Source organism: Mobula birostris, chromosome 32, assembly GCF_030028105.1.
Source record: "Mobula birostris isolate sMobBir1 chromosome 32, sMobBir1.hap1, whole genome shotgun sequence".
Lineage (NCBI taxonomy): Eukaryota > Metazoa > Chordata > Chondrichthyes > Myliobatiformes > Myliobatidae > Mobula > Mobula birostris.
In genome coordinates, this window is record NC_092401.1 from 30,703,721 (window position 1) to 30,847,899 (window position 144,179).

General features: G+C 43.2%; 2 protein-coding genes and 1 long non-coding RNA gene across 5 annotated transcripts in view; 2 read left to right on the forward strand and 1 right to left on the reverse strand.

Annotated features, from left to right (window-relative positions):
• Positions 1–16,987: 16,987 nt before the first annotated feature.
• LOC140191077 (adhesion G protein-coupled receptor E5-like) lies at positions 16,988–67,317 on the reverse strand. 3 transcript variants are annotated; one of them, XM_072248152.1, is made up of 15 exons: positions 67,221–67,317; positions 62,696–62,758; positions 55,400–55,519; positions 54,215–54,273; positions 47,295–47,396; positions 42,285–42,459; positions 40,717–40,836; positions 36,816–37,003; positions 36,260–36,430; positions 28,337–28,528; positions 26,371–26,591; positions 24,327–24,393; positions 20,477–20,568; positions 18,776–18,944; positions 16,988–18,390 (listed from the first exon to the last, which is right to left on the reverse strand). In XM_072248152.1, the coding sequence occupies exons 1-15, from the start codon at positions 67,249–67,251 to the stop codon at positions 18,238–18,240; spliced, it is 1,923 nt and encodes a 640-aa protein (XP_072104253.1). In that variant the 5' UTR covers positions 67,252–67,317; the 3' UTR covers positions 16,988–18,237. The 3 variants fall into 3 exon arrangements, with proteins under 3 accessions (XP_072104253.1, XP_072104254.1, XP_072104255.1); XM_072248153.1 differs by lacking the exon at positions 55,400–55,519; XM_072248154.1 differs by lacking the exons at positions 16,988–18,390; positions 18,776–18,944; positions 24,327–24,393 and having other exon boundaries at positions 20,479–20,568.
• A 7,159-nt stretch (positions 67,318–74,476) lies between these two features.
• Positions 74,477–80,698, forward strand: LOC140191138 (uncharacterized). The gene is made up of 4 exons (XR_011883761.1): positions 74,477–74,523; positions 76,053–76,101; positions 79,419–79,532; positions 79,653–80,698. It is a non-coding gene; the product is annotated as an uncharacterized lncRNA (long non-coding RNA).
• Positions 80,699–97,057: 16,359 nt separating this feature from the next.
• The window catches only part of LOC140191089 (uncharacterized), a 48,564-nt gene continuing 1,442 nt past the window's right edge, over positions 97,058–144,179 (forward strand). Inside the window, exons 1-7 of the mRNA XM_072248165.1 lie at positions 97,058–97,107; positions 101,457–101,491; positions 105,987–106,035; positions 107,909–108,016; positions 111,899–112,071; positions 116,797–116,964; positions 131,367–131,517. Of these exons, the coding sequence (XP_072104266.1) occupies positions 107,971–108,016; positions 111,899–112,071; positions 116,797–116,964; positions 131,367–131,517 (538 nt within the window). The 5' untranslated portion in view covers positions 97,058–97,107; positions 101,457–101,491; positions 105,987–106,035; positions 107,909–107,970. The remainder of the gene's footprint in view (positions 97,108–101,456; positions 101,492–105,986; positions 106,036–107,908; positions 108,017–111,898; positions 112,072–116,796; positions 116,965–131,366; positions 131,518–144,179) is intronic.

Consider the following 144,179-nt stretch of genomic DNA (forward strand, 5'->3'; position numbering starts at 1 on the left):
ATCCAAAACCTGAAGCCCTCCATCCCACACCATCTGATCAGCCATGTGTTAATCTGCAGGATCTCTTGTGTTTGGTTTGTCAAACTTTAAGCCGGCCGAGGCTTGTAAAAAGCCTTTCGGCTCACCTTAATTCTATCCACTGTTGATTTCTCATGACACATCAGAACCTTTTTAATTCCTTATTTGATGTTCTTCTTTCACTTCTTATACTCATGATATGCCTCTCTTATCATTCGTTCCCCATACCTGTCAAATAATTCATTTTCTCTTTTTATCCAACCCTCAAAATCCCTTGACATCAAGCATTTCCTATGATTGCCACCCCTGGCTTGCATCCTCACAAGACCACGTTGGCCTTGAACTCTTGTTATTTCTTCTTTTTATGCAGAGCTTGTTACAAATAGGCACCCTCTATCTACATTTGCCAGGTCCTACCTTTAGGATGTCCTGAAGGTGGAAGGTGAACAGCCAGAGGTCATGGTACATATTGGTACCAATGACATAGGTAGGAAAAGGAAGGAGGTCCTGAAAACAGACTATAGGGAGTTAGGAAGGAAGTTGAGAAGCAGGATTTCAAAGGTAGTAATCTCCGGATTACTGTCTGTCCCACGTGACAGTGAGTATAGGAATAGAGTGAGGCGGAGGATGAATTGTGGCTGAGGGATTGGAGCAGGGGGGCAGCTATTCAGATTTCTGGATCATTGGGACCTCTTTTGGGGCAGGCATGATCTGTACAAAAAGGACAGGTTGCACTTGAATCTGAGGCGGGACCAATATCCTGGCAGAGAGGTTTGCTAAGCCTAATGGGGAGAGACTAAACTAGAATTGCTGGGGAGTGAGAAATTAACTGAAGAGACCGAGGAAAGGGCTGTTGGCTCACAAATAGAGAAAGCTTGGAGACAGTGTGAGAGGGAGGATAGGCAGGTGATAGAGAAGGGATGCACTCAGACTGATGGTTTGAGATGTGTCTATTTTAATGCAAGAGGCATCATGAACAAAGCAGATGAGCTTAGAGTGTGGATCAGTACCTGGAGCTCTGATGTTGTGGCCTTACAGAGACTTGGACGATTCAGGGGCAGGAATGGTTACTTAGAGTGCCAGCTTTTAGATCTTTCAGAAAGGACAGGGAAGGAGGCAAAAGAGGTGGGAGCATGGCACTGCTACAGAAAAGGAGGAGTCATGGAGGGATTGTCTACTGAGTCTCTGTGGGTGGAAATTAGAAATAGGAAGGGGTCAAGAACTCTACTGGGTGTTTTTTATAGACCACCCAATAGTAACAGGGATAGCAAGGAGCAGATAGGGAGACAGATTCTGGAAAGGCATAATAATAACAGGGTTGTCATGGTGGGAGATTTTATTTTCCCAAATATTGATTGGCATTTCCCTAGAGCAAGGATTTTAGATGGGGTGGAGTTTGTTAGGTGTGTTCAGGAAGATTTCCTAACACAAAATGTAGATAAGCCTACAAGGGAAGAGGCTGTACTTAAACCATAAGACCAACAGACAAAGGAGCAGAAGTTGGCCATTCGGCCCATCGAGTCTGCTCCGCCATTTTATCATGAACTGATCTATTCTCCCATTTAGTCCCACTCCCCCGCCTTCTCACCATAACCTTTGATGCCCTGGCTACTCAGATACCTATCAATTTTTGCCTTAAATACACCCAATGACTTGACCTCCACTGCCGCCCGTGGCAACAAATTCCACAGATTCACCACCCTCTGGCTAAAAAAATTTCTTCGCATCTCTTTTCTGAATGGGCGCCCTTCAATCCTTAAGTCATGCCCTCTTGTACTAGACTCCCTCATCATGGGAAACAACTTTGCCTCATCCACTCTGTCCATGCCTTTCAACATTCAAAAGGTTTCTATGAGGTCCTCCCTCATTCTTCTGAACTCCAAGGAATACAGTCCAAGAGCGGACAAACATTCCTCATACGTTAACCCTCTCATTCTCCGAATCATTCTAGTGAATCTTCTCTGTACCCTCTCCAACGTCAGCACACCCTTTCTTAAATATGGAGACCAAAACTGCCCACAGTACTCCAAGTGAGGTCTTACCAGTGCCTTATAGAGCCTCAACATCACATCCCTGCTCCTATACTCTATTCCTCTAGCAGAGTGTAGGCCTTTGGCTTCAATGGGCTTCGGCAGTAAACGGGAAGAGGCGAGAGCGAAGCACCAACTCTTTCCACCCTCCCCTTGGTGCATCGGCCTGGACAGACAGGAACAGCAGGGCTCACACAGCTAACGGTACGAGCTAATGATTTAAAAAGTCCGTCTGTTTGCCGAGGTAAGTGGGTGAGTAGACTTATTTTTACTGTTTCATTCCTGTAGAATTAGATAGCATGCCTGCAGAGTTAGTGCTTTGTTCAGGGTATCAGATGGGGAATCCTGGGAGACCTCCAGCCTCCCTGATGGCCACATCTGCGCCAGGTGCTTCAGTATTCACTACGGAAAAGGATCTTGGCGATTGTAGGGATGACTTACAGTGGATTGAAAAGCTTGAGCATTAAGAAAGAGGATGTGTTGGAGCTTTTGGAAAGTATCAAGTTGGTTAAGTCTCTGGGACTGGACAAGATGTACCCCTGACTACTGTGGGGGTTGAAAGAGGAGATTGTTGAGCCTCTGGCAATGATCTTAGCATCATCAATGGGGACGGGCAAGGTTCCGGAGGATTGGAGGGTTGGAGGGTTGCAGATGTTGTTCCATTATTCAAGAAAGGGAGTAGAGATAGCCCAGGAAATTACAGACCAGTGAGTCTTACTTCAGTGGTTGGTAAGTTAATGGAGAAGATTCTGAGAGGCAGGATTTATGAACATTTGGAGAGGCATAATATGATTAGGAATAGTCAAAGGCAGGTTGTGCCTGATTGAAATTTTTGAGGATGTGACAAGTTTTTTATGCAGAGAGTGCTGAGTGCGTGGAATGGGCTGCCGGCAACAGTGGTGGAGGTGGATACAATAGTGTCTTTTCAGAGACTCCTGAATGGGTACATGGAGCTTAGAAATATAGAGGGCTGTAGGTAATTTCTAAGTAAGTACATGCTGGGCCTGTATTGTGCTGTAGGTTTTCTGTTTCTACGTTTCTACCTTGAAATTGCCCAGTTTCAGACCTTTCCTACTGATCCATCCATATGCTTTACCATAACCATTTTTAATTATATGGAATTTGTCATTATATTTTAATGACTTCTCACTGACACTCTGTCCACTCAACCAGCTGCTCGGTGATACTCCTTCCCTACATACATTGGTCATGACAAAACTACTCATTGGATTGTTAATTAACTATGATCTTGTGGTGAAAATGGTGCATGCAAAAATTTTGTTGGCATATGGTACAGTGGAGCCCCTTAATTCGTTAAACAACTCCTCACCCCCCCAAAAAGATTATTATTTTTAAGGTCAAATGAATCAGCAAATGATATTTCACAACCCGAGAGCAATGAAATGTTTTCCACAGGACATACCTCAAGCTGGCTTGGTATCACCTACACTGTTGCAAAACCACGTAGTATTGGATGATATGTTCTGAGACCCTCGCAGACCCGGTGTACGATGGTTACAATAACAATACTATTAGAAGTGATGTTATTTTTCAATTCTCTTTTTAAAAGATCAATATTGATAATTTTTGAACAAGCTTCTACTGCTAAGGAAGGTTGACTAAAAAGTATGTTAAGCTGGGAGGATCAACAAGCATACATTTTCTGTGCTGCTTAACTCTATAACTTTACGAACCATTCTACACTGAAAGCATCACAGGTTCCTGGTTCAGATGCAAAACAGCACATCAACTAATTTTATTTCTCGGAGGTTTAGAATGGTGATAAGATCAATATGAAGCCCAGGAGATGGTGAATCATCAAGTGATGTGCACAGTCACTGTGCTGTAAGCTCTGGTGGATGCAGCCTGTATGATGTGGACTGGAAGCAAATGCTTACAGCAGAGCAAGGGAGTACTCATCCAATCTCAGACAGCAGGATATGAATTGTCTGTCATTTCCTGGATGTTCTATGGTTATGCTTCAGAAAACATAATATGTAATGTGCTGTACTATTCCATGTTCTATGTTCTAAAACATGTACCTTTTGTTGGCAGCACTTTAAAATATCCTGTGAGTTTGCAAGCTGCTGTGGAATTGCAAATGTGTCCTACTCCAAGAGTTGGGCTTCATCTGTTTCTGAGGGAGTTTTGTGGTGTATTTTCTGCTTAACAATGATTAGGACATGACACTGTAATTCTACACAATATCTACAGATGTTTCCTAAAAGTGAAGAGGAGAAAATTCTGATACCCTAAGACTATAAGACATAGGAATTCAGCCATTCAGCCCACCAAATCTGCGCCGCCATTCCTCGTTTATTATTCTCATTTTCCTTGCTTCTCTCCGCAACCTTTGACACGATGACTAATCATGAATGTCATTAAAGACACCTAATGACCTCAGTTTCACAGTCACCTATGTCAACAAATTCCACAAATGCAGTACCTCTGGCTGAAAAACTTCTTCTTTATCTCCATTCTAAATGGATATCCCTCTATTCTGAGGTTGTGCCCTTTGGTCCTCTAGTCCCCCGTGATAGGAAACATCCACAACCGCTCTATCTCAGCCTTTCAACGTTTAGTAGATTTCAATCAGATCCTCTTTTATTCTTCAAAACTCCAATGAGTACGGGCCCAGAGCCATCAAATTCTCCTCACATGAAAAACCTTTCATTCCTGGAAGCCTTTTCTTGAATCTCCTTTTAACCCTCTCCAATGTTAGCACATCTTTTTTTTCGATAAGTGGCCCAAAACTCCTCACAATATCCTGTGAGGCTTCACCGCAGCATTAAGTCCTTGTGTTTTATATTCTAGTCCTCTCAGAATGAATGCTAATATTGCATTTCCCTTCCTCACCACCGACTCAACCTGCAAGTTAACCTTTAGGGAATTCTCCATGAGTATCCCCAAATCCAATTGAACCTTGATTTTTGAATTGTATCCCCATTTAGAAAGTATTCTAGTCTTTTATCCTTCTAACAAGTTGCTTGGCCATACACTTCCTGATATTGTATTCCAGCTGCTGCTACTTTGCCCATTTTCCCAAACTTTCCCTGCACCCACCTTGTTTCCTCAATATTACATGCTTTTCCACCTTTACCATCATATCTTCCACAAACCTGGCCACAAAGCTGTCAATTGCATCATCAAAATCATTGATGTGCAATGTACAAAGAAGTGGTCCCAACCCATCAACCCTTACGGAAAACCACTAGTCACTGATAGCCAATCAGAAAAGGCTCTTTTTAATGACAAGAGGCCAAAATTTTTTATCCCGTGGTTCCTGATACAGCCAATGTGCAGAATAATGGTTTGATACATGCTAGGTGAGCTGAAGGACCTCTGTGCTGAAGTATTCTACGACTTTTAATTTGTGGATATCCACATTCAACTGAATTGAGATTTAACTGATTCGTCAAAAGGTGATGCCTTAAAAAGGTGGCTTCCATCATTAATGACCTCTTCTACCCAGGATATGCTTGTATATAGTGGATTCTGGGACAACTTTTAAAGAAAAAGAAACTAATCACGAAAATAATCTCTTTGTTTATTTGGGTCACTATGTTACTTAATTATGACAGGAGATTGCTGGAGAACTGTTTCTAACTAGCATCAGGTGCAAGCACTTATTTGGTCATAATACACCATGCTTAGAGCAGTTTCTATATAGTGTCAGTCGTGCGCACTTACGTTCAGAAAGCAGTGATTTTTGTCACCGATTGTTGACAAGAAATAGGCATTAAGAACTGTTTTGCACCTGTGGTTTCAAGCATTCATGCTTGGAGATACCAGAAATGGCTGGGAGTGAAAATGGAAATATTTCACGACTTCAGTAAGTTAGGAACTATGAAAAATTTGAAGGTATCAACAATCATCATGAATGTTACAATGAAAATGAAGATTTTTAGCATGTAGTCATCAAAAGCATTGCATGAAGGTTAATCATTGTCTACACCAGATTTTGTTCATTTACAGTCAATCAAATGCACATGGCATCCTCCTTCAATAAATATTTAAAACCGATATACAGTTTTATAGTACAGGAGTAGCATTGATAGTGTTATAATTTATACATACATACATACAGTGCCTGTAAAAATTATTCACCCACCTTGGAAATTTTCATATTTTATTGTTGTACAACATTGCAACATTGAATCACAGTGGATTTGATTTGGCTTTTTTGACACTGCTTGCTGGAGAAATTGTGGAAATCAAAATGCAAACCATTATCATATTTTCTGGGAATGCCCCATTATCAAAGACTATTGGAGTGGGATACATAATGCCCTACAAGACACCTTTAAATGTGAAATACCCTTAGAGAGTAAGACCATATATTTTGGGTATATACCTCAAGAATAGTTGAAAAGAGATAAGTATTTAATGAATGTGCTGCTGGTGGCTGGTAAAAAGACCCTTACCAGGAAATGGTTTTCTCAGGAGAGCCCAACTTTAAATGTATGGATGGAAGTTACAATGGACATTAACAAAATGGAGAAGATAACAGCATCTGTTAATCATAAGTTGGAACAATTTTTTTCTTACTGGAAAAAATGGTTTAACTACATAACACCTCATTGGCCTGATTTTATTCTCACATGTCAATGAATATGTTGTAAGTAAAATCACTCCCTACTCTGTACATAGTTTTCTTCTTTTGATTGTTCTTTCTTTCTTTCCTCTCCTTTTCTATAAGTGTATACCTCAGATAAATATTATGTGGAGATTTGTGACAAATATGATTATATGATATATATGTACAGTATCTGAAATACATTTTATGGAAATGTTTGTTTGATGATGAAATTCAATAAAAAATAAATTACAAAAAAAAGAGAAACCTACAGCACAATACAGACTCTTCGGCCCACAAAGCTGTACTGGACATGTCTTTACCTTAGAGATTACCTAGGATTACCCATAGCCCTCTATTTTACTGAGCTCCATATACCTGTACAGGAGTCTCTTCAAAGACCCTATCACATCCACCTCCACCACCTTCGCTGGCAGCTCATTCCACACACTCACCACTCTCTGTATAAAAAATCTTACCCCTGACATCTCCTCTGCATCTACTTCCAAGCACCCTAAAATTGTGCCCTCTCAAGCTAGCCATTCCAGCCCTGAGAAAAAACCTCTGACTATCCACACGATCAGTGCTTCTCATCATCTTATACACCTCTATCAGGTCACCTCTCATCCTCCGTTGCTCCAAGGGGGAAAAGGCCGAGTTCACTCAACCTATTCTCATAAGGCATACTCCCCAATCCAGGCAACGTCCTTGTAAATCTCCTCTGCACTATTTCTATGGTTTCCACATCCTTCTGATAGTGAGGCGACCAGAACTGAGCACAGTACTCCAAGTGGGGTCTGACCAGGGTCCTATATAGCTACAACATTACCTCTCAGCTCCTAAACTCAATCCCATGATTGATGAAGGCTGGGTTGAACTCCATCTGCCACTTCTTAGCCCAGTTTTTTTTAGATTATGAGGACACGCAGTCCTCTTTTATTATCATTTAGTAATGCATGCATTAAGAAATGATACAATGTTTCTCCAGAATGATATCACAGAAACAGATGACAAACTGACTGAAAAACTGACAAAAATCACATAATTATAACATATAGTTACAACAGTGCAAAGCAATACCATAATTTGATAAAGAATAGACCATGGGCAGGGTAAAAAGTCTCAAAGTCTCTCGAAAGTCCCAACATCTCACGCAGACGGTGAACCTCCAGTGCTGCAAGCTTGCCAATGCAGCATCCTTGAAGCATCTGACCACAGTCCGACTCCGAGTCCGTCCGAAAACTCCGAGCCTCCGACCAGCTCTCTGACACCGAGCACCGAGCACCATCTCTGCCGAGCACTTCGACCCCAGCCCCGGCAACAGACAATAGGCAAAGCTGAGGATTTGAGGCCTTCCCCTCCGGAGATTGTCAATCGCACAGTAGCAGCGGCAGCGAAGCGGGCATTTCAGAAGTTTCTCCAGGTGTTCCTCCATGCTTCTCACAGCTGTCTCCATCAAATCAGGATTGTGCACGGACCCCTAGTTAACACATACGATATCATTCGGAACGGCCATGCGTGCTGCATCGCATCGCCATCTTCTCCTCCCTCCTTTTTTTTGCATAGTTTTGTATCCTATCAATGTTTCACTGTAACCTCTGACAGCACTCTGCACTATCCACAACACACCCAACCTTTGTGTCATCAGCAAACTTACTAACCCATCCCTCCACTTCTTCATCCAGGTCATTTATAAAAATCGCAAAGAGTAAGGGTCCCAGAACAGATCCCTGAGGCACACCACTGGTCACCACCTCCATGCAGAATATGACCCGTCCATAACCACTCTGTGGGCAAGTCAGTTCTGGATGCACAAGGCAATGTCCCCTTGGATCCCATGCCTCCTTACTTTCTCAATAAGCCTTGCATGGGGTACCTTATCAAATGCCTTGCTGAAATCCATATACACTATATCTACTGCTCTACTTTCATCAATGTGTTTAGTGACATCCTCAAAAAATTTAAACACGACCTGCCTTTCACAAAGCCATGCTAACTATTACTAATCACATTATGCCTTTCCAAATGTTCATAAATCCTGCCTCTCAGGGTATTCTCCATCAACTTACCAACCACTGAAGTAAGACTCACTGGTCTATAATTTCCTGGGCTATCTCCACTCCCTTTCCTGAACAATGGCACAACATCAACAATCCTCCAATCCTCCGGAACCTCTCCCGTCCCCATTGATGATGCAAAGATCATCGCCAGAGGTTCAGCAATCTCCTTCCTCACCTCCCACAGTAGTCTGGGATATATCTCATCCAATCCTGGTGACTTATCTAACTTGATGCTTTCCAAAAGCTCCAGCATATCCTTTTTTCTTCATACCTACATGCTCAAGCTTTCCAGTTCACTGTAAGTCAATCGCCAAGATACTTTTCCTCAGTAAATACTGAAGCAAAGTATTCATTAAGTACCTCTGCTATCTCCTCCAGTTCCATACACACTTTTCCACTGTCACACTTGATTGGTCCTGTTCTCTCACATCTTATCCTTTTGTTCTTCACATTCTTGCAAAATATCTTGGGGTTTTCCTTAATCCTGCTCGCCAAGGCCTTCTCATGGCCCCTTCTGGATCACCTAATTTGTTTCTTCATCTCCTTCGGGCTAGCCGTATATCTGCTAGATTGCTATCATTATCTAGTTTTTTGAACCTTTCGTAAGCTCTTCTTTTCTCCTTGAATAGATTTTCAATAGCCTTTGTACACCACAGTTCCTGTACTCTACCATCCTTTCCATCTCATTGGAACATACCTATGCAGAACGTCACACAAATATCCCTTGAACATTTGCCACATTTCTTCCATACATTTCCCTGAGAACAAGGCCTTGGTGAGACCACACCTGGAGTATTGTGTGCAGTTTTGGTCCCCTAATCTGAGGAAAGACACCCTTGCCATAGAGGGAGCACAAAGAAGGTTCACCAGATTGATTTCTGGGATGGCAGAACTTTCATATGATGAAAGACTGGATCGACTAGGCTTATATTTGTTGGAATTTAGAAGATTGAAGGGGAATCTTATTGAAACATATAAAATCCTAAAGGGATTGGACAGGCTGGATGCAGGAAGATTGTTCCCGATGTTGGGGAGGTCCAGAACGAGGGGTCACAGTTTGAGGATAAAGGGGAAGCCTTTTAGGACCGAGATTAGGAAAAACTTCTTCACACAGAGAGTGGTGAATCTGTGGAATTCTCTGCCACAGGAAACAGTTGAGGCCAGTTCATTGGCTATATTTAAGAGAGAGTTAGATATGGCCCTTGTGGCTAAAGGGATCAGGGGGTATGGGGGGAAGGCTGGTACAGGGTTCTGAGTTGGAAGATCAGCCATGATCATACTGAATGGCGGTGCAGGCTCGAAGGGCCGAATAGCCTGCTCCTGCACCTATTTTCTATGTTTCTATCTGTTCCCAATTTATGCTTCCAAGTTCCTGCCTGATAGCCTCATATTTCCCCTTACTCCAATTAAATGCTTTCCTAACTTGTCTGCTCCTATCCTTCTCCAATGCTATGGTAAAGAAGATAGAATTATGATCATTATCTCCAAAATGCTCTCCCACTGAGAGATCTGACACCTGACCAGGTTCATTTCCCAATACCAGATCAAGTACAGCCTCTCCTCTTGTAGGCTTATCTACTTACTGTGTCAAGAAACCTTCTTGAACATACCTCACAAACTCCACCCTATCCAAACCCCTTGCTCTAGGGACATGCTAATCGATATTTGGGAATTTAAAATCTCCCACCACGACAACAGTGTTATTATTACACCTTTCCAGAAACTGTCTCCCTATCTGCTCCTTTATGTCCCTGTTACTATTGGGTGGTCTATAAAAAAACACCCAGTAGAGTTATTGACCTTAACTTTGCTTAAGTTCTTAAGTTCACCCACAGAGGCTCCGTAGACAATCCTTCCATGTCTTCTTCCTTTTCTGCAGCTGTGACACTATCTCTGATCAACAGTGCCACGCCCTCACCTCTTTTGTCTCCCTCCCTGTCCTTTCTCAAACATCCAAAGCCTGCAGCTCGAAGTAACTATTCCTGCCCCTGAGCCATCCAAGTCTCTGTAAGGCCACAACATCATCGCTCCCAGTACTGATCCACGCCCTAAACTAATCCACTTTGTTCACAACACTCCTTGTATTAAAATAGACACATCTCACATCTCAAACCATCGGTCTGAGCGTGTCCCTTCTCTATCACCTGCCTATCCTCCCTCTCACACTGTCTCCAAGCTTTCTCTATTTGTGAGCCAACCGCCTCTTCCTCTGTCTCTTCAGTTTGGTTTCCATCCCCCAGCAATCCCAGTTTAAACTCTCCCCAGTAGCCTTACGTGAAGTTGTTGCCAGTGTGAAAGTGGTGGGGAGGCTAGTGTTAAGTTAGCGAGCTAACAGAGATAGAGTGTAGACTGTGAAACTCAGCCACACTGAGTGTGAGACTTGAGAGACAATCTTCTCTGTGTACAGCCTGAGAGCCAGGGGCCCATGTGCACCAGGAAAACTAAGACAAGGATACAAGTGAAGTATTGGAAAGCATGCACACTAATGATTGGACAATTGGCTTACCATCACAAATGTCTATTTGGCCATTAATGTTTTAGCTTTAATGGTTTTTGACACCTGAAGAATATATTGTGATTGGTAGTTACTATGCAGATACTGAATTGGAAAGTGCATAAACACAACGAGATCCTGCAGATGGTGGAAGTCTTGATTAACACTCTAAATCTTGATTAATGGAGGAACTCAGCAAGTTTGGCAGAAGGTACAGAGAAGAATAAATAGTCGATGGTTCATGGCAAGACCCATCCTCTGGACTGAAAAGGAAGAGTTCAGCAGTCATAATAAGAAGGTGGTGGAAAGGGGGAGCTGATAGGTGTTGGGGGAGACCTGTTGGAGGAGAAGGTGGTTGGGTGTGGGAGAGGTTGTGAAGTAAGAATCTGAAGGGTGATAGGTGAACGAGGAACAGGCAGAATAAGGAACCTAACAGGGGAGGGGAACTAGAAGGAAGCGATGGATAGGTGAGGAAAAGGGTTGAGAGAGAAACTAGATTGGGGAATAGTGAAAAACAGAAGTGGAGGGGGTGTGCAGTAATGACAGGAAGTTTGAGAAACCGATGTTCATGCCACCAGGTTGGCTGCTGCCCAAACGGAAGATAACGTGTGGCTCCTCCAAAATGAGTTTGGACATATCATGTCAGGATTGCAGAAAGGAAACCATGGACCAACATGTCAGAATAGGAAAGCAAAGTCAAATTAAAATTGGTGGTCACTGGGAATCCTGTCTTTTGCAGCAGACAGAACCAAGATGCTTAACAAAGCAGTCCCCCAATCTGCATCAGCTCTCACTGATAAAGAGGAGGCTGCGCTGGGAACACTGGATACAGTTGATTACTCCAACAGATTCACACGTTAAATCACAAACATGAGAAAACTTGAAGATGCTGAAAATCTAAAGCAACACATACAAAATACTGGAGGAGGTGATAGTTGATGATTTGGGCTGAGACCTTTTATCAGGACCAGAAAGAAAGGGATGAAGTCAGAGTAAGAAGGTGGGGGGGGGGAGGGGGAGGGTTGGAAGAAGGAGAAGGTGGCAGGTGAAGAGTAAAAATGGAAGAAGGGGAGAGTTGGGAAGTTGATTAGTGAAAGAGATAAAGGGCTGGAGAAGTGGAAATCTGGTAGGAGATGGCAGAAGACCATGGAAGAAAGGGAAGGGGAGGAGAACTAGAGGGAGGTGATGGGCAGGTAAGGTGAGAGAGGGAAATAGGAGTGGGGAATGGTGAGGGGGGGTGGGGAATGGAGGCAATTACCGGAAGTTTAAGAAATTGATGTTTATGCCATTAGGTTGGAGGCTACCCAGATAGAATACAAGGTGGTGCTTCTCCAAGCTGAGCCTAGCTTCATCGTGGCAGTAGAGGAGGCCATGGGCTGACATGTCAGAATGGGAAGTAGAACTGAAATGATCAGCCACTGGGAGATCCCGCTTTTTGTGGCAGACAGAGTGAAGGTGCTCGGTGAGGGAGATCAGTGTGGAGGAATGCATGGATAAGGAAGTCATGTGGAGCATGACCCACGCAGAAACTGTGGAAGGAACAATGTGTTTATTGAATCTATATTGGGTCACTTCGATGTACAGGAGACTGTACCGGGAGCCCTGGACACAGTAAATGACCCCAACAGACTCACAGGTGAAGTGTGGCCTCACCTGGAAGAAATTATCGGTGCTCTGAATGGTGTTGAGGGAGGAGGTGCAGGGGCAGGTGTTGCACTTGTTCCATTTTTAAGGATAAATGCCAGGAGGGAGATCAGTGGGAAGAAACGAGCGGAGTAGAGAGGCACATAGGGAAGTGATCCCTGTGGAAAGTAGAGAGTGGGGGATAGGGATTTCTCGGACTTCTGGTAATTGCCCCCCCTCACAGTATTCCCCATTTGTGTTTCCGTCACTTACCTTATCCCCTTACCTGCCCACCACCTCCCTCTGGGACACCTCCCCCTTCCCTTTCTTCCATGTTCTTCTGTCCTCTCCTATCAAATTCCTCCTTTTCCAGTTCTTTATCTCTTTCAGTAATCAACTTCCCAGCTCCATTTCCCCCACCTTCTTCATTTGTTTTCCAGTCCTGATAAATGATCTCGGCCTGAAGCATCAACTGGTTATTTATTTCCATAGATGCTGCCTGTCCTGCTGAGTTCCTCAGTATTTTGCGTGTCACAGGTTAAATGCTGCCTCTCCAGGAATGACTGTTTGAGGCCCAGAGTGGTGGTGTGGGAGGAGATGTAGGGACAGGTGTAGCATTTGTCATGTTTGCAGGGAAAAGTACAAGGAGGGAGATCAGTGGGGAGGAATGCATGGACAAGTAAGTCATGTAAAGCGTGACTGCTGCGGAAACTGGAGAAGGAGTGAGGGAACAATTTGTTTATTGGTAGGATTCGGTTGGAGACGACGGAAGTTATGGTGAACGATGTACTTGATACAGACTCTCATGTGGTGGTAGGTGCAAGTGGAACCCTATCCCTGTAATGGCGACCGGAAGATGGGATGGGGGCATTTGTTGGGAAGTTGAGGAGGGAATTGATAGTGATGAAAGGGAAACCCCTTTCTTTGAAAAAAAAGTGGACATCTCAGATGGTCAAGAATGGAACCGAAAGGCAGAAGAAATAAAATTATCCACCACACACACAAAATGGTCGAGGAACTCAGCAGGCCAGACAGCATCTATGGAAAAGAGTGTAGTTGACATTACAGGCCGAGACTCTTCGGCAGGACTGGAGAAAAAATGCTGAGGAGTAGATTTAAAAGATGGGACGGAGGGGACAGAGAAATACAAGGTGATCTGAAGGGGGAGGATGAAACATAGAAAACTTACAGCACAATACAGACCCTTCGGCCCAGAGTGCTGTGCCGAACATGTACTTACTTAGAAATTACCCAAATTTACCCATAAGACCATAAGATATAGGAGCAGAAATAGGCCATTCGGCCCATCGAGTCTGGTCTGCCTTTCAATCATGGGCTGATCCAATTCTTCGAGTCATCCTCACTTCCCTGCCTTCACCCCATACCCTTTGATGCCCTGGCTAATCAAGCACCTATCTATCTCTGCCTTAAATACACCCAATAACTTGGCCTCCACAGCCGCTCGTGGCAACAAGTTCCACAGGTTTACCACCCTCTGACTAAAGTAATTTCTCTGCACCTCTGTTCTAAATGGTCGTGCCCTCTTGTCCTAGAATCCCCTACCATGGGAAATAACTTTGCCATATCTAATCCGTTCAGGCCTATTAACATTCGGAATGTTTCTATGAGATCCCCCCTCATTCTCCTGAACTCCAGAGAATACAGCCTAAGAGCGGCCAGATGTTCCTCATACTGTAACCCTTTCATTCCTGGAATCATTCTTATGAATCTTCTTTGAACCCTCTCCTATGTCAGTATATCCTTATAAAATAAGGAGCCCAAAACTGCACACAATATTCCAAGTGTGGTCTCACGAGTGCCTTACAGAGCCACCGCATCACATCCCTGCTCTTATATTCTTTCCCTCTACAAATGAATGCCAACTTTGCATTCGTCTTCTTCACAATCGACTCAACCTGGAGGTTAACCTTTAGTGTATCTTGCACAAGGACTCCCAAGTCCCTTTACACCTCTGCATTTTGAATTTTTTCCTCATCTAAATAATAGTCTGCCCATTTATTTGTTCCACCAAAGTGCATGACCATACACTTTCCAAAATTGTATTTTATTTGCCACTTCTTTGCCCATTCCCCTAAATTATCCAAGTCTCTCTGCAGGCTCTCTGTTTCCTCAACACTACCCACTCCTCCCCTTATCTTTGTATCATCGGCAAATTTAGTCACAAATCCATTAATACCATAGTCCAAATCATTGACGTACGTCGTAAAAAGCAGTGGTCCCAACACCGACCCCTGTGGAACTCCACTGGTAACCGGCAGCCAGTCAGAATAGGATCCCTTTACTCCCACTCTGTTTTCTGCTGACCAGCCAATGCTCCACCTATGCTAATAACTTCGCTGTAAGTCCATGGGCTCTTATCTTGCTAAGCAGCCACATGTGTGTCACCTTGTCAAAGGCCTTCTGAAAATCTAAGTACACCATGTCTACTGCATCTCCTTTGTCTACACTGCTTGTAATTTCCTCAAAGAATTGCAGTAGGTCTGTCAGGCAGGATTTTCCTTTCAGGAAACCATACTAGCTTTGGCCTATCTTGTTATGTGCCTCCAGGTACTCTGTAATCTCATCCTTAACAATCAATTCCAACAACTTTCCAACCACTGATGTCAGGCTAACAGATCTATAGTTTCCTTTCTGCTGTCTCCCACCCTTCTTAAATAGCAGAGTAACATTTGCAATTTTCCAGTCATCTGGTACAATAGCAGAATCTATCAGTTCTTGAAAAATCATCGTTAATGCCTCTGCAATTTCTCCAGCTACCTCCTACAGGTCCAGATTTATCCACCCTCAGACCATTAAGCTTCCTGAGCACCTTCTCAGTCGTAACCCATAGCCCTCTATTTTTCTAAGCTCCGTGTACCTATCTAGGGGTCCCTTAAAAGACCCTGTCATATCCGCCTCCACAACCATCACCGGCAGCCTATTCCACACACTCACCACTCTCTGCGTAAAAACTTACCCTGACATCTCCTCTGTACCTACTTCTAAGCACCTTAAAACTGCGCCCTCTCATGCTAGCCATTTCAGCCTTGGGAAAAGCCTCTGACTAGCCACACAATCAATGCCTCTCATCATCTTATACACCTCTATCAGATCACCTCTCATCCTCCGCCGCTCCAAGGAGAAAAGCAAAAAGCTGGGAAGTTGGCTGGTGAAGGGGGGTGTCAGATGGAAGAGGTCAGAAGGCCATGGAAGAAAGCAAAGGGGGGAGTAGTGCCAGAGGGAGGCGATGGGCAGGCAAGGAGATAAAGTAAGAGAGGGAAAAGGAAACCAGCAGATTTTCTCTTGTTTGTGATTAAATTATCCGAAACTTAGCTGACTTCAATGGTAGGAAAGATATTGAATGCTATTATTCAGGATGAGCATTTGGAGTACTTGAAGGCACATGATAAAATAAGACAAAGTTAGCCTGGTTTTCTCAAGAGAAAATCTGCTGGAATTTTTTGAGGAAATAGGCAGGCAGGATAGACAGAGGAGAGTCAGTGGATGTTGTTTATTTGGATTTTCAGAAGGCCTTTGACAAGGTGCTGAACATGTGGCTGCTTAACAAGATAAGAGCCCATGGAATTACTGGATAGGTACCAGCACAGATAAATGATTGGCTGACTGGCAGAAGGCAAAGAGTGAGAATAAAGGGGGCCTTTTCTGGTTGGCTGCTAGTGACTGACTAGTAGTGTGCCACAGGGGTTGGGACTGTTCCTTTTCATGTCATTTATCAATGATAAAGGTGCGGACTATTTTCTAAATGGGGAGAAAATTCAAAAATCAAAGGTGCCAGAGGTTTAACTTGCAGGTTTAGTTGGTGGTAAGGAAGGCAAATACAATGGGAAAATTGGAATGCATATCGGTGAGAGGCCACGTAGATTGAGAGACCGTTTCGCCTAGCACCTATGCTCTGTCCGCCAGAAAAAGCAAGATCTGCCAGTGACCGCCAATTTTAATTCCACTTCCCATTCCTATTGTTTACACTGACTTAATTGAATATGCTCTTGCTTCAGGTGTGGCCACAAAGCATGAATGGAAGCCACGAAGGCAGAAAGGTATAAAGGGAGACATTCTAGAGAGCTGGTTTCAGCAAAGACACCAATGGCTGGGGAAAAGCCGAGCTGGGTACAAGGTGAGGAATTTAGATACAGTGAATAACTATTATAAGTTCATTGTTTACAATGTTGTTATAAGATTTAGAAGGCAATTTATCAATAAAACACTTTATTTAATTATGTACATTCTGCTGGCAATATCAAAAGCACTGAGGTAAGGCAATATTGCAGAGCTAAAGTGATCTAAACAACTAATACTACAGCATCGTTGTTGGGATGGAGCTTTGAGATTCATCTTGTCAGGTTAGACCTGGAGCTGATTACATGGTGTCCGGTGAACTGAAAGTGGAAAAGCAAAATGCTGCAAAGTGCCGTTAATTCAGGCCAATCACTGTCAGGATTTGTACTTGTTTGTGACACAGATATTACTGGCAATGCCAACTTTCGTTATATGGAACTGAGGGGCAGTTACACACACATTGGTGAGCTTGGGGGCACATATGATCTAACCAGAAGAAAGGAAATGTAGCAGTGGTGGGATTTGAACTGCTGTATCTGGATTAGTGGTGCAGAACTCTGCTACCTCAGGAAGTAAATCCCTGCACTGCTGTATTCCTGTCTCTCTAATAGGGTAACAAGCAAGGTGTGTCCAATTGCACCAAATTAAAAAAAATGTTTTGACAGAGAATAATTCACTGGGTGAATGGAAAATGGTGTTTATGAGATTGCAGCCACAGGCACAATAATCTTTCCAGCCTCTTACTCTTCAGTAACAATTCTAAGAAATGTGAATGAATGAAGAGATAAATATGTTTCTCTGTGGGTTGGTACATTGACCTTGAAGAGGCAGGGATTTGGGAAATCTAAAAATTCCCATGTTTGAGTTCTAGAGGGCAAGAGGTTTTAAAAATGATTTTACATTCATTTCAGCATGAACTCAGAAGCAATTCACAAAGGTTGCAGCTTCTCCAGTTCTCCGCTGCAAAAGGTTGCAGGTCCCAAATTTACTGGAGCTCCTCAGTCTAAGTTTGTTTGATTTTTCTTGTGTGTGGGTGTCAGGCAAATGGCAGGGAGATGGGCTTGAGATATAGACAGATGATAAACAGTGTGCTGAGACCACAGGACTCAGATGAAGAAGCAGGAAGCTGTTTAAGCCTTTGCAAATTAATTGTCAGGAAATCACAAACCAAAATCCATAGATAATAGAAACCTGGATTGAACAATGGGTTAAAACAATATTTTTTCCTCTGGTCAATGAACAGTGAATGGATATTAACAGTCCAAGCTTATGTCATTACAAAATAAACTTTCTCTACTTAAATTTTACAAAAACTATTGGAAGTATTACACTCGACAGAACTTGAGAGGAGATGTTTTATCAGTGACTGATGCCCACAAATTCACTCGTAGTTGCAGTGGTGCCAGCATGAGAGGAGGAGGAAGGCAGGAACGAATCGGCAAATGACGAGTATTTTGATAACTTCAGGAAGTTGCAGACGTTTACAAACCACACCTGATACTCACTTCTCACCTAAACCAGCAGAGCAGAAGATGGATAAGGAATGTGCAAAACATATTCTCATCATCACATAGACCATCTAGTATTACAGTTGTCTTATAGACTCATTCAGTGGCAGGACATACAGTCCCTGTTACACACACGGCCATCATGGGGACATCATCCCTGTTCACAAACACAGTCAGTGCTGGACACATGGTCCTTGATGGACACATGGTTCCTATTGCACACATGGTCAGTGCTGGGACTCAGTCCCTCTTATTCACATGGTTCCTCTTACTCATACATTCTATACTGCGCCATTAATAGGAATACAGTGAACGCAGGAGCAGGATATAACCATTTGACCTTTAGAGCTACTTGACAGTCCAATGCCTCATGATGCTCTGAGCCTCACCTGCTTGTTGATGACACAGTGCAGAATGAAGATGAATGTTCCCTGGAAGCTGTTGAGGATTGTGAAGATATATGCCAGTGCAATGGTTCTCCTTTGGAAATGGAAAACTCCAAAAATCCAGGCAGAGCCCAGCAACACCAACTGAGCAATCGCAGTTATGACAAACACTCTATGCAGGAAAATAGAAAATACCATCATGAATAGTCACTAACCAACTGTTAGCACAGAGTGAGAGGGAGGTGGGGTAAGAAATGGGGAAGCATTAGGGATGGGGTGGGAGAGTAATTAGCAACACATAGAAGCAAGGCAGACATCTGGATACAAGATTTTAGACAGGCATGATGTTTGGGATGTGAACTTTAGGGGGTGTGATTTTTTTTGGACATAGAAGTGGATTTTTCAGACTGAACATGATTTTCTGCGGGTGAAAATGTGGTTGTTTCAAGGATCATCAGCAATTTTGGGCTTGTGCGGACCTTTTGGGCCCAATACCAGTCTTTAAGGAAAGTAGCTAATGCTTTGATAGAGATGGGGCAGGTGAGACCGTGTATGTGGGTGAACATAGTTTGGAACTGGGTAAGACATGTGTAGGTGGGCATAGTGTGGGAAAGGGAAGGGAAGTATGTGTGCGGGTAGACACAGTGTGGGACAGGGTAAGGCAATCTGTATGCACGTGAGCACATTGTTGGAAAGTGTGGGACAAGACAAGGCAGTGTGTGAGTAGGTGGGCACAGTGTAAGACAGGGTAAAGAAAGGTGTGTGCAGGTGGGCACTGTGTGGAACAGCATGGGAAAGGTGAAGCCAGTTTGTACTGGTGGGCATGATGTGAGGCAGGGTAAGACATGTAGGTGCTCACAGTGTGGGACAGAATAAGGGAGCATGTGAGTGGGTGAGCACTTTGTGGGACAGGATAGGGTAGAGTGTGTGGGTCAGCACAAAGAAGAACAAGATAAGACAGTATTTGTTTGGGTTGGCACTGTGTGGGGCAGAGGACAGTGCCAGTGTGAAGGTTTGGCAGACTGTGAAGAAGTGGTGGGTGGAGCATCGTGACTGACTGGAAGAACTGGTGTGAGAGGGTGTGAGTGGCCCACAAGTTCGGGTGTGCGATGTTGAGTTCGTGGGGGGGGGGGGGGACGTGTGGGAGATGTGAGGTGGGTGTTGAGAATCTGTGAAGGACTGAATGAGTGGGAGAGTCTGTGGCAAGTGTGTTGGGAAAGAGGAGACCATGGGGGGTAGGTGAGGGGGTATCGGGGGGAAGCCGTATGGAGGGGGAGGGGTGGGGGAAGTGTGGAGGAGGCCATGCGGAAGGGTGGTGGAAGTGTGGGGGAGGTCATGCTTGGAGGGTGGGAGTCGAGTGGAGACTGCAGGGTGGGACGTGAGGGGCATGTACTGGAAATGGAGGGGTGTGCACATGTGCACACTGTAGGCAGGAGAGATTAGGTTAGTTAGACATTTGATTGCTAATACAATTAGTGCAACACAACATTGTGGACCAGAGTGCCTGTTCCAATATTGTTTTGTTATATGTTATACATGTTGTGGGTTGCAAGACCATTTGTAGTCTGAGTTTCTTCTGTACAGATTGAATGTGGCAGGAATCCATTGGGCTAAATATTCATTTCAGCCAGGCTCTGCTGAAATCTCCATGTACAACATTTAATGTTTGAAGCTTGATTGAGCAATACTGATTGGACTTAGTACCTGGCTTTCTGTAAGTCCGTTAAATCTGGATTGATGGAATGGAATTTCTGAATCAGCTTCCATATTGTCAAACTGAGGAAAACAAGGTTTACCTAGGAAGCATCAAGAAATAATGGTGATGAGTTAGTGGACTGTATGTTGCTCCATTTGTGTCCACATGCATGTGTGTCTGCATGGATATACTGAGTGTCTATGTGAAGAAGAATCTAAGTACTTCCACCCCATTCCCCTTCATGGTCAAACCTCCCTTGACACTGTGCTTGGTCATTGAGCAACCCAGCATGGATACAGGCTCTTTCACCGTAAGACATAGGAGCAGAATTAACCAAATTGGCCCAATGAGTCTGCTCTGCCATCCCCTCATCCCCATTCTCTTGCTTGCTCCCGATAACCTTTGATACCCTTACTAATTCCACCAAGATGCAACACTGAGCGTCATAGGAAGTCATTCCTGCCTGTGGCCATCAAACTTTACAACTCCTCCCTTGGAGGGCCAGACACCCTGAGTCAATAGGCTGGTCCTGGACTTATTTCCTGGCATAATTTACATATTATTTAATTATTTATGGTTTTATTACTATTTAATTATTTATGGTGCAACTGTAACGAAAACCAATTTCCCTCAGGATCAATAAAGTATGACTATGACTAATTTGGATCCTGTCAACCTCAGGTTTAGATATACCTCATGACTTGGCATCAATAGCCGTCTGTGGCAACAAATTCTGCAGATTTTCCACCCTCAAGCTGAAGAAACTTTTCCTCACCTCTTTTAAAGACATGCCTCTCTATTCTGACATAGTTCCAGACTCTCTCACTAGAGGAAACATTCTCTCCACATCCACTCTATTTAGGTATTTCAATATTCAATAGGTTTAAATGAGATCCCGCATCATTCTTCTAATCTCCAGTGAGTACAGACCCAGAACTACCAAATGTTCCTCATACTTCGAACCTTCCAGTTCCAGAATCATTCTCATGAACCTATTGGATGCTCTCCAATACTCCAGTACTATCACATCTTTTCTTAGTTAAGGAGCCCAAAACTGCTCACAATACTTGAAGTGCAGTCTGACCAATGACGTCTCAGGATTACATCCTTGATTTTGCATTCTAGTCCTCTTGAAATTAATGCTATAATTGTATTGCCTTCCTTACCATCAACTGATCTTGTAAGTTAACATCAGAGAGTCCTGCATGAGGATTTTTGTCCCAAGTCCCATTGCATCTCTGATTTCTGAAATTTCTTCCCACTTTAAAAATAGTCTAAGCCTCTATTCCTTCTACCAAAGTGCATGACCATACACTTTCTTGCACTGTATTCCAACTGCTACATTTTTGTCCATTGTCCCAATCTGTGCATTTTCTTCTGCAGACTCCTTGCTTCACTAACGCCACCTGTGCATCAACCTATCTCTGTATTATCCACAAACTTGGCCACAAAGCATCAATTCTGTCATCTAAACTGTTGACATACAATGTGAAATGAAGTGGACTCAATACCGACCCCCAGAGCACCACAAGTGACATGTGGCCGTGGAGGCCAAGTCATTGAGTGTATTTAAGGCAGAGATAGATAGGTTCTTGATTAGCCAGGGCATCAAAGGGTATGGAGTGAAAGCAGAGGAGTGGGGATGACTGCAAGAACTGGATCAGCCCATGATTGAATGGCGGAGCAGACTCGATGGGCTGAATGGCCTACCTGCTCCTATATCGTATGGTCTTATGCAGCCAATCAGAAAACCGCTTTATTCTGACTCTTTGCCTCCTGCCAGTCGACCGATCTTTGATCTATTCTATATCTTTCCTGTAATACCATGAGCTCTTATCTTGTTTATCAGCCTCATGTGGAGCACCTTGTCAAAGACCTTCTGAAACTCCAAGTAAACATCATCCATTGACTCTCTTTTGTCTATCCTGGCTGTTACTTTCTTAAAGAATTCCGACAGATTTGTTTGGCTAGATTTCCCCTTACGAAAACTATGCTGAGTTTGGCCTATTATCATGCACCTCCAAGTACCCTGAAACCTCATGCTTCATAATGAACCCAAACATCTTCCTGACCAATCACTGAGGCCAAGCTAACTGGACTATAATTCCCTTTCTTTTGCCTCCCTCCCTTCTTAAAGAATGGAGTGGCATTTGTAATTTTCCAGCACTCTGGAACCATTCCAGAATCCAGTGCTTCTCAAAAGTTCACTACTCATGCATTCACAATCTCTTCAGCCACCTCCTTCAGAGTGTAGTCCATCTGGCTCAGGTGACTTTTCTGCCTTTAGGGCTTTCAGCTTCCTGAACTACTTTTCCTTAGTAATAGCAGCTATACTTTTGCTCCCTGACCCTCTCAAATTCATGCTGGTGTCTTCCTCAGTGAAGACTGACACAAAATACTTAAGTTTGTCCACCATTTCTTTGTACTCCATTGCTACCTGTCCAGTGTCATTTTCCAGTGATCCGTTATCCATAAGACCATAAGATATAGGAGCAGAAGTAGGCTATTCTGCCCATCAAGTCTGCTCCGCCATTCAATCATGGACTGATCCAATTCTTCCAGTCATCCCCGCTCCCCTGCCTTCATCCCATACCCTTTGATGCCCTGGCTAATCAAGAACCTATCTCTGCCTCATCCACGTTTGCCTCTCTTTTACTCTTTATATATCTGAAAATCTTATGGTATCCTCTTATATTATTGGCTAGTTTACCTTCATATTTATTTTTTTTTCTTTCTTTGTTGCTTTTTAGTTGCTTTCTGTTAATTTTTAAAAACTTCCCAATCCTCTAGCCTCCCACTATTTTTTTGTTATTTTATATGCCCTCTGTTTTGCTTTAACACTGTCTTTGACTTCCCTTGTCAGCCACAGTTGCCTCAACCTATTAGAATACTTCTTTGGGATGTATTTGACTGGAGCCTTCTCCCTGAAACTCCAGCCAACACTTCTCTGCCATCATCCCTGTCCCTTTCCAATCAATTTTGTCCAGTTCCACTTTCACACTTCTGTAATTCACCTTCTTCCACTGTTATACTGAAACATCTGATTTTAGCTTCTCCCTCTCAAACTGCAGGGTGAATTCTACCATATTATGATCACTGCCTGCTAAGGGTTTCTTTACCTTAATCTCCCAAATTAAATCTGTTCATTGCACAGCACCCAATGGTGAAGAGGGAAAGTGTTCATGTTTGGGACAAGCAGTCAATGCTGACCGCGGTACCCAGCCAGCTAGTCTCAGTTTCCCTAGCCAATTCCTCATGTGACCTGGTGTAAAAATATGAACTCATGATCAGCAGGAATAGGCCATTTGGTTCTTTAAGCTTGCCCTACCATTCAGTGACTGTTCTACCCCAGGTTTCAGATCTTCTCCTTGTCAATTCCCATTATGTTTTTCAGAAGTTCATTTACTTCTTCTTCAGATACCCTCAATGATACAGCCTTCACATCCCTCTAGGGCAAAAAATTCCAGAGATCCAATACCCTCTGAGAGAAGTTCAGTTTTAATCAACCAACTCCTTCATAACTATGACCCCTCATTGAAATTTCCACCACTGGAAACGTATCGCTTCACCTCCCCAAGCCCCACCATGCCATCAAGGATCTTTTAATCATTTCACAATTCTCTAAACTCTGAAGAGTATAGATTTAATTTCCTTAGCCACTTGGGAGAGGACAACTGTCCCAGCAATTCACCAAGCAAATCTCTTTGGGATTGCCTCCAATATCAGGTACACATTTTCTTAAATAAGTGGACCCAAACTGCACCCATGACTCCAGGTAACTTAAATGCAGATTGTTGTCAGGAGCTCTTGCTACAGAGTTACCACCTTTACAGTGTTGGCAAATTTAACAACACCTACCAGGCAGATGATACCCATGGGAGCCACAAAACTCCAGCGAAATCCCTTCTTCATTGTCAGCCAACAGCTGAGAGGGAAAGTATGCACAATTAGAAACATAGAAAGATAGAAAACCTTCAGCACAATACAGACTCTTCGGCCCACAAAGCTGTGCTGAACATTCCTTACCTTAGAATTACCTAGGCTAACCCATAGCCCTCTATTTTTCTAAGCTCCGTGTATCCATCCAGGAGTCTCTCAAAAGACCCTATCGTTTCCGCCTCCACCACCACTGCTGGCAGCCCATTCCATGCACTCGCCACTCTCTGCGTAAAAAACATACCCTTGACATCTCCTACTTCCAAGCACTGTAAAACTGCCCTCTCGTGCTAGCCATTTCAGCCTGGGAAAAAGCCTATGACTATCCACACGATCAATGCCTCTCATTGTCTTATACACCTCTATCAGGTCACCCTCCGTTGCTCCAAGGAGAAAAGGCTGAGTTCACTTAACCTATTCTCATAAGGCATGCTCCCCAATCCAAGCAACATCCTTGTAAATCTCATCTGCATCCTTTCTATGGTTTCCACGTCCTTTCTGTAGTGAGGCGACCAGAATTGAGCACAGTACTCCAAGTGGGATCTGACCGGGGTCCTATATAGATGCAGTAGTGTGCCTCAGGGATCTGTTCTGGGACCCTTACTCTTTGTGATTTTTATAAATGACCTGGATGAGGAAGTGGAGGGAAGGGTTAGTAAGTTTCCTGATGACACAAGGGTTGGGTGTGTTGTGGATAGTGTGGTGGGCTGTCAGAGGTTACAACGGCACATTGATAGGATGCAAAACTGGGCTGAGAGGTGGCAGATGGAATTCAACTCAGATAAGCGTGAAGTAGTTAATTTTGGTAGGTCAAATAAGATGGCAGAATATAGTATTAATGGTATAACTCTTGGCAGTGTGGAGGATCATAGGGATCTTGGGGTCCGAGTCCATAGGATGCTCCAAGCAGCTGCGCAGGTTGACTCTGTGGTTAAGAAGGCATATGGTGTATTGGCCTTCATCAATCGTGGAATTGAATTTAGGAGCCGAAAGGTAATGTTGCAGCTATATAGGACCCTGGTCAGATCCCACTTGGAGTGCTGTGCTCAGTTCTGGTCACCTCACTACAGGAAGGATGTGGAAACCATAGAAAGGGTGCAGAGGAGATTTACAAGGATGTTGCCTGGATTGGGGAGCATGCCTTATGAAAATAGGTTGAGTAATTTCTAAGATAGGGACATGTTCGGCACAGCTTTATGGAACGAAGGGCCTGTATTGTGCTGTAGGTTTTCTATGTTTCTCTGTTTCTAACATTACCTCCCGGCTCTTAAACTCAATCCCACAATATGATGAAGGCCAATGTACCATACGCCTTCTTAACCACAGAGTCAACCTGCTCAGCAGCTTTGAGCGTCCTATGGATTTGGACCTCTAGATCCCTCTGATCCTCCACACCGTCAAGAGTCTTTCCATTAATGCTATATTCTGCTATCATATTTGACCTACCAAAATGAACTACCTCACACTTATCTGGGTTGAACTCCATCTGCCACTTTTCAGCCCAGTTGTGCATCCTATCAACGTCCTGCTGTAAACTCTGACAGCCCTCCACACTATCCACAACACCCCCAACCTTTGTGTCATCAGCATATTTACTAACCCATCCCTCCACTTCCTCATCCAGGTCATTTCTAAAAATCACAAAGAGTAGGGGTCCCAGAACAGATCCCTGAGGCACACCACTGGCCACCGGCCTCCATGCAGAATATGACCCGTCTACAACCACTCTTTGCCTTCTGTGGGCAAGCCAGTTCTGGATCTAGTTATATATAAAAAAAACAACACAGCTTCTGTCTCTTTCTTCTTTCCTTCTAACCAGGTCCAAATCTGTGGTTTGCAAGCTTTCAAAGTTCAAAGTACATTTATTATCAAAGTATGCATACTGTACACAACTGAGATTTGTCTCCTTACAGCCAGTCATAAAGCAAATAAATCCAAAAAACCCATTAAAAAGAAGAGGACTCACTGCTCTTTGGTTCCGTAGCCCTCCGGGTACGCTGCTGCGGAAAGAATGACGATCAGAGCTGGGATGCCATAGGCAACGAGATAGGTGTACTTCCCATAAAGTCTCTGGGCCTGAAAGACCTTTACCACCATCAGATAGAGATGGAATCCTTCTAGAAGCATCCACATAAAAGATGCCAGGAAGAGGTAATGCAGGACCCCAGCAATGGTAGCACACACAGCCTAGGGAAAGAGAGTCCTTTCAGTACCACAGACACTTGCAGATTACGCTGTCATGTACACTGCAGCCCTGTCATTTGATGTTGGGAGCCCCCAGCCTTCCACACATTTATAGTGGTAGCAAGTGGAAGAGGGGACATTTCTGCCTGTTCTGAGACATCATTTTCACCTGGGATTTCCCCATAAAATTCTGTCACATTGTCCTGCTTCCCACCCTCCCCCTACCTTCTTTATAGGGCCTCTGCCCCTTCCCTCTACAGTCATGATGAAGGGTTCCGGCCCGAAACGTCAACTGATCGTTTCCATGGATGCTGCCCGACCTGCTGAGTTCCTCCAGCGCGTTGTCATCTGGGAGTCAGGGTGATTAATGACTTCAGACTAGAACTCAGTTCAACATCAGTCCATTGGATCAACAAGGCCCAACGTAAAAAGATCTCCTGAAGAAATCATAACACACAACTTACATTTCCCCATAAAATTCTGTCACATTGTCCTGCTGGAAAAGGGTGTCCTGTATTGGGCAAACACAAGGAATTCTGCAGATGCTGGAAATTCAAGCAACACACATCAAAGTTGCTAGTGAACACAGCAGGCCAGGCAGCATCTCTATGAAGAGGTACAGTCGACGTTTCAGGCCGAGACCCTTCGTCAGGACTAAGGGTCATTTAGTCCTGATGAAGGGTCTCGGCCTGAAACATCGACTGTACCTCTTCCTAGAGATGCAGCCTGGCCTGCTGCGTTCACCAGCAACTTTGATGTGTGTTCCTGTATTGGGGAAGGGATTGTTGCCCTGTAATGATGAAGTGACCAGTGTCCTGTAAATAATAATGGTGCCTGGGAGAGGTGTCCTGTAATGGTGAAGGGGGGATTTGTCCTGTAATAGTGAATGGATGGGTGTTCTATGACAGTGGAAGGCGGACAAGGTTTGAAGTACAGAGGAGCGCCAGGACTGAATGGGAGAATGACTAACCCAGTGGGTCAGTTAAACCTTAAACTACTGCAGTCCTCACCCAATCCTCAACGATGATCTGAATGAAAGAACCTTTGATAAAGCAGCTTTACCTCAGCATTATGATGGGTTACTGCATCATAGAACACAGAACAGCACTGATATAGGCCCTTCAGCCACCATGTCTGCACTCGTTCTCGGAAACACCAGTGCCACAGCGGTGTAGCAGTTGGCAAGATGATACTACAGCTTAGGGGGTTCTGGAGTTTGGAGTTTAATTCTGTCGCCATTCTGTAAGGAGTCTCTGTACATGGGGTTTTCGCTGGGTGTTCCTGTTTCCTCCTACGTGTCACAGTTAGGGTAATTGGCCCTTTCATGATTAGGTTAGGATTAATCAGGGTTGTGGGGTTGCTGGAGAAGTGTGGCTCGAAGGGCTAGAAGCGCCTACTTTCTGGTGTATTGCTAAATAACCAAATAATAGATAACATTAATGTGTGATATTGGGACAAATTAATTGTTGATATTTTTCTATCATTTCCTTAATATTGCTCCCAGCAAATAAGCAGCTTAAACCCACCATCCCATCCTTGGATTTTGCAAAGTCTATGTTTCTTCATAATCACCATTGGGATTGAGGTTCTGCAATTTTGTGATAGATAAACCCCCATCTCATAAGCTTAAGTATAAAAATCCATGCGCTCGATGTTGTGAGATCACTGAAGTAGTATTTAGTGCGTTCAGTCAATACCATGCCTGAGGAATCTGTTATCCATCAAGGAGATTGGCCTCTGGTTGTTACCTTGTTTTCGGTTTTGGATATTCCGATAAGGAACAGCAGTTCTGCCAGGAATAGACAGAGGCAGAGGTGCGCGTGGATAGTGGTCCGTGCGCTCTGGATAGCCCGGCACATGGTGAATGTGATGAACGCCATTAACAATGCCACCAGTGAGATCAAGATGCCGATGTAAGTAATGATGTTAAGAGCAGCACCCTGCAGAAACAGGAGAGGGGATCAGTCTAAAGCAGAAAGGAGGCAGAATTCACTGGTAATTATGTCAAAGGGTCATATAGAAATCAAGAAACTGTAGCATGTACAGGCCATTTGGCCCATCAAACCTGCTCCATCATCTAATATAATCAGAGCAGATCATCTATCTGATTGTCAGTTCCTCTCTCTCATTTCTGCTGATTTCCTGTGTGTCTAGTTATTCTAGAACTAACTAGTTAATCACCAAGCTAAGGTAATTAGCTCAAAGCTGGTTCTCATTACAGAGTTTTTCCTTCTATCAGAAATATGCCCATGTATCAGATTAGATACATGGTTAGAACATATCAACCCGTCTAATCCACACTTAATTTTTGATGCAGACTTAGTGTAGAAAGGTAGGCAGAACAGTGTGGTCATATAATGAATTAGCACACAGCAGGTCCTACAGGGAGCAATGGAATGCTAAGATCTGCAGGTAAAAAATATGAAGTGACATAAAATGCTAGAAATTCTTAGCTGATCAGACAGCATCTGTGGAGATAGAATATTATACATTGATACCTTCCATCAGAACTGCCCACCTCTGATAAAATCAGAAAGTCAACTGTTCTTGTCAGATGTGCTGGAGCTTTTGGAAAATATCAAGTTGGATAAGTTGCCGGGACTGGATGAGATGTACCCCAGGCTACTGTGGGAGGCGAGAAAGGAGATTCTGAGCCTCTGGCGGTGATTTTTGCATCATCAATGGGGACGGAGAAGTTCCAGAGGATTGGAGAGTTGCGGGTGTTGTTCCTTTACTCAAGAAAGGGAGTAGAGATAGCCTCGGAAATTATAGACCAATGAGTCTTACCTCAGTGGTTGGTAAGTTGTTGGAGAAGATCCTGAGAGGCAGGATTTATGAACATTTGGAGAGGTATAATATGATTAGGACTAGTCAGCATGGCTTTGTCAAGGGCAGGTCATGCCTTACAAGCCTGAGTGAATTTTTTGAGAGTGTGACAAAACATATTGCTGAAGGAAGAGCAGTAGATGTAGTGTATATGGATTTCAGCAAGGCATTTGATAAGGTACTCCATGCAAGACTTATTGAGAAAGTAAGGAGGCATGGGATCCAAGGGGATATTGCTTTGTGGATCCAGAACTGGCTTGCCCACAGAAGTAGTTGTAGATGGGTCATATTCTGCATGGAGGTTGGTCACCAGTTGAGTGCCTCAGAGATCTGTCTTGGGACCCCTTCTTTTCTTGATTTTTATAAATGACCTGGATAAGGAAGTGGAGGGATGGGTTAGTACGTTTGCTGATGACACAAAGGTTGGAGGTGTTGTGGATAGTATGGAGGGCTGTCAGAAATTATAGCGGGACATTGATAGGATTCAAAACTGGGCTGAGAAGTGGCAGATGGAGTTCAATCCAGATAAGTGTGAAGTGGTTCATTTTGGTAGGTCAAATGTGATGGCAGAATGTAGTATTAATAATAAGACTCTTGGCAGTGTGGAGGATCAGAGGGATCTTGGGATCCTAGTCCATAGGACACTCAAAGCAGTTGCACAGGTTGACACTATGGTTAAGAAGGCGTACGGTGTATTGGCCTTCATCAATTGTGGAATTGAATTTAGGAGCCGAAAAGTAATGTTGCAGCTATATAGGACCTTGGTCAGACCACACTTGGAGTACTGTACTCAATTCTGGTCGCCTCACTACAGGAAGGATGTGAAAGCCATAGAAAGGGTGCAGAGGAGATTTACAAGGATGTTGCCTGGATTGGGGAGCATGCCTTATGAGAATAGGTTGAGTGAACTCGGCCTTTTCTCCTTGGAGCGACGGAGGATGAGAGGAGACCTGATAGAGGTGTATAAGATGATGAGAGGCATTGATCGTGTGGATAGTCAGAGGCTTTTTCCCAGGACTGAAATGGTTGCCACAAGAGGACACAAGTTTAAGGTGCTTTGGAGTTAAGGTACAGAGGAGATATCAGGGGTAAGTTTTTTTACTCAGAGAGTGGTGAGTCCGTGGAATGGGTTGCCAGCAACGGTTGTGGAGGCGGATACAATAGGGTCTTTTAAGAGACTTTTAGATAGGTTTATGGAGCTCAGTAAAATAGAGGGCCTAGTAATTTCTAAGGTAGGGATATGTTCGGCACAACTTTGTGTGCTGAAGGGCCTGTATTGTGCTGTAGGTTTTCTATGTTTCTCTGTTTCTGAAATGCTGAGTTCAGTATTGAGACACAGTGTAGTAAAAGCTTCCACTGGTTTCCCAGAGGGAGAGAAGGTCATTCTGGGAGAGGGATGGAGAATTAAAGGTGAGGGTTACCCTTCAAAGGCTCATTTATTATCAACGTATGTATGCAGTATACAACTCTGAGATTCTTCATCACCTGATAGCCACAAAATAAGGAAAAACCATGGAAGTCCGTTCAGAGAGAAAGAGCAAAACCCACAAAAAAAAAATGGCAACATGACCATCAATCCACAAAGCCCCTACCCCGATACAAAATGCAGCAAAAACACTGGCCATAAAAACCCCCTCCTCCTGTACAAAATGCAGACTGAATGGAGATGTGTTCCACTAGGACAATATTTGGTGATCTCATTGGAATGTACGAACTTTGTACTGGGCTTCACAAGGCAGATGGTGTATTTGTTTGGTGACCTTTCATCAGAACTAGGAAAAGTTCAGAAACAAGCAGGCTTTAGATTGGAGAGGATGAAGGAGAGGTGGCTGCTTCAACCCGTAAAGTTGACAGCTTTATTCTCTATTCTCTGTGATTCCTGAGTCCACTCGCACTGTCACAGTTCTCCAATTCCAATCTGGCAACAAAACTTACCTTCCAGTGGGCACAAAATAGGCCTCAGGTTCAACAACTTCTGATCACCTGGGTTCTGACTCACCTGAGTCAGACTGGGCAGCGAGAAACAGAAAATACAAGCTGTTCATGTCTGCGCCACCATCCAATTTAGTCCCCGTATTCTCCCTATATCCCTCTCCTTATGGTTTTATGGCCACCTCCTTTTTAAATATTTTAAATACATCCTTGGGCTCCACTGCTTTCAGTGGTGGAGAATTCCACAGACCCACCTTCCTTTGGGTGAAAAACCTCCTCTTGATCTCAGTTCTAAATATCATATCCCCTAAAGTGCAGCTGTAACCTCCAGTTGTGAGATTCCTTGCCACTGGGAACATCCTTCTTACATCCATTTTGTCTCTTCACAGTTCTTCAGATCCCCTCTCATCTGTCTAAGCTACAAAGGGAAGAATGGGAGGAACACCCAGTAAATTCAGAAGGGTTAGACCCCAGGACATACGAAAGATGCAGACTCCAGTAGGGAGTGGATCCCAGCATGCAAGGGAGCAGATCCAGCAGGTCCAGTGGGGAACAGCACATAACAATAAAACAGATCCCTGAAATCTGAAATTGAAATAAAAACACCGAAACTACTGTAAGCATCGAGCAGATCAAGGCAGCATCCATAGAAAGAGGAGAAATTTATGTTTCCAAGACCCTCATCAGAACTAGGAAAGACTCTGTGGTGGTAGAGAATGTGGGGATGGAGTGGATAGAACAAAGAAAATTTCTAGTTGTTATCACATTGGGGAGAAACATATGGGAAGCCCAAAGGGCACAGAATGAATGTGCAGAATCCATTAGCTCTAGCAGAGCACAGCACCTGCCACATTCAGTACAGAACAAAACCGGCAAAGTCAAGACACACGAGAGAAAATGCTAGTGTCCAGATGAAGGGTCACAACACAAAATGGTGACTGCTATTTGCCTCTACAGACTCTGCCTGGTCCATTGAATTCCTCCAGCACCTTGTGTAAAATCAGGACAGAAAAACACTATCATCAGAGAAAGCATCCTCTCTGGATACCATGGTTTGGTATGAAACTTCAGAGAATTGTGGGCAATTCAGCACATTATGAAAGCCAGCCTCACCTCAATGAATTCTGTCTACACTTGTCACTGCCTCAGTAACATTGCCTGCAGGATCATACAGCCCACCCACCCCGGACATTCTCTCTTCTCCACCTCCCATGAGACTGAAGATACTGAAGCCTGAGTGTACATACCACCAAGCTCAAGATCAGCTTCTCTCCCACTCTTAAAAGATTATTGAATGATTCCCTAGTTTGATAACATGGATTCTTAATCTGACAATCTATGTCCTTGCACGTTGTTGCCTAAATAAACCAAATTCAATTCCATTTCCAGTCCCCATGTCCAGCTGGGAAAAGACCCTAGCTGATCTGGCAGCACTCAGTACTCCCAGAACAGAGGAGATTCCAGTATGTTGCCTTGTCCTTCAGGACCAGTCGGGAGGAGCTCTCAGAAAGTCCTGCAAGGCAAAAAGTACTGAAGAGCTCACTCGGGACAACCTGGATTATTAAACCAGGAGACAGTGCTCAGCTGGTTCAGTACGGGGCACACAACAGCTGCAGACGCTATAATTTGGAGCAACAAACAATCTGCTGAAGGAACTCAGTGGATCAAGCAACATCTGTATGAGGAAAGGAACAATTGTTTCTGTTGGAGATTCTCGTAATTGGGAGTTCTGGAGAGGGTTTCAACTTGATATTCCTTTCCTCTGAAAGACTGTCGTCGACCCATTGAACTCCACCAGCAGACACTTGGCCAGCAAGAAGCAGTTCCCAGCAGAGCAGGGGGGAAGCAGCAGTGGTTTTGTCCAGTTTGAGGGGGAACAGGCAGGAAATCCAGCAGGTTCTTGAGGAAGCAGTTGTCAAAATTCAGAAGGGGAAGATTGCAGCAACTCTGTTCAAGTTGAAGTTTATTGTCAGCTGACTGTACATAGTCATAGTCATACTTTAGTGATCCTGGGGGAAATTGGTTTTTGTTACAGTTGCACCATAAATAATAAATAGTAATAAAACCATAAATAGTTAAATAATAATATGTAAATTATGCCAGGAAATAAGTCCAGGACCGCCTATTGGCTCAGGGTGTCTGACCTTCCAAGGGAGGAGTTGTAAAGTTTGATGGCCACAGGCAGGAATGACTTCCTATGACGCTCTATATTGCATCTCGGTGGAATGAGTCTCTGGCTGAATGTACTCCTGTGCCCAACCAGTACATTATGTAGTGGATGGGAGACATTGTGCAAGGTGGCATGCAACTTGGACAGCATCCTCTTTTCAGACACCACGGTCAGAGAGTCCAGTTCCATCCCCACAACATCACTGGCCTTACCAAAGAGAACAGTGTTCCTCCAGGGAACAGTGCAGCCACAAAACATAACATTCACAGTACATAAACCAAAATATTACATAAACAAGTCAATAAAGTATGATTCAAAATGTATGCAAAACAGGTAAGCTGTAAACAGTATCAGTGAAGAGCATCCTAACCTATGATCAGACATCATTGGTGACAGGGTATTCATTAGACTCACAGCCTGAGGGAGAGAAGGTGTTACCCAGTCTAGCAGTCCTAGTCCTGATGCTTTAGCACCTCCTTCCTCACAGTGGGTCAGAGATTGCAGGATGGGTGGTGGGGTGCTTTGGGTCCTTCGTATATAATGCTGCTGGTAAACGGCACAAATAGGGAAGGGAGACTCTAGTGATTCTCTTTGTGGTGCCAACTGTTCTCTGTAGGGTCTTGTGGTCTGACGCCTTGCAGGTTCCGTACCACACAATGATGCAGCCAGACAGGACACTGTCAATGATGCTCCTGTAGAAAGTTGTGGATCCAGGTTAGCTCATTGTTATGTGCACACAAAGGAAGTTTGTACTCTTCACTCTCTGCACAGCTGAGCCATTGATGTGGAATGGGGGGTGGTCGACCTGTGCCTTCCTGAAGTCCACAATCATCTCTTGTCCATGTTGAGACTCGGGTTGTTGTTCTCACACCATTTGATGAGCCTCCCCACTTTCCTCTCTGTATGCCCCATTGTTATTGATGAGACAACCACTATTGTATCATCAACAAACTGGATGATATGATTTGAGCTGAAGCCGGCAGTGCAGTCATGAGTCAGCAGTGTGAATCACAGTGGGCTGAACACACAGCCCTGGGGGGCACCAGTGCTCAGCATGATGAAGCTTGAGATGCTGCTGCCAACTTGGACTGACTGGGATCTTTCTGTTAAAAAGTCCAAAATCCAGTTGCAGAGAGGGGTCCAATTACAAACAAGAGAAAAGCTGCAGATGCTGGAAATCCAAGTAACACACACAAGATGCTGGAGGAGCACAGCAGTCCAGTCCTGTTGAAGGGTCTTGGCCTGAAATGTCAACTGTACTCTTTTCCATAAATGTTGGCTAGTCTACTGAGTTCCTCCATTTTGTGTGTGTTTACTTGCAGAGAGGGGTGTTGAGTCCCAGTGAGGACAATTTACCCACCACCCTTGAGAGATGGTTAGATTAAACACCGAGCGAAGTTGAAGAACTGCATTCTGGAGTACGAGGTGTCGTATTCTTTTTGGTTCAGGACAGAGTGCTATGGCATCATCAGTGCATCGGTTTGAGCAGTCAGCAAACTGGATGGGTCTACTGTAGTTGGAAGATGGCATTTTACAGTATATAATCTATTACCAACTGCTCAAAACATTTCACAATTGTGAAGTCAGTGCCACTGGGCAGAATTGTTGAGGCTATTTAACATTGCACTCTTGGGCACTGGAATGATGGTGGCTGCCTTGAAGCCTGCAGAGAAAGTGGACTTTTCAAAGAGATGTTAAAGAAGTCCGTTAAGAACACTGTCAGCTGTTCCATACTCCCTCTGCGTCTGTCCAGGTATGTTGTCCACCCCCGCAGATTTGCTTGGGTTTACCCTGGCTAGGATCCTTCTTACCTTGGCTGCAGCTAGAAGGGCTGCCTGATCCTTTGGGAAAGGGTGCTTTCCTTGATGTTACAGTATATTGCTCAATGCATCAAATCGTGTATAGAAGGCATTCTGGCGATCGAGAAAGGAGGCATCGTTGTTGTTGATGCAGAGGGTGAGTTTATAATCTGTTATGGTTTGAATACCCTGCCATATGTGCTGCGATTCCTGTTGTCACAGAAGAGTCTGTGAATTTTCTGTGTGTACTCACACTTTGCCTCCCTGATGGACTGGGAGAGCATGGCTCTTGCTGATCTAAGAGATGTTCTTTTCCCTGATCTGAAGGCAGTGTCCCCATCCTCAAGTAATGATGAATCTGGAGCTCCTCCCGTGGAGGGTCAGACACCCTGAGTCAATAGGCTGGTCCTGGACTTATTTCCAACTGACATAGTTTGCATATTGTTGTTTGATTCTTTGTGGTTTTTGTGTTTCTATATTTATGCTCTATTCTTGGTGGTGCAGCTGTAATGAAACTCAATTTCCCTCGGGATCAATAAAGTATGTCTATGTCTATGTCTATGTCTATCTCTGCAGTCAGCTATTATTTCTAGCATTGTAAGGTTTAATCATGGCAATGCCCTCAATGCAATTTCCTATGTAACCAGTTGTACTGTATGTTTGAGTACAGTAATCTTATTCATCCTGTAGAACACAATGCAGCAGGGACAAACACCAATTTGGTTCAATTGGTTGCAATACCCAGAATTTCCAGCAGAGAATAGTATTCTGCTGGCCCTCCAGAGCCACCACTGCAGAATGTACTGGCCAATGGGCTACTAGGCTTAGGAAGGCAGTTCCCCCTGAGCACAAATCCTCAATCTTGCTCTCACCACCCGGACAGACGCTCTGACACACCCTCACCTCTACCTCCGGCCCACCCTGAAGCTCCAGCAGCCTCTCACCTCCACCTTGTAAAAAGCAACCAGCACGGCGAAGTTACTCAGATGCTTGCAGTTACAGGATGTGTGGGAATGATTGGAGGATATCTTCCTACAGCCAGTGGTTGACCAGAAAACCCTGCCCTGGCTCTTACGCAGGAAGACACAGACTGTGTAATCATCGACGTCATCTACCTACAAAAGGACAGTCAACAGATTGCAATCAACTGATGATATCAGCACAAAATAAAATTTTCCATCTACGCCAATGCAGATAAACCCCCTGCTCCTTCAGTAAACCATAACACTGGAGAACTTTTGGAAACACACACTCTCACTGTTACTCTCACTGTAACATGACACTCCCAATGCCCCCTAGGTTAACACTGACAACCCACACCACTCACTGGACCACCAATCCACCTCACGTACTCACTGTAACATGACACATCCCAGACCCTTCACTGTAACACCTACACACGCCACACCCCTCACTCTGATACACCGCTTATTGTAACATTTATTTCACAGGTCCCTTCAGGGACAATGATAACAACTTGGATCTCTTTGATTTTTAAACCTCTTTGTTTTTGATGATAAATGTGACGTTTTCAAGACTTTGCTTGGAGGTGGTCAGTACGGCCATCAGCAGGTTTGAATTCAGCTCCAAATGCTCCTTCCCAAACTTCTTATTCTCCATTTCCAGCTCTTTCACATTCAGTAACGCCCCCAACTTCGTGCAGGCAACGAAAGAAACAGCTGCAAATTCTGTTGGGAGACAGGATTGGTGGTGTTACATGAAGTGATAAAATTTGTGCCTGAGGAAAGAGGAAGCTGAGAAGAACTTGGTGAATTTGGAGGAAGCTGTTACGTCTGTTGTTGGAAACATAAAACACAGAGCAATACAGCTCAGGACAGCAAACCAGGCCCTTTGGCCCACGCAGTTGTTCCAACATTTTAAACTACTCTAAGATCAAACTGACCCTTCCCTCCTACACAGCCTTTGAACATTCTTTCATCCATGCACAAATCTAAGCTTCACATAGATGTCCCTTATGTATTACACCCAACAATCTCTATGTAATAAAACCTACCTCTGGCATCTCCCCTGTACTTTCCTCCAAACACCTTGAAGTTATGCCCCCTTGTTTTAGCCATTTATGCCCTGGAAAAAGGTCTCTAGCTGTCCACTCTATCTATATGGCTTATCACCTTGATTATTTTTATCAATCCATCTTTCATCTGCCTTCGCTCAAAAGGTAAAAACCCTAGTTTGCTCAACCTTTCCTCATAAGATATGCTCTCCAATCCAGGCAGCATCCTGGTAAATCTCCTCTGTGCCCTCTCTGAACCTTCCACATCCTTCCTATAATGAGGTGATTAGAACTGAATACTCCAAATGTGGTCTAACCTGGGTTTTTTAGAGCTGCAACATTATCTCCCGGCTCTTAAACTCAGTCCCCTAATTAATTAATGCCAACACACCATACACCTTAACAACCCTATCAACTTGAGCAGCAACTATTTGGAATGATAGACCTAGACCCCAACAACCATTTGTTCCTCAGCACTGCTAAGAATTCTTAGTAAATGGATCCTGGAGAAGAATTATGAGGGACTAGTGGGTGTATTTTGGCACAGCAGATCATGTTGCATCACAGTTCCAGCAACTGTAGTTCAATCTGGATCTCATCTGCTGACTAGGTGAAGCTTGCATGTTCTCCCAGTGATGATGTAAGTGTCCTCAGGTGTGCCAGTTTACTCCTACATCTCAAAGATGTACCCACTGGTAGGTTAAAAGGAATCAGAGGGTGGTGGTGAAGAGTTGTTTCCAACTTGGAAGCCAATAACTAGTGGTGTGCCACAGAGATCAGTGCTGAGTCCTCTGTTGTTTGGTTACATATCAACAATTTGGGTGAGAATATAAGTGCTAGAGTTAATAATTTTATAGATGGCAGCTGGTGTAGTGGACAATAAAAAGGTGATCTGAGATTGCAACCAGATCTAGGTGAACTGGGTAAAAGAATGGGACATTGAGTTCTATGCAGTAAAGTGTGATGTGATGCATTCTGAGAAGTTAATCCAGGGCTGGACACACATACGAATGACAGGTCCCTGCAGAGTGTTTTCGGACAGAGAGACCTAGGCTACAAATATATAGTTCCCTGAAAGTGGTGACAGAGGCAGACAAAGTGAAGAAAGTATGTTGCAACTCTGCATTTGTCAGATAGGAAATGAGTTGGGACAACACGTTAAAGGACAGTGATAAGAAATTCAGTGGCAAAATACTATAGGAAGGGTGCTGCTAAGTTTTAAGAAAATATTTATGATGTTGAAGTGTTATAAGATGAGGTTGGGCAGGCTAGGACTATGGTCCTTGGAGTGTAGAAGATTGGAGGTGGTGATATAATAGACGAGAATTAAACATGAGGGACCTTGATAATGTAAACACATTTGGTCTTTTTCCCAGCAAAGGGGAACATGATACTAGAAGAAATAGGCTTAAGGTGAGAGGGGAAAGGTTTAAAAGGAACTTGAGGGGCAACTTTCTATGGAATTTGTTGCCACAGGCAACTGTGGAGGCCAGGTTATTGGGTGTATTTAAGGCAGAGATTGATAGGTTCTTGATTGGACATGGCATCAAAGGTTATGGGGAGAAAGCTGGAAAATGGGGTTGAGGAGGGGTAAAAAAAGGATCAGCCATGATTGAATGCTGGAGCAGACTTGTTGAGCCAAATGGCCGAATGTTACTCCTATGACTAATGGTCATATGGTTAACTTCTTCACACAGAAGGTAGTGTGTATATGAGACGAGATGTCAGAGAAAGTGGTTGAAGTAGTAATATTCAAAAGGCATTTGGATAAGTACATGGAAAGGAGTAGTTTAGAGGGATATGCACCAAATGCAGGACGAATTTAGTGGTCACCGTGGCTAGCATGGATGAGATTGGGATTTTGGGTTGAAGTTCCTGTTTCTGTGCTGTATTAGTCTGGTCTCAGCCTGTTCAGTCTCTCCTTATAATTTAAGGCATCCAATCCTGGTAACATCCTTGTGAATCCTTCCTTTCCCCTCTAATTTAGAGTTATAGAGAGAGTAATCCATACCTCTCCCATCCATGTACCTATCCAACTTTCTCTTAAACGTCGAAATCAAACCTGCACCCACCACTTTCACTGACTACCGCTCTCTGAGTGAAGAAGTTCCCTTTCATGTTCCCCTTGCACATTTCACCTTTCACTCTTAATCCATGATCTTTAGTTCCAGTCTCACCCAATCTCAGTGGAAAAGGACAGCTTACATTTACCCTTTCTATACCCCTCAGTTTTGTGTACCTCCATCAAATCTCCACACATTCTTCTTTACTTGAGGGAATAAAGTCCTAACCTACTCAATTTTCCCCATAACTCAGGCTCTCAAGCCCAGGCATCATCCTTGTGAATTTTCTCTGCTCTTTTGATCTTGTTGATATCTTTTCTGCAGTTAAGTGACCAAAACTGCACACAAGACTCCAAATTAAACCTCACCAACTTCTTGCACAACGTTGACATAGCATCCAAATACATGAACTCGGTACTTTGATTTATGGAGACTAATGTGCCAAAAGCTAGCTTTATGAGCCTATCTCTCTATGATACCAATTTCAAGGAATTATTGGTCTCTATTCCCAAATTTCTCTGTTCCACCACAATCCTCAGAGTCCTACCACTCTTACTCTGGATTGTCGTCCCAAGTTCAACACCTCACGCTTGTCTGCATTAAATTCCACCTGTCATCTTTCAGCCCATTTTACCAGCCCGTCCAGATGTTATTGCAAACTTTGATAGTCTTCCTCACTGTCCATGACACCCCCAATCTTGGTGTCATCTGCAACTCTGCTGATCCATTTTAGTCCATTATCATCCAGATCACTGATATCGATGATAAACAACGGACTCAGTTCCAGTTCCTGCAGTACATCACTAGTGGCAGGGCTGCAGTCAGAGAGGCAGCCATTTGCTCCCACTCTCTAGCTTCTCCAGTGATGTAAGTGTCTAAGCCAGTATACTACCTCGTCTTGAATGCCAAGAGACTGAAGCTTCTTGATCAACTTTTCTGGTAACTTGGTCAGCAAAAACCCTTGAAAATTGGCTAGATGACTGACCACACAAAAACATGTTTACTATCCCTAATCAGTCCCAGTTTGTCCAAGTACTGAAATGCTTATATATTCGGACTCTTAGAGTACTTTCTAGTAACTTTCCCCACTACTGATGTCAGGTTCACCGGTCTATCATTTCCTGGCTTATTCTATGAGCCTTTCTTAAACAACGCAGCAACATTAGCTATCCTCCAATTCTTCAGCTGCAATCAATACAGAGGAAATTTTCAGAAAAGCAAATGAGTGATATCCTGTTGTGACAAAGCCTTTGTTAAAAGTCCATTGTAGGCTCTGACAGAGTTCGTCCTCCAATTCACTTCTCACAGAGAGAGCTGACCTTACCAAATTTATAATTCGACTCCTTTGTTTCCCAATGGAATTTCATCTGATTTTGTTTTGCCAATAGTGTCACAGTTCTGTTGACTCTGATGGTTTGATTTCTAAGAAGTTTGACTTGAAGGTCTGAAATAGAATGCAAATAACTGAAATCATTTAATGTGGTTGGTTGTTGCTTAGTGGCTGCTTTTTAATATTTTAGATGCTCAGTAGAATTTCTTAGGGTAATCTCCATTTGGCCAAGCCAGTTGTGCTGACATTTATGGTCTGTTTAAGCGTTCTCCTCTATAACTCAGCCCAGGGACAGGGTTCATTGACTAGAGGTTGACAATAGTGATCTGTATTTATACAGCGCTATCAACATGTGTAAACATATGAAGCAACCTTTGACAGCATACTCTTTAGAAGCATTACAATACACGAGGCCATTCAGCACATTGTCCATGTGCCAAATAAGAACGAGTTCTCCAGCCTAATCCTGCCTCATACTTGTGAGTCTAGCTCTGAAGGTCCAGCTCATGAGTACATCCAAGTGTTTACATGTGATGATTTGCTCAGTCTCTTCATGCAGAGGGTTTTAGGTTCCATCACCCTCTCGGCAAGAACCATTTCATCCCCTGCCCTTTAATCCCTCTACCAGTTGATTTAAATCCTTGATCCCTAGTTTTTGACCCAACATTTTCTACTTACTCTGTCTCGGCCAAGCATGATCTTGTACAAATCAACTAATTATTTCATTGCCTTCTTCTGGTTTCATATGCCGACTATCCCCTGAATGAAGAAGTTGCCCCTCAGGTTCTTATCAAATTTCTCTCCTTTAATCTGAAACCTATGCCTTCTACCTCCTGACTCCCCAAAAGTCTAACAGCGTTCAAAAGAATAAAAGCATATGCCCCCACCGTGATGTTATTCACCTCTATAAGAACACCACTCAGTGTCCTGAACTCCAATGAATGAAGTCCTAACCTGCTCAACCTCTCTCTTTAACTCAGTCCCTTGAGTCCCAGAACCATCCTTTATATTCTTTCCAGCTTCAAAAGATCATTCCTGTAGCAATTATGAAGGCTGGTAATTTAACTGCTGTTGCCTGGTTGGTTCGCTTGGCGAGGAAATGGAAGAAACCCAACCTTATATCTAACTGGTGTGAGAAGGAGATCAAAGCTCGGTCCTTGTGTGAACCTTTAAAGCCTCAGGTTAATGGATTTTACCAAAGGATCAGCTCATCACAAGGATGAAGCCATTGGTAAATACAGGAAATACTGTAGGTGCTGTAAATCCAAAGGAACATGCACAAAACGCTGGAGAAACTCAGCAGGACTGTCAGCATCCATGGAAATGAGCAAACAGTTGATGTTTCAGGTTTTTTTGCACCTTAAGGGTATTGGCCTGAAACATCAAATGTTTGTTTATTTCCATAGATACTGCCTGACCTTCTGAGCTCCTCCAGCATTTTGTGATTTTTGCTCTGAATTTCCAGCAAATGCAGAATCATGTGTTTATATCTAGCTTAGAACCTGTGATGATCCGCAAGTTACAAAGTTGGCTTAATGGATTACATACCTGGTGGGACCTACCTAGACCACCCACTGTTAAGCTGTAATTCTCCATTTTCATGTTTACCACATACAGCTCTATGGAACGCTCCAGAACATCCATCGGGAGCAAGGCAACTTCTGTGCGTTGACCCTCCTCCATTTCCTCCCACTGGTCGTTGTCTTCTATGATCTGGTTGATTCTGCTGAACACATCCTGTAAGAAAGAAGAAGCTGGACATAAACTGAAGCTGGTTCAGCACACATGAGGAGCTGAACTTAGCTGATTGTGGCCTTAGTGTGGAACATACTGAATGACAGAAGGACCTGCAGAAGAACAAGACCACCGTGAATATTTTCCTCACTCTGCACAATCACACAGGCTGAATCCTCACTGATCTCATGCAGGATTATAACATAAGAACATAAGAAATAGGAGGAGTAGGCCATCTGTCCTGTCAATCCTGCTCTGCCATTCAATAAGATCATGGTTGATCTGACCATTGGCTCATCTACCTGCTTTTTCTCAATAACCCATTATTCTCCTAGTATGCAAAAATCTATCCAACCTGGTCTTAAATATATTTACTGAGGCAGCCTCCACTGCTTCATTGGGCACAAATACACAAAATGCTGGAGGAACTCAACTCAGCAAGTTAGGCAACATCAGCGGAGGGGAATAAACAGTCAATGACTTTTGCATATTTATGATCTAATTCTGGAAGCAGTGGAAGGGTCAAGTTGCCTCTACACCCAGTTCCCAAGCATAGACTGAAGTACAAGACAGTGTCTGCACTCTCCTATGCTTGGCACCACTTATTGAAAGACAGCTGGAGTAGTGTAATCTCAACCCAGAGATTATAGGTTATTCGAGTGTCCAAGTACAGGAATGGAGTGTGAGGGGTCAGTGACAACGAGTTGGCTCATAAGTTGATTGACCAGTCCTGTCACTATATTCTGATCTGGAGCTTCTGCCTTTTGACAACTCCGTGAACCCAAGGTGTCCCAGCATTCAGTCAGGAGCCCTCCAGCTGGCACCAGGCACAGCAACCCAACAATCAGGAATGGATACGACAGAGAGTCTTCTACCTTGGACACCGTGTGCTAGGAAAGTTACTGTGGACTTGGAGATATTTAGTATGGTCTTATCAATGTAAGAGGTTAAATTATAATTACACAAGGGGTTGCATTAATGAAGTTTTGATGGACTAGGCATGATCTGATAGTGTCACACTATTGGTTTTGGTGAGGATCGTGTGCGCTTATGAAAGTGTTACTTTAAAATCAGATGGCAGGCCAAAATAACACATCCAGTGCAAGGTCGTCTATTGTATGCCCGAGGTTTAAAAAATTAGAAAAAGTGCAAAAATATTCACAGTGCAAATGTGGCAAAATGACAAAAGAGAGAATGATGATATATACCACCAGACCTTTAGGACTACATCTCTAAAGCACCAGTATGAACCTACATAACCCCTTCCGCACTCTACACTGAAATGGACCTTTAAGTAAGGATCTCCTTACACTAGGAGAAAAGCCATAATTCATTCTTTGTAATGCAGCGGAGTTGTCATCATTAGCTGGAACAATTATCCAAAATAAAATAAAAGAGAAATTCACATCCCTCTTCAAAATCACCACTGTTTGCAAATATATTCGTTACAGTGGGATCACAATGGCACTGATCAATGAATCAATCAATAACTAAACATTTTCCTGGAGCAAGAACTCTCCCCATCCCCCAACGTGAACTCTTCCACTGAGCCAGCACTGAGCATGCGCAACCACAAACAAGACAAATCATTCATTAGTTGGGCCGCCTCCCTGAAACAGGAAGCAGCAACAAACCAAACACGTCAGAGAATTCCATTGTCCTGAAGTGCGCTAGAACAAAAAAAAACAGTCTATGCTGCGCGTTAGCCCAGCATATGCACCCGATAAGCATAATGTCAGCACTGAGAATTACCTGGCTACTGGGGGTGGAAGAAATTACTTTGCAAACCCCGCTTTGTTACATACAGGCTACCAAAATGCTTGGTGGAACTAGTGGAATAGCCCTGGAGAATCAGGGGCGAGGGAACATGTACAAACATGGACCAGGTCTGTCAGGAGTGAAGAACTGTAACACCTCTACACACACAATCATAAGACCATAAGATATAAGAGCAGAATTAGGCCATTTGGCCCATCAATTCTGTCTCTGCTTCATCATTTCATCATGGCTGATCTATTTTCACACACAGCCCCAATCTCCTGCCTTTTCCCCATATCTCTTCATGCTCTGACTAATCAAGAGTCTATCAACCTCTACCCTAAATATATCCAATGACTTTGCCTCCACAGCCGCCTGTGGCAACGAATTCCACAGATTCACCACTCATTGTCTAAAAAATTCCTCATCTCCATTCTAAATGGATGACCATCTTTTCTCAGGCTGTATCCTCTGGTCTTAGACTTCCTCACCATAGGAAACATCCTCTCCACATCCACTCTATCAAGGCTGATGACCATTCAATAGGTTTCAATGAGGCTACCTTTCATTCTTCTGAATTCCAGGAAATAGAGGCCCAGAGCCATCAAATGCTCCTCATCTGATAAGTTTTTAAATCCTAGAATAAATTTCCTGAAGCTTCTTTGAACCCTCTCCAATATCAGCACATCCTTTCTAAGATAAGGAGCCAAAAAGGCTCACAATACTCCTAGTGAGACCTCACTAGTGCTTTACAAATGTTCAACATTACATCCTTGCTTTTATATTCTGGTCCTCTCGAAATTAATGCTAATTGCCTTCCCCACCACTGATCTATTGCCTTCCCCACCATTAATGCATTTGCCTTCCCCACCACTGATCTAACCTACAAACTAACCTTTAGGAAATCCTGCATGAGGACTCCCAAGTTCCTTTGCATCTCATATTTTTGAATTTTCTCTCCATTTCAAAAGTAGTCTGCACTTTTTTTCCTTCTGTCAAGGTGCATGATCGTACACTTCCTAACACTGCATTCCATCTATGTCTTTGCCCATTCTCCTAATCAGTCTAAGTTCTTCTGTAGCTTCTCTGCTTCCTCAAAGGTATCTGACCTTCCTCCTATCTTCATATCTTCTGCAAACAAGGCTACAAAGCCATTAACTCCATCATCGAAATCATTGACATATAACGTAAAAAGAAGTGGTCCCTGCATTGACTAACGTGATTAACTGGTCTGTAGTTTCCTTTCTTCTTGAATCTGTCTAGTTTCTTGAGAGTGGAGTAACATTTGTAACTTTTTAGTCTTCTGCAATGATTCCAGAATCAATTGATTTATAAAAGGTCATTACTAATGCCTCCACAATCTCTTCAGCCACCGCTTTTAGAACCTTGGGGTGTAGACCATCTAGTCCGTGTGACTTACCTACCTTCAGACCTTTCAATTTCCCGAGAACCTTTTCCCTAGTAATGGCAACTTCAAGCACTTCTGCCCCTTGACACTCACAAACTTCTGCTATACTGCTAGTGTTTTCCACAGAGAAGACTGAAGCAAAATACTTATTCAGTTCATCCACCATTTCCTTCCAGCAGTCCAATATCTACTCTCACCTCTCTTATACTCGTTATGCGTCTGAAGAAACTTCTGGTATCTTCTTTAATATTATGGGCTAGCTTATCTTCATATTCCCTCTTTTCTTTATGACTTCTTAAGTTGCCTTCTGTTGGATTTTAAAAACTTCCCAATCTAACTTCCCACTAATTTTTGCTCCATTATTTGCCCTCTCTTTGGATTTTATGTTGACATTCTTAGCCGTCGTTGCATCATCCTGTCTTTAGAATACTTCTTCTTTGGGATGTATATTTCCTGCGCCTTCTAAATTGCTCCCAGAAATTCCAGCCATTACTGGCATCCCTGTTAGTGTTCCGTTCCAATCAATTTTGGCCAGGTCCTCTCTCATGCCTCTGTAATTCCTTTTATTCCACTGTAATTTCACATTAGCTTCTCTTTCTCAAATTTCAGGGTGAATTCTATCATATTATGATATCCAGCACCTAAGAGTTCCTTTATCTTAACTCCCTAATAAATTTTGGTTCATTGCACAGTCCATAACAGCTGATTCTCTAGTGGGCTCAACCATGAGCTGCTCTAAAAAGCCATCTCAAAGACATTCTAAAAATTACCCTCTCTTGGGATCCAGCACCATTCTGATTTCCCAATCTACTTGCATATTGAAATGTCTTGTCACTATCATAACATTGCCATTTTGACTTGCATTTTCTATTTCCCATTGTAACTTGTAGACCACAACTTTACCACTATTTGGGATCCTCTATGTAAGTTCCATCCAGTTCTTTTTACACTTGCAGTTTCTCAGCTTTACCTACAACAATTCTATACCTTCTGATCCCAGAGCACCTCTTTCCAATGATTTGATTTCATTTTTTACCAACGGACCTTCCCCCTCTGCCTACCCACCTGCCCTTTCAACGTGATGTGTGTCCTTGAACGTTAAGCCCCTAGCTATAATCTTTCAGCCACAATTCAGTGATGCCCACAATGCCATACATGCCAATTTGTAATTTTTCTAGAAGTTCATCTACTGCATGCATTTAAATATAACAGCTTCAGTCCTGTATTCACACTGTTTGATTTTTTCCACCTTTTACATTGTAGCTTATCCTGTTGACTACAATTGTCCCTTATCATCAGCTTCTCCTTGCTATCTGGCTCACTACACACCACCTCTGTTTGTAACTTACCCCATCCTCAGCACTGTCACTCTGGTTCCCATCCCATCATGTTCGGAATCCTCTCCATAGAGCTGATAGAGCTTAGGTCAGGAGTAACTTTTAAATCTGAGACTTTTGTAACTCTAAGTATTAAGACACACTGGATAAGGACATAACTCAGAGATCAGCCAGGATCTTGTTGGAAGATAGAACGGAATAGCTTCCTCTTTTTCCTGTGCTCCTGCTCTGTTGTGGGAAAGAGACTGAGTGAAGAGTGGTAAATGAACAAAACAACAGTTTAGCAGAGAGTTGATTAACCAGACCAGCCAAGGATAGGCTTTTGTCTAACTCACCGGCAGAATTAGATTACTGGAGCCATTCCTCTTGTAATTTTTGCAATTCTCAGTGATCAAGGAGGCCAAATTATAGAGATCAAGAAATGACACATTGTTATTCTGTGAATGAAATGCAAAAAGAGGATTAAATATAAGATTAACCATATTATAGATTGTTGCTACTGAGGTAGCTGTGGATTAGATGTCCACTGAGAGGACTGTGGCACTTTTATTCCATCCTTTAAAAAGTCTTTGCAAAGTAAACTGGGGAAAGACTTAAAGAAACCAAGACAAAAGTGACAAGTTACACTTGAACACTGGGATTGGCCAGTTGTTTCTGTGTATTAGAGAGGAGGGGGAGGGAGAGGGGAAGAGGCAAGGGCTGAGGGTGAGAGGGGGAAAGAGGTGAAGGAGGGGACAGAGAGATATGAAAATATAGAACATAGGACATAGAACATATATGGACACTTGAGGCTGTCTGCATGGAGTTTGCCCATTCTCCCTGTGACCAAAGGAATTTTCTTCCAAGTTGTTTGGTCCCCTCCACATCCCAAAGATGCGCAGGTTGTAAGGTTAATTTTCAAGGTGTTTTTCGAAATCTAGACACGGCACTTACATATATCATTTCCTGTCAATATGTTGTTAGCTTGACTCAACATCAATCAGCAATTCAGTGCAGATTTTACAGTTTATTTGCCATCGAGAATGTATGCTATGTGCAATTTGAATGAACTGGTTAATCACTTGAAGTCCTGTTGACAGAAGGTAACCCACTGTAAATACCTGGCTTGGTAATAGGAGGCAAAGGGTATTGGTCAGAGTCATAGAACACAACAGCCCAGAAACAGGCCCTTTGGCCTATCTAGTCCATGCCAAACTGTTCTTCCTCATCCCATTGACTTGCACCTGGAACATAGCCCTTTTTTCCATGTACCTATCCCAAATATTCCTTAAATGTTGCAATCAAATTTCCATCCAGCACTTCTGCAAGCAGCTTGTTCTGCACTCTCACCACTAAGTGAAGATCCCCCTCATATACATAGAACATAGAAGATAGAATAGTACAGCACAGTACAGGCCCTTCAGCCCACAATGTTGTGCCGACCCTCAAACCCTGCCTCCCATATAACCCCCCACCTTAAATCCCTCCATATACCTGTCTAGTAGTCTCTTAAACTTCACTAGTGTATCTGCCTCCACCACTGACTCAGGCAATGCATTCCACGTACCAACCACTCTCTGAGTAAAAAACCTTCCTCTAATATCCCCTTTGAACTTCCCACCCCTTACCTTAAAGCCATGTCCTCTTGTATTGAGCAGTGGTGCCCTGGGGAAGAGGTGCTGGCTATCCACTCTATCTATTCCTCTTATTATCTTGTACACCTCTATCATGTCTCCTCTCATCCTCCTTCTCTCCAAAGAGTAAAGCCCTAGCTCCATTAATCTATGATCATAATCTAGGCAAGGCAGCATCCTGGTAAATCTCCTCTGTACCCTTTCAAATGCTTCCACATCCTTCCTATCTTCCTATAGTGAGGCAACCAGAACTGGACACAGTACTCCACGTGTGGTCTCACCAGAGTTTTATAGAGCTGCTTCATTACCTCGTGACTCTTAAACTCTATCCCTCCACTTATGAAAGCTAACACCCCATAAGCTTTCTTAACTACCCTATCTACCTGTGAGGCAATTTTCAGGGATCTGTGGACATGTACCCCCAGATCCCTCTGCTCCTCCACACTTCCAAGTATCCTGCCATTTACTTTGTACTCTGCCTCGGAGTTTGTCCTTCCAAAGTGTACCACCTCACACTTCTCCGGTTGAACTCCATCTGCCACTTCTCAGCCCACTTCTGCATCCAATCAATGTCTCCCTGCAATCTTTGACAATCTTCTACACTATTTACAACACCACCAAACTTTGTGTCATCTGCAAACTTGCCAACCTACCCTTCTACCCCACAAGCAGGTCGTTAATAAAAATCACAAAAAGTAGAGGTCCCAGAACAGATCCCTGTGGGACACCACTAGTTACAATCCTCCAATCCGAATGTACTCCCACCACCACGACCCTCTGCCTTCTGCAGGCAAGCCAATTCTGAATCCACCTGGCCAAACTTCCCTGGATCCCATGCCTTCTGACTTTCTGAATAAGCCTACCGTGTGGAACCTTGTCAAATGCCTTACTAAAAACCATGTAGATCACATCCACTGCACTGCCCTCATCTATATGCCTGGTCACCTCCTCAAAGAACTCTATCAGGCTTGTCAGACATGATCTGCCCTTCACAATGCCTTGCTGACTGTCCCTGATCAGACCATGATTCTCTAAATGCCCATAGATCCTATCTCTAAGAATCTTTTCCAACAGCTTTCCCACCACAGACGTAAGGCTCACTGGTCTATAATTACCCGGACTATCCCTACTACCTTTTTTGAACAAGGGGACAACATTCGCCTCCCTCCAATCCTCTGGTACCATTCCCGTGGACAACGAGGACATAAAGATCCTAGCCAGAGGCTCAGCAATCTCTTCCCTCGCCTCATGGAGCAGCCTGGGGAATATTCCGTCAGGCCCCAGGGACTTATCCGTCCTAATGTATTTTAACAACTCCAATGTACCCCTTAAATATTTCACCTTTCAACTTTCATACCCCTTAAATATTTCACCTTCCATGACCTCTAGTTCTAGTCTCACCCAACCTCGATAGAAAAAGTCTGCATGCATTTTCCCTATCTACACCCCTCAATTTTGTATACCTGTAGCATATATCCCCTCATTCTGATATGGTTTCAGGAATAAAGACCTAATCTGTTCAACCTTTCCCTAATTTACGTCCTCATGTTATGACAACATTCTTGTAAATTTTCTCCAGTAACCCAGTGATCAGGAACAAGCATGACAGAGTCTTCTACCTTGAACACTGTGTGTTAAGAAAGTTGCTACGGACCAGGAGATGTCCAGTATGGTCTTGCCAATATAAAACTGTATAAAAGGTTAAATTAGAATTACACAATGGGCTGCATTCATGGAGTTTGGATGGACGAGGCATGATATGACACAGGTTACGAAAATACTAAGTCAAAACATTAGACCAGCTATTCGGCAGGTGGTCTCACTCCTAGGGACTCAGATGGGTTACATGTGCAAACATAGATTCAGTTCTGTTAGGAGTGAAAAACTGAAGCCCCTCTCTACACACATGCTGATCCATATTTGGACTCCTCTCCACAATGAGGCTGGGACAGGAGTTAATTTAAATCTAAGACAATTTTGTTAACTGTAAGAATTAAGGCACACAGGACATCGATACGAGTCATAGATCAGCCATGATCTTGGAAGATGCACAGAATAGCCTCCTCTTCCTGTGCAGGGCCCAACTCTGTGTTCCTGCTCCATCCTGGATAAGAGCTTGAGCAGAGGGTGGTAACTGAAGGAAACTGCAGTGTGAGCGCAGGGTTGATTAATCTGGGCATCTGGAGAGATATCGTGAATTAGACTAGTCATTATGGCTTGGTGTGTGGGAGGTCATAAGAACAAGTCTTACAAACTTGACTGTTTTTTTGATGAGGTGACCAAGAAGGTTGATATCAGAATCAGAATAAGGTTTATTATCACCGGCATGGGACGTGAAATTTGTTAATTTAGAGGCAGCAGTTCAATGCAATACATAATCTAGCAGAGAGAGAGAGAAATAAAAGTAAATAAAATAAAACATTATAATAAATAAACAAGTAAATCAATGACATATATTGAATAGATTTTTTAAAAATGTGCAAAAACAGAAATACTATATCACAATTACAGCATGGAAACAGGCCATCTCGGCCCTTCTAGTCCATGCCGAGCTCTTACTCTCACCTAGTTCCACTGACCTGCACTCAGCCCATAACCCTCCATTCCTTTCGTGTCCATATAGCTAACCAATTTAACTTTAAACGACAACATCAAACCTGCCTCAACCACTTCTGCTGGAAGCTCGTTCCACACAGCTACCGCTCTGAGTAAAGAAGTTCCCCCTCATGTTACCCCTAAACTTTTGCCCTTTAACTCTCAACTCATGTCCTCTTGTTTGAATCTCCCCCACTCTCAATGGAAAAAGCCTATCCACATCAACTCTATCTATCTCCCTCATAATTTTAAATACCTCTATCAAATCCCCCCTCAATCTTCTACGTTCCAAAGAATAAAGACCCAACTTGTTCAACCTTTCTCTGTAACTTAGGTGATGAAACCCAGGTAACATTCCAGTAAATCTTCTCTGTACTCTCTCTATTTTGTTGACATCTTTCCTATAATTTGGTGACCAAAACTGTACACAATACTCTAAATTTGGTCTCACCAATGCCTTGTACAATTTCAACATTACATCCCAACTCCTATACTCAATGCTCTGATTTATAAAGGCCAGCATACCAAAAGTTTTCTTCACCACCCTATCCACATGAGATTCCACCTTCAGGGAACTATGCACCATTATTCCTAGATCCCCCTGTTCTATTGCGTTCTTCAATGCCCTACCATTTACCATGTATGTCCTATTTTGATTAGTCCTACCAAAATATAGCACCTCACATTTATCAGCATTAAACTCCATCTGCCATCTTTCAGCCCACTCTTCTAACTGACCTAAGTCTCTCTGCAAGCTTTGAAAACCTACTTCATTATCCACAACTCCACCTATCTTAGTATCATCTGCATACTTGCTCATCCAATTTGCCACCCCATCATCCAGATCATTAATGTGTATGACAAATAACATTGGACCCAATACAGATCCCTGAGGCACACCACTAGTCACCGGCCTCCAATCTGACACACAGTTATCCACCGCTACTCTCTGGCGTCTCCCATCCAGTCACTGCTGAATCTATTTTACTACTTCAATATTAATACCTAACGATTGAACCTTCCTAACTAACCTTCCATGTGGAACCTTGTCAAAGGCCTTACTGAAGTCCATATAGACAACATCCACCGCTTTACCCTCGTCAACTTTCCTCGTAACCTCTTCAAAAAATTCAATAATATTTGTCAAACATGACCTTCCATGCACAAATCTATGTTGTCTGTTCCTAATCAAACCCTATCTATCCGGATAATTATATATACCATCTCTAAGAATACTTTCCTTTATACTTTATTTATACTTTATTGTATAAGTACTTTATACTTCATACTTTATTGTCGCCAAACAATTGATACTAGAACGTACAATCATCATAGCCATATTTGATTTCTGTGCTTCCTGCTCCCTAGATTACAAATCGATAGTAAATATTAAAATTTATTTATAAATTTATAAATACTGTTTATTTAAAAAGTGAGGTAATGTCCAAAGCTTCAATGTCCGTTTAGGAATTGGATGGCAGAGGGGAAGAAGCTGTTCCTGAATCGCTGAGTGTGTGCCTTCAGGCTTCTGTATCTCCTACCTGATGGTAAAAGGGAGAAAAGGGCATGCCCTGGGTGCTGGAGGTCCTTAATAATGGACGCTGCCTTTCTGAGACACCGCTCCCTGAAGATTGTAGGTTAGTGCCCAAGATGGAGCCGACTAGATTTAGAACCTTCTACAGCTTCTTTCGGTCCTGTGCAGTAGCCCCTCCATACCAGACATATGGACATATGGCCAGACATATGGACTTGGATAAGGCTTTTGATAAGGTTCCACATGCTAGACTGTTTTGGAATGTTAGATTGCATGAGATCCAGTGTGGGCTGGCTATTGGATACACAATTGGCTTGATGGTAGAAAGTAGGTGATTTTAGAAAGTTGTTCTTGGACTGCAGGCTGTGACAAGTGGTGCCTCAGGAGTCGGTGTTGAGCCCAGTGCTATCTGTCATTAGAAACATAGATACATAGAAAACCTACAGCACAATATAGGGCCCTCATAGGATACTCATTCAGAAGACTAAGATGCATGGGATCCATGGTGAATTGGCCATTTGGATTCAGAACTAGCTTGCCCATAAAATCACAGGTTAGCGGTTGAAGGGACTTATTCTATATGGAAGTCCATCATTAGCGGTGTTGCTAATATTACTGGTGGGCTGTGTTACTTGTACTATATAAGTGGTCACCCGATTAATGCTAATCAGAGAGTCCTAGTTTTGAGAATGTTATGTTTTGCATTGTCGCTTGGCCAAGCCACCAGTTTTCTTTTGGAATTCTTATGAATAAATTCTAGTCACTCTCTCTACATCAGAATATCTTTCCTCCACACTTGGGTCCTGACATTGCCAGTGCACATTGTGACACCGTGCTGTCCTGTTCTATGTTCTATTCTTCCATCCTCCACTCTGTTAAGAATCCTACCATTCACCCTGTACTTTGCCTTCAAAACTTTCCAAAGTGAATCACTTCACACTTTTCCGGATTGAACTCCTTTTGCCACTTCTTAGTCCAGCTCTGCATCCTATCAATGTTCCATTGTAAGTTCCTGTGAAGCAGTCTTGAATTAGGGCTCAAATATTTAAATATGAAAGTCACCCACTTAAGGCTATCATGAGGAGATCTACAGGTGCTGGAATTTCAAGCAACACACATAAAAGTTGCTGGTGAATACAGCAGGCCAGGCAGCATCTCTAGGAAGAGGTACAAAGGTACAGTCCTGATGAAGGGTCTCGGCCTGAAACATTGACTGTACCTCTTCCTAGAGATGCTGCCTGGCCTGCTGCATTCACCAGCAACTTTTATGTGTGTCACTTAAGGCTATCATGAGTTCTCGCACATGGTTGTGATGTGACCATTCTCTGTCAACAGAAGCAGTGTATGAATAACTTTGAGGTTGATTGATAGACATTGCAATGTGATAAGGGTGTAGAATTGGCTACAAACTGATCAGCCTCCTCATGACTTGAAAGGCTGACCTATCATCTCTTCCTGATTCATAGCTTTGTTTGAATGTTCTGGACCAATCAGAGTTACAGTGGTCACTTACCAAGAGCTGTTCACTTTCCTCTGTGGTTGTGAAATTGCTGACTTCTGGGCATTCTAGTTCTGTAAAGCAAACAGAATCCAACAACAAATCAGCTGGTGTTGTCCTGATAAGACCCCACCGCTCCAAGCAGCGAAAGCAACTGAAACCAGAGTGAAATTTCCTGGGACCGAGTTCAATAATATTGTGGCATAATTACTAATTAGCTAGCTGGCGGTATAGTGGCATCAGTACTGGACTTCGTGACAAATGGTCCTGGGTCTGAATCTGGCTGGCTCTTTGCATGGTTGACCGTTGAGCTAGCAACTAGGCCTTGTAAAAAACAGACAAATGTTAAGGAAGCGGCAAAAAAAAAAGCTGCCTGAAGAGCCACAAGTAGCTGAAAATTTTTGAAATTGATTAGTTCTCAATTATACAAGCTGCCATCAGGAAAAGGATTTATGAAATTACAGTATTATTAAAAATGACCCCTCTGAGGAAGTGCTGTTCTTATCTGGTCTGACCCAGGTGTGAGTCCTGATGCACAGAAATGTGGTCAGGGCTTCTAAGATGGACTTTAAATTCTGGCATTGTTGGTGATGGCCTTGTTTATAACAAGCAAAATTCCTGTTTCTGGACTCAATGCTCCACAAGCCATCAACACTGGTGGAGATTTGGTCCCAGAGAACGAGATCAATGGAGAGAGAAGAAATTTTAATAGCTTGGGTTGTTTCCTTTGAAAGGAAGATAAAGGCAGCTTCAGTGAAGACCTTCATTGGGGATTTGAAGGGGGAATGTGGAGGGGAGTCAGAAAAATTCAAAGTACATTGAACTTGTGGGGAAGAGAGTCAGACTAGTTGTGTTTCATTTCACAGCTCCTAGGCATTGTTACTTTGTAATGTAAATACAGGTGTCAGTTATTACTCTGTACAGTATGTGTGACCATTTCTACATCTCAGCCTTTGAGGATGAGACTTCAACCACAGGATGAATAGTACTCTAATGGTAGTCTATCTCCAACTTCTGCAACACTAGTATTGGGCAGTCTGAAAGGTGCACAACAATGGAGCAGTTGCGACTTCATGGACAGGAGATGGTTACAGAAGATTAGTCCAACAAATGCCAAGGCCCATTCTAGCTTGCCACTAGCACTTTAATTCTGTTACTGCCTGATCAGGCATGGATGAACATTTTGGTCTAATTGGTTACCCAGACACGGTTTCTTAGCAGCCTCCTTTCCTTCTTGGCAGATGCATTGGTAGTTGTCATTTAGAGGGAGGCATTTTGCCGTTTTATCACAAATATTGGCTTCCACGCAATAATTTTTAACTGTAAGAAAGAGAAAAGGTGAATAGCACATATTCCTGAATGTATCCCATACAATTAATTAATGTGTTAAATACAAACTGGTAGGTCCATTTTCACAGGTGGTTCCATCATTGGATGTTTGTTGTCAAGCACAATATTGATAGATTGCTGGGATTTGGAGGTTCAGACTCATGGTATATTTTCCTTATGAAATGAATTAATGAATGTAGTCAATTTGGTAAACATATTTTTGTGGATAGTGTAGAAGGTTACTGAAGGTTACAACCAGCCACTGATAGGATGGATTTTAGTAAGGTTTTTGACAAGATTCCTCATGGTAGACCCATTCAGAAAATCAAGAGACATGCTATCCAGAAAAACTTTGCTGTATGGATTCAGAATTGGCTTGCCCACAGTGGGCAGAAGGTTAGACCATAAGATATAGGAACAAATTAGGCCATTCAACCCATCAAGTCTGCTCTGCCAGTCCACCATAGCTGATCCCGGATCCCACTCAACCCCATACAGCTGCCTTCTCGCCATGTCCCTCGATGCCCTGACTAATCAGTAAACAATCAACTTCCGCCTTAAATATACCCACAGACTTGGCCACCACTGCAGTCTGTGGCAGAGAATTCCACAGATTTACTACTCTCTGGCTAAAAAAATTCCTCCTTACCTCTGTTCTAAAGGTTTGCCCCTCAATTTTGAGGTTATGCCCTCTAGTTCTGGTTAACCCTGCCACAGGAAACATTCTCTTCACATCCACCATATCTAGTCCTTTCAACATTCAGTAGGTTTCAATGAGATCTCCCCACATTCTTCTAAGTTCCAGTGAGTAGAGGCCCAAAGCTGCCAAGTGCTCTGGATATGTTAACCCCTTCATACCTGGAATCATCTTCGTGAACCTTCTCTGGATTCTCTCCAATGACGACACATCATTTCTGAGATATGGGACTCAAAACTGCTACAATACTCCGAGTGTGGCCTGATTAGTGTTTTCTAAAGCCTCAGCATTATCTCCTTATTTATATATTCTATTCCCCTTGGAATAAATGACATTTCGTTTGCCTTTTTTTTAATCACAGACTCAACCTGTAACTGAACCTCTGGGAGTCTTGCATGAGGACTCCCAAGTCTTTTACCAAAATACGTTATCATACGTTTCCCAAAACTATATTCCATCTGCCACTTTTTTGCATATTCTTCCAAATTGTTTAAGTCCTGCTACAATCGCATTGTTTCATCAGCACTACCTACCCCTCCACCTGTCTTCGTATCCACAAACTTTGCCACAAAGCCATCAATTCCATTATCCAAATCATTGACAAACAATGTGAAAAGTAGTGGTGCCAATACTGACCCATGAGGAACACCACTAGTCACTGGCAGCCAACCAGAAAAGGCCCCTTTATTCCCACTTGCTGCCTCCTGCCTGTCAGACGTTCCTCTATCCATGCCAGTATCTTTCCTGTAATACCATAGGATTTTATCTTGTTCAGCAGCTTCATGTGTGTCATCTTATCAAATGCCTTCTGAAAATCTAAGTAAATGACATCCACTGCCTCTCCTTTGTCCACCCTACTAGTTACAGAAACCATGCTGACTTGACTTACTTTGTCATTAGTCTCCAAATATCCAGAAACCTCATCCTTAATAGTAGACTCCAACACTTTTCCAACCACTGAGGTTAGAATAACCAGCCTATAATTTCCTTTCTTTTGCCTTTCTCTCTTCCTAAAGAGTAGAGTGACATATGCAATCTTCCTGTCCTCCAGGACCATGCCAGAATCAAGTGGTTCTTGAAAGATCATGACCAATGCATCCATTATCTCTTCAGCAACCTCTCTCAGGACTCTGGGAGGTAGTTCACCTGGCCCAGGTGACTTATCTACCTTAAGACCTATGAGTTTGCTTAGCACTTTTTTCTTTGTAATAGCAACTCCCCACACCTACTCTCTGCCACTCACAGACCTCTGGTACACTGCATCAGTCTTCACTGTGGAAGACACTAGCAAAGTACCCATTCAGTTCATCTGCCACTTCTTTGTCCCCCTGTTACTACCTCACCAGCACCATTTTCCAGTGGTCCAATAGCAACTCTCATATCCCTTTTACTCTTTATATAACTGAAAAAAACTTTTGTTATCCTGCTTTATATTATTGGCTAGTCTGCCCTCAGATTTCACCTTTTCCCTTCGTATAGCTTCTCTGATGCCTTTTGTTGGATTTTAAAAGCTTCTCAATCATCCAACTTCCCACTCACTTTTGCTACCTTGTATGCCCTTTCCTTGGCTTTTATGCAGTCCTTACCTTCCCTTGTCATCAGGGTTGCCTACCCTGCCATTGGAGAATTTCCTCCTCTGTGGGACATATCATTCCTGTGCCTCGTGAACTATCCCCAGAAACTGCAGCCATCTCTTGTCTGTCATCATCCCCGTCAGTTTCCTCCTCCAATCTACCTGGGCAAGCTCCTCTTTGATGCCTCTGTAATACCCTTTTTTTCCATTGCAATACAGATACATGTGAGTTATGCTTCTCCCTCTCAAATTGTAGTATGAATTCAATCATCTTATGGTCACTGTCTCTTAAAGGTTCCTTTATGCTAAACTCCCTAATAAGATCTGGGTTATTACACAACATCCAATGTAGGATAGCCTTTCCCCAAGTAGGCTCAAGCACAAGCTGCTCTAAAAAGCCAACTCTTAGGCATTCAACAAATTCCCTCTCTTGCAATCCAACACTAACCTGATTTTCCCAACCTCTTACATATGATTCCCGTAATTCCTTTTTCACTCTAGCAATTTCTTAACTCTACCCACAAAGATTCAACGTTCTTTGACCCTATGTCACCTCTTTCTGAAGACGTAACTCCATCTCTTACCAACAGAGCCACACCACCACCTATGCTTTCCTGTTTGTCCTTTTGAAACAAAGTATATCTTTTGATCTTAAGCTCCCAACTATGGCCTTCTTTCAGCCCCCAACAGCATACTGACCAATCTGTAATTACACCATGAGTTTATCCTCCTTATTCTGAATGCTACGTGCACTTAAAAACAGCACCTTCAGTCCTGCATTCTGACACCCTTTTGAATTTTGCCTCTGTGGTACAATTTAACTCTTTGCTCTGTCTACATTTGTATCCAATCAATGACTCATCCTTCCTTACGTTCATTTTATACCCATCATTACTTGTAAACCTGCTGGCTCATCCTAAGCTCTATGCAGACAAAAGAGGTGGGGGCGTGGCATTACTGATCAGAGATAGCGTCACAGCTGCAGAAAAGGAAGAAGTCATGGAGGAATTGTCGACTGAGTCTCTGTGGGTGGAGGTTAGAAACAGGAAGGGGTTTATAACTCTACTGGGTGTTTTTTATACACCACCCAATAGTAACAGGGACCATAAGTCCATAAGACAAAGGAGCAGAAGTTGGCCATTCAGCCCATCGGGTCTGCTCCGCCATTTTAACATGAGCTGATCCATTCTCCCATTTAGCCCCACTCCCCTGCCTTCTCACCATAACCTTTGATGCCCTGGCTACTCAGATACCTATCAATCTCTGCCTTAAATACACCCAATGACTTGGCCTCCACTGCTGCCCGTGGCAACAAATTCCATAGACTCACCACCCTCTGACTAAAAAAATTTCTTCGCATTTCTGTTCTGAATGGGAGCCCTTCAATCCTTAAGTCATGCCCTTTCGCACTAGACTCCCCCATCATGGGAAACAACTGTGCCACATCCACTCTGTCCATGCCTTTCAACATTCAAAATGTTTCTATGAGGTCTGCCCTCATTCTTCTAAACTCCAAGGAACGCAGTCCAAGAGCGGACAAACGGTCCTCATATTGTTAACCCTCTCATTCCCGGAATCATTCTAGTGAATCTTCTCTGTACCCTCTTCAACGTCAGCACATCCTTTCTTAAATAAGGAGCCCAAAACTGCCCGCAGTACTCCAAGTGAGGTCTCACCAGCGCCTTATAGAGCCTCAACATCACATCCCTGCTCCTATACTCTATTCCTCTAGAAATGAATGCCAACATTGCATTCGCCTTCTTCACCACCGACTCAACCTGGAGGTTAACCTTAAGGATATCCTGTACGAGGACTCCCTAGTCCCGTTGTATCTCAGAATTTTGAATTTTTTCCTCATTTAAATAATAGTCTGCCAAAGTGCATAACCATACACTTTCCAACATTGTATTTCATTTGCCACTTCTTTGCCCATTCTTCCAACCTATCCAAGTCTCTCTGCAGACTCTCCGTTTCCTCAGCACTACGGGTCCCTCCACCTATCACGGTATGTTCAGCTCCCAGAGACATGCATCCTTTAGCCACGTCTCAGTGATGGCCATAATATCATACCTGCCAATCTGTAGCTGTACAACAAGATCATCCACCTTCTTCCTTATGCTGCGTGCATTTAAGTATAACACCTTAAGACCAATATTTGGTACTTTTTGCTTTGATTTCACTGCAACTTTATTGCACTGCAACTCATCCCAATGGCTACAAATTTGCCCCATCACTTGCCTGTCTTTCCTGACATCTTTACTGCTCGCTATCTTAGATTTATTTCTGTTTTCCTCTTCCTCTGCTCTGTCATTCCGGTTCCCATCCCCCTGCCAAATTAGTTTAAACCCTCCCTAACAGCTCTATTAAACTTTCCCGCCAGGATATTGGTCCCCTTTGGGTTCAGGTGTAACCTGTCCTTTTTGAACAGGTCATACCTCCCCCAGAAGAGATCCCAATGATCCAAGAATCTGAAACCCTGCCCCCTGCACCAGTCTCTCAGCCACGCATTCATCTGCCTGGTCCTACTATTCTTGCCCTCACTAGCACAGAGTAGAGACATCAAGGAGTAGATAAGGAGACAGATTCTGAAAAGCATCAAGTTGAATAAGTCTCTGGGACTGGACGAGATGTACTCTAGGCTATTACGGGAGGCAAGGGAGGAGATTGCTGAACTGCTGGCAATGATCATTGCGTCATCAATGGGGAATGGAGGAGGTTGTAGAGGATTGGAGGGTTGCAGATGTTGTTCCCTTATTCAAGAAAGGGAATAGAGATAGCCCAGGAAATCATAAACCAGTGAGTTTTAATTCACTGGTTGGTAAGTTGATGGAAGAGATCCTGAGAGGCAGAATTTATGAAGATTTGGAGAGGCATAATATGATTAGGAATGATCAGTGGTGTGCCTCAGCGATCTGTTCTGGGACCCCTTCTCTTCGTGATTTTTATAGATGGCCTGCATGAGGAAGTGGAGGGATGGGTTAGTAAAGTTGCTGTTGACACAAAGGTTAGCGTGTTGTGGATAGTGTGGAGGGTTGGCAGAGGTTACAGCGGGACTTCGATAGGATGCAAAACCAGGCTGAGAAGTGGCAGATGGAGGTCAACCCAGATAAGTGTGAGGTGGTTCATTTTGGCCCTTGTGGCTAAAGAGATCAGGGGGTATTGGGGGAGAAGGCTGGTACAGGGTTCGGAGTTGGATGATCAACCATAATCATACTGAATGGCGGTGCAGGCTCGAAGGGCTGAATAGCCTACTCCTGCACCTATTTTCTATGTTTCTATGTTTCTATGTAAATATGATGGCAGAATATAGCATTAATGGCAAGACTCTTGGCAGTGTGGAGGATCAGAGGGATCTTGGGGTCCGAGTCATAGGACACCCAAAGCTGCTGCGCAGGTTGACTCTGTGGTTAAGAAGGCATATGGTGTATTGGCCTTCATCAACCGTGGGACTGAGTTTAAGAGCCAAGAGGTAATGTTACAGCTATATAGGACCCTGGTTGGACCCCACTTGGAGTACTGTGCTCAGTTCTGTTCACCTGACTATAGGATGGATGTGGAAACTATAGAAAGGGTGCAAAGGAGATTTAGAAGGATGTTGCCTGGATTGGGGTGCATGCCTTACGAGAATAGGTTGAGTGAACTCAGCCTTTTTTGCTTGGAGCGACAGAGGATGAGAGGTAACCTGATAGAGGTTTATAAGATGATGTGAGGCATTGACTGTGTGGATAGTCAGAGGGTTTTTCCCAGGACTGAAGTGGCTATCACAAGAGGATATAGGTTTAAGGTGCTTGATGCTTGGAAGTAGGTACAGAGAAGATATCAGGGATAAGTTTTTTTTTGTGCAGAGAGTGGTGAGTGCTTGGAATGGGCTGCTGGCGATGGTGGTGGAGGCGGATACCATAGGGTCTTTTAAGAGACTCCTGGATAGGTACATGAAGCTTAGAAAATTAGAGGGCTATGGGTATCTCGAGGTGATTTCTAAAGTAGGTGCATGTTCGGCACGTCATTGTGGGCTGAAGGGCCTGTATTGTGCTGTAGTTTTTTCTATGTTTCTATGTTCTAAAGACAAGTTGCTTTGACTCCTGTCTTTTCTGAGGTGACTGTGCCCAAATTTGGGCCCACTGCTCTGCATCATGATGAGCATGCTTTGCTCATCAGACTTGTGATGTCCTGTTCTGCACTCATTGTAGAGAATCTGAGAGGTAGGTGACATTTTCAAGGCAGCTCCTCTTTCCTGTGGATTGAAGAATCTGCACACGCCTGCTGGGCTGGTAAAACTTGTGATTTGATGGGCCGTAGTCTTACTTAGTTATACAATTCCTGTGTTCTTATTTTTGTGCAGCAATCATCAAATTTTGTATGCAGTCCATTTAGGAAGTTTCTCGGCAAGCCACATGTCCTAAGTTTCAAGCCTTTTACTATGAGCATGACATCACTTGTCTCCAAAGCTTATTGGCAATACTGTAGGTATTGAGAAGTCAGCAATAATCACTGGTTAGTAATACTGTGTAGGTACTGGGATGGTGACTCAGCAGGATGTACTTCTACAAAGGAAAGACATGAGACCGCAGGTGTTTCATCCTCGAAACTAGAGCAACAAACCAGCTGCTAGAGGAACTCACTGAATCAGCCAGTATCCATGGAGGCAGAGGGTAGTTGACATTTTGGCTTGCAAACCTGCATTGGGACTGAGACCAGGGGAAATATTCATATGAAGAAGTGAGGGGGAGGTGAGGCAGGAGCTTACAAGCAATAGGTGGAACCAGATGACCACAAAACCGGTAAGTTGGATATCTGCATTTAGAATGTACCAACATCACTAGAAAAGTATACATTTTGATATATTCTGTACTATTGAAACATTATTTTGAAGTATAACTAAGTGCTTATTACTTACTTTGATTTGCAAATGCCTGTGGAAAAGTCTCTCGTTTGCTCAAAATGGTACAGATATATAAACCTGTCAGACAGAGAATTCCATATTAGGCGCATTCAATCCAATGATTCCCATGGACCCTATATGCACTTAAATACATGTTAAATTAAGCAGCAATTAATGAAAACATTTTATTTTGAAATTCTCTTCCCATTTCATCAAGTAACGCTCATGTCCGTTGAAAGACCATTTGCAATCATTGATCTTTGGTGTCAAAGTCAGAGCTTTAAAAGAACTGCACCTTTGACAAATAACAAACATGTATTAGTTAGATTTATTATAAATTCTAATAATCATGGCAATTAATTTTCAACATTTCTAACCAAATTCTGCCAGGGAATGTTTACTTTACTGGCAACCCAAGTTGTTTAGTAGAGATTAGCTTTATTTGTCACAGGTATATAAGAACATTAATCTAAGGTAAGAGAATAAATCAAATCAGCTCGGATTGTGCTAGACAGCTTGCAAGTGTTGCCATATTTCTTGTGCCAATATTGTATGCCTAAAACTCACTAACTGTACATCTCTTTGGAAATGTGGGAGGAAACCCACACCATCACTGGCAGAATGTACAAACTCCTTACAGGCAGCCGAAGGAATCAAGCCCTAGTCTTACAGTTGGCTCTATAAAGCATGGCACTAACCACTACACTACCGTTTCTTCCTCAGTCTCCATCAGTCAGTGATCGTGAAAAAATTATCTCATTTATTTCAGCCAAGATGGAGGGAATGAATTCTAGAGAGCTTTACAGTTGGAGGAAGGGAATTCTGCCTAAGCAGGTCTTTGCACTGAATCAATTTCACTGGCAAAGCAAGTCTGCTGCTTGAGGGTTATTAGGTTGGGTACCTGATTCATCTGTATCTTTCTAAGAGTTGCACAGGGTAATTTCCTGAACATTTATGTTAGGTTTTGTTGCCCTAAGTTAATAGCTATATACTCTTCTGCATAGTGCAATGCCAGAAGATCCCTCAGCATCTTACCAGTATACAGAGATACTGCAACTGATGGCCAGGGCCATCTGCCACTACCTCTTTCCTTACCTTTGCTGCAAGTACTAGCCCAGGCTCTCTCTAATGCACCCCATTCACACACTGTATATATCCTGTGATCCCCCTCAACTCTTCTAACAAAGTGTCAGTATTACCAATACTTCCACTCATCCCCACACTCTTACTCTGCCCCTAACATGTACACGGGTAACATTTCAATATTCTCCAGTAAACCAGCCCTCTCTCTGTCCTTAGTTCTCCTTGTTCCTGTGTTTAGTGGTATGAAAACCCATTGAAACACACACAAAATGCTTTAAGAACTCAGCAGGTCAGGCAGTTTCCACAGAAATGAATAAACCATTCACAAGAATGGTTCCTTCCTTCCTGATCAAGGGTCTTGGCCTGAATTATTGACTGTTTCTTCTCCTCCATAGATCTGCCTGACCTGCTTAGTTCCTCAAGCATTTTGTGTGTGTTTCTCTGGACTGGCTTGATACATGACTCTATATCCACTTTTGTGATTGCCTCAGCAAATCACATCTGTGTTAAAACAGAGTAGGCATGAAATAGAACTGACCATCAAGCATTGACCGGAGCGTAGCAGAGTTGGCCCTGCAAGATCCCCTTACTAACATTTGCGAATGTGTCTTGACTGAGAGAGCTGCCCCATAAGGCTGCCAAGCAACATTATGATGCTGTCATCCTCACAGAATCATACCTTCCAGACAATGTGCTGCTTTCATGTTGCGGATACCCTCCATCACCTCTCATAACAATATAGCCATGATAAATGAGAGGACAGATCCGATAACTCAAGACTCAACTCAAAATAACTGTAAAGTGAACTTAAGCAACTTTAAGGGACTTCAGTTTTACCAAGGTTCCCTTATGCAAAGTTCAAATGCTATCTCAAGAGCAGTCTTTTCCACCTCACATCTAGTGTTTAGGCTGTTTGATCTGTATTTCGATGGAGGTTCTGATGAGATATGGGTGTATTGATTTGGGCTATTGTGAAAGAATTCTCCTATTGACAATGGTTTCCATCACTTGGCTGATAATTAGACTGCTGCAGCTTTAGCTGACATCAACCTTCAGCTGAGTTCCCAGCATGTCTATCTACACTTTTGACTGGATAAGAGTGGTTCCCCTGAAACCCCTTTTTACCAGGCAACTCTAGAGATGTGGCTCATTAATCCCTTGCTAAAAGCCACTGGATTCAGTAGTGAGAAAACCATCTTTCTCAAACTACAGTCACAAACAAGAGAAAATCTGCAAATGCTGGAAATCCAAGCAACGCACACGAAATGCTGGAGGAACTCAGCAGGCCAGGCAGCATCTATGAAAAAAAGTACAGTCGACATATCGGTCCGAGACCCTTCAGCAGGGCTGGTCAAGGGTCTCGGCCCGAAATATTGGCTGTTCTTTTCTATAGCTGCTGCCTGGCCTGCTGAGTTCCTCCAGCATTTTGTGTGTGTTTCTCAAATTCCATATGTCTAGTGCTGGTATGACTTGTTCCCACCAAACTGTGAAGTTGGAAAGTCTCGATCACCCTGAACCCTGATCTGTGTGTATACTGTGCAAGTACTGCCCCCATGCAATTAGTCGTTGGGAAGAAATACCAGATCGTAGTTTGCATACAATTATAAAGAAAATATATTTACAAATTTCAACTTTATGGAACAGTTAATAGGAAAAAAAGGGAAAAAATAAAAAGGGCCCATTACATTTAAACCAGTCCAAATGAGGACAAGTTGAAGCTCACCTGTAACTTACGAGCTGGACCCACAGTCTGCAGGAAAGCACACACCACCTTCTGAATGTTGCTCAAGATCTATCTCAAACAAACGGGCTCCCCTATGGGAGTATTGGTCCTTCCTCTCTGAAGCCATTCATCTGCACAAAGAACCTTGCGCAACAGGGACGGCATCCTCAGCCATCTTCCCTCCTGTCTTCTCCCAGCTTCTGCCAAAAAGACTTCAACCCACACTAGTGTCCGTCAGAAAACCTCTCCATCCAGCATCCTCGAGAACCTTTTCCCAATTCCACCATCCTGATTGGCTGACACAATATTCCTTAGTTCACCAACATAGCCCCTTATCTTTAACTCAAACCCAAACATGCTAAAAGCAGAACAGACTGCTCTTACAGAACTGCTAAAATGAAGCACTGACAGCGTAACAGTAAAGATCTTAATCAGGGTGTTACACCCCTAAATTGAGATTAATAGTTGAGCGAGGGATACACCAGGCTGTGAGTGAATATTATAGGAAGTTTTCAGCAGATACAAAGATTGGTGGCATCGAGGATAATGTAGAACGCTGTAAAAGGATTACAGCAGGATATAGAACAGTTGTAGATATGGACAGAGCAATGGCGGATGGGGTTTAATTTGGGCAAGTGTGGGATTTGGGAAATCAAATGTAATGAGACGGTACATGGTTAATGTCAGTGCCCTCAGCATTGTTAATGTACAAAGGGATCTCAGTGTCCAAGTCTATAGCTTCCTGAAAGCAACCATAGAGGTTAATAGGGTGGTAAAGAAGGTGTTTATTAGTTGAAGCAGGTTCAAGTGTTGGGAAGTTATATTGCAGCTTTATAAAACTTTAGTTAGCCCAATCTGGAGTGTAGCATTCTTTTCAGGTATCCCCATTACAGGAAGAATGTAAAAGCTGTGGACAGAGTACAGATGAGGTTTATCAGGATGTTGTTAGTTAGTTATAACATGGAAGGAAAGGAAAGGAAATTGCCTTTTAAACTCACGAGAGAGCATAGGCCATCAACTTTTTGCTGTTGATGTTTCTGTAGCAGGCAATTTCTTTTTCACGAGGTCGAGCTGCTAGCTCGTCACTCAACCCAGCACGGATGGAAAGCGTGCCTGGGGAGCCGGCTGGGTTCGAACTTGGGAGCCTTCGCTCCGAAGACTGACACTGATGCCACTACGCCACCAGCCAGCCTAGTTATAACATGAGCTTTTTTCTCTGAAGTGTTTTCTCTGTCATTCTCTGTTAAAATTCCTCTGTCTTATTTTCTTAATCCCCACATCTCTGAGAACTCATCGTTCTTCTGGTTCTGGCCTGCATTCATTCTTCACTTACCCTACTATTGGCAATTGTACCTTCAGGCACTGAGCTCTGGAGTTTCATTACTGACCTTTCTCCAGCATCCTCTCTCTCTTTGGGACACAGTTGATCTCTGTTAGCTAAGTGACACTTTTAGAATGAGCACTTTAACATCTTGACAAAACCTTTACATTCATTGAGTTTTTGTGTTTTATCTAATATCTTTTGTCTTCCCCATATTTAATTTTTATTACTTCAGAAACCCCTTCTGCTAACTCCTTTCAATCCAGAGACATTGTGCTTTTGTCTTTTGAGCTTTGTGCAAACTGTGCAGAGAGATTCTCAGTCCAGTGCAAACTTTCCCCGTTCCTCACCTTTAATTCTTCCATTACCCACAATTAATAGCCAGTCAGATAACTTTAACAAGTTTGACTTACCCAGTACGAGGGTCAGCCATACTTCCTTCATATCAGCTCTGCAGACGTTCAGACTTCACTACACAAATCCTTTACCATTTGAGTGTTACCATGGCAGAAGAAGGAAACCGAAATTGTGGTGCAACAACTTCCTTTACTACAGTAGAAAACTGGTGTTACCAAACATGAAAAAAAATAGGAAGACAGATAATATGTTAACCTCCATCGCAAGAGGAGTTGAGCATGAGAGTAAAGATAAGGCAAATTTCTAGATCTTACTGCCTGAGGAAGTGGTGAAGACAGACATAACATTTAAGAAATACCCAGATGACCATTTGAATTGCCAAACTCAAAGGTGATGGTCCAAGTGTTATGGTAAATGTGATCAGTGTAGGTGGGTGGGATAATGCATTTGGGGTTGCTTCTCTAACTCCATCTTGTAACAATTACATGGGACCTTGTGAGACTGCATCTGGAGCCATGGGGACAATTTGTTCTCCTAACTGCAGCCAAGTGGCATCAACAAGAACCACGAAGCTCATGGTGGACCAACTTGCAGTTCAGTTATTGTGAGGACTTCATTGTTTACTGCTGAACTTTTCAAACAGGATGCAAGCTGGAAGGAAGCTCGTAAAGTACTTGTTTTTGAAAAGGCTAACATCTTATCTCACCTCTGTCACATGACAATATCACCAAGTAGTGCAGTCTACAGAACTCATCCCTGGCCCATATAAATAAATGGGAAAGAGCTCAGCAGGGCATCCAAGACTGGAAATGGAATAGTTTAGGAACTATCAGCCAGTGTTGGTACATATTGGCACATGGCAGAGGTAGAGAAGGTGACGAGGTCCTGAAGAGACATTTTAGGGAGGTAGGTAGAAAGCTGAGAAACAGGACCTGCAGGGTAGTAATCTCTGGATTGCTGCCTGTGCCACATCCCAGTGAGGGTAAGAATAGGATATTTTGGCAGATGAATGTGTGGCTGAGGAACTGGTGCAAGGGATAGGGGTTTAGATTAATGGATCATTGAGATCCCTTCTGGGGAAGGCATATTATACAAAAGGGATGGGTTACACCTGAACTGGAGGGGTTCAATATCCTTGCTAAAATTATTTGTGTGGGTTTAAACTAATTTGGCAGAGGGGATGGGAAAGGAAGTGATAGTGCTGAAGATGAGGCAGTTGGCTTACAAACAGAGTAATGTGTAGGGTTGTCAGGATGCTGGAGCAGGGATCCAATCACAGACCCAGGACTGTGCACACACAGTAATATTAATCGAGAAACAAATCCTGAGGTGCAAACAAAGTAGGCATCAAAGTTCAGGCAGAGATCAAAACATCTAGAGAAATCCAAAGACCAGAATTGGGAAACAGGCAAAGTGGATATTCAGACAGACAGAGTACAGATACAAATGCTAGAACAGCTCAGGAAAACTCACAGGCACAATCTGGCAATGAACAGGTGAAAACACAGGACTGAAATACACTGAGCAATAAACAGAGAGGCAGATGATAGTTGGAGACGCAGATGGCAGCAATACAGGTAATAATGAGAAGCAGATGAGAGACGGAGTACTCAGTAATACAAGGGCTGGAGTAGAGCATGAGCGGAGAAGGGAGCACATGGCAATACAAAACCACAGACTGACAGCTGGGGGGGAGCACACAAAAAGACAGAGTTCAACTGGAGGTACTGATGAGGGCAAAAGGATGGAAGCAATAGGATGAGTTTGAATGTAAAAGGCAGACAAAATTGAAAAGAGTGAAACAGGACTAAAGGTGTTATATCTGAATGTGTGTAGTATACGGAATAAGGTCAATGAACTACAGACTGGCAAGAATAATATTGTAGGCACCACTGAATCATGGCTAAAAAAACATTACAGTGGGGATCTTAATGTCCAAGAATACACATTGTATTGAAAGGATAGGCAGGAAGGCAGAGAGTGTGGCGTGGCTGTGTTGGTAAATCATTAGAAAGAGATGACGTATGGTCGGAAGGTATTGAATTGTTGTGGATAGAGCTAGGGGACACAAAGGGTAAAAAGATCCTGATGGAAGATGTATACAGACCCCCAAAGAGTAGTAATGATGTGGTCTACAAGTTACAATGGGAGATAGAAAGTGCATGCCAAAAGGGCAATGTTACAATAGTCATGAGTGATGTCAATATGTAGGTAGATTGGGAAAATCGATTTGGTGCGGGATTCCGTAATTTCTAGAATGACTTTTTAGAGTAGGTTGTGGTTGAGCTCACTAAGGGGTCTGCTATTCTGGATTGTGCAATAAAATCATAAGACCATAAGACACAGGAGCAGAATTAGGCCATTAGGCCAATTGAGCCTGCTCTGCCATTCCATCTTTGCTGATCCCAGATCCCACTCAATCCTCAACATTTGCCTTCTCACCATATCCTTTGATACCCCAATTGATCAGGAAATGATCAACTTCCACCTTAATTATACCCATGGACTTGACCTCCACTGGGCATTCCACCGATTCACTACCCTCTGGCTAAAAAATTCCTGCTTACCTCTGTTCTAGAAGGTCACCCCTCTGGTTCTGGATGCCACAACCATAGGGAACATCCTCTCCACATCCACTCTTTATATAACAGAAAAAACATTTGGTATCCTGCTTTTTGTTAATGGCTAGTTTACCCTGATATTTCATCTTTTCCCTTCTTATAGTTTTTTAGTTACCTTTTGCTGGATTTTAAAAGTTTCCCAATCATTCAGCTTCCCACTCACTTTTGCTACCTTTTTTGCCCTTTCCTTGGTTTTTATACAGTCCTTAACTTCCTTTGTCAGCCACCGTTGCCTATGCCTGCCATTTGAGAACAACTTCTTCTGTGGGACGTATCTATCCTGGGCCTTGTGAACTATTCTAGAAACTTCTGCCACCTCTGCTCTGCTGTCATGCCCACCAGTATCCCCCTACAATCCACCTGGGCAAGCTCTTCTCCCATGCCTCTGTAATTCCCTTTATTCTATTGCGACACTGATACATGGGACTTATGCTTCTCCCGCTCAAATTGCAGTATGAATTCAATCATATTATGATTACTTGTGTTGGGCACGTGGCCAAGTGGTTAAGGCGTTCGTCTACTTACCTCAAGGTTGCTAGTTCGAGCCTCAGCTGAGGCAGTGTGTTTTTGCCCTTGAGCAAGGCACTTAATCACACATTGCTCTAGTCTGTGCGAGGAGCGGTGCCCCACACAGACTTCCAATCTGCGCCTTGTAAGGCATGAAAATGCCCGACACAGGCCTCTCATGGTCAAATTCGATGTTCCATCCATCCGTCCTATGATTACTTACTCCTAAAGTTTTCTTTATGTTAAGCTCCCTGGTAAGATCTGGCTTTATACGCAACACCCAATCTAAGATAGCTTTCCTCAAATAGGTTCAAGCATAAACTGCTGTAAAAAGCCACCTCATGGGCATTCAACAAATTCCCCTTATTATGTGCCTTTTCAATCTCAACTCCACATCCTGGCTACTATTTTGAGACCTATATATGATTCCCATAATGTTTTTTTATGGTGTGAGCAGATCCCTGTTTCCATCCAGGGGGTCAGTGTGGACATGATGGAGGATTACAAATACCTGGGGATACGAATTGACAATAAACTGAACTGGTCAAAGAACACTGAGGCTGTCTACAAGAAGGATCAGAGCCGTCTCTATTTCCTGAGGAGACTGAGGTCCTTTAACATCCACCGGACGATGCTGAGGATGTTCTACAAGTCTGTGGTGGCCAGTGCGATCATGTTTGCTGTTGTGTGCTGGGGCAGCAGGCTGAGGGTAGCAGACACCAACAGAATCAACAAACTCATTCGTAAGGCCAGTGATGTTGTGGGGATGGAACTGGACTCTCTGACGGTGGTGTCTGAAAAGAGGATGCTGTCCAAGTTGCATGCCATCTTGGACAATGTCTCCCATCCACTACATAATGTACTGGTTGGGCACAGGAGTACATTCAGCCAGAGACTCATTCCACCGAGATGCAACACAGAGCGTCATAGGAAGTCATTCCTGCCTGTGGCCATCAAACTTTACAACTCCTCCCTTGGAGGGTCAGACACCCTGAGCCAATATGCTGGTCCTGGACTTATTTCCTGGCATAATTTACATATTACTATTTAATTATTTATGGTTTTATTACTATTTAATTATTTATGGTGCAACTGTAACAAAAACTAATTTCCCCCGCGCTCAATAAATTATGACTATACCCTTGCAGTTTCTAAACTCCACCCACAAAGATTCAACATTCCCTAAACTTATGTCACCTCTTTCTGAAGATGTAGTTCTATCCCTTACCAACAGAGCCATACCGCCGACTATGCCTTCCTGCCTGTCCTTCTGATACAAAATACATCCTTTGATGTTAAGCTCCCAACTATGGTCTTCTTTCAGCTACAACTCAGTGATGCTCACAATGTCATACCAACCAATATGTAATTGCGCTACGAGTTTGTCCACCTTATTCTGAATACTGCATGTATTTAAATACAGTACCTTCAGTCCTGCATTCTTCACCCTTTTGGATTTTGCCTCTGCGGTATGATTTAACAATGAACCAGAATTGATTAAAGAACGTAAGGTAAAAGAATCCTTAGAGGCAAGTAATCATAATATGATCGACTTCAACTTGAAATATGAGAAGGATTAGTTAAAGTCAGATGTATCAATGTTATAGTGGAGTAAAGGACATTACAGAGACATGAGAGAGGAGTTGGCCAGAATTGATTGGGAAAGATCACTGGCAGGGACATCAGAGCATCACTGGCTGGAATTTCAGGAAGCAATTCGGAAGACACCTGATATTTACTGGTTGGTGTCAGACTGTAAAAGGGGGAATTTGTTGAATGCCCACGAAATGGTTTTTTAGCGCAGCTTATGCTTGAGCCTACTCAGAGAAAGGCTATTTTAGATTGGATGTTGTGGAATAAGTCAGATCTTATTAGGGAGCTTAATGTAAAGGAAACCTTAGGAGTAAGTGGTCATAATAAGATTGAATTCATTCTGCAATTTGAGAGTAAGTATTCTGAAGCAAAGGTGACACAACCGTGGCTAACAAGAGAAGTCAAAGCCAACATAAAAGGCAAAGAGAGGGCATTTAATAGAGCAAAAATCAGTGGGAAATTTTTAAATACCAACAGAAGGCAACCTAAGAAGTCATTTAGAAGGTAAAGATGAAATATGAATGTACGCTCACCAATAATATTGAAGAGGATACCAAAATTTCTTCAGATACATAAAGTGTAAAAGAGAGGCGAGAGTGGATATCCGACCACTGGAAACAATGCTGGAGGGGAAGTAGTAGATGGTAGTAGTAGTAATGGCAGATGAACTGAATAAGTATTTTGCAACAGTTCTTCACTGTGGAAGACACTAGTAGTATAGTGGAAGTTCCATCAGTCACGGGTCATGAATTGTGTGAAGTTACCATTACTAGAGAGAATGTTCTTGGGAAACTGAAAGTTCTAAAGGTAGGTAAGTCACCTGGACTTACACGCCAGGGTCTGAAAGAGGTGGCCGAAGGGATTGTGCAGGTGTTAGTAATGATCTTTCAAGAACCACTCAATTCAGAAAATTGTGAATATCACTCCACTCTTCGGGAAAGATGAGAGGCAGAGGGAAGAAAATTATAGGCCAGTTAGTCTGGCCTCAGTGGTTGGGAAGATGTTAGAATCGATTAGTGAGGTTAAGGTCTCAGAGTACTTGGAGACGAACGATAAAATAGGCAGTAGTCAGCATGGTTTCCTCAAAGGAAATCTTGCCTGACAAATCTGTTAGAATTCTTTTGAAAAAAAAACAGGCAGGGTAGACACAGGAGAATTGGTTGATGTTGTGTACTTGGATTTTCAGAAGGCCTTTGACGAGGTGTCACATATGAGGCTGCTTAACAAGCTACTACCCCTTGGTTAAACAGGAAAGATTCTAGCATGGATAAAACCATGGCTGATTGGCAGGAGGAAAAGACTGAGGATAAAGGCAGCCTTCTCTGGTTGGCTGGTGTTGACTAGTGGTGTTCCACTGGGGTCGGTGTTGGGAACAATTCTTTTTAAGTCATATATCAATGATTTGGATGATAGAATTGATGGCTTTGTTGCAAAGTTTGCAAATGATATGGAGGGGCATGTAGTTTTTCAGAAATAGAGAGGCTACAGAAGGACTTAGACAAATTAGGAGAATGGGAAAAGAAATGGCAGATGGGATACAGTGTCGGGAAGTCTAAGGTCATGCACTTTGGTAGAGGAAATGAAAGGATTGACTATTCTCTAAATGGAGAGAAAATACAAAAATCTGAAGCACAAAAGGATTTGGGAGTCCTTGTGCGGGATTCCCTAAAGATTAGTTTTCAGGTTGAATCTGTGGTGAGGATGTGATGTTAGGATTATTTTAAGAGAACTGGAATATAAAAGCAAGGATGTAATGTTGAAACTTTATAAAGCACTGATGAGACCTCACTCGGAGTATTGTGAGCAGTTTTGAGCCCCTTATCGTAGATAAGATGTGCTGAAACTGGAGAGGATTCAAAGGAGGTTCATCAAAATGACTCCAGGATTGAATGACTTGTCATATGAAAACCGTTTGATTGCTCCGGGCCTGTATTCACTGGAATTCAGAAGACTGAGAGGTGACCTAATTGAAACCTGTCGAATGGTGAAAGGCCTTGATGGAGTGGATGTGGAGAGGACGATTCCTATGGTGGGGGAGTCTAGGACCAGAGGGGCATGCTTTTAGAATGGAGTTGAGGAGGAATTTCTTTAGCCAGAGAGTAACGAATCTGTGGAATTTGTTGCCACAGGTGGCTGTGGAGCCCAAATCTTTATGTATATTTAAGGCAGAGGTTGATGTATTCTTGATTGGTCAGGGCATGAAAGGATATGGGGGGAAGACAGGAGATTGGGGCTGAGAGGAAAATTGGTTCAGCCTTGATGAAATGGTGGAGCAGATGCAATGGACAAAATGGTGTAATTCTGCTCCTACAGCTTATGGTCTTAGGTCTGTATATGATAAACTGAGCTACAGCTACCCATGCAATTCAAAATGAATCATTGGGGACAGAGAACTGTGCCTTGGGGCAGCTTTTAGACAGGGAAAGGAAGAAGGCAATGGAGATGGGTAAGAATTTTAAAGTTGAACACTTATTAAGTCAGGATGCATTGTAAGTTGTTTGTGATGGTGTAACAGGACTTCCTCATATGTCATCTCTTCTGCAAACTTGTCTATGATGAAAGTTTGAAGCAAAGCGTTGAAATCATTGCAGCAGCGATACAAGATGATATCTAACTCCTTCCCCATTTGACCACTGAGGTAAGAACAAAAAAGTTCACTCTCTGCCATTTGTGATTTTATGACTAGACAACATTTGATTTTATTTTCCATTGAGAAGATAGTTTACTTGAACTAATTTTCAGGATCTGGACATCATTGGTAGAGTCCAACATGAATTACCCTCCTGAGCCATCGCCTTTAAATACTATAGTCTCTCTTGAAGTGATATAAAATGTTGGTAAGGCCTAATTTGGAGTATTGTGTACAGACAAAATACTCTGCAGATGCTGGGGTCAAAGCAACCCTCACAACACGCTGGAGGAACTCAGCAGGTCGGGCAGCATCCGTGGAAACGATGAGTCGACGTTTTGGGCAGGAACCCTTCGTCAGGACTGAAGAGGGAAGGGGCAGAGGCCCTATAAAGAAGGTGGGGGCAGGGTGGGAAGGAGAAGGCTGGTAGGTTCCAGGTGAAAAACCAGTAAGGGGAAAGATAAAGGGGAGGGGTAGGGGAAGCAAAAGGTGATAGGCAGGAAAGGTGAAGAAGGAATAGGGGAAAACACAATGGGTAGTAGAAGGAGGCAGAATAATGAGGCAGGTGATAGACAGCTGGAGGAGGGAGGCAGAGTGAAACTGGGATGGGGTTAGGAAGGGGGAGGGAATTACCGGTATTGTGTGCAGTTTTGGTCACCTTCCAACAGGAAAGATGTTAGCAAGCTTGAAAGAGTACAGAGAAATTTTATCAGGAAGACCTGAGCTATAAGGAAAGGTGAGTAGGTTAGGGCTGTATTCTTTCGAATGTAGAAGATTGAGAGGAAATTTGATAGAGGTATACAAAATTATGAGGGGTATAGATAGCACAAGTGCAAACAGGCTTTTTCCACAAAGGTTGAGTGGGACTACATCACAAGGTCATGGATTAAGGGTGAAAGGTGAGAAATTTAAGGGGAACATGAGGGGAAACTTCTTCACTCAGAGGACTGTGAGAGTGTGGAATGAGCTTCCAGCACAAGTGGCCCATGTGACCTCAGTTTCAACATTTAAGAGAAGTTTGGAGATGTACATGGATAGTATGGATATGAGTACTATGGTCCTGGTGCAGGTCATTGGGAATAAGCAATTTAAATAGTTTTCAGAATGGACTAGATGGACTGAAGGGTGTGTTCCTCTATGATTTTTAAAATTAGACATAATGGAATGGTGGAGCAGACTTGATGGGCTTAATGGCCTAATTCTGCTTCCAAGTCTTAAGGTCAAAGACTATACAGGGAAGTAAATTAGTTTTGAAGACTAGGCTAATACAGTATAACCTCCTTATAGTGAGGGTACCTATAGATACTTATATCCCATAATGCTTAGAATCTTCTTTTGAATTTAGGGCTTTGCAGACAGTGAACCCAGTACCATCACAATATGCCATTGCTAGTGCATGTCAGGAGATCTGAGTGTATGGCAGCACTAACACTAACACAGAGAACAGCGTGTGAGAATAGCTGACAAACTTTAAAATGAACCTACAGACTGTTTTCATTAAACTAGTGAAATTTCATCGATGTCTTTTGTCTTAACAGGATAGTAATCAATGTTTGACGTATTGTACAGCTTTTGTCAATAATTCAGGTAAAAATTCACAAATCTTTATTACCAGTGATGTACTGTTGACTGATCATTAAAGAGTTAAGATTTACAGGGAGAAGTTGGAAGAATTTAGTTAAAAAAAGATCACCCATGATTCTCTGGGCTAAATGGCCTAACTCTGCTCTTATAGCTGATTGTCTTATAGCTGATAAGGTGTATTGAAGAATGAGTCCAGAAACGTGCAGCTCCGTGTATCTGTAAAATAGTGAACAGACAGCATGCACCACTTTTCATTTGGGAAACAAAGGCTAAGGATTGAATTAATACTGTAGAGGTTTTTAACATCATGAAATGTTAGGAGGAGAGAATGGGAAAGAGTGGCACAACTCCAAATTCAAGTTTGTTGATGACACCACCGTCATTGGCTAAATTAAAGGTGGTGGCGAATCAAGATATGGGAGGCAGATTAAAAATCTAGCTGAGTGGTGCCATAACAATGACCTCTTACTCAATGTCAGCAAGACCAAAGAGCTGATTACTGACTACAGGAAGAGGAAACCAGAAGTCTAGAGAGTGGTGAATGTGTGGAATGGGCTGCCAGCAACGGTGGTGGAGGCAGATATGATAGAGTCTTTTAAGAGGGTCCTGGCCAGGTACATAGAGCTTAGAAAAATAGGAGGCTATGGGTAACCCTAAGTAATTTCTAAGGTATAGACATGTTCGGCACAGCTTTGTGGGCTGAAGGGTCTGTATTGTGCTGTAGATTTTCTATGTTTCTAAGCAGCAGTGCTGCCCATGGCACACCACAGGTCACAAGTCTCCGGTCTGAAAAATCGAATCCCCACAACCATCCCAGGTTTCCTTCCACCACCAATTTTATTCCTGGTTGACTTGCTTGCTCTGAAATGCACCCAGAGGACCCACAGTGTTTTGTAGCCATTATCTTTGTGAATAGAAAGTAAGTTCCTTCCTCTGTGTGCTGTTTAGCAGGAAGTTGGGTGTGTTTGATCCTTTGGGCTTTAATCTATGATACTTTGCATAACTATCAGATCTCAGCACAGCTCAGTCCATAAACAGCTCAACACACATACTCCGCACAACAGTGCATTATTTGCAGAGTGACAAAACAATCCAACAATTTGCATTTCTATAGCACCTCTGCATGTTGAACTATCCAATAGGACCACACCTTTTTTTACACCATATCATGGAAAGAGAAGTTGGAATCAACGACAAATACTTTGAATTGAAGTAGCAGCTGGAAAAATGGGTTGAAAAATGGCGGATGGAGTTTAATACAGACAAGTGTGAGGTATTGCACTTTGGAAGGACAAACCAAGGTAGAACATACAGGGTAAATGGTAAGGCACTGAGGAGTGCAGTAGAACAGAAGGATCTGGGAATACAGATAAAAAATTCCCTAAAAGTGGCGTCACAGGTAGATAGGGTCGTAAAGAGAGCTTTTGGTACATTGGCCTTTATTAATCAAAGTATTGAGTATAAGAGCTGGAATGTTATGATGAGTTTGTATAAGGCATTGGTGAGGCCGAATCTGGAGTATTGTGTTCAGTTTTGGTCACCAAATTACAGGAAGGATATTAATAAGTTTGAAAGAGTGCAGAGAAAGTTTACAAGGATGTTGCTGGGCCTTGAGAAACTCAGTTACAGAGAAAGGTTGAATAGATTAGGACTTTATTCCCTGGAGCGTAGAAGAATGAGGGGAAATTTGATAGAGGTATATAAAATTATGATGGGTATAGATAGAGTGAATGCAAGCAGGCTTTTTCCACTGAGGCTAGGAGAGGACATGGGTTAAGGGTGAGGGGGGAAAAGTTTAAAGGGAACATTAGGGGTGGCTTCTTCACACATAGAGTGGCAGGAGTGTGGAATGAGCTGCCAGACGAGGTGGTAAATGCGGGTTCTTTTTTAACATTTAAGAATAAATTGGACAGATACATGGATGGGAGGTGTATGGAGGGATATGATCCATGTGCAGGTCAGTGGGACTAGGCAGAAAGTGGTTCGGCACAGCCAAGAAGGGCCAAAAGGCCTGTTTCTGTGCTGTAGTTTTTCTATGGTTTCTACAGTTTCTTTCTAATTCCCAAGAAATTGGAGGGAGTCCTGGTGCACAAATGCCATTACAGGAGAGGATGGAGAAGGTTAAAGAGAATAGCAGAAATGCAGGCATAGGTGGAGGTTTTGGTGATGGATTAAAGGATCAAACTTCAGGAGTTTCCTCAGTGAAGGCCTGTACTGACTCAAAGCCTCAGATACCCGTTTCCAGTCCACCACTATTTAATTACATCTTAAGAGACGGAAACTTGCATTTCCCCGAATGAGACTGTTTATTCCTCTTCTCCTTTTTTGCTAACTATACAAAATCTACAGAGTTTTGATAACTACCAACAGCATAATTCCACATGTGAACCTTTATTTCTTGAAACTATCAGGATCTAATGCAGTTCAGAAAACACCACGGTTGGCTGGATGTTCCTGTGGGCATATTCAGATTATGGCAGATATAATTGCTGCTCCGCACAATCACAGTCAGAGTCACAGAGCACTACAGCACAGTGACAGGCTCTTTGGTTCATCTAGTCCATGCTGGCCTGATCTCTTCCCTAGTCCATCCACCTGCATCCAAACATATCCTTCCAAACCATCCCACCCATGAACTTCTTTTAACTGTTACAATAGAACTTGCATCTTTCATTTCCACTGGCTGCTTGTTGCACACTTGCATTACCCTCAGACTGAAGTCCTCGTCGCAATTCTCCTTAAGTATTTTATCTTTCACCCTTAACCCATGATATCTAGTTCTTGTCTCACTCAAACTCAGTTGCATTCACTCTATCTATACCCTTCATAATTTTGTGTGCCTCCTGAAATTCTCCCCTCATATGCCTACATTCCAAGGAATAAAATACTAACCTATTCAACCTTTCCCTATAGCTCAGGTCCTCAAGGCAATTCTTTCAAGCTTAGTGATATGCTGATTTATGAAGCCAATTTGCTAAAAGCTCTCTGTACATCCCTATCTAACTGCGATACTATTTTCAAGGCATTATGGATCTGTATTCCCAGCAACACACATCAAAGTTGCTGGTGAACGCAGCAGGCCAGGCAGCATCTCTAGGAAGAGGTCCAGTTGACGTTTCAGGCCGAGACCCTTTGTCAGGACTAACTGAAGGAAGAGTTTTTAAAGAGAAAGTAGATCTTTTTGGAAGAGCTGGGAACTTGAGGGATAAGGATAGCTGACAGAGACAAAATGAAGCTGAAAGCAAATCAGTTATTATCATATTGAATGCTGGGACTGAGTGGCCTACTCATGCTCCTATTTTCTATATTCTTAACTTCAGGATTCAAACAAAAGTGCTGGTCATTGATTGCAGGAATGGGAGTGCTGCACATGCTCCTATCTACAGTCTGTGCAAAAGTTTTAGGCACATGCGTATCTATATATATATATTTAGGTATGTATCGTAATGATATGTATTGCACTATACTTTGCCATAAAACATAAAAACTAATTTCATGACATATGTAAGTGATGATACATCTGATTTCAATATGTGTTTTCTATTGTGCCCCAGGAGTGGGAAGGGGACCTGGAGAAGGAAATCATGGCTGAGAAGAGGGGAAGGGAGAAAGGACAGAGCAGAAAGCACCAGAGGAACCTTGCCTGGCGTCTCAGGGCTGGGTTTGTCTGTACCTGCACCACTCTCCTGCCCTGGCATTTCCTTCTCTGCCACCTGTCCCACAATTCTCCCACAGTGCTACACCCTCGCCATTCCCAACATCTTCTGCTCCTGCCAGATTTGAGAGCTTCAAATTCCTAGGTGTGAACATACAGCCTATTATGGTCAAACCACGTAGATATGACTAATGTCTCTGCTTCGTCAGGACACTAAATAAATTAATCTCTTACCAGTTGTTATTGATGCACCACAGAAAGCATTCTGTCTGCATGAACAACAGGTTGGTACGGCAACTTCTCTGCGCATGACCACACAAACCGGCAGAGCACATCACAGCAACAAGCTTTCCCTCTATGGACTGTGATTATACTTCTTACTGCGTCAGTACAGCAGCCAGTATGATCAAAGATTTCATCCACCCTGAACATTCTCTCTTTTTCCCTGTTCCATAGGGCAGAAGACACAAAAGATTGAAGGCACATACTACCGGGCTCAAGAACAGGTTCTATCAGACTGTTATCAGACCCTTCAATGGACCTGATGTACAAAAATATGGACTCTTGCTCTTAGAATCTAACACAATCATTCATCTGCACCATACTCTTTTGGTAGTTCTTAGACTTTATTCTGTAATTGTTATTGTTCTACCTTATTCTAGCTCAATGGACTATGTAATATACAGTATACAACACAATCTTTTCACTGGACCTCCACATATGTGATAATAGTAAACCAAGGCCAAAACTTTCTTCTAAGGTCAGTACATCCTTTCTTGCAAAAGGAAATAAACCAGTATGCTGTCCTCCAGCTGTGCTTTTATCAAACCCTGTGCAGCCACAAAATTTGACCTCTATCACTCCTGTAAAAATAAACAATACCTGTATTCTATTTGCATTTTTAATAACTTACTTTGCATAGATTCTATATTTCTTTGAAAAAAAAAACAGAAAACTTCAGGTATGGAAGTTTGAAATGAAAACAGACAATGTTGGGAATATTCCACAGATTAAACAACATCTGTGAAGGAAATACAGCGTTAATTCATCAGGTTAATGACCTTGCTTTCGATTGAACTTTCTATGTTGTACAGTGCTTACAGAGTCACTGCATGTTTGAGTTTGTATGTTTATATTATGTTCTGCATTCTCCTCCTACTACAGGTTGATAGGGTGGTCTAGGAGATGTATGGCAAGTTGCCTTTATAAGTTGAGGCACTCTGTTTAAGAGCTATATTGCAGTTTTATAAAATACTGGTTATGCCACATCTGGAGTACTGCATTCATTTCTGGTCACCCCATTATGAAAAAAAACTTTGAAGAGTGTGCAGAGGAGGTTTATGAGGATGCTGTTTTTATTACAGGGCATGTGTTGTAAGGAGTATTTGGGCAAGCATGGAGTTTTCTTTTCTGGAGCAGAAGAGGTTGAGGAGACACCTGATAGAGGTTTATAAGTTTATGGGAGGCATAAATAGACAGCTAGTGTCACTTTCCCAGGTTCGCAATATCTAATCAGAGCATGTCCTGAAGAAGAGTCTTGACCCGAAACATTAATTTCCATGGATGCTGCCTGACCTTCAGCATTCTCCAATATTTTGTGTACGTTACTTTGGATTTACAGCATATGCAGAATTTCTTGCATTTAAGAGTGATAATCAAATTCGTATAGTAGTTCAGGAAGGGACACAATTTACCGCAAGCATTTTGCATGTAACCTTATAAACTCTGTGATGCTGATAACCCTCTATCCCCTTTGCTGTTGTATAATTCCAAACCAATATTCTATGTCACCTGATCCACCTGTCAATTAAAATCACAATCTATCAAAGGAATCTCAAACCCACATATTTGTATTCCTCTTCCTTTAGCTATTGTTCCTAGGAAAGACTTAGCTGAGTTTAAAGAGGAACATAGTCATTGCTGGAGGTGTTGTGCTGTAGTGCATAATAGAACAGCGGAAAGAAACAATGACATTTCTCACTACTTACTTCATTCTGGGTGAGTTTGACAGTTCTGCTATTAGTTTGATGAATTAACAAAAATGTTAAAAGTAAGAGAAAGAAAATAGAAAACTGAGAAAGGTCTTGAAATACTTTAACCATTGTGACCGTAGATTGAGAGGAGGAAATGCTTGATTTAGGGTTGAGTGGTGGTTCACTTACTTAGAAAAGCAGATGCACAAGAGGGGGATGGGGGTTATCGATAATTAGTTTAAATTGGCATCAAGGATGGCAGAAACATGTCAGCTGAAGGATCTGTTCCTGTGCTCTACTGTTCCTTGTTCCATGATTTGTGTTCTGTGTTCAAATCTCCCTATGGCAGCAGGACATTTTAAATTCAAGTGATTAAATAAATCTAGAATTGAGTAAAGAAGTTAAACTCAACAATGGTATCACTGGGTTATTAAAAAAATATATCCATCTTGTAGCAAAGGATATGTTCCCATAACTGTTCTTTATGTAACTGTAGAAACACTAATGCGGTTAACTCCTAACTGCTTCCATTTCAGGGACAGTTGGTGATGGAGGTGAAGGAGAGTCACTGGATGTTGTTTATTTGGATTTTCAAAAGGCCTTTAATGAGATGCTGCACATGAGGCTGTTTAACAAGATAAGACCCCAAGGTATTACAGCAAAGATACTAGCATAAGTAGAAGATCTGCTGACTGGCAAGAGGCCAAGAGTTTGAATAAAGGGGGCCTTTTCTGGTTGGCTGTGAGAGACTAGTGGTGTGTTGCAGGAGTTGGTGTTGGGGCCGTTTCTTTTCACATTTTATGTCAATGATCTGGATGAAGTAATTGATGGCTTTGTGGCCAAGTTTGCAGACAATATAAGGATAGGTGGAGGGGCAGGTAGCAGTGAGGAAGCACCAAGTCTGCAGAAGGACTTAGACAGATTGGGACAATGGGCAAAAATGTGTCACATGGAATGTAATGTAGGGAAGTGTATAGTCATGCATATTGGTAGGAGGAATAAAGGCATAGACTATTTTCTAAGCAAGCAGAAAATTAGAAATGCAAGAAATTTGCGAGTTCGCGTGCATGATTCCCTGAAGATTAACTTGCAGACTGAGTTGGTGGTAAGGAAGAGAAATGAAATGTTAGCATTAATTTCAAGAGAACTAGAATATAAGAGTAAGGCTGTCATACTGAGGCTCTATAGGGCTTGGTCAGACACAATTAGAGTATTGTGAGCAGTTTTGGGCCCCTTATCTAAGAAAAGATGTGCTAGCATTGGAGAGGGTCCAAAGGTGGTTCACAATAATGATTCCAGAATGAAAGATCTCATTGAAAACTATTGAATATTGAAAAGCCCAGATAGAGTGGATGTGGAGAGGATGTTCCCTATAATGGGGGAGTCTAAGACCAGAGGGCGCAGCCTCAGAACAGAGGGTGTCCCATTTAGATCAGAGTTGAAGAGGAATTTCTTTAGCCAGAGGAGTATATTTAATGAAGAGGTTGATAGGTTTCTGATTAATCAGGGTATCAATAGTTTTCAATAAGTATATTTAATGTCAGAGAAATGTGTACAATATACCTCCTGAAATGTTTATAGGCAAGAGAATGGGATTGAAAGGAATAATAGAATATCCATGATGAAATGGTGGAGCAGACTTAATAGACCAAGTGGCCTAATTCTGCTCCAATGTTTCGGGGTCTTATGGTCTAAGGGTGAGTGTTGGCACTACAGCAAAGTCCATATCCTGTTAGCAAGTGGAAGAGAAGAAGCAGGTTATTATTGGACATATCAGCCCATGCCAACCATGGTGCCCACCCATCTGGTCCCAATTTCCTGCATTCATCCCATATCTATCTAAGCCTCAGATTGAAATGCTTCTTATTAATACTAATGTACCTGGTTCAACCTCTTCCTCTGGCAGCTTATTCCATATACTCACCGCCTTCTACATGAAAATGTAGTCCTTTTAAATATTTCCCCTTTCACCCTAAATCTATGCCCCTAGTTCTCCTACCCTGGGGAAAAGAGTGCTAATATCTTCCCATCTTATTTAACAGTTTTTAAATGGTTCTACCGGGTTTGCCTCTACAACTACCCTAGAGAGTGCATTCCAGGCACCCACCAATCTGTATTTAGAAAAAACTTTCCCAGTGTATCTCATTTGAACTTATCCCCTCTCACATTAAATGCATGTCTTATGGTAATAAAAGTTCAAAATAAATTTATTATCAAAGTACATATATGTCACCATATACTACCCTGAGATTCATTTCCTTGTAGGCATTCACAGTAAATATAAATAAATACAATAGAGCCAATGAAAAACCACATACAACAAAGACAAACAAACACCAATGTGCAAAAAACAACAAATTGTGCTAATAAAGAAGATAACAATAAGTAAGTAATACCCTGAGAGCTTAAGTTGGAGAGTCCTTAGTAATGAGTTCATAGGTTGTGGAATCAGTTCAGGTTGTCTGTGTTGGTTCAAGAGCCTGATGTTTGAGGGATAATAACTGTTCCTGAAGTTGGTGGTGTGGGATCTGAGTCTCCTGTACTTCCTTCCTGATGGCAGTAGTGAGAAGAGATCATGGCCTGATGGTGGGTGTCCTTGATGACGGCTGCTGCTTTCCGGTGGCAGTGCTCCTTATAAATGTGCTCAATGGTGGGGAGGGTTTTGCCTCAGCTGGACTAGACTATATCCACTACTCTTCATAGGTCTTTCCATTCAAAGGCATTGGTGCTCCCATACCAGACCATGATGCAGACACTTTAAAGATGTTTTTCAAAGTACTATTTGACATGCTAAATTTGTGCAAACTTCTAAGAGAGTAGAGGCTCTGTTGTGCCTTCTTTGTAATGGAACTTAGGTGCTGAACACAGGACAGTTCCTCTGAAATTATCAACATGAAGGAAGTTAAGACATTTCAACCCTGGGATAAAAATATACTCTACTGTATATCTGCAAACTTTCTAACTCGGCCATCTATATTCTTATCCATCTCATTTACATAAATGACAAATAGCAGAGGTCTCAGTATGAATCCCTGTGGATCAGGCCACCAGCTTGAATAAATCTCATTGACCACTACTGTATGACTTCTATGGACAAGGCAATTCTGAATCCTAATGGCCAATTACTGTAGATCCTAAGAATACTCTCCAGTAACTTCCCTACCACTGATGTGAGACTCACCAATTTATAGTTTCCCTTCTTGAATAATAAAATAACATTAGCTACTCTCCAGTCCTCTGGAACTTCACCTGTGGCTAGAGAGGACAACAAGATATTCATCAAGGCATCATAAATCTCATCTCTTGCTTCTCTAATAACCTGGGGTATATCCAATCAGGCCCTAGGGAGTTATCCACCTTAATTTTCTTTAAGAAATCCCACACTACATCCTTCTTTATCTCAAAATGTCCCAACAAATTAACATGTTCCACACTGATCTCCCTATCCTCCACATCCTTCTCTTCGGTAGAATATTCCCTCCTTTAGCATATTCCCTCCTTTATCCTTGAGGGTACTCCCCACTTTTCACGTCCTTCCTGGCTTTTCTAATTCCAATCTTATGTTCTTTTCTGGCTTCTTTATAATTCTCAAGGGCTCCATTTAATCACAGCTTCCGAAACCTTACAGAACTTTCTTCTTCTACAGGACTAATGTAACCACCTATCTTTACATCCAAGTTTCCCTGCCTTGCTTCCTTCATCCTTTCTTTTCTTTGGAAAATATCTGTCCAGTACTCTATGCAGTTGATCTGTAAACATTTTCATACGCTAGATGTGCAGATCCCAATTATCTCTTTAGTTCCTTCATAATTTTATTCTAATTTGCCCTGCTCCAATTTAATACTCTCCTTCAAGGTCCATATTTATCCTTACCTATAGCTGTCTTAAAACTTCAAGAGTTGTGATCACTGTAGTTGCACTGATACGCGACGAGTGAAAACAACACACTGACTTAAGCAGGGTCGGGTTGAACCGTTTACTGTTCTGTCTGTCTGTGTCTTGTTTTACGGCGGTTGGCATCCAGCTTAATGGTGCATTACCGCCACCTTCTGCTCTGGAATGTGCACTAGACATATATTCTAAATCCCTTCACCCAATCGCGCGTGTGCACGCACGCGCGCGCACACACACACAAACCTACACTTTACCCTCCCATCTTTGACCATCCTAGTACCCTATTCCTGTTTATCCATCATATTCTATAAAAAACCTCTGTACCCCTTAAGAACGCTAAAAATACCCGGACCTGTGCTCTCTCACCCATGCCCAGTAACCCTTTTGATGTGAATTCCTGCACCCCCAACTCCCTTAGTTTAATTCACATCATCTCTCTCTGTATCCCATACTTCCTGCAACACAAAACTACATGTTCTACCGACTCCTCTTCCTGACATTCCTCACACAATCCTGTCTGGTGTTTCCCTATCATATTCAATGTTTTGTTTAATGCACAGTGCCCCAGCCTTAACCTAGTCCACACAATTTCCTCTCTTCTGTTTCCACTACCTACCCTAGTACCTGCAACACTCTGTTGTATTTGATATAAATGCCTCCCCTTCCCCTCCCTGTCCCATCTTCCTTGCCACATTTGGTTGACTTATTCCCAGATTACACACTTAACCTCTGCTTTACTGATACTAATGTGCATTTCCACATTTTCTTTCTTTAACGCCCTCTTTGCCAACTCATCCACCCTCTCATTCCCCTTCACCCCTACATGTGCTGGAACCCATAGAAATTTTACCTGACCTCCCTGATTTGCAATTCTTGTAACTAGCTGAAGGACTTCATAAAGTACATCTTGCTGTTTGTGTGAAAAGACCTTAAACTTGCTAGAACTGAGGATGAATCTGAACATATCAATGCTTTGGCCTGTCTGGCTTTCTGCACCCATTGCAACGCAACCAACACCGCCAGCATCTCCACTGTAAACACTCCTAACTTATTAGATGTTCTTCTGCTGATTCCAATTTCTTTTGCTGGTATTACCACCCCAAACCCTGTCATTCCTGTTTCAGGTTCCTTCGCACCATCCGTATAAATGTGAGTATAATCACTATACTTTTCCATCACATGACAGTTAAATGCATTTACCAAATCTGTTTTATATCTTCCTTTCCTTTTTACCTCTAACAAATGCCAGTCTATGTCAGGCCATACAAGCTTCCATAGAGCTACAACCGGATAAACTACTGAAGGACTTATCCTCAGATCAAACACTCCACATTCTTTCGCGATATCATTCCCTACCTGACTAAAGGTATCCCTCTGAAACCTCCCATTTTCCCAGCACTCCTGCAACACTCCTTTTGCAGGGTGAGAATTATTGTGCCCCTGCAAGTTAGCCCAGTAGTTTACCATCAGTTGCATCCTTCTTAGTTCCAAAGGCATTATTCCCATTTCTACCTGCAGGGCTGACACTGGTGATGTTTTAAAAGCCCCACTGCACACTTTCAAGGCCTGAGCCTGAATCACATCCAGTTTCCTTAGAAGAGACCTAGCTGCTGATCCATATACTATATTTCCATAGTCCAACACAGATCTCACTAAAGCCACATACATTCTCTTCAAAGCTGAACAACTTGCTCCCCATTCCCTACCAGTCAAACATCTCATCACATTTATTACTTTTTTACATTTTTCCTCAACTTTCCTGATATGGTCTGCCCATGTTAATCGTGAATCAAATATAACTCCCAGAAATTTAAATGATGCAACCCTTTCTAATTCAACCCCATACATCGTTAACTTCTTCTCTACCTCAACTCTTTTCCAGGTAAAAAATACAGTTTGAGTTTTATCTACTGAAAATCTACATCCCCAATCATAACCCCACTCCACCACTTCATCAATTGCTTCTTGTAGTTTCCTGATTATATGGTCCATGTTCCTACCTCTTTTCCACAAGGCCCCATCATCCGCAAACAGTGACCTACCTATATCCACTGGTACCTTTGTGAAGACATCATTGATCATAATGATGAAAAGTAACGGGCTAATCACACTACCTTGAGGTGTGCCATTTTCCACTATACACTATTTTGATAATTCTGATCCAATCCGAACTTGAATTTTTCTACCAAACAAAAAATCTTTAATCCAATTAAAAACTCTCCCACCAACTCCCATCTTGTGCAGTTTAATTAATAATCCTTCCTTCCACATCATATCATAGGCTTTTTCAATGTCAAAGAACACTGCAACTACTGACTCTCTATTTGCCTGGGCCTTCCTTATTTCAGTCTCTAACCTTATCACTGAGTCCATGGAATTCCTTCTCTTTCTAAAACCACTCTGATATCTTGCCAGCATTCCCCTCTTCTCAAGCTCATACGATAGCCTTTCTGTTATCATCCTTTCCATTATCTTACATATATTTGATGTTAATGCAGTTGGTCTGTAGCTTGTGGGTTTTGACGGATCCTTGCCAGGCTTCCTTATTGGAATTACTACTGCTTCTTTCCATGCACTTGGTAATCTTCCCTCCTCCCACACTCTGTTATAAAAATGCAGCAACTTCAAGAGCGCTCCTTCTCCTAGATTTTTTAGCATAACATAGCATATCAGATCTTTCCCTGGGGAGGGTGGTCTCGATCTCTTTATTGCTTTCACCATTTCTGCTAATGTAAATGGATCATCAATTATATCATCTGTTCCCTCCCTCCTGTTTAACACACCTGGGTGTTGGCTCATTATTCTTTCCCTTCTCCTTCTCCCTTCTTCAGACAAATTTTCTGAACTGTGTATCAGTACAAATGACTTGGCCATGATCTCAGCCTTATCCCTACTGGAGACTGCAGTTTCCTCCTCAGATATCATTACTGGATATTCCCATTCCCTTCTATCTCCTCCCATCCTCTTAATCATTCCCCATATCTCTCCCACAGGTGTTGTTCTTCCTATCTTGTTGCAAAAACTCCTCCAACTGGCCCTTTTAGCTTGACGTATAGTTCTTCTCACCACTGCCTGTGCTTTCTTATATTGAACCAAATGCTGCATATTATGGGTTCTTTTAACTAGCCTGAATGCTCTACTTCTGTTTTTTTACAGCCTGACAACATTCCTGTGTCCATCATGGTACCAGTTTCTTTAGGTTTGAAGCAGTGCGCGCTTAAGTAACCCGCTGCCAGCAACCCCCGCTCTTCGCGGGGCAGAAGCGACGTCGGCTTCCGGGCCGAGGTCCGCCCCGTACTCAGAGTCCTCTCGGTTGCCGCTGTCTGCTGGCTCACCGGTGACTGCTGGAGCTGGTTCGCTTGCTGTGTGGGCGAGCCGCCACATGAACCGCCCCCCTGCCCCCCAGAACCAGCGATAGGAGGTGCAGAGTCTGCAGCCTGCACACTCTCAGTTCTTTTAGGTGGCCGGCCTCGACGTCATGGGGGTGGTACCGCAACCGGGCATTCAATGTCTAGATGCGCCGGTTTGAGACGGTCAATGGTAAAAGTCTCGCCCCGACCACCGATGTCGAGAACACAGGTTGCTCCATTATGGGGCACCACCTTGTAGGGTCCCTCGTATGGTTGCTGCAGGGGTAGTCTGTGCGCGCCTCGGCGAATGAAAACATACTAGCTCTGTTGTAGGTCCCTGGGCACAAAAGAGGGTGTTGTTCCGTGGTGGGACGTCGGGACTGGGGCAAGTGTTCCAAGCCGCTCCCAGAGTTTAGTTAGGATCCCAGCAGGTGTGTCCTGCTGGCCACGGGGTGCTGGCACAAACTCACCGGGAACTGTGAGCGGTGCACCGTAAACCAGTTCGGCCGATGATGCAGCCAAGTCCTCCTTGGGTGCCGTGCGGATACCAAGCTGAGTTCGTCCACCCAGTCTGGCCCTCGGAGGCGTGCTATCAGGGCCGACTTCAAGTGCCTGTGGAAATGTTCCAGCAGGCCCTTAGACTGTGGGTGGTAAGCAGTCGTTCGGTGGAGCTGGGTTCTGAGGAGTTCTGCCAGCGCAGACCACAAAGCCGATGTGAACTGCACACCCCTGTCTGAAGTGAGATGGGCTGGGAGTCCAAACCGTGCCACCCAGGTGGTAATCAGGGCTCTGGCGCATGTCTCCGTGGCCGTGTCAGCGAGTGGGACGGCTTCCGGCCACCTCGTGAACCTGCCCACCATGGTGAACAGGTATCTCGCTCCTCTCGAAACTGGCAGTGGGCCGACGATGTCCACGTGGACATGTTCGAACCTCCTATGTGTCGGCTGGAAGGATTGCAGAGGGGCCCTTGTGAGCCTCTGGATTTTGGAAGTTTGACAGTGCGTGCATGTCCTGGCCCAGTGCCCGATCTCCTTGCATAGGCTGTGCCACACAAATCTGTCTGCAATCAGCCAGATAGTCACCTGGATGGAAGGGTGGGCTAAACCGTGCAAGATGTCAAAAATGTGGCGCCTCCAAGCAGTCTGGACAATGGGCCGAGGTTGCCCGGTGGACACATCGCAAAGGAGCTTCTTACCTTCAGGCCCAATGGGTATATCTTCGAGGTGGAGACCTGAGACTGCGGTTCGGTGCGCCGGCATCTCACTGTCCAGCCGTTGCGCCTCAGCTAACGCCGCATAATCCACCCCCGGAGACAGAGAGTACACTGATTAGACGGAGGTTCGTGACAGAGCGTCTGCCACCATGTTGTTCTTCCCGGAGATGTGCTTGATCGTGGTGGTAAACTACGAGATGTACGACAGATGGTGTCGTTGGCGGCCCGATCACGGGTCCGACACTTTGGCAAACGCGAAAATGAGAGGCTTGTGGTCTGTGAAGACCGTGAACTCTCACCCTTCCAGGAAAAACCTGAAGTGCCGGATAGCAAGGTACAGGGCCAGCAGCTCCCTGTGGAAAGCACTGTACTTAAGTTCCGGGGGTCGTAGGTGCCGGCTGAAGAAGGCGAGTGGCTTCCACTGACCTTCAATGAGCTGCTCGAGCACGCCGCCAACTGCCACGTCAGAGGCATCCACAGTGAGGGCAGTGGGGACGTCGACCCGGGGGTGGACCAGGAGTGTGATGTTTGCTAGTATGTTTTTGGATTGTTCAAAAGCTGCTGTCGCCTCCTCTGTCCAGGTGACCTCTTTGACCTTGCTGGACACCAAGACGAAAAGGGCCGCATCATCCCGGCCGCTGAGGGCAGGAAACGGTGGTAAAAGTTGACCATCCCAACAAATTCCTGCAGGCCTTTAACAGTGCTGGGCCTGGCGAATTGGCGGATGGCCTCAACTTTCGCCGACAGAGGAACAGCTCCATGGCGGTCTATCCGGTGTCCCAAGAAGTCGATGGCGGGTAGGCCAAACTGGCACTTAGCGGGGTTGATAGCCAGGCCGTAGTCGTTTAGGCGGCAGCAGAGCAGGCGTAGATGTGCTAGATGTTCCTGGCGGGTGTGGCTGGCGATAAGTATGTCATCCAGGTAGATGAACAGAAAGTCCAGACCTCGCCCTACTGCATCTATCAAGCGCTGGAAAGTCTGCGCCGCGTTTTTGAGCCTGAACGGCATCCTGAGGAACTCGAACAGGCCAAAGTGGGTAATGAGGGCCGTCTTGGGTACATTATCCGGGTGGACTGGGATCTGATGATACCCTCGGACCAGGTCAATCTTCGAAAAGACGTGCGCCCCGTGCAGGTTGACCATAAAGTCCTGGATGTGTGGTACCAGATAGCGATCGGATGTGGTGGCGTCATTCAGCCTCCGATAGTCGCCGCACGGTCTCCACCCTCCTGCGGATTTGGGCACCATATGGAGTGGGGAGGCCCACGGGCTGTCGGAACGCCGCATAATCCCCATCTCCATCCTCTTGAATTCCTCCTTTGCGAGGCGGAGCTTGTCGGACGGTAGCCTGCGGGCTCAGGTATGAAGGGGAGGTCCCTGTGTGGGGATGTGATGCATTACGCTGTGCTTGGGGTTTGTTGAGGAAAACTGCGGTGTGATGATAGGTGGGAACTCCGATAATACTCTGGCAAACTCGTTGTTGGAATGAGTGACGGAGTCCAAGTGCGTGGCCGGTAACCTGGCCTCACCAAGGGAGAAAGACTGGAATGTCTTCGCATCGACCAATCGTCGTTCCTTCAAATCCACGAGCAGGCAGTACGCGCGGAGGAAGTCCGCATCTAGCAATGGCTGCAACACTGCGGCCAGCATAAATGTCCATGTAAAGCGGCTGGAACCGAACTGCAAGGGGATGGTTCTTGCGCTGTAGGTGCGGATGGTGCTGCTGTTGGCTGCCGCAAATTCCGGTCCTGTTCTTCTAGTTTGGGTATCGTGGCTCGAGGGGGGTAGGACACTGATTTCTGCCCCCGTTTCCACCTGGAATCTACGCCCAGAGTGCTTGTCCCAAACGTAGTGGAGGCTATCACAGTGACCAGCCGCCATAGCCATCAGCGACAGCTGGTCCTGGCGTTTCCCTGGAACGAGCATGGCAGTCGGCAGCGGCAGGCCCCGGAACCCCTCCTTCGATGATAAAAACACCAAGACTCAGAAGTGGTGCTGTCCCTTGGTGGGTGTTACGTGCTGCGCTGTTGGGGTGTGGGAGGGCTGGGCTTTCGGCTGTGCCGTAGCTCTAATTCCAATGGTGGTTCTGCCAATTTGTTTGGCACGCCAAGGCACGTCCGCGCAGGCAGCCACCCTGTGCGGGTCTCTGAAGTCTTCATCTGCTAGCAGGAGGCGGATGTTTTCAGGCATTTGCTCCAGGAAGATCTGTTCAAACAGCAGGCAAGGCTTATGGCCGTCTGCCAGTGCTGGCATGTCGCTCATCAGGGTTGATGGTGCGCGGTGGCCCAGGACGTCCATATGTAGTTGGCGGCGGGAGAGGCCAAACGTGCAGATTAACAGGGCCTTGAGTGCCTCGTACCTGTGTGTTGCCAGGGGCTGACGCAGAAAGTCAATAACGCGACCCGCTATCTCCTGGTCGAGGGCGCCCACCACGTAGTAATACTTGGTGGCATCTGAGACAATTTGCCTGACCTGGAACTGGGCCTCCGCTTGCTCAAACTAGACCAGGGGTTGGGTGGTCCAGAAGGCTGGCAGTTTAAGGGAAACTGCATTCTGCAGAGCTGAGTCATTCATGTTGGGTCCAAATGCCGTTGGACCGTTGGGGTCACCAATGTAGTCACGCTGATACGCCACGAGTGAAAACAACACACTGACCGGAGCAGGGTCAGGTTGAACTGTTTACTGTTTGAATTGGCGCGCGCTTAAGTAACCTGCTCCCAGCAACCCCTGCTCTTTGTGGGGCAGAAGCGACGTCAGCTTCCGGGCCGAGGTCTGCCCCGCACTCAGAGTCCTCTTGGTTGCCACTGGCTGCGGGCTCGCCGGCGACTGCTGGAGCTGGTTCGCTTGCTGCGTGGGCGAGCTGCCACATCACTGTGATTTACTCTTTTAGATACCTTTTCAAAAACCTCATAAAGATTAATCAAACACAACATCCCATGCACATGGCCATGCTGACTCCTCCTGATCAGACTCTGTCTTTTCAAATGTTGACAGATCAAGCTCATCAGAATTCTCTCCAGTAACTTCTCTGCTACTGCAGAGAAGATGACCAACCTGTAGTTCCCTTACATGTCCTTGCTACACTTCTTAAATAATGGAATTAAATTAGCCACCTTCTAGTCTTCAGACACTTCAATGGTAGCTAGTAATGAAGCAAATATATCCACAATGTTAGGGGACTGTTTAATGCCTTTTTCTCAGTTAGTGGATAAATATGATTTATCTAATGCACACTTTTTTAGATATTTACAAATTAGGAATTTCTTATGTGGTTTGTTGCCAAGTTACTCTTCTGCTTATCCACCTAATATGACAGATGCTCTCGTTCAGTTTAAACCATTTCAAAAAGGGTTGATAGCTATAATCTATAAATGATTGTTGAACTCACGAATGATATCTAATGATAAAATTAAACGTGCTTGGGAATCGGAACTTTAAGAGTCATTTTCAGATAATCAATGGAGTAAAATTTTTGATTCAGTTAACAACCCATCTATTTGTGCCCGTCATTCCTTGATACAGTTCAAGGTAGTGCATTGGGCCCATATGTCATAGGATAAACTAGCATGTATTTTCTCCAATATCAATCCTATTTGTGACAGATGTAATACTGAGCTGGCCACTTTAACTCATATTTATTGGTCTTGTATAAAGCAAGATATCTTTTGGAGAGATGTTCTTAAAATACTATTAAAAGATTTGGATCTGGATAGACAACCTAATTTGCTTACAGCAATTTTTGGGGTTATCCCACTGGAAGCAGGAAATATTCCTGTTTCCGCTCAACGTATGATGGCCTTTTCGACCTTACTGGCTAGGAGAGCCATTTTATTGAAGTGGAAGGATTCTAATCCACCTGCGGTCTTTTACTGGCTCTCCTCCATTATGTCCTGTTTAAGTTTAGAGAAAATGAGAAGTTGGACATTTGATATATCCTTTAAATTTGAGCAAATCTGGCAACCTTTTATCCAATATTTTCATTTAAACTGACTTATTATTCTTTCAATCTTTTTTCTGAAGTTTAAGATTTGATCAGAAAGTCTTTCTTTTTTTAAATTGTATCCTCAAAATGGACTGCCCAGTCCCTTTTTTTTTGATTTTTTTGTTTTTTTTTCTATAGTGTAGTGGTTTTTATTTTCTTTCCATTTAAAACCCAAAGTTTTTTCTTTTCTCTCCATTCACTGATAAGAGGACAATTGTTATTTTCATTTTTTTATTATATACCGAATTATAGGAAAGATGTCAATAAAATTGAGAGAGTACAGGGGAGGTTTACTAAAATGTTGCCTGGGTTTCATCTCCTAAGTTACAGAGAAAGGTTGAACAAGTTAGGTCTTTATTCTTTGGAGAGTAGAAGATTGAGAAGGGACTTGATAGAGGTGTTTAAAATTATGAGGGAGATTGATAGAGTTGATATGGATAGGCTTTTTCGATTGAGAATGGGGGAGATTCAATCAAGAGGACATGAGTTGAGAGTTAAAGAGCAAAAGTTTAGAGGTAATACGAGGGGAAACTTCTTTACTCAGAGTGTGGTAGCTGTGTGGAACGAGCTTCCAGCAGAAGTGGTTGAGGCAGGTTCAATGTTGTCGTTTAAAGTTAAATTGGATAGATATATGGACAGGAAAGGAATGGAGGGTTATGAACTGAGTACAGGTCGGTGTTCAGCACGGACTAGAAGGGCAGAGATGGCCTGTTTCCGTGCTGTAATTGTTATATGGTTATATGTTATATTTTATACTAGTTTAACAGTATCTATGATTTTGACACTGTCTATCCTAATCATGGTTTATATTGTTACTGATATATATATATTCAAAATAATTCTCTTCTTTATTTATGTACTTATGCTTCTTTTAAATCAATAAAAAGATTAATAAAGAAAAGAAGAAATATATCCACAATGGCCTCAGCTATTTCTTCTATAGCCTTCCACGAAGCCTGAGAATGCACTTGCTCAGGCTCAGGGAATTCATCAACCTTAATGTGCTGTAAGGCTGCAAGTACCTCTTCCATGGTAATATGAACATCCCCACTTGTTTTCCTCATCTCTTGAGCAACCATCATTTTTCCTCAGTAAACACCAAGGGAGGAATATTCATCAAAAATGCCCCCCATCTCCTGTGGCTCAAGAAATAAGCGGCCCTGCTGATCCCTCTCTCCTCAGCATCATCAGGTGCCATGTCGTATGACATGGGTGATCATGGTCTATGGCCATGATTGTTCTTTGCAAATTTTTCTATAGAAGTGGTTTGCCATTGTCTTCTTCTGGGCAGTGTCTTTACAAGATGAGTAAACCCAGCCCATTATCAATACTCTTTGAAATTTTTTGCCTGGCATTAGACGACACATAACCACGACTTGTGATAAGCACCAGCTGCTTATACAACCATTCGTCACCTGCTCCTATGGCTTCACATGGTCCTGACTGGGAGCTAAGGAGGTGTTACACCTTGCCCAAGGGTGACCTGCAGGCTAGCGGAGGAAAGGAGCGCCTTACACTTCCTTTGGTAGAGACTTATCTCCACGCCACCACCTTAACCGCCTTCCTTAGCTACCCTTATAGTCTTAATATATCTAAAGAACCCTTTGGGACTTTCCTTAATCTTTCACAGCTTCTCTTTGCCCTCCTGATTTCCTTCTTGTGTATTCTTAATTTTTTTATAGTTATCAAGAGATTCATTTATCCCCAACCTCCTACACCTGATGTATGCCTTATACACCTCAATATCTCTCATCAGCCGTGGTTCTCAAAACTTGCTAGTTTGACTCTTCACCCTAACAAGAGCATGTTGTTCCTGGGCTTTTGATACCACACTCTTAAAAGCCTCCCGCTAGCCATTTGTTTCTTTCCCTCCAGACAGGCTTCCCCAATTGACATCTGCTAGATCCTTTCCTAGTTCCCCCAAAATTAGCCCTGCTTCATTTTATCTTGTACTCGAGGCTGGGAATGAGAGAGGATGCTATTGCTGGTTCTTATCCTGCCAGTGTATTGGTATATTTCATTGCTTTGATTCACCTACTATAGGTTTTTGGTACCAAGTTTCAGAAGCATACAGGAGGACAAGAAACAGAAAACAGAAACAAGCTATTTGGTGCTTGGGGTCTGCCACCCAAAAAAAGACTCATTTATTCAAACACTCTGGTCTCTATTGGTTAACAAGGATCACTGTGGTGCATTAGATAACAAATTCTGTGCCAGGGTTGACCCTCTTCTCAGACAGCCAAAGGTGGATTGACAACAATGGTAAATTTCATCACTGATAATTGTTTTATTTTTGCTGAGGTGAGACTCCAAAGATATGGAAAGTGGAGCAAATTTTCTTGTCTCCTGTCATGGATCTTTAATGTTGGACAGAAGTATAATGCAGCAGGTACAGATTGGTGGAGGGCCTTTATTTGATTCATGATGGTGCAGACTCAAACTACGCGACATCTTCTCCTGTCTTTCTCACTACATTGTTGAACCTTTCCTCCAACAAGTCTCCTGCTTGAGTTGAACGTATCTGCAGTATTTATGATAAATTGTTCAATCTTTATCAGGTCTACTCCAGAAGTGCAAAGCTGGTACAGGAAAAGGAAGACTATTTTCATATGCAGGCATACTCAGAGGCTGAATTCCAAGTCACTGTAAACTTGTTATGGAAGTATATCTGAACACCACCAAGGCATACACTGTATCATATATATGTTTTGTATTGAATATTTACATAACTGTTTTGTACTTTTTATATCATGGTTTATCCCCAGTGTGTGCATCATGTTGACACACAAATACGCCTGCTTCTTAATGTCTTTTTGCTTCACTTTGAGTCACGCTGATGACAAGGGCGCTGGCTTGCTTTGTGGACTAACTCTGAATTGCTTTGATTTCAGGTCTGCTCTGTTGCATTATCAACAATCATTTGGAAAACAAAGGCAGAGCAAGTGAGTTGCAATTTGTAAAAAAGACTCTATTTATTTGTACATGGATCATAGAACCATTGCATCATACAGCATGGAAACAGACCCCCTGGTCCAGCTGGTCCTTTCCACTAAAGATGCCCATTTAATCTAGTCCTTTTGTACACGCTTGGGAACGTAACTCTCTAAACTTTTGTTATCCATATACTTGTCCAACTGTCTTTTAAAAGTTGCTATTGTACCCACCCAACCAATTCCCTGATAGCTTGTCCCATACATACATCAGCATCTGTGTTTAAAAAAAAAAAAGTTCCTCAAGTCCCTATTAAGTATTTCCCCTTCAGCTTCCACCTACACCTACTAGGTTGGGTTTTTCATTAACCCAGCCTTGGGAAACCAACTTGAGTGCACATGGCCTATCTATAACCCTCATGGTTGGACCAGAGGAAATCTGTGGAACGAAGGCTGAAATTTGATTGGAGTGGACCAAACGTGACAGGTTTAGTGAGGAGAAAGAGAGGGAAGGTGCTGGTACTGGCATGTGTTCAGAAGGATAGATGTCCAGTCTGGGTGAGGGTCAGTGTGGGTGAGGTTTTGGCTGCTAGTTGAGGATGAGTGGTCAGTGAGTTTTGGGTGGGTGGGCAATTGGAACTGTAGTCAGTGAGTTTTGGTGGGTGGACAGTGCAAATTGTGGTGAAAGAGTTTGGAGTGGGTGATCATTGGAAGTTAGGTCAGGTGAGGCCATAGTCAGAAGGTTGACAATGAATGGTCTTTGGTCACTGCAGTCAGTGAGTTGGGCTGCCAGTGTCAGTGGTGGCTGTGGTCAGTGAGTTAGGCAGTGGGTGGCAAGTGGAAAATGTGGTCAGTGACTAGGACAGTGGGAGGTCATTGGGTACTGTGATCAGTTTCTTGGACAGTTAGTTCAGTGGATTCTGTTGCTAGTCAGATGGGCAGGGTGGGTAAGTGGATGTTGTGGTCAGTGAGTTGGACAATGCGTGATTATTGGAGGCTGTGCTTTGTTAGTTGGGCATTGTGTGGTCAGTGGAGGCTGTGCTCAGTGAGCTGGGTGGTTTGTGTTCAGTAGAGGCTGTGGTCAGTGAGTTGGACAGTGGGAGACCAGTGGAGTTTATTGTCAGTGAGTTGTACAGTGTGTGGTCAATGAGATGAGTAGTAGGTGGTCAGGGTGTTGGGATGACTATGGACAGTGGAAGGCGTGGTCAGCATTAGTTGGTGAGTGGTCAGAAGAGTGTGTGGTCATTGAGTTGGGCAGTGGGAAGTCAGTGGAGCTGTGGTCTGTAATGTGGGCAGTATGTGGGTCGCGCTGCTTATGGTCAAAAGGTTGGGTAGTGGGTTGTTAGTGATTTGGGCAGTGGAAGATCAGTGAGTTGGACAGTTGATGATCAGTAGGTTGTACAGTGGATGGTCAGTGAGTTGTACAGTGGGAGTTCAGTGCATTGTGCAGTAGATGTTCAGTGAGTTGTACAGTGGGTTGTCAGTGAGTTGTACAGTGGGTTGTCGGTGAGTTGTACAGTGGGTGTTCAGTGAGTTGTACAGTGGGTGTTCAGTGAGTTGTACAGTGGGTGTAGAGTGAGTTGTACAGTGGGAGTTCTGTGAGTTGTATAGTGGGAGTTCAGTGCGTTGTACTGTGGGTGTTCAGTGAGTTGTACAGCAGGTGTTCAGTGAGTTGTACAGTGGGTGGTCAGTGAATTCAGCACTTTGAGTTGGGCTGTGGAATGTCAGTGAGTTGGACAGTGGGTAGTCATTAAGTTGGGCAGTGTGTGGTTCGTGGTGCTTGTGGGCAGTAGGTGGTCAGTGAGTTGGACAGTGGGTAGTCAGTGAGTTGGGCAGTGGGTGGTCAGTGAGTTGGGCAGTGGGTGGTCAGTGATTTGGGCAGTGGGTGGTCAGTGATTTGGGCAGTGGGTGGTCAGTGAGTTGGGCAGTGGGTAGTCAGTGAGTTGGGCAGTGGGTGGTCAGTGAGTTGGGCAGTGGGTGGTCAGTGAGTTGGGCAGTGGGTAGTCAGTGAGTTGGGCAGTGGGTAGTCAGTGAGTTGGGCAGTGGGTGGTCAGTGAATTGGGCAGTGGGTAGTCAGTGAGTTGGGCAGTGGGTGGTCAGTGAGTTGGGCAGTGGGTGGTCAGTGAGTTGGTCAGCGGGTGGTCAGTGAGTTGGGCAGTGGGTGGTCAGTGAGTTAGGCAGTGGAAGGTCAGTGAGTTGGACAGTGGGAGGTCAGTGAGTTGGAGAGTGGGAAGACAGTGCAGTGAATTGGGCAGTAGTTGGTCATTGATTTGGACAGTGGGTGGTCAGTGACTGGACAGTGGGTGGTCAGTGGAGCCTATGGTCCGAGAGTTGGGTAGTGGGAGGTCAGTGAGATGAACAGTGTGATGACAGTGAGTTGCACAGTGTTTGGTTAGTGGATGCTGTAGTAAGTGAGGTGATAATTGGTTGGTCGGTGGCTGAGGCAGTGTGTGGTCAGTGGAGGAAACGGTTCCTTAGTTTGGCAGTCGGTAGTCAGTGGTGATTGTGGTCTGTGAGTTGAGCTGTGCATGGTCAGTGGAGGCTCTGGACAGTGACTTTGTCTGTTGTTGGTGACGTTCTTGGTCAATGAGTTGGGAAATGGGTGGTCTGTGAGATGAGAAGTAGGTGGTCAGAGGATGATGTGGTGGGTGAGCTGGACAGTGGGTGGTCAGAGGAGGTTGTGGTCAGTGAGCTGTGCAGTGAGTGAAGAGTGGAGGCTGTTGTCAATGAGTTGTGCTGTGGGTATTCAGTGGATGCTGTGGTCAATGAGTTGGGTAGTGGCTGGTTAGTAGAGGCTGTGGTTAGAGACTTGGGTAGTGGGTGGTCAATGGTGGTTGTAGTCATTGAGCTAGGCTTTGGGTGGTCATTGAGTTGGGCAGTGGGAGGTTATTGGATGCCTCTGTCGGGGAGTTGGACAGTGGCGTTCAGTGGATTCTGTTGTCATTGAGTTGTGCTTGGGTGGCTGGTGGATGCTATGGTCAGTGAAATGAGCAGCTGGTAGTCAGTGGATGCTGAGGTCAATGAGTTGAGGTAGTCAGTGGAAGTTGAGGTCAGTGATTTAGGTCAGGGGATGCGATGGTCAGATTGTTGAGCAGTGGGTAGTCAGTTGTACCCAGTCAACTGCCCAGTGACTGGGCAGTGGGTGCTCAAAGGAGGCTGTGGTTAGAGTTGGGCCTTAGGTGGTCAGTGGAGGTTGTGGTCAATGAGTTGGACAGCGTGAGTGTGGACATTTAGTTGGGCAGTGAGTGAACAGCAGTGGTTGGTCGATGTAGGCTGTAGTCAGTGAGTTGAGCAGTTGATAATCAGTGGATTCTGTGGCTAATGAGCTGTGCAGTGGATGGTCAGTTGATGCTGTGTCAGTGAGTGGTCACCAGTGGTTATGGTCAGTGACTTAGGCAGCAGGTGGTCAAAGTTATTTAGGATGTGGAAACTATAGAAAGGGTGCAGAGGAGATTTACAAGGATGTTGCCTGGATTGGGGAGCAAGCGTTATGAGAATAGGTTGAGTGAACTCCGCCTTTTTTCCTTGGAGCGGCGGAGGATGAGAGGTGACCTGATAGAGGTGTATAAAATGATTAGAGGCATTGATTGTGTGGATAGTCAGAGGCTTTTTCCCAGGGCTGAAATGGCTAACATGAGAGGGCACAGTTTTAAAGTGCTTGGAAGTAGGTACAGCGGAGATGTCAGGGTTAAGTTTTATATGCAGAGAACAGTGAGTGCGTGGAATGGTGGTGAAGGCAGATACAATAGGGTCTTTTAAGAGACCCCTGGATAGGCACATAGAGCTTAGAAAAATAGAGGGCTAAGGGTAACCCTAGGTAATTTCTAAAGTAAGTACATGTTCGGCACAGCATTGTGGGCCAAAAGGCCTGTATTGTGCCATAGGTTTTTTATGTTTCTATGTACTTGCCGTTAGTGAGTTGGGAAGAGGGTGGTCAGTGAAGGTTGTGCTCAGTGAGTTGGTGTTCAGTGGATTCTGTAGCTAATCAGCTGATGGTAAATAGATGCTGTTGTCAGTGAATTGGGCAGTCGATTGTCAATGGCATTTATGGTCAGATAGCTGGGCAGTGTGTGGTCGGTGTGAAGTGTGATCTTTGAGTTGGGCAGTGTGTGATCAGTGACTTGGGCAGGGGGTGGTTTTAGGATGTTGTGGTCAGTGAGTTCTGCAGTTGGATGTTCAGTGAATGCTGTGACTAACGAGCTGGGCTGTGAGTGGTCAGTGACCTGAGTAGTGGCTGGTCGGTATAAGGTCAATGAGTTAGGCGGTGGGTGGTAAGTTGATGTTGACATAAGTGAGTTGGGGATTGGTTGGTCAGTGGACACTCTAACTGATTATCTGAACTGATTTTATTTCTCTCTAAGGTGCGGAAACATCTGGATTTTGTTGCAGATCATCTGTAAGTCTTTAGTTTTTAATGTAAATTGCAAGCAAAAATCAGTCTGATGTTAGAAAAAGGACAACTTTACAAACAAACATCACAGTCTACAGAGCACAGGCTCAAGACTGCTGGCTGCTGGCTCAAGAGATGTGATTTGCAAAGTGAAGTGACCATGAGACTTTGGGGTAATGGCCTAGATGCTGCTTAGCCTGCTGAGTTCCTCCAGCATTTTGTGTGTGTTACCTTGATTTCCAGCACCTTCAGATTTTCTCTTGAGAATGGCAAAAAGGCAGGGCAAGAGAAAGAAGGAGTAGAATTATTCCTCAAACTTTGGTTTCTGCAACAGGTGACTCATTCTTCTGCAACTTGTTGCTATGTTCTTATAGTTCTTAAGAACTGTACCTGTGTTTGAAAACTTGTAGTTTAAAAAACTTTTGTAATTCAGAAGTCTTTTATAAATCAGAAATCCTCTGTGAGTTTGAAATGTGTGTTATGAACTATTTGTCTAAATATAAACATGTTAAAGCTATTTTGTTAGTTGAACAACTCTCCTTCTGGGTTGGAACAGGGAGCCCACCACTCAAACAATGAGTATTGGCTGTTAGACCTCACAGAGATTAATGGCTTTGTGCCCAAGGTTACAGACCATGCAAAAGATAGGAAGAGGGGCAGATAATGTTGAGGAAACAGGGAGTCTGCAGAAGATCTTAGACAGATTGGGAGAATGGGCAAAGAAGTGGCAAATTGAATACAGTGTAGGGAAGTGTATGGTCATGCACTTTGGTAAGAGGATTAAAGACATTGACTATTTCCTAAACAGGAAGAAAATTCAGAAATCAGAGACTGAGTTGATAGTAAGGCAGGCAAATGCAATGTTAGCTCTCACTTCGATAGGACGAGAATATAAAGGCAAAGATGTAATGTTGAGGCTTTATAAAGCAATGTACTTGGAGTATTATGAGCAGTTTTGGGCCCTTTGTTTAGGAAATGATGTGCTGGCATTGGCAAGGGTCCAGATAAGATTCATGAGAATAATTCTAGTAATGAATGAATTCACCTATGAGGAGCACTTGAAGGCCCTGGTTCTGTACTTGCTAGAGTTTAGAAGAATAAGGGGGATCTCATTAAAAGCTATCAAATATTGAAAGGTCTAGATAGAGTGGATGTGGGGAGGATGTTTCGTAGAGTGGGACCAGAGGGCCCAGCCTCAGAATAGAGAACAGAGATAAGGAGAAATTTCTTTAGACAGAGGGTAGTGGAATATGTGGAATTCATTTCCACAGATGGTTGTGGAGGCCAAGTTATTGGGTATATTTAAAGTAGAGAGTGATAGGTTCTTGATCAGTAATGGTGTCAAAGGTTACATGGAGAAGGCAGAAGAATGGGGTTGAGAGGAATACTAAATTGTGTATGTGGATATTCGACAAGATCCTGCACAGGATGCTGATCAAGAAAGTTCAGTCACTCAGCATTCAAGATGAAGTAGTAAATTGGATTAGGCATTGGCTTTATGGAAGAAGACAGAGAGTGGTCATAGATGGTTGCCTCTCTGACTGGAGGGTTATGACTAGTGGTGAGCCACAGGGATTGATGTTGGGTTCTTTGTTGTTTGTCATCTATAGCAATGATATGGATGACAATGTAGTTAACTGGATCAGCAAATCTGTGGATGACACCAAGGTGTAGTGGACAGTGAAGAAGGGTTTCATGGCTTGCATGAGCTGGAACAATGGGTTGAAAAATGACAAATGGAATTTAATGCGGACAAGTGCTAAGTTTTGCACTTCAGTAGGACTAAACAAGGTAGGTCTTACACAGCGAATGATAGGGCACTGAGGAATGTGGTAGAACAAAGGGATCTGGGAATACCGATACATAGCTTGTTGAAAGTGGCATCACAGGGAGATAAGGTTTAAGGAAAACTTTTGGCACATTAGCCTTCATTAATTAATATACATTTTGAGTGCAGAAGATAGGATGTTATGTTGAAGTTATATAAAATGTTGGTAAGGCCTAATTTGGAGTATTGTGTGCAGTTTTGGTCACCTACCTACAGGAAAGATATAAGCAAGGTTGAAAGAGTGCAGAGAAATTTTTACAAGGATGTTGCTGGGTCGGAGAACCTGAACTATAAAGAAAGATGAGTAGGTTAAGGCTGTATTCTTTTGAATGTAGAAGATTGAGAGGAGATTTGATAGAGGTATACAAAATTATGAAGGGTATAGATAGCATAAGTGTGAACAGGCTTTTTCTACAGAGGTTGAGTGGAACCACAACCTGAGGTCATAGATTGAGGGTGAAAGGTGAGGAGTTTAAGGGGGAACATGAGGGGAAACTTCTTCACTCAGAGGACTGTGAGAGTGTGGAATGAGCTTCCAGCACAAGTGGCCCATGTGACCTCAGTTTCAACATTTAAGAGAAGTTTGGAGATGTACATGGATAGTATGGATATGAGTACTATGGTCCTGGTGCAGGTCATTGGGAATAAGCAATTTAAATAGTTTTCAGAATGGATTAGATGGACTGAAGGGTGTGTTCCTCTATGATTTTTAAAATTAGACATAATGGAATGGTGGAGAAGACTTAGAAACATAGAAACATAGAAAATAGGTGCAGGAGTAGGCCATTCAGCCCTTCGAGCCTGCACCGCCATTTATTATGATCATAGCTGATCATCCAACTCAGAACACCGCCCCAGCCTTCCCTCCATACCCCCTGACCCCCGTAGCCACAAGGGCCATATCTAACTCCCTCTTAAATATAGACAATGAACTGGCGTCAACTGTTTCCTATGGCAGAGAATTCCACAGATTCACCACTCTCTGTGTGAAGAAGTTTTTCCTAATCTCGGTCCTAAAAGGCTTCCCCTTTATCCTCAAACTGTGACCCCTCGTTCTGGACTTCCCCAACATCGGGAACAATCTTCCTGCATCTAGCCTGTCCAATCCCTTTAGGATTTTATACGTTTCAATCAGATCCCCCCTCAATCTTCTAAATTCCAACGAGTAGAAGCCCAGTTCATCCAGTCTTTCTTCATATGAAAGTCCTGCCATCCCAGGAATCAATGTAGTGAACCTTCTTTGTACTCCCTCTATGGCAAGGATGTCTTTCCTCAGATTAGGAGACCAAAACTGCACACAATACTCCAGGTGTGGTCTCACCAAGGCCTTGTACAACTGCAGTAGTACCTCTCTGCTCCTGTACTCGAATCCTCTCGCTATAAATGCCAGCATACCATTCGCCTTTTTCACCGCCTGCTGTACCTGCATGCCCACTTTCAATGACTGGTGTATAATGACACCCAGGTCTCGTTGCACCTCCCCTTTTCCTAATCGGCCACCATTCAGATAATAATCTGTTTTCCTATTTTTGCCACCAAAGTGGATAACTTCACACTTATCCACATTAAATTGCATCTGCCATGAATTTGCCCACTCACCCAACCTATCCAAGTCACCCTGCATCCTCTTAGCATCCTCCTCACAGCTAACAGTGCCACCCAGCTTCGTGTCATCCGCAAAGTTGGAGATGCTGCATTTAATTCCCTCATCCAAGTCATTAATATATATTGTAAACAACTGGGGTCCCAGCACTGAACCCTGCGGTACCCCACTAGTCACCGCCTGCCATTCTGAAAAGGTCCTTTTTATTCCCACTCTTTGCTTCCTGTCTGCTAACCAACTCTCCACCCACCTTACCCCCAATACCGTGTGCTTTAAGTTTGCACACTAATCTCCTGTGTGGGACCTTGTCAAAAGCCTTCTGAAAATCCAAATATACCACATCCACTGGTTCTCCCCTATCCACTCTACTAGTTACATCCTCAAAAAATTCTATGAGATTCGTCAGACATGATTTTCCTTTCACAAATCCATGCTGACTTTGTCCGATCATTTCACCGCTTTCCAAATGTGCTGTTATCACATCCTTGATAACTGACTCCAGCAGTTTCCCCACCACCGACGTTAGGCTAACCGGTCTATAATTCCCCGGTTTCTCTCTCCCTCCTTTTTTAAAAAGTGGAGTTACATTAGCCACCCTCCAATCCTCAGGAACTAGTCCAGAATCTAACGAGTTTTGAAAAATTATCACTAATGCATCCACTATTTCTTGGGCTACTTCCTTAAGCACCCTGGGATACAGACCATCTGGCTTGATGGGCTTAATGGCCTAATTCTGCTTCCAAGTCTTAAAGTCAAAGTCTACACAAGGAAGTAAATTAGTTTTGAAGACTAGGCTAATACAGTATAGCCTCCTTATAGTGAGGGTACCTATAGATACTTATATCCCATAATGCTTAGAATCTTCTTTTGAACTTAGGGCTTTGCAGACAGTGAACCCAGTACCATCAGAATATGCCATTGCTAGTGCATGTCAGGAGATCTGAGTGTATGGCAGCACTAACACTAACACAGAGAACAGCGTGTGAGAATAGCTGACAAACTTTAAAATGAACCTACGGATTGTTTTCATTAAATTAATGAAATTTCATTGATGTCTTTTGTCTTAACAGGATAGTAATCAATGTTTGACGTATTGTACAGCTTTTGTCAATAATTCAGGTAAAAATTCACAAATCTTTATTACCAGTGATGTACTGTTGACAGATCATTATAGGGTTAAGATTTACAGGGAGAAGCCGGAAGAATTTAGTTAAAAAAAATCACCGATGATTCTCTGGGCTAAGTGGCCTAACTCTGCTCTTATAGCTGATAAGGTGTATTGAAGGATGAGTCCAGAAACATGCAGCTCCGTGTATCTGTAAAATAGTGAAGAGACTGCATGCACGACTTTTCATTTGGAAAAGGAAGGCTGAGGATTGAATTAATACTGTAGAGGTTTTTAACATCATGAAATGTTAGGAGGAGAGAATGGGAAAGAGTGGCACAACTCCAAATTCAAGTTTGTTGATGACACCACCGTCATTGGCTAAATTAAAGGTGGTGGCGAATCAAGATATGGGAGGGAGATAAATAATCTGGCTGAGTGGTGCCATAGCAATAACCTCTTACTCAATGTCAGCAAGACCAAGGAGCTGATTATTGACTACAGGAAGAGGAAACCAGAAGTCCATGAGCTAGTCCTCATCGGAGGATTAAAGGTGGAGAGATTCAGCAACTTTGTTCCTCAATATTATTTCTGTCCTGGCTCAGCACTTAAGTGCAATTATGAAGAAAGCATAACAGCGCCCTTCTTCCTCAGAAGAATGTGAAGATTCAGCATGACATCTAAAATGTTGACAAATTTCTACAGATATGCATGTATATTGACTGGCTGCATCATAGCCTGATATGGAAACACTAATGCCCCCGAACAGAAAATTCTACAAAGATAATGAATACATCACGGGTAAAGCCCTGCCCACCACAGACCACATCTACACAAAACATTGTCATAGGAAGGCAGCATTCATCATTAGGGACCCCCACCATCCAAGTCATGATTTCTCCTTGCTGCTGCCATCAGGAAGAAGGTACTGGAGACTCAGGACTCACAGCACCAGATTCAGTAACAGTTATTACCCCTCTACTATCAGGCTCTTGAATCAAAAGAGATAACTTCACTCAACTTCACTTGCTCCATCACTGAACTGTTCCCACAATCTATGGACTCACTTTCAAGGACTCTTCATCCCATGTTCAATCTTTATTGCTTTTTCTTTCTTTCTTTTTGTATTTGATCAGTTTGTTTTCTTTTGCACACTGACTGAACTCCCAAGTATAATTATTATTCTGTTATGAATTTGTTTAGTATGCTCACAAGAAAGTGAATCTCAGGATTATATATGTTGACATATATGTACTTTGATGATAAAGTCTATTTAAATTTTGAACTTTGAACTTACTTGTTGCGAAAATCATTACTGAACATCATTCACTTTCAAGCCTAACAATGAAATCAAACAGGGAATGAAGGAACTTCTTCAGCAAGAAAGTGATATGAGTGTGGGAGAGGTGGAAGAGAATAATATAGTATTTAGGTAGAGGCTGGACAAGGACACTAAAGTGGTGGGGAGTGAAATGAGGGTGAAATTAGATTAGATTAGATTATGAAGACACGCAGTCCTCTTTTATTATCATTTAGTAATGCATGCATTAAGAAATGATACAGTATTTGAGAAATATTGGGAGACTTAGAGAACAAAAGACTAGCGGAGGCATGAGGAGGGACATAAACATCCATATGAGCTGAATGGCCTGTTTCTGTGCTACATATCCATTGTCATCCAATTTTTCGACATTTTTCTATCATCCATGTGCCCATCTAAGAATCTTTTAAATGTTCCAAATGTTTCTGCCTCGACCACAACATTGTGTGTATGTAATTTTTATGGGATTTGTGTATCTGTAGGGGGTAGTGTATATCTATGTTGTATGTACGTATACATATACTAATGGCCCCATTAATGATTATATGGTGACAATTGTATTTCAGTTTATTCTAATATTACTGAAGTAAACATCACACGCACTGGAAAAGTGATTATTCCACTGAACATGAGCACTTTGGAAATGCAGCTGAATGAGAATGAATGGAGCAAAGGTAAGAGTGTGTTATGCATTGGGCACTAAACTTTCTCATTGACATTTTCAATCTCTTTCCACTGGGAATTCTGTGGTGTCACAACAGCTAATTTTCATTTGATCAGAGGAATGGGAAATAGATGATATGAATGGAAGAAATAATTTTTGGGAAGGCTGGGAAATCACATGGAGAAGGGGTTGGAACCCAGAAGATGATAAACTCAAAAGATTCTGCAGATGCTGGAAATCCAGAACAGTACACCTAAAATGTTGGGGGAACTCAGCAGGTCAGGCAGTATCAATGGAAATGAATGAACAGCTGATGTTTCAGACTGAGACCCTTCATCGGGATTGATGGCAAGTTTTGGCCTGAAATATCACTCTTTATTGCCCTCCATAGATGCTTGCTGACCTACTAAGTTCCTCCTGCATTTTGTGTGTATTGCTCATGGAAAATTCATTTCAGGACAATCACTCAGAATGAGAAAACAAGGACATACAGAGATGATCATTCTGTAAGTCTCCCCTGCATTGTGGACAGGCCCTTTAATAAGCTTAAGACATGCTGCAGGATGATGGTCCATGGTTATGTAAATTGCATGCAGAAGGTAAAGATGGTGAAGAGATGCTAGTCATGTTTGTAGGCTGATGCTTTGCAATGCATACTTGTCATACATGTGTCGGAGCACACTGGTATTCTTACATTCTGTTGACATATATCATGAAAGTGATTGGATTTCTAATAAAATTAGATAGTGTGCTGCATAAAATATTGAGGTATACCTAGCATTTCACAAGGAAGTTAGTTCCATGCTTTGATGTTCTGAAGGGAAATCTGAACCACATTGGGATGAATGATTCTTATTAGGCAGCAAACTCAGGATGTTTCCCTTTCAAGCATCACGTTGAGTGGAGTAGAGCATCCTGTTTTTTGTCTTCACATCATTCCTTATGCCAAGTGCTGTGGTGTGATAAAGAGGAAGAGGTATAACACGTATGGCCATAGAGATTTCCACTATTAAGAAGTATTGTAATTAAATATATTATGCTTCCATTTCTAGACTTGCCCACAGTATCTTTGTTCCATTCCATTTATCTGTGAAGGAAAAGGTAATTTTGGTCCAGCTGCCTCTTGCCCTTTGGATCCTTGAAGATAAGCACCATGCTGATTGGATGGATGGTTCTTATAACCTATTGACAAACCAAAGTGTTGCCTACTGGAATCCATACGCCACACCCTAGAGGCTTTGCAATGGGTCAAATTACACAAAGGCTTACATTAAAGAGATAATGTCAGAAAATGTTCTTCAACCTCTCGTACAACATGACACTTGACAGCATCCAGGCAATTGGGACTTATTTGGGTATGCAACATGGTCAGCATGGACAAGTTGGTCCAAAGGGCTGGCTTCCGTACCATTTACTCTATGTCCTTATCTATGAGCATGGAATATAGGCTCGTACACCATGATGTGTAATCAAATCTCTTCTGAATGCACATGATCCAGTAAGATCCTCCGTTGATCAAGGCTGACCACAGACATTATGTCCTGGTTGTGTATGTGATATGCAAGCCAGTACGCAAACTAGGGATATGGAGAGCAAGTTGTTGCTCATGCAGCAGAATCCCACTCTCCACGTAGATGAAGAATCCAAAGGAATGGCAGAGACTGATCCAGACTGGCATCAGTGGCATTGCAGGAATTGCCAGTCAGAGTTCAATTCAATGTAGGACTGCCTTTGGGACTCCAGCTCCAGATTTTTCTTTGGGTTTATACACGAAGCCTTTCCCATGAATAGGTATAGTTGCAGTGCAGAGGAGGATTGAGATTTCTTCTCCTAGATGAGTTGCCAACTACAGCTGACAAGCCCCATCTGCCTGAAGCAACTCATTTTAAGGCACCAGTAACCTTCCTTTTCCCCTTCTCCTGCCTCCTTTCCCCCTTCTCCTGTCAGTAGAAATGGTTCCACTAGGAAGCCACACGTGAAGTCCAGGAGCTGGACTTTGTTGTCAGAGGTTGTTTGAGATGCACATTATGAAGAGCATTTAATAGGTAGTGGGAGCTTATCTCCAATACTTCCCCCCACTATGACAACCTTTAGGAACATGATCCATATCCCTGCATTTTCTATATGTTTATGTGTCTGTCCAATAGCCTTTTATCACATCTGCTTCCATTACCGACCCTGGCAGACTATTCCAGGCAACAAGCACTCTAACACACACTGTATTAAAAATAAAACTTGCCACACACATTTCCTTTAAACTTTTTCCCAACTATTTTAAATTCATGCCCTCTAGTATGTGACATTTCTACCCAGGGAAAAATATTCTGATTGTCTACTCTATCCATGCTTCTCATAGTTTTATAACCTTCTATCAGGCCTTCAATGCCCTGGAGAGAGCAATCCAAGTTTGTACAGCCTCTCCTAGTAACCCGCTTCTACATCCTTTCCAAAGCCTCCACATTCTTCATTCTCCACATAACCAGAACTCAAAGAGAACATATTGATACAGAGCCGAGTAACATGATGCCAACAGAACAACATTTCCCCCAATGTAGTAAAACAAAAGAATTGGTCATTGATTTCATAACAGGGGTAGTGCAGGTGATCCCGTTGACATTAATGGTGCTGAGGTCGTGAGAATTGAAAGCTTCGAGTTCCTAGGAATGACACCAACTGTCCTGGTCCAAACACATTGATGCCACAGCCAAGAAAACCAGCATAATGGAAGACCCTGTGTATAACAGACATCCTCTATTCTCTCCATCCAATTGGGCAGAAGATACAAATCATTGAAAGCACATACCACCAGTAGAATCTGGCCTACTGTTGTACAGTAAGACTATCAACCTAGTATGATGATATAGATTCTGGACCTCACTATTTACCTCATCTTGGCCTTGAAATTTATTGTCTGCCTGCACTGCACTTTCTCTGTCACTATGTCAGTTTACTCTATAGTGTCAGAGGTTGAGAGGAAACCAAATATAATATGAGAGACCTAAATGAAGTAAATAGTTGGAATGTTTTTCCCAGGTAGAAATGTTGAATATTAACTTTAAGGTGGTGGTCGTACGTTTAAAGGAAGAGTGCAGAGCAAGTATTTTTTTGCACAGATAGTGTTGGATGCCTGGAATGCATTGCTTGGGGTGGTGGTGGAGGAAGATATGATAGTGGCATTTAAGAAACTTTTAGATAGCCACATCAAAAAGCAGGGAATGGAGGAATATAAATTATGTCCAGACAGAAGGGACTTTAAAACAATTTGACATCATGCTCTGCACAGATATTGATGACCAAGGACCTGTTCCTGCATTGTACACTTTATGTTCTCTGTTCTGTGTTCAATCTCCAGGCAATTTTACTTCGTATCAAGGGTTGCTGTTAGAAATATCCAAAATGAAAGATTAGAGAGAAGTGAATTATTTCCTCATGTATGCCTACAGCACAAGGACCATACCTTAAAATCAAGACTAGCCTGACCAAGATCAGAGTTAGAAAATAATTATTTACCCAAAGGGCAGTGAAAATGTATAACACTCTGCCAGAGCTACAGAGGGTGGGCAGCATTGAAACAGGGATTCCCAGAATTTGTTAGCCAAGAGGAAAATTAAGCTTAATGAGATGTGACTAGGTGAAGGCGGGGTCAAGATCAGCCATGTGAATGATGAGATGAGGTTCTGGTAGCTGAATTGTTTCCAGTTTCTATCTTTCTTGGAGCTGGATTTTATTGTGATCTTACTTTTCAGAGTTGTTTATAAGGAACCATTAGAAACTTAAAAATTCAGAAGCTATGTACTGCACTTTCTTTCACTGGTTCAAAGCGTGATACCACTTTAGCAATTAATGTGAAGTGGAAGAATAACTGATATTTTCAAACTCTTTCTATGCGCAGGGAGTGCAAGTGTTATTTTTGTCGAGTGGAGAGAACAGAAGTACACTAACATATTGTACACAGAAAATGGACTAGGATACACCCTCCCAGTAGCCTCTACACCAGTCACAGTCAGAATTGCCAATGCATCAGAAAATATTTTTAATCAATCAATCACCGTAATTTTCAACAAGGTTGGTATTTTTTTTGTCTAATACAGAGAAATGTTATTGACTTGACCATGAGAGGTCACAGGCTGTTCCAGTGCATGGGCAGTTAGAGAGGGCAATAAATGTTGGACAGCAACTCTTACATTGAGAAAATGAATGAATATCTCCAAAATGATTTGTGGCTGGTGTTAATCTGTGACCTCACCCTATAACTCTGCCTGTAACCAATATCTCTCTGGTAAGCATAATATATGATTATTGAGCACCCTTAAACTGGGGAACTGTGCTTCTCCACAGCTGATAGAGGAACAAGGGCCAAGAATTCCATGGTTAACCACTCATCATTTGCCTGTTCTACACAGAGCAGATGGATGTACAAAGGCATACACATTAGGAGGGGTGTAGGTCACTCGGACTCTCCAGCGTCTTTCCCAATTTATAAGGTCCTTGCTGAGCGGATCCTCTTGTAGTCAAACTCTATTTTCCAATCTACTCACAGTGACTTTTCACTCCTTACTTACCATCTACCACTCAGATACTAGAAAATACTCAGATGAGCAACAGTACTATGAATAGAGCTATTGACTCTTAGCACCAGCAACACAAGTTGAAGCCTGACCTTGGGTGCTGTCTGTATAGAGACTGCACGCTTCCCCTGTGACCATGTGGGTTTCCTATGGGTAATTCTGTTTCCTCCAACATCCCAAATATATGGAGGTTAGAAGTTTAATTGACTACTGTAAGTTGTCTATAGAGTACAGGTGAGGGGTAGAATATGAGGGTGGTTGAAGAGAATGTTGGGGAGAATAATAATATAAAAGGATTAAGTGGAATAAGTATTTAATGGCTGGTGTAACGATGGTCTAAAGCATCTATTTCTGTATTGTGTTTCTCTCGGACTTCAAAAGACATTTATGGGCCAAATGCAAGTAGGGCTAGATTGGATTGGCATCTTGGTCAGCAGGAACAAGTTGGGCCAAATGGACTTTTTCTGTGCTGTTTGAATCTACAGTTCTGTTTCCATCATTCTTTCAGGAAGAGCAATCCAAAGGATTGGGACTCAGTCAGAGGATAAACCAACTGTCTTATCCTGGGGTCCATTTGAGCCTCTGAGGTTTGAGTTTGCTCCCCATTTGGAGAATGGTCTGCATCTTAGTACCTTTTGCCAAAGTGCATGGTCATACATGAGAGGACATTTCCTATAATGAAGGAGTCTAGGACCTGTGAGCTCAGCTTCAGAATACAAGGACATCCCTTCAGACCCAAGATGAGGAGGAATTTATTTAGCCAGAAGGTGGTGAATTGGCAGAATTCTTTGCCACAGACAGCTGTGGAGGCCAAGACATGGAGTATATTTAAAGTGGTGGTGTAGGGTAATTTAATTGGTGGAAATGTTCATAATTCACAACCACAAACATTAAGTTGGGGTTTCACTTTAAGAGGCTGGTCTGACTTGATGACATAATTACCCTAGGATTTTTTAGTGCACTTTTGTGTTCAGGTTTTGGAGTACGATAAAATATTTTACAGGTTTCATTAAACTTAAAACACCTCACTTCATTTTATTTGCAAAAACCTGCATTGGTGATCCGATGCTCTGGGACGATTCCAGAGTTATTGAACATGTTGGCTAATGTAGTCACTTTGAAACTGCTGGAGTTTTGGGAGCAAAATGCCATTGCTTGGTTTGTACAAGCTGAGGTCCGGTTTTCTCTGTGAGAAATCTCCGCAGATAACATCAAATACTACTATGTAGTAGTGTCGTTCAGCAGTTCTATGCCGGTGAGAGTGGTGAGTCTGCTTGTAAACCCGCCTGAACACGATAAATACTGATCGCTGAAAACCCACCTTTTACAGACTTCTGAACTCTCGGAGTCTGAGTGTGCCAAATAACTACCAACCTCGGTGATGCTAGTCCTTCAGAGCTAATGGACCAGATGCTACCTCTCCTGGGAAATCACCATCCTTGTTTTAATTTTAAAGAAACCTTCATGTAACAAATGCCTGATTCAATTTGCATAGCCCTCACTAATGCACCCATGAAGGACTATAAGGAGCTTCCTAAATGGCTGATAGCCTACACTCAGCGGGGCAGTGACCTTGTTGGTCAACTTCTCCCCTCCCAGCATTTCACGCACCTCCTTACTATGGTAGACTATACCACCAGGTGGCCAGAGGTTTCCATCGCTGATGCCTGCAGATGTAGCTTGGGCTCGGGTTGCTTGGTTCGGCACTTCATTGAATCTTTTCTCTGACCGTGGTCCCCAAGTCATCAAATCTCTGGGCTATGATGGTCTAGAACCTTGGCATTAGGCTAAATCACCCACAGTCCAATGGCTGATGCGAGCGGTTTCACTGCTCCTTAAAGGCTGCTTTGAGGGCTTCCCTGACTGATGATATGATTGTCTCCCATGGGTCCTGCTGCAGCTCAGAATAGCTCCAATAGAGGACCTTTAGTTGTCCGTGGCTGAGTTGGCATACAGACAAGTGCCAGGTGATTTCATTCCTCATGCTATGACAGCCTGGTCGACCTCTCAATAGCGTTCCACACTCCTCATTAAATTCTATTCCTTTCCACCTATTCCCATAGACCAGAATAAGACATAAGAGTAGAATTAGGCCATTTGGCCCATCGAGTCTGCTCTGCCATTCAATCATGACTGATCCTTTCTTTTCCCCTCTTCAGCCCCACTCTTTGAGATTTTTCTTGTAACCTTTGATGCTGTGGCCGATTAAGAACCTATCAATCTCCGCCTTAAATACACCCAAAGACCTGGCCTCCATTACTGCCTGTGGTAATAAATTCCACAAATTCACCACCATCTGGCTGAAGAAATTTCTCTGCATCTCTTGTTTAAATTGACACTCCTCTATCCTGAAGCCGCACCCTCTTGTCGTAGAATCCCTGAGCATGGGAACCATCTGCTCTGTCCAGACTTTTCAGCATTTGAAAGATTTCAATGAGATCACCTCTGGTTCTTCTAATTTCCAGTGAGTACAGACCCAGAGCCATCAAATTTTCTTCATAACTTCTTTGTTTCCTGGAATCAACCTTGTGGACCTCCTCTGAGCCCTCTCCAATGCCAACTCATCTTTTCTGTAAGTCATAGTAGCAAAATTAGGCCAGCTGGCTCATCTTCTTAGATAAGGAACCCAAAACTATTCACGGTACTCAAGGTGAGGCCTCATCAGTGTCTTATAAGACCTCAGCATCACATCCCTGCTCTTAAATTTTAGACCTTGTTAAATGAAAGCTAACATTGCATTTGCCTTCCTCACCAACAACTAAACCTGCATCCCATTATGCAGTATAGCACTCTTGGTTTCCTGTTGACCCTACATCCACCATGATGCATACCAACATCCCCTTAGGCCCCATGGAATGGGGAGAAAAGACTTTTATCATATATAAGAGGGGTAAACCTGAACGTATTTTGGTAGATCTCCTTAAACTGGCCCACCAAGGTTTGAAGGATTCCACCACCATGCCCCTGCCATCCATGAGCATGTCAACACACCTCTGGATGACCCAGAGGCACCTGCTGTCTCACCACTCTTGGAAAAGAGGACCTGAGTTGGGTGGCTTGTCTGAGCATCTGAACAGGCTCACAATGCCGATTTTAGTGAATTCTAGATGGGCCTGTGTTGGGTAGTGTAGTTAGTAGAAATGTACATAATTCACAACCTCTGACATTGAGATGGGATCTCACTTTAAGGGGCTGGTCTGCTGTAATGATATAATTATGTAAGGAGTTTTAGCATGCTTTTGTAATTTTGTTTTGGAGTTCAATAAAATATGTTATGGGTTTCACTGAACATAAAATGCCTCACTTTGTTTTATTTGTTAAAACCTACAATGGTTGCTTGGTTCTTGATTATTAAGGGAATAACAGGTTACAGGATGAAGGCAGGAGAATAGGAGTTAGGGGGATTATAAATCAGCCATAAAGTAATGGTGGAGAAGACTTGATAGACTGAATGGCCTAATTCTGCTCTTATGTTATATGGTGTGATGATGTATCTCCATCATGAATACCCTTACTTTAATCAGTAATCACTGCTTCTGGATTCTGTCTTGAGCAACATCCTCTCAATGTCCAGCTTTTGAAGATCTTTCAAGATCTTACTGTTCTAATTATGCACCCGCTCATTCTCCTAATTCAAGTGGATCAAATGCCAGCCTGTCCAATGTTTCATAAACTCACCCTACCCCATTCGTCAGTCTAATAACTTATTTTCTGAAGTGGCCTTAATGTATCCTTCCTTACATGAACAGACAAGTTCTGCCTACAACACTTAAACCAACTCCAACCAAAACTCCAATGTTGGTGGTTGTGAATTATGTAAATTTCTACTCATTACGCTAACCGACACAAGCCCATCCAGAATGTCCCACCAAGTCCTTTATGACTGAAGGACAACCTGCCGACTTTGTATTTAAGTTCCTTGGAAATCAATAACGATCTTCTGGTTTTCATTATGATCTACTATCTTGTGTGCCAGCCTTCTATGACTGATGCACTGGAACACCTGAAACATCTGTACTGCGGATCTCTGTGTCTCTCACCATTTAGATTCATGATCTTTTTATCTTGCCAAAATGAACAACTTTACATTTCCCCACTTTACCTTCCATTTGTCAGAATTAAACTTCACAGAAATATTTTGTTTTACTGTTTTTGTCCGCAATCCTTAAATCAGCAGAAGCATATTTTTTTTTTACTGTGCACCTAATTGTGTTTTGGACAGAATTTGAAGAGCGGCAATTTTGTTTGTGCCCACTTGGTCGTAGAAAATTGTACTGCTGTGTGGTCTTCAGACAACAGATCTGTGCAGTATGTCACTGAGACATCTATTACTTGCTCCTACAATCAATCCTCCACATTCACTGTACTGCAGAGAATCGCTTCATTAGAGGTACTGTCAATTTCTCTTGAATGTGTGCAAGATTTTTTTCATAATACAAATTCGAATTTTAAATGGATGGATGAGCTTTGGTTCATGCAGTTAGGCCTACTCTGCCATTCTTACTGCATTTATCTGCAACGTTTTCTTTCTGTTGATACAATGTTGAAAAGCTGAATAGTGTGTGAAATGTGAGAGAATGCAGAGAGGCTTCAAGAGGATATAGCCGCAATAAGGACATGAGATGGAGCATAATGTAGAACGATAAAAGTGATTGTACGTTTTAGTTGAGAGAAAAATAAGTAAAGCAGACATTTGTTAATTATGAGGTTGAAAGCTATTGGTTATCTCTGAAAACTAGCTGTTCTATATATAAAAAGTAATGCAAAGGTACAGCAAATAATTAGGAAAGCAAGTTGTATGTATTTTTATTGTATGAGGATTTGATGCACAAGTAAGATGGTGTCTTGTAATCATATAGGACTTCGGTGGGAACTGAACTGAAGAGACCGAGGAAAGGGCGGTTGGCTCACAAATAGAGAAAGCTTGTAGGCAGTGTGAGAGGGAGGATAGGTAGGTGATAGAGAAGGAATGCACTCAGACTGATGGTTTGAGATGTGTCTATTTTAATGCAAGAAGCATCATGAACAAAGCGGGTGAGTTTAGAGTATGGATCAGTACTTGGAGCTATGATGTTGTGGCCATTAGAGAGACTTGGATGGTTCATGACTAGGAAAGGTTACTTAGAGTGCCAGGCTTTAGATGTTTCAGAAAGGACAAGGAGGGAGACAAAAGAGGTGAGGGCGTGGCACTGTTGATCAGAGATAGTGTCACGGCTGCAGAGAAGGAGGAGTCATGGAGGGATTGTCTACTGAGTCTCTATGGGTCAAAGTTAGGAACAGGAAGAGGTCAATAACACTACTGGTTGTTTTTTTTAGACCTCCCAATAGTAACAGGGACATCGAGGAGCAGACAGGGAGACAGATTCTGGAAAGGTGCCATAATAACAGGGTCATCGTGGTGGGAGATTTTAATTTCCCAAATATTGATTGGCATCTTCCTAGAGCAAGGGGTTTAGATGGGGTGAAGTTTGTTAAGTGTGTTCAGGAAGGTGTCCTGACTGAATATGTAAATAAACCTACAAAAGCAGAGGCTGTACTTAATCTGGTATTGGGAAATTAACCTGGTCAGGTGTCAGGTCTCCCAGTAGGAGAGCATTTTGTAAATAGTGAGCATAATTCTATCTCCTTTACCATTGTATTGGAGGGGGACAGGAACAGACAAGTTAGGAAAGCGTTTAACTGGAAAAAGGGGAAATATGAACCTATCAGGCAGGAACTTGGAAGCATAAATTGGGAACAGATGCTCTCAGGGAAATGTATGGCAGAAATGTGGCAAATGTTCAGTAGATATTTGCGTAATGTTCTGCATAGGTACGTTCCAATGGGACAGGGAAAGGATGGTAGGGTACAGGAACCGTGGTGTAGAAAGACTGTTAAAAATCTAGTCAAGAAGAAAAAAGTTTACGAAATGTTCAAAAAACTAGGTAATGATAGCGATCTGGAAGATTATAAAGCTAACAGGAAGAAGCTTAAGAATGAAATTAGGAGAGCCAGAAGGGGCCATGAGAAGGCCTTGGTGAACAAGATTAAGGAAACCCCCAAGATATTCTACAAGTACGTAAAGAGCAAACGATAAGATGTGAGAGAATCGGATCAATCAAGTGTCACAGTGGAAAAGTGTGTATGGAACTGGAGGAGATAGCAGAGGTACTTAATGAATACTTTGCTTCAGTATTCACTACAGAAAAGGACCTTGCAATTGTAGGGATGACTTACAGTGGACTGAAAAGCTTGAGCATATAGACATTAAGAAAGAGGATGTGCTGGAGCTTTGGGAAAGCATCAAGTTGGATCAGTCACCAGGACTGGATGAGATATACCCCAGGCTACTGTGGGAGGCAAGGGAGGAGATTGTGGAGCCTCTGGCAAGAATCTTTGCATCATCAGTGGGGACAGGAGAGGTTCCAGGGAGTTGGAGGGTTGCAGATGTTGTTCCTTTATTCAAGAAAGGGAGTAAAGATAGCCCAGGAAATGATAGACCAGTAAGTCTTACTTCAATGGTGGTAAGTTAATGGAGAAGGTCCTGAGAGGCAGGATTTATGAAGATTTGGAGAGGCATAACATGATTAGGAATAGTCAGCATGGCTTTGTTAATGGCAGGTCATGCTTTACGAGCCTGATTGAATTTTTTGAGGATGCGACTAAACACATTGATGAAGCTAGAGAAGTAGATATAGTGTACATGAATTTCAGCAAGGCATTTGATAAGGTAACCCATGCAGGGTTTAATGAGAAAGTAAGGAGACATGGGATCCAAGGGGATCTTGCTTTTTGGATCCAGAATTGGCTTACCCACAGAAGGAAAAGAATGTTTGTAGATGGGTCATATTCTGCATGGAGGTCGGTGACCAGTGGTGTGCCTCAGGGATCTGTTCTGGGATCCCTACTCTCTGTGATTTTTATAAATGACCTGGAAGTGGAGTGATGGGTTAATAAATTTGCTGATGACACAAAAGTTGGGGGTGTTGTGGATAGTGTGGAGGGCTGTCAGAGGTTACAGCGGGACATTGATAGGATGCAAAACTGGACTGAGAAGTGGCAGATGGAGTTCAACCGAGATAATTGTGGTTCATTTTGGTAGGTTAAATGTGATGGCAGAATATAGTATTAATGGTAAGACTCTTGGCAGTGTGGAGGATCAGAGGGATCTGGGGGCCCGAGTCCAAAGGACGCTCAAAGCAGCTGCGCAGGTTGACTCTGTGGTTAAGAAGGCATATGGTGCATAGGCCTTTATCAACTGTGGTATTGAGTTTAAGAGCCATGAGGTAATGTTACAGCTTTAGAGGACCCAGTCAGACCCCACTTGGAGTACTGTGCTCAGTTCTCGTCACATCACTGGAGTGATGATGTGGAAACTATAGAAAGGGTGCAGAGGAAACTTACAAGGATTTTGCCTGGATTGGGGAGCATGCCCTATGAGAATAGGTTGAGTGAACTTGGCCTTTTCTCCTTGGAGTGACAGAGCATGAGAGGTGACCTGACAGAGATGTATAAGATGATGAGAGGCATTAATCATGTCGACAGCCTTTTTCCCAGGGCTGGAATGGCTAACACAAGAGGGCACAGTTTTAAGGTGCTAGGAAGTAGGCACAGAGGAGATATCAGGGGCAAGTTTTTTATGCAGAGGGTGGTGAGGATGCATGGCAACTCTGACAGGGTCTGCAAGACATTACTTCGTACAAAGCAAAACCCAATAACATGGATGGGAGTGATGCTTCACTACCAGATGAACTCAGCAGCTCTATGCATGCTTTGAAAGGGAGAGCACAACTGCAGTGTGAAGGTCCCTGCTGTATCTAATGACCCTGTGATCTTTGTCTCAGAGGCCAATGTTAGGCTGTCTTTAAAGAGATTGAACCCTCGCAAGATGGAAGGTCCCGATGGAGTACCTGGTAAAGCTCTGAAAACCTGTGCCAACCAATTAGCAGGAGTATTCAAGGACATTTTCAACCTCTCAATGGTGAAAGTTTCCACTTGCTTCAAAAAGGCAACATTTATACCAGTGCCGAAAAAGAATAATGTGGGCTGCCTTAATGACTATTGCCTGGTAGCACTCACATTGACAGTGATGAAATGCTTTGAGAGGTTGGTCATGACTAGACTGAACTCCTGCCTTGGAAAGGACCCGGACCCATTGCACTTTGCCTATTGCCACAATAGGTCAATGGCAGACGCAATCTCAATGGCTCTCCACACAGCTTTAGACCACCTGGACAACACAAACACCTATGCCAGGATGTTGTTCATTGACTACAGCTCAGCATTTAATACCGTCATTCCCACAATCCTGATTGAGAAGTTGCAGAACCTGGGTCTCTGTATCTCCTTCTGCAACTGGAATCTTGACTTCCTAACTGGAAGACCACAATCTGTGCAGATTGGTGATAATATATCCTCCTCGCTGACGATCAACACTGGTGCAACGCAGGGATGTGTGCTTAGCCCACTGCTCTACTCTCTACACATGACTGTGTGGCTAGGCATACCTCAAATACCATCTCTAAATTTGCTGACGATACAACCATTGATGGTAGAATTTCAGACGGTGACAAGAGGGCTACAGGGGCGAAATATGCCGACTAGTGGAGTGGTGTTGCAGCAACAACCTGGCTCTCAACGTTAGAAAGACAAAAGAGCTGATTGTGGACTTCAGGAAGGGTAAGACGAAGGAACACGTACCAATTCCCATAGAGTGATCAGAAGTGGAGAGTGTGAGCAGCTCCATGTTCCTGGGTGTCAAGATCTCTGAGGATCTAACCTGGTCCCAGCATATCAATGTAGTCATGAAGAAAGCAAGGTAGTGGAGTTTGAAGAGATTTGGCATGTCAAAAAATACACTCAAAAACTTCTATAGTTGTACTGTAGAGAGCAATCTGACAGGCTGCATCACTATCTGGTATGGAAAGAAGCTGTAGAAGGTTGTAAATTTAGTCAGCTCCATCTTGGGTACTAGCCTACAAAGTACCCAGGAAATCTTCAGGGAGCAGTGTCTCAGAAAGGCTGCATCCATTATTAAGGACCTCCAGCACCCGGTGCATGTCCTTTTCTCACTGTTACCATCAGGTAGGAGATACAGAAGCCTGAAGGCACACACTCAGTGATTCAGGAACAGCTTCTTCCCCTCTGCCATCCGATTCTGAAATGGACATTGAATCAATGGACACTACCTCCTGTTTTTTTTTAATATACAGTATTTCTGTTTTCACACTATTCAATATACATAATTGATTTACTTATCTATTTATTATTATTATTTTTTCTCTCTGCTAGGATATGTATTGCATTGAACTGCTGCTGCTAAGTTAACAAATTTCACGTCACATGCCGGCGATAATAAACCTGATTCTGAGTGGAATGGGCTGCTGGCGATGGTGGTGGAGGTGGATACGATGGGGTGTTTTAAGAGATTTCTGAATAGGTACATGGGGCTTAGAAAAATCGAGGGCTATGGATAACCCTAGGTAATTTCTAAAGTAAGTACATGTTCGGCACGGCATCGTATTGTACTGCAGATTTTCTAGGTTTCTATGTTTCTATGGTGGGACTGCACCAGAAATACCATACCCACTCTGCCTAAGGAATATCCGGAGGGCACCATGCTCAACTGATTGATTCCGAGGTTGGTTAGTTTGTTTTTATCTGTGATTAGTAGAAATGCACATATATTCTCTCAATTCAAGGCCCTACACTGTTTAATGTGATTTACAGTACGCAAGTGTAAAGGAGAATGAAATAATTATTACTCTGGATCTGATGCAACACAACAAAACATAATAAGATAAAGAACACAATAATAATAAAAATTCAATAAGTATTAGTAAAATAAGTATAAGTAAAATATATTGTTTGTATGTCCATAAATTGACGCTAGGCACGGGAGTGTTTGTTTATAATGTGACTCTGATAGGAAATGATAAGTGGTTGGGGATGTGGAGGGGTGGGTTAGTGGGTGGAGGTGTTGATCAGATTTACTCCTTCGAAGAAGTAACTGTTTTGAGTATGGTAGTCCTGGCACATAGGCTATGTAGCCTCCTCCCTGATGGGAGTGGGACAAAAAATCCATGAATAGGGTTGATAGGGACTTTTATGATGTTACTGGACTTACTCCAGCACCTCTCTTGATATATGTCCTTGATGGTGGTCTCTTTGAAGCATAAAAGTGTTTGGTGGGTTTGACTACCTCAGAGGGTTGATGAGAGGAATTACTCTAACCTACTGTCAAATTTGCTAGTTAATGAAACTATGGAGCTTGAAAACTATATTGAATTGGTGCTATAAAACTGCCTGACATGACCTCCTACCTGAAGAAAGGTACTAAGGGGCAGTGAACAAAACTCACCAAAGAACAGATACAACTGTCCAAACCTCATTGTGGAACAGATACAACTGTGCAAAGCTCACCGCAGAGCAGATAGAACTGTCCAAAGCTCATCACGGAACAGAAACAACTGTTCAAACCTCACCACGGAACAGATAAAGCAGTCCAAAGCTCACTGCAGTGCCAATGCAGCTGTCCAAAGCTCACCACAGAGCAGATAAAACCATCTGAAATTCATCATGGAACAGATACAACTATCCATTTCTCACCGCGGAGCAGATACATTTGTCCAAAGCTCACCACAGAGCAGATACAACTTTCAAAACACACCACAGAGCAGATACAGCTGTCCAACGCTCACCACGGAACTGATACAACTGTTCAAAGCTCACCACAGAGCAGATACAACTGTCCAAAATTCACCAGGGAGCAGATACAGCTGTCCAAACCTCAGCATGGAAGAGAAACATCTGTCCAAAGCTCACTACAGAACATATACAACTGTCCGGAATATATGACAGAACAGATACAACTCTCTGTGGCTCACCATGATGCAGATATAGCAGTCTAAAACTCAACATGCAGCAGATACAACTGTCCAAAGCTCACCACAGAGCAGATATCACTGTCCAAAATGCACCATGGAACAAATACAGCTGTCTGTGGCAACTGGGGTGCGGATACAACTGTCCAAAGCTCATGACGTAGCAGATACAAAGTCCAAAGCTCACCACGGAACAAATACAACTGTTTGTGGCAACCAGGGTGCAGATGCAACTGTCTAAAGCTCATGAGGGAGCGGATACAACAGTCCAAACCTCACCACGGAACAGATACAACTGTCCAAACCTCACCACGGAACAGATACAACTGTCCAAACCTCACCACGGAGCAGATACAACTGTCCAAATCTCACCATGATGCAGATACATAGAAAGATAGAAACATAGAAAACCTACAGCACAATAAGGCCCTTTGGCCCACAATGCTGTGCCGAACATGTCCTTACCTTAGAAATTACCTAGGGTTACCCATAGCCTTCTATTTTTCTAAGCTCCATCTACCTATCCAGAAGTATCTTAAAAGACCCTATTGTAACAGCCTCCACCAATGTTGCCAGCAGCCCATTCCATGCATTCACCACTCTCTGCGTTAAAAACATACCCCTGACATCTCCTCTGTACCTACTTCCTAGCACTTTAAAACTGTGCCTTCTCATGCTAGCCATTTCAGCTCTGGGAAGAAGCCTCTGACTATCCACACGATCAATGCCTCTCATCATCTTATACACCTCTATCAGGTCACCTTTCATCCTCTGTCGCTCCAGGGAGAAAAGGCCGCATTCACCCAACCTATTCTCAGAACGCTTGCTCCCCAATCCAGGCAACATTCTTGTAACTCTCTTCTGCACCTTTTCTACAGTTTCAAAATCCTTCCTGTAGTGAGGCAACCAGAACTGAGCACAGATTCCAAGTGGGGTCTGACCAGGGTCTTATATAGCTGTAACATTACCTTTCTGCTCTTGAGCTCAATCCCATGGTTGATAAAGGGCATTACACCATATGCCTTCTTAACCCACACAGCAGCTTTGAGTGTCCTATGGACTCCGACCCCAAGATCCCTCTAATCCTCCACACTACCAAGAATCTTACCATTAATACTATATTCTGCCATCATATTTGAACCACCTTAAGTCAAGTTACTTTTTATTGTCACTCTGCTGAAAAACGAGACAATGGTTTTCAGGACCATGGTGCTACATGAAACAATTCAAAAACTACACTGAACTACGTAAAACAACACAAAAACTACACTAGACTACAGACCTACCGAGGACTGCATAAAGTGCACAAAACAGTGCAGGCATTACAATAAATAATAAACAAAACAATAGGCACAACAGAGGGCAGTAGGTTGGTGTCAGTCCAGACTTTGTGTATTGAGGAGTCTGATGGCTTGGGGGAAGAACTTGTTGCATAGTCCGGTTGTGAGAGCCCGAATGCTTCGGTGCCTTTTGCCAGATGGCAGGAGGGTGAAGAGTTTGTATGAGGGGTGCGTGGGGTCCTTCATAATGCTGTTTGCTTTGCGGAGACAGTGTGGTGTAAATGTCTGTAATGGCGGGAAGAGAAACTTCGATGATCTTCTCAGCTGACCTCACTATCTGCTGTAGGGTCTTGCGATCCGAGATAACATAAACATAACATAAACATAAAAATAGGTGCAGGAGTAGGCCATTCGGACGTTTGAGCCTGCACCGCCATTCAGTATGATTATGGCTGATCATCCAACTCAGAACCCTGTACCTGCCTTCTCTCCATACCCCCTGATCCCTGTAGCCACAAGGCCATATCTAACTCCCTCTTAAATACAGCCAATGAACTGGCCTCAACTGTTTCCTGGGGCAGAGAATTCCACAGATGGTGCAATTTCCGACCCAGGCAGTGATGCAGTTGCTCAGGATGCTCTCAATACAACCTCTGTAGAATGTGGTGAGGATGGGGGGTGGGAGATGGACTTTTCTCAGCCTTCGCAGAAAGTAGAGACACTGCTGGGCTTTCTTTGCTATGGAGGTGGTGTTGAGGGACCAGGTGAGATTCTCCGCCAAGTGAACACCAAGAAATTTGGTGCTCTTTACGATCTCTACAGAGGAGTCGTCGATGTTCAGCAGAGAGTGGTCATTTGTGTGTCCTCCTGAAGCCAACACCATCTCTTTAGTTTTATTCACATTCAGATACAGGTTGTTGGCTCTGCACCAGTCCGTTAGCCGCTGTACCTCCTCTCTGTATGCTGACTCATCATTCTTGCTGATGAAATCCACCACTGTCGTGTCATCGGCGAACTTGATGATGTGGTTCGAGCTGTATGTTGCAGCACACTCGTGGGTCAGCAGAGTGAACAGCAGTGGACTGAGCACACAGCCCTGGGGGGCCCCCGTGCTCAGTGTGATGGTGTTGGAGATGCTGTTTCTCATCCGGACTAACTGAGGTCTCCCAGTCAGGAAATCTAGGATCCAGTTGCAGAGGGAGGTGTTCAGGCCTAGTAAGCTCAGCTTTCCAATCAGTTTCTGAGGAATGATTGTGTTGAATGCTGAACTGAAATCTATGAACAGCATTCGAACGTTCATGTCTTTTTGTCCAGGTGGGTTAGGGCCAGGTGGAGGGTGATGACAATGGTGTCGTCTGTTGAATGGTTGGGACGGTACGCGAACTGCAGGGGGTCCAGTGAGGGGGGCAGTAGGGTCTTGATGTGTCTTATGACAAGCCTCGCGAAACACTTCATGATGGTGGATGTGAGTGCAATGGGACAGTAGTCGTTGCGGCAGGGCACTGAAAACTTCTTTGGCACGGGACGATGGTGGTGTCCTTGAAGCACATAGGAACGACGGTTCTGCTCAGGGAGATGTTGAAGATGTCAGTGAGAATATCTGCTAGCTGGTCTGCACATCCTCTAAGCACTCTGCCGGGAATATTGTCTGGTCCAGCAGCCTTCCGTGGGTTGACCCTGCACAGGGTTCTCCTCACATTGGCCACGGTAAGACACAGCACCTGGTCGTTTGGAGGAGGTGTGGTCTTCCTCACCGCCACATCACTTTCCTCCTCAAAATGAGCGTAGAAGTTGTTCGGTGCATCTGGGAGGGAGGCATCACCCGCACAGTCAGGTGATGTTGTCCTGTAGTTGGTGATGTCCTGAATATCCTTCATCATGCGCCACATGTCGCCACTGTCCTGGAAGTGGTTGTGGATTTGTTGGGCGTGTGCACGCTTTGCCTCTCTGATGGCCCGGGACTGTTTGGTCCTCGCTGTTGTTAGGGCTGCCTTGTCGCCTGCTCTGAAGGCAGAGTCACGGGTCCTCAGCAGTGTACGCACCTCCGTGGTCATCCATGGCTTCTGGTTAGCACGTGTAGTGATGGTCTTGGCCACGGTGATGTCATCAATGCACTTGCTGAGGTAGCTAGTCACTGATGCCGTGCACTCCTCTAAGTTGGTAGAGTCGCCATCGGTTGCAGCCTCCCTGAACATGTGCCAGTCAGTGTGCTCAAAGCAGCCTTGAAGAACAGAGTTGGTTCCTGCTGACCAGGTTTACACTTGCTTCAGAACTGGTCTGGAGCGCCTGACGAGTGGTCTGTATGCTGGGATTAGCATAACATAAATGTGGTCTGAGTAACTGAGGTGGGGGTGGGGCTCCACCTGGTACGCGTTGGGAATGTTTGTGTAAGCAAGGTCCAATGCGTTCTCCCCTGTCATTGCAAAGTCCACGTTCTGATGGAGTCTGGGGAGTACTGACTTAAGGTTCGCATGGTTAAAATCTCTGGCAACAAAATCAGGGTGTGCATTCTGCACTTCACTAATAGCGCCTCCTTAGCATTAGCGCTGGGGGGAATGTAGACACTGACTACAAGGCTAGTAGCGAATTCCCGTCGTAAATGGAAAAAAAAACACTGTAAATAAACAGTAGTTACCGGAACACGAGGAATTCTGCAGATGCTGGACATTCAAGCAACACACATCAAAGTTGCTGGTGAAAGCAGCAGGCCAGGCAGCATCTCTAGGAAGAGGTACTGAAGAAAGAGCTAGTAAGAGATTTAAAAGTGGGAGGGGGAGGAGGAGATCCAAAATGATAGGAGAAGACAGGAGGGGGAGGGATGGAGCCAAGAGCTGGAGAGGTGATTGGCAATAGGGATATGAGAGGATCATGGGACAGGAGGCCCAGGGAGAAGGAAAAGGGGGAGGGGGGAGAAAAGCCCGGAGGATGGGCAAGGGGTATAGTCAGAGGGACAGAGGGAGAAAAAGGAGAGTGAGAGAAAGAATGTGTGTATATAAATAACAGATGGGGTACGAGGGGGAGGTGGGGCATTAGCAGAAGTTAGAGAAGTCAATGTTCATGCCATCAGGTTGGAGGCTACCCAGACGGAATATAAGGTTTTGTTCCTCCAACCTGAGTGTGGCTTCATCTTTTCAGTGGAGGAGGCCGCGGATAGACATGTCAGAATGGGAATGGGATGTGGAATTAAAATGTGTGGCCACTGGGAGATCCTGCTTTCTCTGGCGGACAGAGCGTAGGTGTTCAGCAAAACGATCTCCCAGTCTGTGTCGGGTCTCGCCAATATATGGAAGGCCACATCAGGAGCACCAGACGCAGTATATCACCCCAGCCGACTCACAGGTGAAGTGTCGCCTCACCTGGAAGGACCGTCTGGGGCCTTGAATGGTGGTAAGGAAGGAAGTGTAAGGGCATATGTAGCACTTTTTCCGCTTAACTGCATGGCAGCACAGACCTCACAGCAGAGTCCATGGTTGTGACACTCTATCTTCCTCCATCCCACCTTCCCTGAATACCTCAACCCTCCCCTTTCCTCTGGTGCCATTAACTCTCTTCCCCCCTCTGATCCTATCTCTAATCCTTGCTCTGTCTTCGCCATTTTGTCCTCAGCACCTCAGTGAGGTCCGTGCCCACTGAAACACCAAGCTCTTCTTCTGTCACCTCTATCTCTGAGCCCACTTCTTTGGCAAGAATTCCACACCCTGCACTGATGACTTCTTTTCCCGTCTCCAACTCTCCTGCTCTTCTTGGACATCCCTCTCTGGTTCTGTGACTGCTCTAGATCTTTTCATCTCGAATTTTTGATGAGATATCAACCATCTGGACTTTAGCACTCCTCTATCCTCCTTGAACTTTACCCCCTCTGAACACACTGCCTCCACTCTGTCTGCAGCAATCCCAACCCTATCATCAAACTTGCAGACAAAGGAGTAAGGGGTGCAGTTATAGTATGGCACTCTGACTTCTGACTTGCTGAGGTCAGGTGGCAACTCTCAAATACCTCTTCATACATACCCTCTGAAGAGGACCTCACTCCAGATCATTAGGAAGATGCTTTTGACTCTATCTCTGATCTCATCAACTCTAGAGAACTCTCATTGGCTACCACCAAACTCATAGTTCTCTGACCCTAGACTGCTCACTTCTGTCTCCTAACCAAATTCCACAAACCTAACTGCCTGAGTAGGGCCATTGTCTCTGCCTGCTCCTGCCCCACTTAACTCATGTCTTCATATCTCAACTCCATTCTGTCACCCTTGGTTCAGACCCTTCCCACCTACATCCACGACACTTCTCATATTCTCGATTACCTCACTAACTTTCAATTCCCAGGTGCTGACCATCTCATTTTCTCCATGGATGTCCAGTCCCTATGCACTTCTACCCTCCATCATCTTAAAGCTCTCTGCTTCTTTCTCAGTAAAATAACCAACCAGTTCCCATCCAGCACTACATCTTCGGCTGGAAGAACTGGTCTTCACTCTCAACAAATTTTTCTTTGGTTCCTCCCACCTTCTCCAGTTGGTAGCCATGGGCCCCAACTATGCCCACCCTTTCGTTGGCCTTATAGAATAATTATGTTCCTTTCCTGGTGATGCTTCCCAACTTTTCCTCTGCTCCATTGACCACTGCATTGGTGCTGCTTCATGCACCCATGCTGAGCTTGTCAATTTCATGAACTTTGCCTCTAACGTCCACCCTGCCCTTAAATCCACTCGGTCCATTTCAGACACCTCCCTCCCCCTTTTGGAGCTCTCTGAGTCCATCCCTGGAGACGAAGTGCCGACTGACATCTTTTATAAACCTGCCGATTCCCATGGTTATCTGGACTATACCCCTTTCCACCCTATCTCCTATAAAAATGCTATTCCCTTTTCTCAGTTCCTTTGTCCCACTTTGTTTGATCCCAGGATGTGGCTTTCCTTTCCAGGATATTAGAGATGTCCTCCTCCATCCAAGAACGAGGTTTCCCTTCCTCCATCATTAATGCTGCCTTCACCTCCATTTCCTGAACATCTGTGCTCACCCCATCTTCCTATGCCTTAAAAAAGATTCTTCTTGTTCTTATCTACCATCCCATGAGTATCTGCATCTAACACATCATTCTCTGCAACCTCTGTCAGCTGCAAAAGGATCTTATCACCAAACATATCTTCACCTTTCCACCCCCCCCCCTCGGCTTTTGACAGGGATCACTCCCTCCATGATTTACTTGTCTATTTGTCCCTCCCTACTAATCTCCCCCCTGGTACTTATCCCTGCAAGTGACCAAAGTGGTACACCTGCCTATTTACCTCCTTTCTCATCTGTATTCAGGGCCCCAAACAGTCCTTCTGGTAGAATGCCTGTGTGTGACTTTGCTGAACATGGGGAAGCTGATGTACAGGCAACAATATCAGCTTGCCAGATCAGTGTTAGGGTCCAGTCCCACGGCATGCAATGTGAATGGTGACCCTTCACTGCACTCTGCCTTCACTACTATTGTGATGCGTCATCATCTTCCACCAGCTCTTTGGCTGGAACCATCCCCTTGACCTTACTGCTATAAATGACGCTATCAGGAGCTATGCATCAAATGGCTAAACTCCAGGCAGCATCATTCTCGGGATTTCAGGAACTCACAAGCCTCTCCACCATGACAAGGTGATGATCCTTGGAAAAGACACCTGCGATATTGTGACTGGAGATGGAGAAATGGGGAAAAACCAGTGTTAGGGGGTTAGAGGCTGAATGCTGAAAACTCCAAAGAACAAACATTAATATTCATGAAGGAAGTGCCCTCTGTGGGTTGTTTGCCTATGGATATGACAGATCCAGCAGAAGGCAAGGCAGTGAAGGAGAAGCCAATCCTAGCAGGTACTCCACAAATGGAAATGCTTTCTCAGATTTAGCCCTTTAACTAAAATATCATTAACTAACAGAAAATTTCAGTAGAAGTCAACAAGTGAGGCAGCTTCTGTGTAGAGAAGTACAATAAATGTTTCAGGTCTAAGATGTTTTATTGGTAATGAGGAAGGCAACATTTGTGTGACCTGCTAAATGTTTTGAGCATTTTCTGCTTTTTTGAGGATTAGATAGAGTGGACAGCCAGCATCGATCTTGCAGAGCAGCAATGGACATTCTTTTAAAGCCATTGGAAGTAAGTTTACTGGAGATGTCAGTGGTAGGCTTTTTACACAAGCGTAAGACTGGCAATTGGCTGCGATACCCTACCTGGTGAGATGGTCAAGGCTGAATCATTAGGGGCATTTAACAGACTCTTAGATAGGCACATGGATGAAGGAAAAAAAGAGAGTTATGGGCTGTGTAGGAGGGAAGGGTTAGACTGATCGTGGAGTAGGGGCCCATACGGTGATGCACTGTTCTATGTTCTATTTCAGGTGTCCAGAATCTGTAGTTTTTATTTATTTTCATTTTAGTAATTTGTTGTTGAACAATGTGCCAAAGGATAAAGGAGGGTTTAAGCATGTAACATTCAGCTGAGATGTCTTACAAGGTTGACTGCTCAGTGGCTCCTTATTCTCAAAGCCTTCTGCAAACAGTGATCTGTGTGATGAGTGTAAGTGGTGATAAATGTCAGTCTGTCAGTGAGTGGGTCTAATAGATCCAATGCAAGAAACAAACTTGACCATCTTAATCTTTTCTTTCCACAGAACATTGGTAAAGTAGTATCAAACTTCGGTCAAGAAGACAAATCAAAACAAGTTACTGAAGGGAATTTGAAGACAATGGAAAATTTAATACAGAAAGCATCACGCGACATTGCTAAGATAAAAGAAGCAAGGCTAAAAAATGAAAAGATAGGTAATCTCAGCAGGCTGTACCGGGGTTTGGTTTAGGAAGGGGTCTTGTATTATTATTTTGCTTTTTACAACCACACTTCTCCCAAATCAGTTTGAAAACAATAAAGGCAAAGCAAGCAGCAAAGACAGTGGTAATTCATCAACACAAGAGATTCTGCAGATGTTGGAAATTCAGAGTAACACACACAAAATGCTGGAGGAACTCAGCAGATTAGGCAACATCCATGGAGGGGAATAAACAGTCGACATATCAGGCCGAGATCCTTCATAAGGACTGGAAAGGAAGGGGGAAGAAACCAGAATAAGAAAGTGGGGGAAGAGGAAGGAGTACAATCTGCAGGTGACAGGTGATACAAGTAAGAGGGAAGAGTGGCAGAATGTCAGTTGTGAAAGCGCAGGGCATTCATGATCCACTCAGCAGCTCAGAGTCTTAACAAGTTCAATACTCCTGTGCAATATGGCACTGCTGGAACACTCCTGGTTCACTGAATGCTGACCAGTGCTGAATTTGGTAGTGGTGCAGGAGCCTGATGTCTCTCCAGCATTCAGAGTGTACAGATACTGTAGGCCCGAGGGCAGTATAAGTTTGAATGGTGACCTTGCAGCAGTGTGTAACATCTGTGTAGTGCTCGCCTTATCTCATGTGACTAGTGGCCACACACTGTATGAGGAAACCAAATTACATAGTACTACACTAGGTGCTCATAGGCCATCAGAAGCTTTAGATATTGGAAGGAGGCAGTGAATAGAAAACGCACACTTCTGGAAGTAAGTTTAGTTTATTAAAAAAAACAAGATATACAAAATATTTACATGAGTAAGATGAATTCCAAATTCCAACATTCTGCTTAGGTTCTAAATCTCAGATATCAACAAATACCAATTTCCTGGTTAGTTAGACTCAGTGATATTCATTAGAACTCCAATTTCTCTAACTAATTACATCTAGTGTTACTCCCTATTTAAAGGTTTACAGACTAACCTTTCCCTTTTTGTTTTCCTAGTTAGTTAGAAAACTAATTGAATTCCTATTCTTAAGTATTATGGTTAACTTTAGTTTTAGTCCAAGTCAGTATATCAGTATATGTGATTTAATAGAATTAATTCCCAGTTACACGGTAAAGATCTTGGACACTCATCTCTGCCGATATTATCGTGTTACAGCTGCTGCTTGTTATATCTGTAACTTCAATAGATCTTTTTTCACTATTGTCTTTCCTCCAGTGGTTTCACCCTGAGGTTTTCAAGTAAGGTAGAGATACTCACTACTAATTCCACTTCTAACAGTTTATATCTTTAATTTCTCATAGTTTGCTGTGTTTCTCTCACTTTCCCATGCTGCATCAGCCATGCCTTGTGCTCACATAGTTTTTCATTCCCCAAGTTCTTTTTTTTAAATTCAGTAAAGCTCAATTTTATCCCTCCACAGGTGAAGCTTTCTAACATTACATCTTTGGGTTTAATTAACCTGGGTTACACCCTCCCCCTTTGAATTTATTCAAGTCCCTTTGCATATTGCTACAGGTTGCACTATAATGGGTTTGGGGTGTTCAACATATGTGAAATCTGGAAGAAACTACAATGGTGACTGTTCATTCTTCGTACTCCTGCGAGTTGTGTACTTATGAACAGGGACAGGAGAAAGTTGTTCATTGTCTTCAAAAGGAAGAAATCCAATGGAGAGCAATAGATCTCTATACAATGTTCATGTGGGCCCGGACTGGTTCTCGGGGTATATCTTGTAGACAGGCAGATCTAGCTTGGCTCACCACTACATAAACTATTTCTTCCCATTTATTGGCAAGTTTGTTTTTACCTTGTAGGTGCACATTCCTTACTAGCACTTGGTCTCCTTTCAATTCTGAAGCTAACACGTTTGTCATACCTGGTCTTGTTTCGGTCTGCCATTTTCTATGAGTTCCCCATGGCTATCTTGAAGCTTTCCTCAAGATGAGATTTCATATTTTGTACATACTGAGAGTGTGATGTACCATGTTTGTCTTTCCAGGGTAGTCCAAAAGTTAGGTCAACTGGAAGTCTGGGTTGTTGTCCGAACATCCATTCATAAGGACTAAAACCAGTTGTCTTGTTCCTCGTACAATTATATGCATAAACTAGGGGTTTCACAAGTACTCGCCAGCAATTTTTATATTTCGTCTCCACGGTTCCCAACATATTTAAGAGGGTCCTGTTAAACATCTCAACAGGGTTTCCCCTGGGATGAAAATGGTGTAGTTCTGACTTTTTGAATTCTAGCTATCTCACACAATTCGTGAATCAAATGCGATTCAAAGTCAGGCCCCCTAATCGCTGTGTAGGTGTTCGGCATAACCATAATGCAAGGTGAAATGCTCCCATAGGCACTTTGCAACCGTCTTAGTTTTTTAGTTAGGTGTAGGAACAGCCAAAGCATATTTAATGAAATGATCAGTTATTACTAACACATCTTTTGTGTTACTTTGATTGGTTTCTGATGCATGAAAGTCGATGCAGACCAGCTGCAAGGATCAAGTATTCACAATATTCATTAACGGAACAGCTTTCTCAGGCAGGACTTAATTCTTACACATCAGCCACATGTTTTAATCTTGTGTTCCACATCAGCAGCCATCTTAGGGCAATAGGATCAGCTTCTGACTAAATCCAGTGTACGATCAATCCATGTGACCAAACTCATTGTGAAGAGTCTCAAGTACCTCACATTGAAACTTTTCAGGTAAAACAAGCTGGTTTGTTGTTTTATCTCTGGTTAATCTTTTCCTGTAGAGAATTCCATCTTTTAGCTCTGGACAATCCCATTCTCCGAGAAGGTAGGGTAGTCTGGGAATTGCGTTTCTCACTGAATTGGATGGTTTTTCTCCAGTTTCTATCTGCTTGTTGACTTCCCTTATATAAGGATCTGCTAACTGTGAGTCTGTAATCACAGCAGCAGAGAGATGAGAAATGACTGGTAATCCCTGACACTGATCTTGTGTGAAACTGTCAGGCATAACTCTTGAATGCATCATTAATGATGGAACATATGCAATGGCAACATTTGCAGCAGGTTTTGTTTGTTGGATGAGATGACTTTCACATACCGCTGGCAAAACGTCAGCACTAACTTCAACCATATCACCTGAGTTCACCAGATGATTTTCAGTAAACTTCAAGATGTGTTCCTGCTCTTTCTGAGACTTTGTTTCACCAAGCAAGGTCTTGGAGCTTTTGGGACATGCTTAGCCAACATCAGTCCCCATTTGTCCTGCAACAGGAATTGCTTCTAGTTTAAAATGAGGCTCAGAAGTACTATAACATGACTCCCACTCACTTTGTCTCTTTTCAAGCTGTCTTCTCTTTTCTGCTACTAATGCCGGATTGGGTTCATGGCAGCAAGATCTGGCTATATGCCCATCTTTGTCACATTTAAAACAATACCAAGGTTTTGGTTTGACATTTGGCTGTTTGTTAGTGGTTATAAGAAGACTCGTACGTCCAGATTTGGGAACAGCTTCTTTCCAACTGTGATAAGACTGCTGAACGGATCCTGACCCGGAACTGGGCCATACCCTCCAAATATCCGGACCTGCATCTCGGTTTTTTTGCACTACCTTACTTTCCATTTTTCTATTTTCTATTTATGATTTATAATTTAAATTTTTAATATTTACTATCGATTTGTAATCCAGGGAGCGGGAAGCGCAGAATCAAGTATCGCTATGATGATTGTACGTTGTAGTATCAATTGTTTGGTGGCAATAAAGTATAAAGTATGAAGTATAGACTCTTGTTTACCTTTCGTGTCAGCCTTCCCTTTTGGTGGCATATCATTTGCTGCCTTAGAGCTCGTTTTTACCTTCTGCTGTTTCATAGTTTGTAGAGTAGCTAGTTGACTTTGAAGCTCAGCAATTCATTTAGTCAGTTGACAAGTAACTGAAATTAGCTGTGCTATATCATCTTCTTGACAGGCACCTGCAGTCTAAGACTGTGTAATGGCATTGTTCCTACATGCTGCTTCACGGTTGAGGTTCTGGAAGCATGCTTGTCTTCCTTCGTGCATAGAAAGGTCAATAGTTCGATAAACAAAGGCGTGTTTTGTTTTTTTCTTCTGTTCCAGTTGCAGCTCTAACATTGGGGAGTGGTCCCAACATCCCCTACAAAACTGCTTTAATAAGAGATGCTTGTTAGCCTCAGATTCAGCAACTCTGCCTCGCTTTACAGGCAGTGTCAATGCTACCTGTAGCTGCTGTGGGACGGCAGAAGGTTTTTCACCCGTATTCTGTACCATGTTCATAAATTTGGTGAATGACTCATTACCGTCTTCCATGGTGGCAAAAGCTGAATCAAGGAGTTGTACGTAAATAGCAGGTGAAGCTCCAAGGCTTATTGATTTGATAATGTCAGAAGCTGGTGGAAGAATACTTTCACATATTTTCCATGTTCTATGGATCTTGACAGAGCAGTTCAACACTAGTACTCCTCATTAGGTGGACAAGGGGCTCTGCCAGAAAAAGCTTGGAACCTTACTGCCACCATGAGCCATCAAGTCATTACTGCACACAATGTGCTCTGATACAACTCTTCAAATATACTGGAAGGATAGATCACTGGGAGAGAGGGATGGCTTCACTGCAAATCCATTAGTTTGTATTACAGGGATTGAGTTATTCTGAACAGCAGCTAGAGCTGTTTCTGGCTGGTTAGTATCACAGGAGTCTGCTCTGAATTGAAGAGCTGTGGTCTTGTTACGTTCACCTTCAGCAGTTTGAACAGTGACTGTTTCCCTATTCTCGATAGTAAGGGTTTCACTGACTGGGTTAATACCTTTCTCAGGATTTTGTAATAATCTTTCCCACTGCGCTTCGCTAGGTTTTTCAACCTATGAAGGTAAGCTTGAGTGGTGTCTTTTCCAACTTTCTGAGTGTAAATGCTAGCTAAAGTAACTACATGGTAGCAAACCTTTTGGTCACCACTTGCCTGTTGAGTATACCGTAGAAAGGGTTGGAGATAGAAACATAGAAACACAGAAAACCTACAGCACAATACAGGCCCTTCAGCCCACAAAGCTGTGCCGAACATGTCCTTACCTTAGAAATTACATGGGTAACTCTCTGCGTAAAAAACTTACCCCTGACATCTCCTCTGTACCTACTTCCAAGCACCTTAAAACTGTGCCCTCTCATGCTAGCCATTTCAGCCCTGGGGAAAAGCCTCTGACTATCCACATAATCAACGCCTCTTGTACACCTCCATCAGGTCACCTCTCATCCTCTGTCGCTCTAAGAAGAAAAGGCTGAGTTCACTCAACCTATTCTCATAAGGCATGTTCCCCAATCCAGGCAACATCCTTGTAAATCTCCTCTGCACAGCTGCTTGCCTTACTATGGTTTTCACATCCTTCCTATAGTAAGGCAACCAGAACTGAGCACAGTACTCGAAGTGGGGTCTGACTACTGGGTACAGTTAGAGGAATAATTCTGGCAACTGAACCATATTCTTTTAGAAAGTCTAGTATTCCCTCATTCCCTCATCTTTTTCTGTTCCTGTTATAACCATATAACAATTACAGCACGGAAACAGGCGATCTCAGCCCTTCTAGTCTGTGCCAAATTCTTACTCTCACCTAGTTCCACTGACCTGCACTCAGCCCATAACCCTCCATTCCTTTTCTGTCCATATAGCTATCCAATTTAACTTTAAATGACAACATTGAACCTGCCTCAACCACTTCTGCTGGAAGCTCGTTCCACACAGCTACCACTCTCTGAGAAAAGAAGTTCCCCCTCATGTTACCCCTAAAATTATGCCCTTTAACTCTCAACTCATATCCTCTTGTTTGAATCTCCCCCACTCTCAATAGAAAAAGCCTATCTACATCAACTCTATCTATCCCCCTCATAATATTAAGTACCTCTATCAAGTCCCCCTTCAGCCTTCTATGTTTCAAAGAATAAAGACCCAACTTGTTCAACCTTTCTCTGCAACTTAGGAGATGAAACCTGGGTAATATTCTAGTAGATCTTCTCTGTACTCTCTCAATTTTGTTGACATCTTTCCTATAATTCGGTGACCAGAACTGTTCACAATACTCCAAATTTGGCCTTACCAATGCCTTGTACAATTTCAACATTACATTCCAACTCCTATACTCAATGCTCTGATTTATAAAGGCCAGCATACCAAAAGCATTCTTCATCACCCTATCCACATGAGATTCCACCTTCAGGGAACTATGCACCATTATTCCTAGATCCCTCTGTTCTGCTGCATTCTTCAATGCCCTACCATTTACCATCTATGTCCTATTTTAATTAGTCCTACCAAAATGTAGCACCTCACATTTATCAGCTTTAGAATCCATCTGCCATCTTTCAGCCCACTCTTCTAACTGGCCTAAATCTCTCTGCAGGCTTTGAAAACCTACTTCATTATCCACAACTCCGCTTATCTTAGTATCATCTGCATACTTACGAATCCAATTTACCACCTCATCATCTAGATCATTAATATATACGACAAACAACATTGGACCCAGTACAGATCCCTGAGGCACACCACTAGTCACCGACCTCCAATCTGACAAACAGTTATCCATCACTAATCTCTGGCGTCTCCCATCCAGCCACTGCTGAATCCATTTTACTACTTCAATATTAATACCTAACGATTGAACCTTCCTAACTAACCTTCTGTGTGGAACCTTGTCAAAGGCCTTACTGGAGTCTATCTAGACAACATCCACCGCTTTACCCTCAACAACTTTACTAGTAACCTCATCAAAAAATTCAATAAGATTTGTCAAACATGACTTTCCATGCACAAATCCATGTTGACTGTTCCTAATCAGACCCTGTCTATCCAGATAATTATATATACCATCTCTAAGAATACTTTCCATCAATTTACCCACCACTAACATCATACTCACAGGCCGATATTTGCTATGTTTACTCTTAGAACCCTTTTTAAACAATGGAACAACATGAGCAATATGCCGATCTTCCAGCACCATCCCCGTTTTTAATGACATTTGAAATATTTCTGTCAGAACCCCTGCTATTTCCACACTAACTTCCCTCAAGGTCCTAGGGAATATCCTGTCAGGACCCGAAGAGTTATCCACTTTTATATTCCTTAAAAGTGCCAGTACTTCCTCTTCTTTAATCATCATAGTTTCCATAACTACCCTACTTGTTTCCCTTACCTTACACATTTCAATATCCTTCTCCTTAGTGAACACCGAAAAAAAGTTGTTCAAAATCTCCCCCATCTCTTTTGGCTCTGCACAAAGCCATCCGCTCTGATTCTCTAAGGGACCAATTTTATCCCTCACTATCCTTTTGCTATTAATATAACTGTAGAAACCCTTTGGATTTATTTTCACCTTACTTGCCAAAGCTACCTCATATCTTCTTTCAGCTTTTCTAATTTCTTTCTTAAGATTCTTTTTACATTCTTTATATCCCTCGAGCACCTCATTTACTCCAAACTGCCTATATTTATTGTAGATCTCTCTCTTTTTCGGATCCAAGTTTGCAATATCCCTTGAAAACCATGGCTCTTTCAAACTTTTAACCTTTTCTTTCAACCTAACAGTAACATAAAGATTCTATACCCTCAAAATTTCACCTTTAAATGACCTCCAGTTCTCTATTACATCCTTCCCATAAAACAAATTGTCCCAATCCACTCCTTCTAAATCCTTTCACATCTCCTCAAAGTTAGCCTTTCTCCAATCAAAAATCTCAACCCTGGGTCCAGTCCTATCCTTCTCCATAATTATGTTTGTATATTGAAACTAATGGCATTGTGATCACTGGATCCGAAGTGCTCCCCAACACATACCTCTGTCACCTGACCTATCTTATTCCCTAACAGGAGATCCAACACTGCCCCTTCTCTAGTTGGTACCTCTGTGTATTGTTGCAAAAAACTATCTTGCGCACATTTTACAAACTCCAAACCATCCAGCCCTTTTACAAAATGGATTTCCCAGTCTATGTGTTGAAAATTAAAATCTCCCACCATCACAGCTTTGTGGTTACTACAAATTATCTGCTATCTCCTTACAAATTTGCTTCTCCAATTCTTGCTCCCCATTAGGTGGTCTATAATACACCACTATAAGCGTTACTACACCTTTCCCATTCCTCAATTCCACCCAAATAGCCTCCCCAGACGAGTCCTCTAATCTATCCTGCCAAACTACCATCCGGGTCTCTGGACTGCATCCACAGAATTGCCTATCTGACACCCTACTATCGAGTCCCCTATTACAACTGCCCTCCTCTTCCTTTCCCTACCCTTCTGAGCTATAGGGCCGGACTCTGTGCCGGAGGCACGGCCACTGTTGCTTCCCCCAGGTAAGCTGTACCTCCCAACTGTACTCAAACAGGAATACCTATTGTCAAGGGGCACAGCCACCGGGGTACTCTCTATTACCTGACACTTCCCCTCCCCCCTCCTAACCGTGACCCACTTGTCTGCCTCCCATGGCCCCGGTGTGATCACCTGCCTGTAACTCCCCTCTATCAACTCCTCACTCTCCCTGACCAGATGAAGATCGTCGAGCTGCAGCTGCAGTTCCCTAACGTGGTCCTTTAGGAGCTGCAGCTCAGCGCACCTGGCGCAGATGTGGACGCCTGAGAGGCTTGGAGACTCCAGGACCTCTCACATCCGACACCGCGAACAACAAGCTGCCCTCACACTCATACTTCCCCCTTTCCTCAAATAATAGGAAAAATTGAAAACCAAATCTACTTTGCCTCACCCGTTTCTGCCTAAGCCTGTTGAGCCAAGCCCTTAGGCCTTCAATCTGCTCCCGGTTCACTCCGCTGCCCGCAAAACGATGCTGCCCGCTGTATAAAGCTGTGTTCCTTTTAAATCTTCAGCTCTTCACTGCCCGACGTCACACATCTGCGCAGTTCCGCCTCTCTTAACTCCGATGATAAGAACAAAAAATCAAAATGGCTCCCACCGCACTCCCTCTCCGATTCTCAGACTTCCTTCTCTGAATTGACTACTGACTAAAGTTATGCCATTGACTAAAACAGCATTTGGGATTTTGACACCCTTTTCTTCTATAACTTCCATTTTCTTTCATTGTAGGTCTTAATTGAATAAGTGAGTTTGAACAATATGATTCTTTCAGTGTTCTGTATACTAATCAGTGTGTTATGGTTATCTAATACATTGTCTCCTGGCTGGCTGGGGAAGTTTTATGTAACTCCTGTGTAGTGATTGTCTTATCTCATGTGACAGGTCGCTGCATCCCCCTTATGATAAAAAACAAATTATATGATACTACACTAGGTGCTAGTAGACCATCAGAAGCTCTAGATATTGGAAGGAGGCAGTGAATAGAAAACATACGCTTCTGGGGGTCAGTTTTGTTTATATAAAAAAATCAAGATATACAAAATATTTACATGAGTAAGAACGATTCAAAATTCCAACATTCTGCTTCGGTTCCAAATCTCAGATATCAACCAAAACCAAATTCCTGTTTAGTTGGAATCAATGATATTCATTAGAATAACCACCGTTACTCCAATTTCTCTAATTAATTATACCTAGTGTTACTCCATATTTAAAGGTTTACAGACTAACCTTCCCCTTTTTGTTTTCCTAGTTAGTTTGAAAACTAATTGAATTCCTATTCTTAAGTATTATGGTTAACTTTAGCTTCAGTTCAAGTCAGTATATCTACAAATTGAAATTCAAAAGTTATGTATCTACTCACTGCTTAACTTCTTTTACAATTCTCCAACATCATAACTTTTAGACAAAGTAAATCTCATTCAGTAACTTATCAAAATCTTTCAAAAATAATCCGTTCTTGCAGAAAATCAAATTCAAATCCTTCGAATTAAAATATACATCCAAATGTATTAAATCGTCTATACCATGAACCATTTTGTTCCTGTGCTGGTTCTTCAGTTTGGGTGGCTTGCCATCTTGTTTCTTCATTCATTGGATGAAATAGTTAGACAAAAAAACTGACCAAATCCCTTGGTATGATTTAACAGAAGAAATTCCCGGTTACACAGTAGAGATCTTGGACACTCGTCTCTGCCGATATTGTCTTGTTACAGCTGCTGCTTGTTATAGCTGTAGCTTCAACAGATCTTTTGTCACTATCTTCTCTCCTCCAGGGGTTTCACCGTGAGGTTTTCAAGTAAGGTAGAGATACTCACTACCAATTCAACTTTTAACAGTTTATATCTTCAGTTTCTAATAGTTTGCTGCATTTCTCTCACTTTCCCACCCTGCATCAGCCACGCCTTGTTCTCGCATAGCTTTTCTTCCCCGAAGTTCGCTTTTTTAAAAATTCAGTAAACCTTGATTTCATCCTTCCAGGTGGAGCTTTCTAACATTACATCTTTGGGTTTAGTAAGGAAGAATAACTTAAAATGCATGTTACGGGTAAACCTACTGAAACACAGACAATTATTTTCAAAGTTTTTATGTTCTTAGCAGATATATTGAAAAAAATCTACAATTTACAATTTACAATCAAAAATTTACAATTTCTAAAATTTTGACCTGCTTCCTTGAGTTACTTTTAAATATTTCAAAATGACAAGAATGACAGGCTCCATTCTGAAATAATGGAGAAATGTGTGAAGTTATGGTACAGGAAGAGGCCACTGGCCCATCCTGCCTGGAGAGCCATAAAAAAACCCACATATCTATAGCCCTGTTTGCTGTGATCCTTTAATGTTGCATTAAATAATTAATGTCTGCAGTCAAGGTTTCTGCCTCCACCTCCTAGAGTCATTGAGTCATAGAGCACTACAGCACAGGAACAAGACATTCAGCCGATCTAGTCTGTGCCAAGTTGTTATTCTGCCTAGTCCCTTCAACCTACACCTGGACCATAGCCCTCCATGGATATCCCTCCTGTACAAACTTTTCTTAAATGTTGAAATCAAACCTGAATCTTCCAATTCCACTGGCAGCTTACTGCACACTTGCACTATCCTCTGAGTGAAGACACCCTTCCTCAGGTTCCCTTCATACATTTCATTAATCACTGTGCGAGTCTCAGGCACACAGTTGTGCAGGTAAATTCAAAAGTAGCATGCACAAATACAAACACGAGGAAATCTGCAGAAGCTGGAGTTTCAAGCAACTTTTATGTGTGTCGCACAAATACAAGGCATTTTTAATAGATCCATTAAGGTAAATAAGGTGATTCTCATGAAGGTGCATGTATTACCTTGACTTCATTTCAGCCTTAGTCCAAACATAGACAAAAGAGCAGGCCTCCAGAGGTGAAATGTCTGCCTTATAAAATTGTTCTCTACATCACAGCAGCACTTGATCAAATGTGGCACTAAGGAGCCCTGGTTAGGTGTCAGTGGGAATCAAGGAATCCTGCCTTCCCCCTTACCGGTTTGAGTTATACAGCAACACACGGCAATGGAAGGTAGTTGTAATGTTTGGAGTTCAATCATCTCTGCCAACAACAACTTCACAGGAGTTCCTCAGGATAGTGTCCTAGTCCAACCACCCTCAGCTGCTTCATTGGTAATACAATCAGAAGTAGGGATGTTGGCTTACTTCAACAATGTTCAGCAATGTTTGTGACTCCTCAGGTAATAGGCATCCAAATGGAATGAGACCTGGACAATGTCCAGGCTGGGCTGATAGGTGACGAATTATATTCATAGCACATGACAATACCCAACAACAGAAAATCTACCTCTTATCCCATAAGATGACAAAGGCATTACCATCACTGAATCCCCTCCATCAATTTCCTGGAGGTTACCATTGACTGGAACCTGAACTTGTGCAGCCATGTATACGATGTGCATGTCAGGGGCTAAGAATCCCATGGTCAGTAACTCACTTCCAAACTCCCCAATACCTGTCCACTACCTACAAGTTTATGTCAGGAGTGTGATGGAACAGTCCCCACTTGACAGGGTGAGGGCAGTTCAATTGACACCACAAAGGACACAGCAAACCACTTGACAAGTTCCCCAGCCACAGCTGTTCACTCACTCCATCACCAATGCACAGTAGCAGCAGTCTATATCATCTATAGAATGCACTGCAGCAACTCACCAAGACTCCTTAAACAGCACCTTCCAAACCCACCACCTCTACTTGCTGAAATGATAAGGGCAGCAAAAGCACAGGGAACACCAGTTCCTTAGAAATGGCTACAAACCACACTGACTTGGAAATATATCACCATTCCTTCACCGCTGCTGGGTCAATACCTTAAAACCTCCTCCTTACCACATTGAGAGTACACCCCACACTTCAAGGACCACAGCAGCTCAAGAGAGAAGCTCACCACCATTTTCTTGAGGGTAACAGAGCATTTAAGTTCTGGATAAACCTGTAAAGACCACATTCCTTGCAGTAGTATTTTTTAAATCAGAAAATTTGTGGTATGTGATTCCACAGGTAATTGTCAAGGCAATTAGACGCTTCCAAAAAAAAACATGATAATAGAATAAGAGCGGAGGCTAGAACAATGAGGCAGAGGTTGAGATGAAGGATATGGTGGAGGATGAAATTCATATAAAGTACCTTCAGTGTCTGAGTTGAAGGACACTTCCTTCCACTACAGCTCTGCAAGATCTGAACTAGCTAATGAGCCAGACTCTAACTACAGTCCTGATGTAGAATTTTGATCCAAAACATTGACAGTTTCTTTCCCCCCAC

Coding starts and splice junctions, on each gene's coding strand:
- LOC140191077 (XM_072248152.1), bottom strand. CDS start 67,251: ATGAAGGAAGTATGGCTGACCCTCGTACTGG. Junction 42,460..47,294: donor CCAGTAATCTAATTCTGCCG/GTGAGTTAGACA, acceptor TCTTTCTTACAG/GATGTGTTCAGCAGAATCAA. Junction 40,837..42,284: donor CTTAACAGTGGGTGGTCTAG/GTAGGTCCCACC, acceptor ATTCTATTTCAG/ACCTTCAAGTCAAACTTCTT.